The 144,179-nt window shown below is 41.9% G+C and overlaps 1 protein-coding gene, 2 long non-coding RNA genes and 1 pseudogene across 3 annotated transcripts; 3 read left to right on the top strand and 1 right to left on the bottom strand.

Moving 5' to 3' along the window:
• The first annotated feature begins 299 nt into the window (after positions 1 to 299).
• On the top strand, positions 300 to 667 carry LOC100733834 (adenosine 5'-monophosphoramidase HINT1-like; annotated as a pseudogene).
• A 13,684-nt stretch (positions 668 to 14,351) lies between these two features.
• On the top strand, positions 14,352 to 20,856 carry LOC134478010 (uncharacterized). The gene is made up of 3 exons (XR_010050352.1): positions 14,352 to 14,486; positions 17,033 to 17,117; positions 20,352 to 20,856. It is a non-coding gene; the product is annotated as an uncharacterized LOC134478010 (long non-coding RNA).
• An 18,794-nt stretch (positions 20,857 to 39,650) lies between these two features.
• On the top strand, positions 39,651 to 44,211 carry LOC134478011 (uncharacterized). Its single transcript, XR_010050353.1, has 2 exons — positions 39,651 to 40,086; positions 43,619 to 44,211. It is a non-coding gene; the product is annotated as an uncharacterized LOC134478011 (long non-coding RNA).
• Positions 44,212 to 47,500: 3,289 nt separating this feature from the next.
• Znf366 (zinc finger protein 366) lies at positions 47,501 to 112,336 on the bottom strand. The gene is made up of 5 exons (XM_003461604.5): positions 111,889 to 112,336; positions 67,627 to 69,002; positions 64,158 to 64,349; positions 54,287 to 54,461; positions 47,501 to 51,380 (listed from the first exon to the last, which is right to left on the bottom strand). Exons 2-5 carry the CDS (start codon positions 68,986 to 68,988, stop codon positions 50,770 to 50,772), a joined length of 2,340 nt encoding a protein of 779 aa, XP_003461652.1. The 5' UTR covers positions 68,989 to 69,002; positions 111,889 to 112,336; the 3' UTR covers positions 47,501 to 50,769.
• Positions 112,337 to 144,179: the final 31,843 nt, after the last annotated feature.

Here is a 144,179-nt window from a genome sequence, read left to right on the forward strand (position 1 = left end):
GAGGTCAGCAAGCCACACAGATCATTCTTTGCCAACAGCAACTGGAATTTCAACCTCAAGAGAGTGGAACTCAACACAAGTTTCTTAGAAAAAAGCCAGCCAGTTCACAGATGGGAAATTATAGCATTGTTGCCATGACTCACTATTAGTTAAAAAGGTTCCTGAACAACGTATTTTTATGTCATGAGAAATTAAAAAAGATATTAAATAAAAGTTTGAGTTCTTTGACGCTGGAATATCAATTTTTTAAAAAGGCAGATGCAGCTCTACAGCTGTGCACCCACATGAGGGAGGCTGCAATGGCAGAGATCAACAAGGCTCAGATTGCCTGGCCTGGAGGTGACACAATCTTCAGGAAGATCATCTGCAAGGAAATTCACACTAAAGTCATTTCGAAGATGACCAGTGTCTTGCTTTCCATGACATTTTCTCTCAGGCACCAGCACATTTTCTGGTGATTCCTAAAAAAGCATATTGCCCAGATCTCTGTAACAGGAGATGGCAATGAAAGTCTTCCTGGATAGTTAGTGATTGCTGGCAAGAAATGCGCTGCAGACCTGGGCCTGAACAGAGGTTAGCAGATGGTGATAAATGAAAGTGCAGATCTGTCCGTCCTGTTCACCTCCATGTCCTTGGCATTTGGCAGATGCACTGGCCGCTGGGTTAATGATGTTTTGAGGATAATTTTCCCTTCTTTAGGCAATGATTAAGTTTGCAAGTTCCACTATATAAACAGCACAGTTACGTTTACCAAGAGATTGAAGAAATTATTACAAAAATCTATGTATAATAAAAGACATCTTTGCATGTTTTTTTAAAAAGGCAGATGCATTAGACCTCCCTATAAGTGTCCTTTTTAAAGAAATTGCCACACCAACAGATTCTTAACTTGTCAGATTATTTACCACTGATGGTACTGCTTTTTCCTATATCTGATTGATACAGAAGTAAACATTTTGTTCCGGGAAATATCAAGGTAGCTTTTAGGTGCCTGGGATTTTTCAGTCTCATCATCTAACCTTGAGGAAGGTGAGAGGAGCTAAAAGTTTGATTAATCGCCAGTGACCAATGGTTTGATCAATCATTTACATAATGAAGCTTCCATAAAAATTCAAAAGGAATGACTTCTGGGAGTTTCTGTCTCACTGAACATGTAGGGAAGTTTGGGAGGTAGATGGAAACCCCTCACCTCTTCCCATGTATGTCACTTAGGCATCTCTTTATTTGTCTCCTTTGTAATCCTTTATAATAAACCAGGGAGCTGAAGTGTTTCTCTGAGTGATATGAGCTGCCCCAGCAAATAATCAAAGTGGGTCAGGGGAGCACTGGTTGATAGCTGGTCATAAGCACAGGTAAAAGGCTATGGAACTTGTGATGGGCACCTGAAGTGACGGACAGTCCTGTGAGTCTAAGCCTTCTACCTCGGGGATCCTCCTGTAAGTCTAGGTAGACACTGTCAGAATCGATTTGAATGAGAGTAGACCCAGCTGTTGCCTGCTGCAAAACTACTTGCTTGGTGTGTGAGAAGTGCACCACCTCCCCATGCACGCCCTCACATATTTGGTCACAGAAGCATTCTGAGTTGTGACAGTGTAGCTGGAGAGACAGTTTCATTTCTCCTATATCCTTAGAGATGTCCTGAGGGAGAGTAGGCAAAAATTATGCAGAAGCTACGATTAAGCGAGTTCAGAACCCTCTAAGAAGCAGAATCAGCCAGACTGAAGAGAGAGAACTGAGCAGAAGCACAAAGAGGAACAAGGGGCCGTATCACAGAGGGGCAGTTGGGCCCTGCAGGCTCACAGGTTCCTCACTATACCTCAGACCCTGGGGCTGTCTCAGTTCCTATGGCAAAAGCCGCCTCTAGCTCATTTAAACCAGAATTCCTTTACAAATGAAAGAATCTAACTGAAACAGTAGAAAAGCAGCGAGCTCTTTTACCACAAGAAAATCCAAAATACGATTACTCCAGGTATGCATTTACATAAGTCCCAACCCCAGGAGCATCGTGAGAATTACTTAATAAGTTACAAGGTACAGGGTAATGCTACTTTAGAAGACAAACCAATGTTTTCTCAGGGTGCTGGGACACAGGGAGACTTCTCACTGCTTTACCTTCTGAGAAGTAGTACAACCTTTGTAAGAGTTTCAAGAGACCAGGTCCCAAAGATGTGACTCTAGCCAGAAAAATACAAATACCTCACAGATCTTTAAGTGTTCTTTTTTCCCTCCTTTATAAACTTTCAGGAGGCTCCCATATCCATCCCCAGTGTTGCTAACCCTGCTACCTCTGCCACACTGCTTCATGGGCCCTTTAGGAATCCTTGAAGGAAAGGCAAGCTACTCACAGCTTAGAAACAGCTAAACTAGACCTCAGGATTTTCTTGCCTGCTCTTGTCTCTGGTCCCGTACCTTCCTCTAGCTTTTGTCTGTCTCTGTCTCCCTTTCACCACCACCTCTCACCTTGCATTTTCTCCCTAGCTCACCCTTCTTGTCACTTGACAGAAACTGCTCTTGTTAAAGTCACCAATCTCTGCTGAGCCAACATTTGTCCTCAGTAACATTTCCACTAACACTATGGAAGACCAATCCTGGCCCACTAGTGTGAGCCAGGATCAACCTTGCTACGCTTAGTATCACATCCTGTCCTTTGTATGCTATTTCAAGACAACCTGTTAGGATGACTTGGAAAGGATGGTGGGGGGGGGGGGCGCTACCCTGTCACCAAGTCCAGCTCCTCTGCAGAGCCCGTAATCTATCCAGCTTCCCAGATGTTGCTCTCTTCCTTATTCCAGCAGCACTTACAGTTGACACAGCTATTAAAGCCTGGTGTGTTGGGGAAATGCAAATATGACCACTCTGAGAACCTTCCTTTCAGGACCTGTGGTGGAGCCTCCACATTCCGTCTTGCAGGTATACTTCAAAAAGGGGTCTCATCCTTCACAGCTAAATTCTCATTAAATAAGCTTATAAACTTGCCTTATAAGACAATTTTTCTGGAAGGGACTTGAATTTTTGGATTCAACTGGGTGGTAGTTTCACTCTTCTTTTCCGTATTTCCAAGCCCAACAAACCTCTCTGATGATAATACATTCAATCAAATCCCCCTAGATTTTATACACCTCTGACTTGTTTGTCTTCTTAAGCTCCCTCATACTTCTCTGGGCTGAACTAGACTCTGTAGCTTTTAAAGCTTGACTGTGTAATTCAGTTGAACATATTTATCACTGCCTGGCATTTTCCTGAGCTTGGGAAATCAAATGGGAAATCAAATGGACATGATCTATTTCTCATCAAGTCCACATTTTATTGGGGCCTTAGTTTTTGTATTCTTGGGGAGAATCTAATGCTATCTCCCGACCACAGCCCACTTTTGATGGCAGGGAGAGCGCTGAGCCATAGTGTCAGGTGGGGCACAGCAGAATAATAGCTCTTCCACCCACTAGCTGTGTGCTGACAGATCAGCCAGTGAATTTCTCTGAGTCTTAGTGATGCTTTCAGAAGGATGAAATAAAGCATCTAAAGTCTTGGCACAGAAATTTGAGTCACTATGCACTTAATAAATGTGAGAAGGTATATTTTAACTAATAAATGCTATATAAAATAAAATATGTGCCAACTTGCCCCCAAATTTATCAAAGGCTGGCACCATGTCTTACATTTCTTACGGACATAGTAGGAACTAAATAAACCTGTGTTGGTTCTGTTGAATACTGAGATGAGAGTCACAACAGGTCTTTATCTTAATTAGCCTTTTATTTTTGTCAGTTTTTTCCCCAAAGTTTTGGTATAACCAGTATGAAGTATGTCTTGCAATAGTTTCATGCTTACTTTTCTATATTTCAAATCTAAGTCTTCAAAACATAACGATTAATTGTGACTTTGACTAAACTGTCACAAATTATTTTTACTATTAAAAACTAAAGAAAAGTGAACTCTAGTTAATAGTTTTATTTGTATATGATGAAGAATCATTATGATTATGTTCATGAAAGGAAGGAGGCATTTACACATAGTTTTAAGAGAAGTTTCAAATAGTTTCCTTATTATTTTTGAGTGAAGATATGTCAGTGATCCAGGACTTCCCTTTGTTTCAGATAAAATGATGAGGTCACTGTGAAAACATTTAATCTGGAAGAGTGGAGTCATTCTTCTTATCCTGTATCTTTCTCCAGCACAGATTCCTCCTCCTGATGGAAAGTTCGCCTAGAAACACTGCTGTCTGAGACCACCATACACTTGTATCCTAGCTTCCTTGTTGCTGACTGGAAAACTTTACTAACTCGATTTTAATTGGAAAATAAACAACAGATTTTAGACTTTTGGCAAATTATTCAATAAAATTAAGTTAACTGTGTGAAAAGAATGCTGGAATAAATTCGGCTAGTGATGACTCATGCTCATACTGTGGGGAAAATTAGTAGCCCGGGCTCCCAGACCTCCAGGGGCAGCTTCCTCCATGAGGCATTTGGAATATGAGCATTACATTTCTCCTCTATACATGGTTTTAGTTAATAAACAAATAATCAATATTAAGAGAAACAAGTAGGAAGCCTTATAAGTGAATAAGAAAGGCCACTTCTGCAAGTTGGTCAGGAGAAGCCTAAGTTTGGGGCAAGGGATAACCCCCTCATGCTTTTCTCTCCTTTGAAATGATTTATGTATTTTACCAGTGTCCTGCTTACTGGTAAACATCTAGAAAGTTACTTTCAAGTACAAAAACTACCTAACATAATTCGCTCTGATGGTGCGACTTTTATGTCAGTGTTTTTAAGGTCAGTGATTGACATGAACTGAAAACTGTTTGAGTTTAGAAAAACTGAGATTCAGAGAGATCGAAGATCGCATTCCAGTTATCAAGACTCTGCAGCCTGACTCCTGTGGTGTCTTCCCTGCCAAAGCCTGTGATGCTCCCATACCCTGGGGAGGAAACTGGCCCTGAGAAGGGGAAGAAACTTCTAGTGGAGAAAATAATGTCAGGAAAGGAGGCAGGAAGGATACAGATCACAAGGAAGAGGCAAAGACGACGGATTCAATGATCCAGCCAAGAAGAAGGAGGTCACAAGGGGACTGAGGAACTATGAGAAGCCCTGGGCAGCACAAGAGATTCTGGAGTCCACTTTCTTTCAAAGGATAATTGGTATCCCAAAATAAAATGTAAGAGAGAAGCCAAAACATATTCACAGTGGCAGACCTTGAATCTGCCATCAAAGTTGACTCAGAACATCAATGTGACTCAGATGGTAATAAATTAGTGCGATGCAAGCTCCAGGAGGGCAACGATTTCTCATGTGGTTATTTGGATTTAAGCATGTAGTGATGAAAGTTATGGAAAAGATGTGATGCCCTCAGGCAAAATTATAGGGGTGGCCATGTCTTACGTGGGTCCCTATCACTTTTCTGACCTTGAATGACTCCTCTCACCTGTCTAGCTCCCCAGGTACCCCAAGTCACAGTGACAGCTTCAAACTCTATAGTGCAGGGGCTGACGGACAGCAGTTAGGGCAGAAGGAAAGGCCAGGGGCCTAATATCAGAGTTGCAGCTAGAGAATAACAAAGCAATTTTTTCTTGGCATACTATAAAGCAAACAAACAGCAAAGTTTCCAAAAGATGCTTTTATTCATATTTTAAATACATTTAAGAAAAAATCAGTTCCTCAACTCAAATATTCCTCTTACTTTATGCAAAGTTGCCTTTGGTAATGGAGGTGGAAAAATGCCCCTGAGACCTCAGTTTGTCCTTGGACAGTTTGTCCTGTGACTGTCACCACCCCCTTCTCAACAGAACAGGCACTTAGGGTGGGTTAGGATGAGCTCAGATCAGAGCCCTGACGGTCATAGACATTTGTTTCCCAGAATTTTGTAAAGGAACAAACCCAGGCCGGACACTCAGTCTCTTGGGCTGCATGTTGGTTATGCTGCTTGGAGTATTCTGGAAGAGAAATTGCCCTTTTCAGCTTCCAATTTTCTTGACATTTCTACTTGCACTAGTGGCCAGGTCAATTGAGGGCCCAGGCACATAGCTTATCATTTTAACTTGCAGGGGATGTGTTGGGAGGGTGGGTCACATTGTCCTTAATTAAATAAATAGAATAATGAATTGGTTTCAGAGAGGGAAAAGCCAGCATCAGCAGAGAATCGGCCATGCTGGGACTGGGAGAAGCCACCACGAAATCAACTAGCCAGCCTTTCTGGTAAGCTGCGCAAGCAAGCAGTGTGGATTCCACGAAAGAAAAGTCAGATAGTGCCTCCTGTGAGCCTGCCAGCATGGGGACTCACAATTATATTCAGTGCCCACCCCCACAAGCAACTGACTGGTTCAGAGCTCAGGCTGAATTGATACCAGCTAAGGTACATAAAGCAACTAAATGCATGTGTTATGGGGTTGATTATGCAGGCCTGGGGCCAGCGGTCTGAGCATCTCTTGGAAGAAAGACAGTATGCAGTTTAACAAATATGGAGGATTTCCTTCTATCTTCTCTTTGAAGGCAAATATTGTTCACACTATTTTGTTTTGTTCTAATTAATTATTTTGCTTTATTCGAGATTTTGTTTTGATTGGTTTTAATCTGTTTTGATTTTGGTTTGATTTTGCTATACCTGATAGAATGGACAACTATTGTGAAGATAACAAGATATACTATGGTAGCTATTGTTGTTTTCCTAGTATCCTGCTCTGAAGCTGTATACTAATTTTGCTGCATTGTTTTGATTGGCTTTGTTCTGTTTTGTTCTGTTGGATTTTGTTATCTTTAAAATAAAAAAATTTAAAAAATACAATAATGGTAGAGTTGTATACAAAGATATAAAAATGAAATATCATCTTCATTGCAAACAAAATGTACATTTTAAATACACATGGTCTTTTTCATACTGAAGATATATAGGAAAACAGAGCCTAGAAACTTTGAAGAAGTGTCCTTTCCAGTTGGAAATGAGGTTGAATGCAAGTTTATAAAAGCATATTTAAAAGGAAATTTCAGTGCTCGCTTTTCCAGCATATATACTAAAAAGAAAGTGGGGGCATTTCAGCCGAGTTCTCAATGTGCAAGTCAATTCATTTCTACTTTCTTTGCCAATGAGTGCTGTATCCGTCAGAGTTCAGGTGCCAGAGGCAGAAACATTCCCCTTATTTTAATAAAAGTGATGTTGAATCCAAGAAACTTGATGCTTGGAAAATTTTAGAGGGAGGAGAAGATTTCAGGCCAGGCCTACAGAAGTGACTTTCAGAACAAAACTACAGAATGGGCTTTCAGAGCAGCTGCTGCTTTGGCCACTGTAATTCAGAGGTGGGGATCAAGAGACCCCATAAGAATCCTAAAACTGGATGCCAAGGACCACCATAGCCATGACCCAAAGATGGGAACCTCTGACCTCACTATATAATTGCCTCTCAGTGTGCATGGAAATAATATTGGAACATAGGTGCTGAAAAACACTGTATCTCTGAGGTTTAACTTTTTTTTTTAATTTTAAAGAGAACAAAACAAAACAAAGCAGATCAGAGCAAAACAATGCAAGCAATACAGGATTTCAAAAAAAACAACAGGAAATCAACAGTGGCTACCATAATGTCTCTTGTTCTCTTCAAAATAGCTGTTTATACCTTCACACATATTGAAATTAAATAATAGAAAACCGACTAAAACCAATCAAAACAAAGAATAAAAGCATTATTGGACTTAAAAGCAAGATGATAGGAAACCAGAAATGGCTACCATAATGTCTTATTTCCTTCTAAGTAGCTGTTGATACCATCACATGTAATAAAATCGCTTCTTGTAAACTCCTTAAGAGAAGTTCTAGGCATGTATAAGCCTCTACATGTACACCTTCCAGGGGTTCTTGTGATGGGAAGATACCTCCTCCTTATTCCAGCTGTTACATTCTTGTTCAGGTGCTTTCCAGTGGCTGAACCGAATTCTGGATTCTGATCCACAAAGAATCTGAAAATAGTTATTTTCAAATTAACAGGAAAGTGCACAAGACAAAGGGTTGGAGTTGAAGTTAAGGAACAACTTACTACATCTGTAACAGAAGGGAGGACTGGCAGGGAGGTGTGGGGCAGACGCCCATTCCCCCAGGTAGAAAGACAAGAGTGTCAGGCACACACACTGGAAGGCTAGGCCTGTGCCCCTGCAGCTGGGGGTCTCAGGTGGGCAGGATTCCAGCTCCTGCTGTGAATTCATAAGTGAGAGATGAGATGCTCTGACTATGGAAGAGGAGAGGTTTGGTGTTACCCTGTGATTGGCCTGTTCTCCCAATTGTCAGACTCAGGAGGAAGAAATATGAGGGAGATCTGAGAGTTTCCAATGGACACAGTTGCCGTGCTTGAAAGAGCACCAGGTGGAATTGAGTTGTGCCTATCCTTGTGGGATGCCTGATGGGGAAAAGGGGCTTCATCAGGAAAGTGGTGGAGACCAACGATGGAGTTCTTAGGGATAGAAGAGTCATCCCACAGGCAGGAGAGCACAGCGTCTACTAACCTTCCCTCCAAGGAAGGGAAACCCATTTGCTGTCTGCCAGGCCTGCAGAGTGTGCCAAAGGCTCACGCCAGCATTGGATGGCATAAATGGCCCTGTTTTCTTAAGCTCTCTGTCGTATATAGACAGTCCTCATTGAACAACTGTGTTTCATTCCCGCGATTACGTCATTACCTGAACCATTTTGCTAAATGAGGACTTGTATATAGTATGTATATTACAATATTCAGAACAAAGAAATTGCCAAAGGAAACTCCAACTTGATGACTTTGTTCTTCTTTGTATAACTCTTACATGCAGTACTATAATGTATAACCAAACATAAAGTGACAGCACTGTACTGTACAGTACAATCATCAAAAATCACAGTACTGAATAAGGAAGGTGTGGTATACAACAAAAAAGCCTGAGCAGTGGGTCATGAATCCCAACAGCACAATCCAGTCTTAAGTCCAAACAGCTGCTAAACAGGCCCGTTGCTAAACGAGTAATATATGTACTTTGTGGGTTAGAAACTGTAGGTACAAGAGGAGAAAGAAGATACCAGGTAATGAAAGTGAGTACTGACTTCATTTTTATCCCTCCTCAAATTTATATGTTGGATGTTCAGCCCCTGTATCTGGAGATGCCACATTCACTGGAATTATTCAAGTTAAACAAGACCATAAACCCTGACTCAATAGGATTTATGTCCTTCTAAGAAGAGATGTCAGAAAGCTTGTTTCCTCCCTGCTGTGTATCAGTACAGTGAGGGGGCAGCTATTCATTCAGAGGCCAGCATGGAAGCCCTCATCAGAAGCCCAGTTGCTGGCACCTTGGTCCTGATTATCCAGTCCACAGAATCATAAGAAATAAGTATCTGCTGTTCACCACCCCCAGGCTGTGGGATTGTGTAGTTCCAGCCCTAGCAGACTGCAAGAGTATGACAAGGCCCTTTCTTTTCCATGACTATAACTTGCAAGATGGAAGAAGAGAAGGCTTTCACATTTCAATGAAGTTTAGAGTTTCAATAACTATATAAAGTTGGATATTTCACTTCCTGAATTGAGACTATAAGTTGTTACTTTTTATTTTCAAAGAATGACCCAAAATGTCATGTCATTAAGTGAGATTTCTCCCAGTAACTGGAGGATTGATCTGAAGAGGGAATTTCAAGGGTTTGTGTGAGCAGAAAGTATAGTTGCTTGATGATTACATCCTAAGAACCAGTCTCGTACAGTGCACTAATTATAAATTAGATTCCCACATCAACACGTTATGCTTTATACTCGAGACACATGCATATCCTAAGGAGATAGGTGATTCTAGGCCTCCTAGAAACGATAGTACTTGGCTAAGACCTAGTTCCATCCAGAACCAGACTGGCCCACTCTGAAGACATGGAGGAAAGAGAGAACTGATGCAGCCTTTGGGAGGCACCATTATTAGATACCTTCTCAATTCCAGATGCACCTATGGGTCTACTCATACCCTGGGGAAATCACGTTTGTGAGTATTCAAAGACTTCTTGAGAAAAGAGCATGAAAATTGGAGCTGTTGAATCAATCATATCTGCATTTGCTCTATTCATGACTATTTTTTTGTTTAAAATGTTTGCTAAGTAAAGAGTCCTACAGTTCTTTACATTAGCATGGAAAAGCATGTTTGATGGGTGACGGGTAGACAGGCGTGCAGCACAGAGCCCAGTTCTAACTTGTGTGGTGATAGAAACTGTGCAAATTGTCTGATAAGGATACATCAGTTCATTTTAATTACTTGACTCCAAGCAGGGAGAATCTGTCTCTTCGTCACTTCCACTCTGGTTTCTTTAGCTACTCTGGCTCCTTTCCCAGAGGATAGTTTTCATTACTAAAATAGCACTGCTCTAAGGCAGACCACATGATGTTTGAATAAGGATAGGGTAGATGGCAAACACTGACCTACCAACATGAAAGCAGGATAGGCTAAGGCCCTTGTTGTGGATAGAAGCCAATCTGGCAGAAGAAAAAGACTGTAGTGAAAAGAGTTAACCCCAATAAAGGCAGAATAGGTGATTTCTTTTTACCACTCGCCTCTCAGTCTTTTAATTGAATGAACAAAGTGAAATCACTCTTTTAGATTTAAGAGTTAGCACTTAAAATGGTTATTCAATAGTAGATTCTGAAGACATGGACTAACAGTGCCAAAACCTTGCTTGCCACTAAAGGATATCAATATATACTTTAAATCTATCTATGAGTTGAATTGCTTAGCTGCTAAGCAAGGATAAATGACACCATGGACATTATAATATGTTTCAGCCCTGTTTTCTATGTGATACTGCTCTTCCCAGAAATGAATAAATGCATAGCAGACCCAGGTGGGGTCACAAGCTCAAAGGTTAATCAGTAAAGGTAAGGATACTTAGCAAAGTTGAAATAAAAAATCTCTAACAGATTAACTTGCCTACCATAAAATTTGTCCATTCATTGTAAATGTTCAATTCCATTATTTTTAGCCTATTTCAGAGTTGTGCAACTATTACCACAACCCGGTTTTAGAATGTTTTTTATTGTGCCTCTGCCCTTTTGCAGTAAGTTTCCACTCCACACTCAACCCCAGGCAACCACTAATCTACAGATTTCATATAAGTGCAATAAATATAAAGTCTACTGTCATATATCTGGCTTCTTTCAGTTAGCCTAACACTGGTTACTATAAATAATGCTGCAATGAACATTGCATACAAGTCTGTGTGTATGCTTAATTTTATTTCCCTAGATCTATAATTCAGAATAAAATTTCTGGTTTGTATGTATTTTATATTAACCTTTTATGACATTATCAGACCATTTCCAAAGTGGTTGTATTATTTTACATCCCATTAGCAATGTATGAAGTTTCCCATTTCTCTATGTTCCCTCCAGCACTTTTTCCTGTCTTTTTAAAATTTTATCCATGTTATTAGTTATAAAAAGGGAACTTACTGTGGGTTTTAGTTTAGAGTTTCCTAATGAGTAAAGACACTAGGCATCCTTTCAAATGCTTATTAAACATTCATATACTTTCTTTTGTGAAATAGCTACTTAAATCGGTTGCCCATTGTTTTGGTTGGATTGTTCATCATATCATTGAGTTATAAGAGTTTTATATTATATTCTGAATACAAGTTGATTATTAGATATATCATTTGCAAATATCTTCCCAATGTATGACTAGGCTTCTCATTTTCTTAGTGGAATTGCTTTGAGTGTAGTATTTTTAAATGAAGTTCAACTTATCAATATTTTTATTTTATGGATTATGCTATTGGTATGAAATTTTTTTAATGGTTCTACCATAAGCTGGTGCATGGGAACGTATATTATTTTCTGTTCCTTTTGCTTTGTTCCTAAGCCTGCTCAAAACTATTCTGCTGAAGAAAAATAGTGACAAACGAGAGTTTCACATGGGCACAACCTAATAGATTGTCTGAGAATGGAAAAAAAAAAAACAGAACAAAACAACAACAACAAAAATGAGCTCACTTTGCCTGGTGGGGACATAAAACACAACATGAAAGTTATTGTGAGAGAAATGCTATAGTCAGCCTAACATTAAATTAATATTAGCAACAGAGTGGGAGAGCAGGAAGGGAAGAAATGAGTAACATTTAGCATTACTGATTCTTTCTGGGGTTTAAAACAAAGTAGTAGCCAAGCAGGCATCAGGGATATGGTAGGTTTTCTTCTCCTCATTCTCTCATTGTCTTTTTCTGGAGTAGGAATGGTTAGTAGAGTGCAAAAGAGGAGGAGAAGTAGCATATAAAGGAAATATCTATGGCATTAATCTTACTATAATGAAATACTTGAGGCTAAGTAACTTTATAAAGAAAAGAGGTTTCCGTTGGTTCATGACTCTGGAAGTACACGACTGAGGGGCCTCATCTAGTCATGGCTTTTTTGCCTCCAGTGTCAGAAGGCAGCACAGGCTACCACTTGGTAATAAAAGGGTGTGTGTGTGTGTTTCTCTCTCCATTTGCTTATAAAGCTACCAAGATTCTGCCATGGGGCTCCACTCTACTGGATTTATCTACTTCTCATAATTTCCCAAAGGCCTCATCTCTAACCAGCATAGCTGGAGTAAGTTTTCACCCTCTTAATCCTCTTAATGGGGATTAAATTTCAACAAATGTCGCCTTGGGGGATACTAAAACCCAATCCAGATAACAGCAGTGTAGGAAAGCTGGAGTCAGCAAAACCCAAGCTGATCTGGTGCTGCCCGAGCTGCCCACATGACCTGGGATGGCACACAGCTTCAGTCTTTGGGAACAGTGGGCCAACCCATGGGAGACCTGACCATGTCTTATAGAAATGAGAGTCTGCCCTCAGGATTTCATACGTGTGGTTTTAAGTACTGGTGTATGCCTTAAATTAGGATTTCTTTATTCCTGCTTTCTTAGCTCATTCAAAACACCTCTCCTTTTGAGGGAATTTTATGGGGGCAATTTCCATTTCTCAGACTCTCTTTCACAATCTCACCTGGAAAGCAGAATCTGACTTTTATCAACTTTTTCTTGCTGTAGAATTATAAACAAGAAAAAGTCTCAGAGGTTATTTCTGGCAGCACCTTCATTTAATAAAATTTTCCCTGCCTGCTTTTTCTCTTTTAATGACAATGCTCAGATTTCAGCCAAACTCTCCTTCTCCCATTTGTCCTTTGGGATCATAGATCTGCCATACCTCTCATGATTTAAGACAGAAACAAAAGCAGTACGTTTCTTTCTCCCAGAGAACCTTTCCTATACCCTACTCCCCATGTCAGATTACTGGTGATGGTGGCTCTCTCTCTTAGCATCTGGCGAGGCTTTGAGCAGGAATGTAGACTTTTGCTGGGTGAATTTCACCTCTAGTTTCCTAGTACCCGCTGCTGGTACACTTTTCCTCCACTAGAGGTGTTTTGACCCAGAATCTTTTTAGAATTTACCAGTACAATCTGTAGTCCTACTTCATATTATCTACCTTTTATCTTGCTCTTTATCTTTTCTCTGGGTTTCTCACTTAAGAGAAACAATGTGATATTTAAGCTTGTGTGTCTTATCAAAAGAAAAAAAAGGAACAAGAGATGGGTAGAAGAATAAAGGAAGCAATAAGTTTCTTTTGTATATTAGGGGATGAATTAACTTTTCACAAGGAATGTAAGCATTCTGTCTTCCATACGCACACTAATAAAATAGAATAAAAATATATGCTTTGATACTTGAATATGATGTTTATGCAAATGTGACTACTAAAATAACTTGACATTCACATCTGTTGTTCCTTCTTGTCACCTCCATTCCTTGTAGGCTCTTGGCCCTGGTTGGTGATATGGGTGACATGGATATGTCCTTTGTCCTCTGGTTTCCAGTGGGGACCCTGATAGATATACACACATTAGTGCTAGGCATGAATAAAGAACCGTGACTAAACACACTAGCTTTAGGAGGATGGGAGTCTTGCTTGGGGTATGTGTTTGTTTGAATTTATACCTACGTAAAGGCCACATTTAAGGGAGGGAGGGAAGGCAAAAGCAGACAAGCAAATCCTGTTTCTAGGCAGTGGCCCCCTTCCAGACATCCTGTGTATTTGGGGTGCAGGGACCCTTTGCCTGCAGGTCTTTCTCTACGTGTGAAGCAATGAATTATATTTTATATCTCCTAAGTACAATATTACTAATTACTAATTGCAAAAAGTCCATACAATGGCAAGTAGAAGGGATCCGTGTGAGGTGAAAACTGCTCACGATTCTACTAGCTAGAGTTGATATTCTGAAGTATGTCCTGCCAGACTTTTTCTCTTGTCCTCTTCCTTATTTATTTATGGGTGCGCGCACATGCTTGATTACCATAGCAACGTAACTGATTTTGCATGAATCAAACTGTATAGAGGAGAAACTATGGCCTGGATTTCCCTTTTGAAACAAAGTTGCTGTTGCAGTCCTTTTGTTTTCAAGATGGAGTTTCGTCACTCAAGATGCTGTCTCGGCTGGCCTTAAACTCTTGATCTTCCTGGGTAATGAGGATTACAGGTATGGGCCACTGCACCTGGCCGGGTTTTCTCTTGAATCAGAGGTTCTAACAGGGATCAAAATAACCCAAGTTGTCTTATTTCATAACGATTTAGACTCCTGCTAAAAGCAGCACTTGCCCACAAAAACAAGGGGAATAACAAGCTTCCCTGTCCCTCTCAGCCTTCCGCCATCTGGGTTTCCCTGGTCATCAAACAGCTCCGCATGAAAATGTCTCACTAATCATAATACTAAAGGAGCTTTAAAAACATTTAGTAGGAATTACTTGCCCATCTGATCAGTGTAAAAAAGAAACATTTTTCCTTATAGATGAAAACCTCAAGGAATAGGAAAATGGTTAAAAGTAAATGTAAAAGTGTCCCTTATTCCGTTCTGAGTCCTTACTGACCCCTCCGGAAGAACCATTGATCCAACACGTGAGGCCAGAGAACTGTCTGTCTGAGGCCGGCCTGGGCTACATGGTGAGATCTTGTCTAAAAAAATAAATAAAAACAAAGGAAAAAAAGAAAAGTAAGAAAGAAAAAAAAATAGAACTGAATATATAGGGCACGTTTTCTTTCAACATCTTAAAGATATGATAAAAGATTGGAAAAGAAATTAGCTCCTGTCTAAAACTGACAGGAAAGGATGTCACCTAAACAAAATGGATCCAAGGCTAGGCAGAAGCCTACAAAATAGCAAAAAGAACAAGATGCAAGGTTTGAAAAAAATTCTGAAAGAAAAACGTACTCATAGAGAGGAATTCAACTTGCTGGGGGAAACTAAGAAGGGATTCAGTATTACTGAGTTTTAAGAATTGAAACTTCCAGAGAGAAGTAGAGACAGAATGTGGTTCATACACCATGGGAATGTGGAGGGTGACCAGTGTCTCCCAGGGCGGCAGTGGAGGTGAGGAGAGGTGGCTTTGGTTGCTGGATGCTGTTTTAAGCACAACTCTACTTAGTGTAGAGGCAAAGAAATGATGGGGTCAAGAAATAGCTAGTAACAAAAAATATGAAGCAGAAACCACTGTGTGAGAGGCGCAACATTAATACCTCCAAGGGACATTGTTTCTCTTAAGGGCTTAGGATGGTGGTTATAATCTAGAGAGTGTGGCTAAGAAAGACCAAGATAGTTACCAAATGGTGCCTTTTCGAATTTTTTTGTCTGTTTTAATTTATGGCTACAACTGTTTGTCAGCAAAGCCTTCTAACAATTAGTAACCAATCTTCTTTTTATTTATTTCTTTTTCCCCCCAAAATACTCATTGTAATTCTGGATCATTATGTTGAGATTAGAGTCCTAATGGCATTTTGTATGAAAAAAAAAACTTTAAGAAAAAGATCCTGCAAAAAAAAATTCATAAAACTAATTACAGACTGCAGCCCATTTAGGAAAGACAGACAAATCCTCCTTAAGGGGAAGTGGGAAGAAAAATGAGGAACAAAACTGTAAGAAAGAGGTAGACTAGAGATGTTTATGTTCAGTAACTTTGTGCTATTGGTTTCTGAGTGTGGCATGAAAAAAATTAATAGAGGACAATTGAACAGGAAGTGGTAAAGAGGAGAGAAAAGACTGAATTCTCCAGTTTGGGCTAACAAAGTTTTTTGCTCTTGTTACACAGTTACTTACTCAACTAGATTTCCATATTCCTATTTGTGAAGTATGGAATTTTGGAGATGAAAGATTATCTGGGAAGACATTTGCTTTCTTTATCGTCTCTTTTGTAGCATTTTCCCCACTATTAGGTTGAAATATGGCTTTAAAAAATTGACAGCCAGGATTTCCCCTAGTTATCCCTTAGTCGGATGCTCATTTATGGAAAGGCAAAGGCCAGAAAGGAGAATTGAGAGCGAGCATTTCTTCACGTGGGCAGATGCAAACCAGTAAGCAGCAAGGAGTGCTTAAAACGGTGGGAAATGAGGCAAAGCTAGATATCTTTACCCTCAGTGTTCACAGGTTTCTTTATACCTAGACTATCAAAGTAGAAAAGCTTAATTGAACTGGGTACAAACCACATGCTTATTGGCTACATTTTATCTTCTTTTAAAAGATACCTTTTTGAGACAGTCTTGTTGTTTTGCCCAGGCTGACTTGGAACTAGATTCAGTCCATCTTCCTGACTCAGCCTATCTAGTAGCTGGGATACGTACTACCACGAGGCTGGCTATTAGCTGTATTTCGAAAGATAAAAGGCTACTTACGTTTCAGCCAGCATACTGAGCACTGCTTTTAGGGTCACCTAGGAGGTTGACTTCTGACCTTGCATTCTTTCAACAGTCATTGAATGAGTGGGTGAGATAGTGACTCAAAGAATCTATCACATTTCTCAATTGCATATGAGTTGTTTGTACCGACACAGCTAGTCTTCCTGTATTTGCCTTTCTCTTTAAATTGGCATGCATCTGATTTGCTTGGGTCTAGAGTTTAAGAATTCTATAGTGCAAATTAAGACAGGTGTAGTTCTTACAACCACACTGAAATCAACAGAGAAGGCCCCTGACTCATTTCTTGTCTTTGATTCCTGGTTGAGAATTTTAATGACTGATGTTTTTCTATTTACTAAGAAACACAGCTTCAGAGGTGGCTCGAGACATTGGCTTTGTCTGTACTGAAGAGACAATGCTACTTTGGATGTCAAAGACAAAGCTGGTTAGTATTTCTCCTAAAAATGTTCACTTTGAACTGTAAAAGTCAGTAATGTAAAGTAAATAATGGTTTGTGATGCATAAATACATTTGATTATAAGAAAATTCCTAGCAGGTATAATAGTGTTCATCCAACTCATAAACTCTTGCTCTAGGTCCTCAGCTAGATTTCAGAAATTGGTTTTAATGTTTCTGATTTTACTTAATCATGGTCAGTGAACACCACAAATTGGCCATGTCCACAGTGCAAAAATGGTTTATTTTACAGTTACTGGCTTCTCCAAGAGTCCAGCACTTCTCACTTAATCGAGGTTTATGCTCCTCTGCAAAAAGAAGGCAAAAAAGTAATTCTGAGCCTCATGTATTTCACAGCCTCGTGTAGTTAAACCGATTCATACTCAAACCTCTTTTCCATATTCACCCTGCTAACTGTTGAGTTGTAATCCCACTCGGGATGTCTGTGAATTGCTGAGTTACCAACATCAAGGAAAATCATGTTCTGTCTTTAATTGGAAGTAGAAAGAAATAAGCTCATTTCTTTGATAAGAAATTGGATTTGCTTCCCAAAGCTCATGGGGAAACTTTAGCTTGTATGATTTTGCTGCCACAACCTCAAATGTCTTTAAAGTACAAAAACTTCATATCCAATTGTTGAACTCTCTGTACCAAGTTGGGGTTTGATTTTTTCCCCTGGCTAGTTTCAGCATCCCTGTCCATAGTTAGTTTCTTTTTCAAGTATCCTTTACTCAAAATAAATTGATACAAAAAAAATTCTCCACAACAGCCTGAAGAACATTTCTTACAGATGTGCTCAGGAGCCATTTCCAAGAAGCAAATGAAAAGGTCAGAGACAGAAATCAAGCTAATCTTGACTTAAAATGCCCATTTGTTATGATTTTTCCCTTTAAAAGACCCATTTGTTATTATCTTTTCCCCTCAAAACTTTATGTGGTCACAGCGTCTATTGGGAGGTGGCTGAATCTTGAGTGTGTGATCGATTCATAGTGCACTGCTGGGATTAAGCTGTGAGTGCTACACCTGCCCTAGGGCAGGTAGCCTGCATAAACCCACTGTAGGGGACAGCAAGGGGTTTGTCCTTCTCTCTTTCTCTCCTCCTTTGTTGCCTTTGTTGTCTTCCACTGCCACTTCCACTGTTGGCCTTCTGCCATGTGTCACTTGGAGCTAGCTGATTATGAACTAAAACCTCTACAAACTTTGAGCTAAATAAACCTTTTCCCCTTTTAATGTTGGGCATTGAGTATTCTATCTCAGCAACAAGAGAAAATTAATGCATCAGTTAACCATTGAACCTCTAAAATAATGGCATAGGGTATTGCATTTATAGTACGAAGCCATGTGGATGTCCATTAAATTTTTGTTATATTAGTTCCAAACCCAGATTGTTGCTTCTGGAACAATATTTGGGATTAGGCAGAATTTGAAAAAGAAGTAGCCTACAAGGAAAGTTATTTCCTTTTGCAGTATAAATAGCCTACCTGGTAGTATATTGGCTGATGGCCATCCTCACTTGTAATGGTTCAAGCCAAGATTTGTCATTTCCTGGTCTAAGATTTTTCTAGAACTTTGTTTACCAGCAAGTGCATCCTTCCCTTATTAAGGCTCAAACTATACAATAAAGGAAGGGGGAAGCTTGTCTGTCAGCAAAATCTCTAACTATCCTTCTAGAAAGCCAACTGGCAGTTGGTCAGCCATTTCAGTGTTGAAAGTTCCCAAGACACTTGGATCAGGTGCATCCTTTCTTAAATTAACTGTACAGAGTTACATAATCAGGTGATATAAACTGCCTTCTAAATCCCTACAAATCACCTACCAGGTGTGCCAAAAATAGATTATAGCAAAAAAATATCTTTTTCACTTTTCTGTCTTGGATGCCTCAAATACCATCACTAAAGATTTCTATCTTCATACTGAAGAGCTGAACTCTGAAATCAGAGGTATAGGAAATTGCCCTGGTATTGTGGCAAATCACTTAACCTTGTAAGCCTCAGTTTCTCATCTAAAAATTTGATTACTGATGTCATTTTTCATATTATAAGGATTAATGAGACTTTGGTTCTTTCAAGCTTTGGTACATAGGAGCATATCTTGGATGTTTGTTAAAAATGCTTATTCTCAAGTCTCCTTCAAAAGGTAATGTGCATCTACTTATATAGTAAGTGGCTCTTATCCTGGGCAATCCTATATATGTTAACATTTGAGTGGCAACCAGCCTGATACTGAATAATTTAAAAAGAAAAGAAATTTATTTCTTACAAATCTGGATGCTGAGAAAGCATGTCTGGTAATGACCTCCTTGCAGCAGAGGCCCAAGACATCCCAAGGCACCTGATAGTGAGGCTCCCTCCAAAACCTACTAACCCACTACTCCGTGATTGGATTGCCAGTCCTTTGCGAAAGCTCCAACTTCTCAAATAACATTAACATATGACTTTGGGGATTAAGTTTCCTAAACCTGAAATTTGGGGCTATAGCACAGCCTGATACACATCAGGAAAGTTAGTGGCATTAAAGAAACCACCATTCACTGAATATCTAATATGGTCTAAACCCACTACACATGTATTATTTAATTGTGTGAGGCAGAAATGAGTACTTCCATATTATAGACAAGGATATTGGAAAGTGAGACTGGGAGAATTGTAATTTAGCACCATATAGATAATAAATGATAGGTTCTGTCGTGAACCTTACTTCGACCAAAGCCCAAATTCTTTCCACTCTTCTAGAGTTAGTTTATTGATTAGAGATCCTAAATGATCATAAGAGGAGTTAAGACTTTTAGAAGAGTAGAGAAATATATAAAAGGTAGCTGAAATGAATAGACACTTCTCAGAAGAAAAAATATAAATGACCAATAAGTGCGTGAAAAAATATTCAACATTTCTGGCTGCTAGAGAAATGAAAATTTAAACAACACTGAGATTCCATCTTACTCCAGAAAGTATGCTATCACCAAGAAGTCAAATGATGACAAGTGCTGGTAGGGTTGTGAAGAAAAAGAAACTCTACTACATTGTTGGCAGGAATGTAAAATAGTACAACTACTATGGACATCAGGGTAGAGATTCTTTTTTTTTTATTGGTACCAGGGATCAAACTCACGACGGCAGGCTTGCATGCCAGGCACTTATGCCACTGAGCTAAATCCCCAGCCCCTAGTGTAGAGATTCTTTAGGAAGTAGAAATTCCAATTTAATCCAGCTCTTTTCCTTTTTAGGTATCATCCCGAGAAGAACTAAAGACATCATATTACATTGATATGCACATGCCCATGTTTACAGTAGTACAATACATAATAGCTAAATCTTGAAAGCAATCTACGTGTGCATCAGCAGATGAATAAAGAAAATGTGATATTTGTGCACCATGGAGTATTACTCAGCCATAAAGAAGAATGAACGAGTCATTTGTAAGAAAATGCATGTATCTTGAAATGATAATATTAAGTGAAACAAATCAGACACACAAGCTGATATATCACAGAGTTTCTCTTATATGAGAAACCCAAATATAAATGAAGAGCAAAATAAAAAGATAGATAATAGCAAGCAGGGAGGTAAATCTTTCTTAAATGAAAAAGGGATTTAAAAATGGGGGGTAAAAAAAACTGAGATGTATCATGTACATGTTAACAACTCCCCACAGTGAATGCAATCTTTAATGCAAACATGTACTAATAAAAAATAAACACTGAAAAAAGTTAAGAGGTTTGAAAGTGCAAACGTGAAAAGCTTCCCTTCCATCCTTGCACTTCTGCCATCTAGATGCTCTTTCCACTGGCTACACACTTTTTACACAGGTATGGAACCTTGGGGTCACAATTTTCTTTATTACATCTCTGTTCCAGTGATACAGCCTGGCTCTCTAGCAGCCCTCACACATTGGGCACCACAGTGGCTCTGCTAGAGATACAGGGGAAGGGGCTCCCAGCCGTGTCTGCTTCAGTGGTGAACAAAGATCAGGGCAAGCGAGCGCCTCTTCTACAGAGAGAAGGTGCTTCCAGTAGGGGTCAGAAGATCCTTAGAGCTGCTAACATTTTTTGAGCACTTGCCACATAACAGGAGCTGCTCTAATATTTTTTAAACTTACCTTAATCCTCTCAGCTCTCCCCAATGGAGGGATTATTGTGAATCCGCCTTACTGGAGAGCAGATGGTCATGTGAAAGTGACACTGGCCCTCAGTCCAATGTAGGCAGAGCGTGTCCATAAATTCAATGAACATTTCTAAACTTTGCGATACCTTCCTGTGACCCTTAAGAGCTGTTTCATTTTAGTTAATGTTAGATGATGTGATAGCTAAGGTAGTTTTTGTGGAGAAAGAGTAAAACATAAAAGTACCCAAGGAAATTGCTTGGATTCTTTGAAGCTGGTGACTGGTTCCATTTAGGGCAGTTGTGGTGAACTTACGGCACATACACTGCAGTGGTCATGCAGAGCCCTCTATGTGGGCATGCGAACCAGGTCACCACAGCAGCCTAGCATCAGATAACAATAGTTCTCCAAACTAAAATGTCATTATTCAGGTTTAATAGCAGTGTTGGTACTTTTGCGATAAATAAGTGAGCCTTGGGTTGTAGTTGGTCGCTTGGTCTCTAAAAATTTTGCCATCACTGATTTAGTGTGTGGATTCCACTTAGCAGTCAGCTTTCCTGTCATGAAAAGCCCTGTAGACTGCACCCTTCAAACAATCAGTCTGCCTCCCCATCCGTGATACCGCTTATGAGGGAAACTAGTGTAATGATTCGATATGACCCAGCATCACCACTAGAAAGATAACCCAAATCAGAACTTGCTGGCTCTCATTTCCTGGCGTCATTGTGCAAAGAGCTGTATCTTTTCAGGAATCCTAAAGGAGTTCCCTCCGAAAGAGAATTTCACAGCGATGCACACCTGTGCAAGACGAATCCAAATTCCACATGGGTGCAACTGTGGGGAAAAGGACACGGAAGAGGCTTTTCAGAAGTGGATTGATCTCAAATGGTGTGTGAAAGACAAGAAAGGGACACAAAAATGAATTACCCGGAGAGAAAGTCTGCTCTCAGAGCAGTAGCTTAGGGTTGGGAATTATGGAAGGCAGTCAGGAGAAGAGGCCTCTGAGAGGCAGTTGCCACCCTCTCTTTCCCCTGCTCCAAGAACTGGCTCCCATTCACATGGAGAGGCCCTCACCTACCTACCACACCTGACTCATGAGACCCTGCTCCTTCTTGGCCATAGCTGCCTGGTCCAGGGACCCCTGACCTGAATTGTTTCCATAATCAAGTCTGTGTCTGAAAAATCTGGACATCTGAATGCAAAACAAAACAAAGTCCAAACTCTTGAGTGAAGACAGTGGCTTAGACCTATTGCCAATGCTAAGGCTTGAATCTGCCCTGTGTCCAGACACAGCCCAGGCTTGTCCCTGCTTCACTTCCGCCCTTCTTTCTTTGCTTTCTTTTTCTTTCTTTTCTTCCTCCCTTCCTTCCTTTTTCCTTCCTTCTTTCCTTTCTTCCATGTCTAAGTTAGCTAAGGTTGGTTTCTCTCATTTGGGACTGGAAGAGCCTCATCTTGTGAGAAAGCTGGCAAACACCTCCTCAGGCTTCAGTGATACCTTCCCAACTCTGACTGAAGGAAACCAGTTCCTTCTAAGTAAGACTGACAGCTCAGTTAGCTGGAAATTAAGGCTCCACTGAAGTCTGAAAGAACTCGAGGGTGGAAACTAAGAACAGTAGCTTCTTTTCCTCTTCTTAAATCACTTAAACTATATTTCAGGGGAAAATATTAAGGCCCACTTGTGAGCGACTCCAGCTGCAGGTGGCTAAGAAGCCTACCACCTGATGACTGCCAGAATACATTACTGGCTGCTAAACCAGATTTATTGCCCTGAATATCTACAACAGGACTAAGGAAACTGCATTCAAAATGAGTTCTTTCATTAAGTTTTATGTTATTATTTAGCATATGTATCCTCTACGGCTTCCTACATTAATTTCCAGGACTGCCTAAACAAGTGAATCCAAACTGGGTGGCTTACAATAGCACAATTGCTTCTCTCATAGCCCTAGGGGCTACAGGCCTGAAATCCAGGGGTTGGCAGGCACATGTTCCCCCTGCAGGCTCTGAGGAAGGGTCCTTCCTTGCGTCTTCTAGCTCCTGCCAGCAACCCTTGGCTTGCAACTGCAACGCTCTGCCTCCACTGTCACATGGCCTTCTAGTTATGCATCTGTGCCCCATTTTCTCTTATTATGAAGACCCTGGTCACTGGATTAAGGCCCACTCTAATCCCGTTAGGACTTCATTTATGCTTGATTACATCTGCAAATACCCTGTCTCAAAAAAGAGCACATTCACAGGTGTTGGGAGCCGTTGAAACTGGAAATTGAACACACGTGCAGGGCAGGGCTGCTGCGTGGCCAGGGGAAGATAAGATAATGGCTGAGGACCCCTGGCTCCTACTCCAGTTGACTAAATAAAGACTGCAGCCGCAGGCGTTTCACCCATGTAGTGAAATGTAACATGGAGATCTTCTCCTAGATACTCCTCCTTGTTGTCCTAATTTATTACTTGCAAAGTCTTTGAACCACTCCCAAGGTCTGTTCAATTTCCTGTTTTCCACTGTAACTCTCTAAATAAATACAGGCTATCCAGTTACATCCCCTGTCTTAGCCACTAGAGTCCTCGAACTCTGCAGAGGGTTTTGATTCTCCTGGAGCCCTAAAATCATACCACTTATCTCATTTATTTAAGTCTTTGCTGTACACTTGTTTGGGAGATTGGGATCTAGTCCAGGTCCCCAATACAAAGGTACCAGGGTTTAGGAGTTGAACTTTTGCTTTTGGAGTGCAAAATTCAACCCATCTATGGACATCAATGTTTTCTTCCAAACTTTTTCCAAATGATAACGCAACAATGAACAGTTCTTTCCATTGAGGCTTAACCGTCGCCTTCTCTTGTTGTTTCTCTGTGATAGATTACTAGAAAAGGATGATGGGTCAGGCAGAGTATCAGTGAGAGTCCACTCAGGAAAACAAAACTTTTTTTTATGACAGTAAGAAAGTAATGCAAAAAAAAATTGATTGTACAAGTTCTAGAAGAGGCTGCAGAGGCATCAGGGGCTATGAGGTAGCCTCATATTTGGGAGAGAAGCTCTCTCTCTGGGAGTGTCACAAGTACTGAATGAGGTCTGGATTTTCAGCAGAATTGCAGAGGCGGCATCCACAGAGAGAGGGACCTATCCTCTTTTTCCTCCCATCTCCAGCTTCCCATACACTGTAATAAACAATGTTTCCCTTGTAGTTACAAAGATAATATATATTCATTATCAGAAATTTGGAAACTAGAAGCTCAAAACATTAAAATCCTTTTTATCTTTTCACTTAGAGAGCTACTATTAACGTATATGTGTGCATGTATAGGAATTATAAATAAAAACCTCAAGTATATATATCAAGGAAATAATGAAATTAGAGTATGCTACACATGCTTTTTGGTAGCTTCACTTTTAATCTTGACAATGTGTTGAGGAAAAATAAAACTTGGATTGTTTGATGGCCATTTAACAGTCTATCATTTGAGTATAAATTGCAACCTGTTATTAAACGTCTCAGTCATTTAAAGTTTAATAACTAAGGAAATTGATTTTAGATAGTGATAGATGCTGTGAAAATAAAACATGATTTTGGAGAGAAAGATTATCACAGATTGGTCAGGGAAGTCCAAGAATGGTGAAACTGTTTATGCTTCTTTACATTCACTGAGTTAACCTTTGCAAAGTGGTGAGGCAGGTGCCATTATTAGATCCATTTTACAGATGGGGAGACTGAGTAACAGCATTGTTATTTGGCCTAAGTCACATAGTTCATGTGGTGAAGCTTACAATTAAAAAAAGTAAACCATCTGGCTTGAGAGCTAAGATTTAAACCACAGCACTGTCCTGTCCCTGGTATTTCAGTGGATGACTCACAGAGCTTTCTCAGAGGATGCCTGGGGCTGGCACCTCACCTGGTTCTGTGCAGCTTCCAGTAGGCACAGCTCACTGGGACTCCAGCCTCTAACTCTGCAGAAGACTTACTGCTGCACTATCCGCTGCGTGCACACCCGTTCCTGATGAATGTTCTAGAAGCTGAGCACATGATTAGCGAGATGCATCTGGAATTCGGCAGGACAAATGTCAAGTCTTGGGGAAATACAAAACATGATGCAATTTAAAAATCTAGCAGGGCCTCACAAAGACTCTGCCTTCTCCATCTCCCTCAATTTAGGGATTCTGCTTGCTGGAATGTAAGCACTTAGCCCTTTCTCCTCAGTGCATATCCCTAAGTCCTCCTAAAGCTTGGTGTTGTGTGAAGTTGGCCTTCCATGTCTGGGTTCTGCATTGTGGATTTGAACAATCTCAGATAGAAAATATTAGGGAAAATATTGCTTTTGTACTGGAATGGATAATCTAGAGTGTCAACTTGATTGGCTTGGGATCTGCCCAGGAGATTATTACTGCATCCTTCCGGTGTGTCTGGGTGGGTCATGGAGCTATGATCTCAAGGTCTGCGTTATACAGCCCTTCTTCTCCAACTTTGTTCCCTTGTGCTCCTTCACAGCTACTTTTGGCCATGTTGTTTCTGCCTTGGAGTCCTCTTACCATGGACTGAATCCTCTTAAAATGTGAGCCACGTTAAATTTCTCCTCCTTTAAACTGTGGGTGTGGGGTATTGCCTTCTAGTGACAGGGAAATTGAGGAATACAATCAAAGGTGTATAGACTGTTCTTCTTGTGAGTATTCCCTAAACATAACCACCTAAATGACATTTACATTGTGTTAGCTATTGTAAGTGATCTACAGCTGATTTAGATTATGGGAGGATGTGCTCGGGTTACACACAAGCAAGACACCATTCTACATAGGGGACTTAATCATCAGCTGATTTTGGTATCCTGGGGTCCTAAATCAATATTCTTGTACCTGTGTGCCTGTGTGTTCCATTGGATGACTCTTTGTGCATGTGTTAGTAAGTGTATGTATGCATTCATTCTTTGATATTAACCATAATAGTATAATAAACTCTGTCTAAACCCAAAAATGAGACAGGGGATAATAGTTTTCCCTTCGAACAGCATAAAAATATTACTTCCGCCTTGGTAATATTCTCAAAAATAGAGGGACCTTGTCTTAAGATCTGCATTCATCCCAGGTGCAGAAACTTACTTTTACCAGGAGAGGCAGCTTCCCAAACTATGACTTCAAACAAAAACAATCTATTAGCACATCAAGGATTCAGACCAAAAGACTCTGAGACTTTAAGGAAATCAAGGCCTTTAGGAGCCCGAGGAAAGGAAATGTTGCTCAGGTCCATTTAGGACAGTACGTAGAGACGTGCAGCCCACCCTGTCCTCTGGCTCCTGTTAGGTTCAGTATCAAAGACGCGGGTTCCCTTCTACTCCTGCCACTGACTTTTGATTTTTATTGCACTTCCCCACTTTATTAAGGTGGTGACAGAAAGGGATATGGTTACTATAATGAGTCTCAGGCACTTCACAATGCTGGGAATAAAACCCAAGCGCTGTGCAATAAGCTTCACCTAAGCCCTTTATTTTCTTTGTTTTTATTTTTTATTTTGAGACAAGGTCTTCTAAATTGCTAAATTTCCCAGGCTGAGCAATCCTGTTGCCTCAGCCTCCCAGAATCCTAGGATTACAGATGAGTCCCACCATGCCCTGCTTACAAGATATTTCTCTACAAGAGGCAGACATGGCCACCACAGTGCTTGCTGTTGTGGTCAGACAAGGTAGTGAGTTAGGAAGGAAGATGGGAGACATTTTTGTGTGAGATTCAAATCAGGTACAGGATGGAGATTTAGCTCAGTGGCCTAAGCACTTGCCTGGCAAGCACAAGGTCATGAGTTCACTTCCTGGTACCAAAACGAAACAAACAAGCAAAAAACAAGAATAACAAATCAATTCAACCAACAACAGCTGGAAAACAATTGAGGAACACTGAATTCATGTGTATTAAGCAGATACAGATTTTCCCTTGTCATTATGGCCTAATCAATACAGCGCAACAACTATTTGCATAGTGTTTATACTGCACCAGATATTACAGTAGTGTAGAGATACTTTAAAGTGAATTGAAGGAAGTGCCCTGGTCGAGTTCTAATACTATGCCATGTTTTATACGGGGCCTTATGATACCTGGGGAGGCAGTCCTGGATACTGAGGGATGACAGTGTCTCACAGGGCACCTTTGGGGCCAAAATGGGGTCAAAGGAACCAGAAGCAAGACATTGTGGGTACGGAAAGTGTGGCTGCCCCTCTGTGTCAGTGGAGAAGCCAGGGTAGCATGCATTTCAGATCCCCTGGCTGTCCTTACTTCCAGTTTTCAAGAGGATGGGTTAGCTTTAGCCTTCCTTAAGAGGTGTAGGCCTAGCTGCTGAAGAGTGTTTTCTCCTTCCTCCCATTCTTTTTATTTTATTTTATTTTTTTAATTTTATTTAAGGAGAAAAGAAAAAAAAAGCAGGGAAAGGGTACAAGTTATACAGATTTACAGAAAAAAAATGAACAGTAGGAAATCACTAGTTAATGGATTACATATTGTCATCTTAGAAATAATTGTTCAAGTCACAAAATTAAAGCTTGTAAAGTGGACATTCCATCAATGATACTGCAAACAGTTCTGTTCATTGATCCAATAAAACTCTGTGATATCATTTTCTATCTTATACACTTAAATATACATGCAGTTATATAGTTTAGAGTACTTTCTTTTCCTCTCTTTTGTACCATGACTATTACACATTTTGGGTTTCATTGCTCCCACGGTTCTTATTACTTTTTTGGAAGAGAGTAAAACCAAATGTGACATAACAGAACAGAATCGGTCAAGTCAAAAGTCAAAAGGGTGGACATAATAGATAATGTAAAAACATAATACAGGTGATCAACAATGGTTACCATAATGTCTCCCGCTATCTCTAATAGAATTGCCTATATCATTAGTTATAATACAATTGAACAAAACAGTAAAGAATAAAACCGACAAAACCAAAACATTGGAGACATTGTAGGTCTTCAAAAGTAGCTAAAATGGGAGTTCCCAGTGAGCAATGCCTAAGGAGCTTCCAATGTATACTATAAGTGCGGGCCAGCTACCATGCCTCCGGCTCCTCTGCCACCCATCAAAGGCGTGGGGTCTCTCTAGTTGACTGAGACTCCAAGGTAAAGGGACTGCAGCTCCTTTTCCTCACTCTGCCCCACTCAAACAGCACTATTAACCTGGTCCCACCACCTCCAGATTTTAAGAATTACCGAAAAACAGAAGCAAACAAACAACCCACCAGACTTAGACTAGATAAATTGTTCACTTCAAAAATCTTGGCTGAGTTCTTACCCTGATTCAGGTTTCGTTCTAGGTGCTAGTGGTAAATTTCTCATGCTACACTTGGGCTTGTTATCTAGTTAGGAGAGTTCAACAATAATCAAACAAGTGTATAGTATTTTACATGCTGAAGTAAGTAATACTGTAGGTAGGTAAACTAAAGCAGAGCAGGACAAAACAAAAAGGAGGTAGAAATAGGATGGGAATGAAATATTTTAAATACAGTGACCAGGGGAAAGCTCTGTGATAAATGACATTTGAGTAGAGAACCAAAGAAAGCAAGAGACTAAGTCATGGGGTAACTGGGGAAAGAACATTCTAGATAGGAGATGCTAAATGCAAAGGCCTTTGCATTTGACCTAAGAGAATGGTGACCTCTTTAAGGAGCAGCGTGAAGGACAGGTCAACACGGTAGCTTCTGAAGGAGTTTGTCTCAAAGTGGATGGCATTGGCTTGAACTCAGATGGTGATGGTAACAGAACAGGTCATGATGGGTTTTGAAGACAGAACTTTCAAGATTTCTTAATGTGTATGAGAAGAGTGGAGTGGCAACAGGTTGATGTTGGGAGGAAATCAAGAGTTTTTTTAATATTTATGTAATATTTATGTGGAAATGCAGAGAAGGTAGTTGACCCTGGAGGAGTGAAATTTGGAGGAGATACTAGTTTGGAGCTTTTAGTGTACAAGTTTAGATGAACTTGAGCATAGATACAGGGAGACACAAAGACTGAGCTCTAGACTCCCCAACAATAAGAGCTCAGTGAGAAAGGATCAGCAGAGGAGACTTGGAGGATGCTCAGTAAAGGAGGAGGCGGAAGACAAGAGAGGTCTCGACGCAGAGTGGTGATGCCTTTCAGGGAGACTGAGTCTTGACCCCATGCAAAGCTGTGGAGAAGAGGCCTGGCTGGAGGAAGCAGCCACATGGAGGTAAACAGTGCCGTGCAAGGCAGTAGTTTGTGTGGAGTGCAGGGAGGGATAGAGGCAGGACAGCAGGAAAAGATTTATCATCAACCTGACCAGCCAGTAAGGCAGAAGGTGTAAAGACATGGGGTCGAGGGAGTGTTTCTTCCTGAAGTGAAGATGTTCTTGTCTTGTGTACTGTTTATTTATTTACCACATAGAGAAGACAAGCCTTATTGTAACCACATTAACAAAATGCATGTATGAAAACAGGAAGAAGAAATTTATTGAAGAAACCTTTAATTCTATTATGAAAGCATATAACTTCTACAAACATTTTGGACTTTTTGCTATGCTGTTCAAGCTATTTAGTAACCTATTCTTGAAAATTTAGCAGTATAATCTGAGTATCTTTTACATCAATGTAGATTTATATCATTTTTATTAAATAGCCAACCTCCACTTATTTGAATATACCTAGATTTACTCAGCTCATTTCTTATTATTAAATGTTTAAGTTGTTTTCTTATTTTAATTATTAAAAATACTTCTTTGTACTTGTATCTTTTTGTACCTGTCAAACAATTTTCTTAGCTATATCTATGCACATTTTAAAAAGATGTTTAGTATATGGAAGATAAAATGGATTCGTAAACAACAATATAGGAATCCAAGCAGCCAAATTGATAAATTTGGAGTTTCATTAACTGAGCACAGGACTACTCATATACAGAGCCCCCTGATTCAGGGTCCAAACAAGTGGCCCCAAACTGGAAAGTTCCAGGGTTTTTAAAAGGGAGAATCACAAAAGACATAATGTTGGAATCAATTTAGCTCAAATCTTTCATTAATTTTCAGTTGGCACACCTGTATCCTGCTTCTTTTGTTGAGCAGGTTAATTTTTCTCTGGTAGGTACAACTCATTCTGCTTTTCTCATGGGACTTGTACCCTGAGTAACTTTCCATTTTTCTGAGTCAAATACAGGGCACTAGTTAAATGTGGGGCTCAAGATGGCTTCAGTTATGCTAAGTCACAGCTGAAGACAATTCTAATGTTTTGTATTTTATTTTCCAAAATTAAAAAATGGCAGTGTGAGAAGTTCTTCATGACTACTATCAAACTGAAAGTTAAAAAGTCTTCAGCTGGGTATGGTGGTACACCTGTAACCTCAGCTCTCAGGAGGCTGAGGCAGGAAAATCACTCGAGTTCCAGGCCAGCCTGGGCCACAAAGTGAGCTCAAGGCCAGCCTGAACTGCATAGTGAAACCCTGCCTCAAAAAGATAGAAAGAAAGAAAGAAAGAAAGAAAGAAAGAAAGAAAGAAAGAAAGAAAGAAAGAAAGAAAGAAAAAAAGAAAGAAAGAAAGAAAGAAAGAAAGAAAAAGGAAAGTCTTCAAGTTTTTAAGTTTAGAAATTAAGGTGAAGCTAAAGGCTACAAGGTTTTAAATTATAAGAACTCACAAGCCCAACTCTTTCCTTTTATACTGGAATCCAGCGATCCCTTAACACTCCCCTCTTTTATTTTCAAAACTAAAAATGATTTCTTCATGAAGAGGTAATGCCCAGGTCTTTGAAAATAAGGTTTTCTTTGAGTGGTCTTGCTGGTGTCTTTGGTTCTTCGTGTGTGTGTGTGTGTGTGTGTGTGTGTGTGTGTGTGTAGACATGGGGTGGGGTGGGGGAGTGAAGCATATAAAACCCCTGCTAACTCCAAACCAGAGAATAAAACCCCTAACTGCCTAGCTTTTATTTGTGGGGGTAAGGGAGAACAATCCCCTTTGTTTCTTTAGAAAAGTCTAGAGTAGGGGCTGGGGATTTAGCTCAGTGGTATAGGCACCTGCCTTGCAAGCAGGTAGTCATGAGTTCGATCCCTGGTACTGATAAAAAAAAAAAAAAAGTCTAGAGTAAAGAGAGCAAAACAAAACGGTCAGAATTAGTATTAGGTGAACTCATCTTGCTACATGTAAGTTCCTCCCATACCCCATGTCAGGTCAGAGCTGGAGTCCAGTGCTGACGTAGGTGGAAGCTGAGAGAAATGGTGGGAGGTACAGAGGGGCATCCGGGTGCATGCAGGAGTGTCCACCGGCCCTACCACTGCAGTGTGTGTGGATTCCTGGGTTCTAAAAGTGGAAGGAGGCACTGGGACCCCAACTTCCTTTCTGCTTGAGGTCTGTTTCTGATATTCCTTATAGACGGTCACCACATCTCTACTTTGTCCTGTCCAACCACTGAGCAAGCTGTACCTGTAACAGCTGTCATCGTCCTGGTAAATCTTCTCTGAAGCAATAAGCCAGGCCACAAGCTCTCAGGCGACATCGCTGTTGTCATCAGTACCCATCTTAGAGTGACACTCAGAACTGGACACAGCGCTCCCCGAGAGGTCTGCCCACAGATCACTAAAACTCTTGTTCTTCTCCAACCCAGACTTTTCTACTGCATTACAACTGCCCAGAGTGCATTCGTCTGCCCAGTGGGAATGCACTGATTTTGTGCCAAAGACTTGCAAATATTTTTCAAATAAACAGTTCTCAGATCCAGCTTTCTTTTATTTTATGCTTATGTAAGTACTTTTCTAAACACAGAATTTTATAGTTATCCATGCTAAATTTCATCTTGGTTTTTGTACTGTGTCAGCCAATTGAGTTTTTTCTTTTTTTTAAGGTCTTTCATTATTTTTTTATGAGAGTGATATATTTATTATTGTAAAAGTATAAAATAGGAATAAAATGAAAATTAACAATTTTACCATGCTACCCACTAGAATAGGTCAATATAGGCAGACATAGTGGTGCACACCTGTAATCTCAGCACTCAGGAGGCCGAGGCAGGAGGAGGGTCACGAGTTTGAAGCCAACTTAAGCTACCTAGTGAGTTCCAGGCCAGTGTGAACTACACACCGAGAACCTGTTTCAAAAAAGAAAAAAAAATTGACCTTTATGAATACTTTCCAGAACCACAAATACATCTTTTCAAATTATAAATAAGTTTCTGTACGTAAATGATTCGTAGAGGTCAATTTTAGACTTATTCTTATATCTGGTGTCTTTACTATTCCTTTTAGCTCAGAGTCAGTTAGGTTCAGAGCTTCGTTATTTTTGTATATGTTCTTGGTGAAATATTTTATAGGACGGGCAAGAACAGAACTCTGTTAACACAGCTTTCAGCACAACACTTACTGGTTAAAGCCTTTTTCTACAGGTTAAAGATACACAGATTTGCACTCTGAGTTCAGTTTTTTGTGTTATTCTGATGGGCAGCATGAGGAGCTCTATCTGCTGATTATGATAATCGCTGTGTAGTCTGCAGATATTCCACACAAAATCTCATGACTCCCCAGTGTCAGGTTTCACAATAAATTGATGACTTGTGGCTCCTAAACCTCTTCATGTCACTATCCAGCTTCTTTCAGAAACAGTCATTTGCCTGTCTCCTGGTTTCAGGCACTTTTCTCATTCCTTCTGATTTCTAAAAAATCAACAGCAGCAGCTCCTGCTGAAATCCCCTGGCTTGTGTCTTTTACACCCTGGGATTGAATTCCTCCAGATCAGAAGAACTGAAATCTTTACAGAGGTCTCCTGTTCTCGTGCTGTCCTGGCCCCCACCTTAGACTTCAATCGCCTTTTAAAAGTGTTTGTTCTGTACTTTCAGGTTTGAAGATCTTTCGCTTTCATAGAGAAAAGGGGTGCACACTGAGAATTGTAAAGCAGTTCTTACTTCCCTGTCTGTCATCCATTAGAGCCTGAGCCTTAGTACCCTGTTCCAGCCATTTCTGTCGTGGTCCTAGTCAACAAGAGGGCATTTTTTATAAGCTTTGATTTTTTTTCTTGGCTTAGATGTTCAACCAGTACCTTTACTTTTTCTGCACCAATCTTTCTTTTTCTCCTAGTAATGTACTATTCTCTAATCCTGTATCACCGACCTTTTATAATCTGATGTCACTGTCATGGTCATTAGCTACTCATTGGCTTCCTTACATTTCTGTCTCTTTTTCTTTAAAGTCTTTTCTCTAAAGTAATTTTTAAAAATAATATTTTTGGATCTTTTTGGGTAGAGTCTTGGGCTCCTCTCCTTTTATGGACTGTAGTTTTCTCAGTATACTTATCACTGCCTTGAATATTTAAAATCCCAGACAGACACCTTATGCCCTTTTCTCCTTAGGGGATAAACTTATTAGGTACCTAGCACTTGAAACAGACTACAGCTCAGAACTTGGAAAAGCCAAAGTTAATGAGGCTTCAAAAGTCCTCTTGGTAGGAATTAATCTGTCCTATGCCAAGAAGTCCTAAAATGGAGAGTCTGTTTAATCAACCTCAGTTAGGTCAGATGTGTGTCCCGTGACTAAGGCAAGTCAGAAGCTCTGATCTACATGCCCAATAAAATGACATTCCATGGCAGGGTGATTATGCCCCTGGCGGAACGAGGCTACAGTTAGCCATGGTGAATAAGTCCCCGACTTATGAACACGCAGGCTGTGAACTGTGGCAGGTATACAGTATGAGACTCACCATCATCACATAAAAAAGAATCTGCCTTACAAAGAGTTCTCCTGGGGCAGAACTCAGGGACTTACTGTAGAGAAGGACAATAGATGCCCACTATAGCAACTGTCCCCCAAGGTTCGGTTCACTCCAATTGGATTATTAAATTGTACCTTTTTTGCTTATATGTAAGTGTTGATTATATTACCTTTATTGATCCATGTGCTTCTGAGAAAAGATATTATTACCAAAGGACACTGGGAATTTGAGATGCTTTACTGTTAATGAGGTGAGACTGTTAGCAGGTATCAGGAATAGACGTCCAAGGTACAACAGGTACCTCTGTGCCAGTTTTAACAGTGCCTCTTACATTTTATTACATGGGACTCCAAACTGTTAAGAAAAGAGTTTTGACAAATGAATGCATCTACCGCGTATTAAAATATTGAATTACTTTAGAAATCATATTTTATGCTTATTATAGAACCATTGGGAATCATAAATATTGTTCCTGAGCTTTTCCAGTACTCACTCCTGAAAATTCTTGATTTCCTCTTGAAACTATTATTTGTGCCCTCGGCTCCTGCAAAGGAGCTCATTAAGCACTGTCTGTAGTCTGACTCGGCTTTCATCACATCTGATACACTCCATGGTATTTGACTTTGTAATTTTTGTTAGATCTTTTGCTTCCTCCCCATCATTTCAGAGTCTTCATCAGTCCTTGTCCTATGAAGTGAGTTCCCTCAAGGCTTCATGAGTGGCTGGCCACAACCTCTGCCAGGAACTTATCTCACGTAGTGGACCATCAGCCATGTAGCCAGTCACTCTTGCCTCATGGTCATCTTTTCCAGAAATAGGATTTTCAGCAAGAAGGATTTGTAAAATGTTATACTGCCTTCTCAAATTTCCTATCGGGAATGAGAGATGGGTATAACTTTCTTTTGAGTTTATCTTTTATTTCTGTGTGAGCACACGGACATATGGGAGTTGCCTAAGGGCAAACTCTTCAAATATTTCCAATGGATAGCATTGTTCTGAATTTACACATTACCTCCATATCCTCACTACAGATAAGTTCCACACAACACAACTTCCACCTAGACTATCAGTGGGCACATAGATACTGCAGGACTAAGAATGACTCTTTAAAAAATTGTAACCCGTCTTAGAGACTATTCCATATCAGTGCACAAAGAACTTGTTTTTCCCAGCATGTAGTATTCCACTGTATAGAGGTAGTCTGTTAGGCAGCTTTATGTTCCTATAAAAATACCCAAGCCAACTAACTTAGGAAGACAAAAGGGTTATTTTGGCTTGCAGTTTGGGAATTTCAGTTCATTTATGTCAGTTGGCTCCATTGCTTTGGGTTTGGGATAAGACAACTCATCATGGCAGCAGTGCATGGGCTGCCCGCTCATCTCATAACTGGATGTGAAAGAGAGATAGAAAATAACTGGATTCCCAATTTTCCCTGCCCCCAGGGACTCAAGTCCTTCTAGGCCCCACCTCCATACCTCCCAATGGACCTGAACTGTGGATTAAATCTTTAATACATGGGCTTTGGGGGCCTGGTCTGACCCAAATTATAGCAAGGAGATGTAGTGATTTATTTAGACAATCCCCTGTGGCTAGCTATTTAATTTTTTTGTATTTCAAAACATGTTTTAAGATACATATGTGTACAGTCATCTTTGCACAGAAGTGCATGCATAAGCATAGAGCTAATCCTTAAAAGTGTAATTGTTGACATCCACGCTTTTCACTCGTAATCTATGCTGATCTGTAAGAGTTGCCTCATCTTCTATGTGCTGTTTACACAGCTCTGGCTCTCACCTGAGTGCTGGAACCTCTATCTACTGTGAACTGTCTAGAAAACCCACAATATTCATTGAACAACTGGTGCTCTGTTCAAACTCAGAGAAAATACCTGAAAATACTGTGGGTGAGTCTAATAAAGAAATTCAAATACAGTTATTTAAACAAGCCTATATCACTGTGTCCTATGTACATGTCAAGTTAATAAAACTTCTGAAACATTGTGATAAGATATTGTGAATGAGTCAGAAGAAATAAAAGATGTGGTCTTTACTCCTCAGGAGCTGGAAATCAACCCTACCCACCAGATGGGACATAGAAGGGCTGAATCCTGTCATTTGGATCTTTCTCACTGATACAGCTCCAGTACCAGAAGAGAAACTCCCTGAGCCCCATGAGAATGTATGTTGGTCAGCTTCTCAGTGCTGTGACGAAATACTTGAGAAAAACAATGTAAAGGAGGAAAAGTTTGTTCTTGGTCACAGCTTCAGAGGTTTAAATCCAAGCTATCTGGTTTTATTGCTTTGGGATTGTGATGAGAACATCATGGCAAAAGAGCTGTGGAAACGGCTGTTTACTCATGGAGCCGGGAGGGAGGGCGGGAAGGAGAGAGAGAGAGAGAGAAGAGGGAGAGAGAGAGAGATACAAGTCAGAGCAGAAAAGACTGGGGACCAGATATAGTTCCCAAGGTCACACTTCCATGATCCACTGTCTTGAATTAAGCTCCATGTCCTGTTTCTATCACATTCTAATCTAAAACCTCAGAGTATGAACTCTCATAAATGAATTAATAAATCTGGAAGTTAGGGTCCCCAAGATCCACTCACTTTCCAAAAATCTATCAGATACCAAGTCTTCAATACAATGAGTCTTTTGGAAGGATATGTTGTTTCCCAGCTATAACAGACTGTGAATATGCTCTTGGGTTCTCTCTCTTTCTCTGTCTCTGCCTCTCTTTATCTCTCTCTCTCTCTCTCCATACACATGTGCACGTGTATGCACACATGCAGATATACATGCTGTCTTAGTTACTTTTTTCTCATTGCTGAGACAAAATACCCGATACCCAAAATGAAGGAAGGAAAGGCTTATTTATCTCACAGTTCATGGAGGTTTCAGCTCGTAATCAGTTGGCTCTGAGGTGGAGTGTCATGGCACAGGGGCTACAGTACACTGCAGCAGAATACTGCAGAGCAGAAAGAACAAAAGAGGGAAGAAAGCCGCTTCTCCTCCCTTATTCCTGACCTGACCTAGGATAGGTGCAGCACCCGCATCCCAAGCCCAGCGCTAGACAATGAAATGAACCAATCACAAACCCTAGATTCAGACACCTCCACAAAGGCTGTCACCCCATGTCCGGATGAGACTTTGGAGAGACATCCAGACACAAACCATAAACCATTCTTTTTCTGGAGATGAAAAACAACAAGTGATATGTATATATATATTCAAATAAATGAGTAACTATTTATTTAAAATTTTTATTATAATAAAATTCACATTGCCACTAACCTTCAAAATATTCTCTTTCATTTCAAACATACTTATCTCATTGTTTTTACTACTTTCTGAAGCAGTTTTGGAAGTCCTCTTTTTTGAGTGTCTTACAAGGTATGATCAAAAATACTGTGAATGCTGTTGTTGAGTGCCCTCTAACTGAAAGACAGCTTCATAAAAGCATTATAATACCCTCACAAATTTCTGGCTCTTCCTCAAAGTCTAAATGACCATGAAAAGTAAATGTTTTGAGTCAGTTCAGGGCATGGAGCCAAAAGATGTGAATGAAGACCTCCAGAACCGCCTCAGAAAGTGGCGAGAATGATAGGATAAGTATGCTTGAAGCAAGGGGGAGAACTTAGAGGGGGGTTAATAGCAATGTGTCTTTTTAGTTTTTATTTATTTTTATTTTTTAGAGACAGGATCTCGCTATATAGCCCAGGTTGGCCTCGAACCCATGGCAATCCTCCTGCTTCTTCTTGCTGGAATTATAGGCGTGCGCTGCCATGCTTGACTGGAACTTGTCTTTTACTGCAACACATTTTTAAAAGTCTAAACATTTGCTGTATTTGTCAATCACACCTCATATACATTGTGAGTGGAAGACATTGTTTGAATGATTTGGGTCCCACTGTCACCATATAGTCCTGAATCCTGAGTGGGTGTCGGCCTTTGTTTTCACAGAAATCTCATATGCAGTTAAGTGTATCTAGTGTTTTAGTGGCTTTCAAACTATTTTGACCATGACCAACAGTGAGAAAATCACTAAAATGTAATCCATTCAGATGTTGTTCAATGTCTATATATTTTTAAAAGCCTCACCAAAAGCACTTATCATGCCTAACACTCTCTGATGCTATTCTAATCTGTTCCAGTGTGTAAACATACTGGCCTCTGTCTGCTTGATTTCTTTTTCTTTTTTTTTTTTTAGATCAAAACCTTCTCATCTTTATTATTTATTTTCAGCTTTTTTCAAATCCATTTTATTCAAGGATAAAAAGAAAGAAAAAGAAAAGGAAAGAGGAAGAGAAAGAAGAGGAGAAGGAGGAAGAGGAGGAGGAGAAAGAAAAAGAAAAGAAGGAGGAGGAGGAGAAGAAGAAGAAGAAGACGACAAAATTTTCAAAACACATCAATCAGGGGCAACAATGGTACATACAATTGTGCATTGTCATTCCCAAATCAGTCACTCAGTGCACAAGACATCTGCATTCAATTGTCCAAACAATACCAGCACAGATCTTTCTCTTCAGCAAACTCAGAGAAATCAGTAGTACAACTATCTCAACTGTATATATATACATATATATACACATATATATACATATATATGTATATATATATATATGTATACAAACACACATATATATGTTTTGTCTTTCAGCGGGTCACACTAATGAAACAATATGATGTTTACAGTGTGTCTTATTTATTTCACTATTGAATATGTTCTCAAGTTGCATCCATTTACCTATAAAAGTCTCCAGTTTATCCTTCTTTATGGCTGAGTAGTAATTCATTGTATAAAAATGTTACATCTTTTTTATCCATTCCTCAGCCAGTGGCCATTTAGATTTTTCCAAGATCTGGCTATTATAAACTGTGCTGCTATAAACATGGGTGCACATATATTACTGTGGTACAATGCTTTTAATTCATTTTGCCCACTTGATTTCATGATCCATTAATGAATGGATCACAACTTGTTTTCTCAGACATTCCATCATTGATGTTACCCCACAGGCCTGAGGTACCACTCAGCTCTTTGCTTCTGCACTAAAGATGTTAAAAGCTATTGCTCTCTGCTTGCTAAATTTGTCCTTCCTTTGAAAGTTAAAAGCTACCCCAGATAAGTGTACTGGAAGCAGCATTAATCTGAGGCTTTCTCAGAAGCCAGCACTAATGCGCTGTCATTTGGAGCCTGCTGGGGATATCAGCAAGAGCACCTGGCACTGCCAATCTGCTTGACAGGCTGTCACAGTTGGAGGAGGGCTTTCCCTTTAGCTGCCCTCTGACGCAGCTCCGTGAAGGAATGCAAATGTCTGTGAACCTGGCCAGGAAACCTTGTCCCTGTTCCTGCAGCTGGTGTCCCTGCCACTGCGAAGAGCACATTGCCAGCGGGGGTTGTCTGGGGAGTGGCCAGACTATTGGGCAGAGGAGGGTGACCTCTTCCCAAGGTCAAGCCCCTACCACACAGTAATGTCCTCACACTTGTGTTTAGCTCTGTACAGGGAGACAGGGAGGGAACTGACATAGTTTATGAGTCATGTGAGTGTCCGGCCCTGGTCTGGCTGTATTCTTATGTATTCACTGAGGTAAGTGTAAGAGCTCAAATACTGAGTGCTTGCTTCACATTAGGAATTTACAAGTATTATCCTATTTCAGTCTCATAACTCTATAAGGTAGTCACCACGTGACTTCCAGTTTGGCATCTGGGGAAGCTGAAGCCAAGAGAGACAGAGGATAAATTCCCAGGGTTACACAGCTAGTGTGAAACACATCCAGGACCAGAGCCTGTTCTTATTATGGTCATCCTGTATTCTCTCTGCATTATAGACGGGAAATCGGCTCAGGAGGATTAATCTGTGAGTTCCAGGCTCCACAGCTAACAGGTGGTGAAGCCCGGATCCATGAGGAGTCTTTCCTGATGCCAGCACTTCGCTCCCTTATTAGAACTGCTCCACCCTGCTGGCCCTCAGCTCCACTGTGCCTGCAGCAATATAAGGGGGAAAGTGGTTGTTGTAAGCGTGCAAGTCGGATGGCAAGCCTACAGATAGAGAAATATGCGTTGTGGTGTTAACTCTCTCTACAGGCCTACTGGGGGTGGAAGGTGAACAGAGAGCATCTCTGATGAACTATTCTGTAACTGCAGACAAATATGCAAGCTCATGGACTCTTTTGAGCTCCCCAAGGACCAAAACAATAGGTATGAGTGTTTGAAATCTTGACTATAAATGTAAGACTTGAATCTTACTGTCTTCTTGAACCATATACCTTATAAGAGGCCAAGAGAAATGTCATATTTCATTGCTTAAATACATAGAAAATTACACAACTCTTAGGATACTGAGTACTCAAGTCTTTCTCCACTGTTACGTTATAAAGCCCTAAGAAAGGAATTTCTAATGCCAGGGAAGACATTTAAGATGTGAGAGAGGGCAGAAGTATCTGGACTGGCAACTGAAGGCATCTCAGCCATCACTGTAGTGGTGGTTAATACTGTATCTAGTTGTTTTATGGGAGTACAATTCTAAAAGCACTGCCTCAACAGAAACTTTATAATGCTTATACTTTGGGAACTTTATACATCACTGATGCATTAAGCTGCTGTTTTTTAATGTGATCATTTCAGTGGCAGAGTGGCCTACTGATAGTGACCTCAGAAGCTCCAGGTTGTGATAAGACAAAGCGGTGGCTATGTCTGCCCAGACCATTCAGTGTCTCCAGAGCCAACTTAGCTCAGCGCCTGCTGCATGGCAGGTGGCGTGGTATTGTTGATTTTCTTGTTTCGATTTCAAACAGAAAAGTTACAGGTAGCAAATTCTACAGACACAAATTTAGGGCTAAATATGAAGGTTTTGGTGACCCAAAATATGGTGACCCATATTTTCAGGGGCTAAGTCTAGGCTTTGATCACTAACTGACTCACATGAAAACTACATTAGCCTCCATGACTCTCTCTAAACAAATAAGCAAAAGCTCCCCAGGGCTACTTTGTTTGTTACCTTGCTTGCTTTTTGAAGTTTTACAGGTTAACATTTGCAAGCTTGGACCCATAGTGCCATCCACATGGAAGATGGACAAGTACTAGGAAAGACTCAGCTTCAGCTTCTTTAGTACAAATTTAATTAAGGTCAGTCAAGGGCATGGTCAGCCTGCTGCAGCTATTAGGTCATCTCACAAAGGAAGGTCAAGGGGAAGCAGAATCAAGGGCCAAAAAAAAAAAAGAATGAAAAAACAGAAGAAAATATGTTAACTGGAATAAAGGCTTCTGTACCAAACCCATGCAGGTCCTGGTCCTTCTAGGATTCAAAGTATAAAACAATAGCAAAATAACAGGAATAAGAGCCACACAGATCGCTGGGGAGAGTAGATCCAGGTCATCCTTTGTTTTCATTCCTGTGTTCATGAGAAGCAACAGGGAGATTACAAAATTAATATGGGTCTCAGCATTAACAGCTGAATAGACAAGGATTCTAAATGATTTCATTCCAGACTGTAAGCATGATGAGAGACCACGTCACACCCATTAGGGCCGCATTTACTAAAACGTTGAGAGTAACTGTTGCTGAGGGTGGGAGAGAGTGGAGCCCTTGTGCACTGCGTGGGGAAAGGTAAACTGATGTGGTTTCTGTGGAAAATGGCTTAGTAGTATCTCAAAAAACTAAAGACAGACTACCTCACTCAGCAATTCCACTTCTAAGTTATAACCAGAATTGAAATACAAAGGGTTGAAAATTGGGACTTGGATACTATTTTCAGTGGTTTGGTTTGGTTTTTGAGTCAGGGTCTCACTATGCAGTTCAGGCTGGCCTAGATTCAGTGTGAGCCCCTGGCTGGGTTCAAACTCAGTGATCCTCCTGCCTCAGCCTCCGAAGTACGGGGATTATAGGTGTGCGCCACTATGCCTGGCTGGATGCTCTTTTCAATAGCCAAATGTCCACAGATGGATAAGTGGTTGAACAAAAGCTGATGTGTCTATACAATGGAATATTATTTGGCAATAAAAAGGAATGGCATTCTGTCACAGGCTACAACGTAGACATTGGAAACATTATACTAAGTGTATTATGCCAGACGCAAATGATATACTGTGAGATGCCACCTACGTGAGGTACCCCAATTTGGAGTTAAGGAGTAGAGTAGGACTTATTAAGGGTTCAGGGAAGTGAGAATGAGTTATTGTTTCACAGTTTCTCTTTGAGATGAGCAAACATATTAGAAATGAAAAGTGCCAATGGTTGTACAAGGCCACCAATTAATGTCATGAATTTAAAACTAAAGGTAATTAAAATGGCATGTTTTATGATTTGCATAGTTTACTATCATAAAAATAGATCGCAGCAAACTGTGAATATGCAGTAGTAATGATGGGCACCGAGTTGCACAGCCAGACTCCAGCTCCCACACTCCCCGGGGTGCAGGTCTCCTGGCACGGGGCTGCCCACCGGGGTCTGCTGGTGTCGCTGGCCTGGAGCAGCTGCTGACAGTGGGAGCTGCACTCCCCCGCCCAATCTGCCTGGGGCTTGGGAGGTGGGAATCAGCCAGCTGTCAGGCTCTGTGGATTCTTCCAAGCAAGCTGGAAGTTTGGGAAGGTGCTGTCCCTAGCTCCATGGTCACAACCTCACTTTGCTCCTGCTGATAACTACATTTTGCTGAATAAACACTTCTTAAATCATTGTAAGCCCTTTGATCAATCATAAAAGATTGCATGATTATGTGTCCTCTCTGGGGGACAGGTCTCTGGGATCTGACTCACACTGCTATTCTGGAAGTCCTCTCCCGTCCCCAGACTCTTTCTCATAGAATTTTAATGGATCATGGTGGGAAAGATGTGTAGTTCTGAATAGCACACAGTCCCTTGAAGGCAAATTCATGGATCCGCCTTAGACTCTTCTGACAGTGTTCTGGAGAGGAGCACAGAGAGCAACAAGAATTGCTGAAGGCCAGTGCTGACCACTATAGCCCGTGCCCACAAAGCTAACAGGGAGAATAAGGCAAAGCACTTGAGAAGATAACCTCGAGATTAGAAGCTAGGAAAGTAAGGGCCCAAACATAGTGGGGGCACCTGGACCCCTTGCAAACCCAGTCTAGTGAAATCCACACAAGCACCAGTATCTTCATCCAAGGCTTCAGATGCAGACTTCTGAGGGAACCTGAGCCTGGGGCAGCGCCTGCTTCTGAGAGAGGCATTATGTTTGATAGCTGTTTATGGATTGTCCCCTGGGAGGCTGACATTGTGATGGTCTAAATTACTGTAGAACTTTGCTTTAATTTTTGCTTTTTCTTCTCGTAAGGGCTATGCCATGGCTAGCGATTTCATGTTTATTTTCCATTAGTTTTTATGGTGTTGAAGAAGCAACTTACTCAACACAGTATGTCCAGACACTTTCAAAACCACAGCTGGGGGTTTTAAATATCACTGACTCAGGTAATAAGGGAAAGGAGGTGGATTTTTTTTTTCATTAGACTTGCTACAGATTGGAAGAGAAGCTCTCTTTCAAGAATAATAAATGACAAAAGAATTGTTTCCCTAAAGCTAGAATGATTAATAAATTTTACTTCATCTATCCCCTCATGTGACACAAGGTTGGAGACTTTTATTATTACTGCTTTCTAGAAGAAGAAACAAAATTATTTAGCAGCAGGCTTGCTAGGATGAATTGCTACATTAAAACCAATATCCTTGTAGTTCTTCTAAATATGCCTGAATGTATCTATCCATTTTCCTCCCACAGGTCATTTATTTGTTAAGATCTGCTCTGTGAAAAAACTCACACTTCATATGTCAAACACCAGTTAAAAAGGCTTCTTCAGGTACGGTGCCAGAAGTCTTGACAGCCCTCCCTTTCACGTTGCCTCTGTGATTTCTGCCAATCCTGCCACTCCTGCACCTCTCAGCCACCTTGCCCAAGCACAGTCTGAATAGCAAGAAGCCCTGTACTTGGATGTATTGTCTGGGTCAAGCTCAGAGTGTGTTCTTGTGTTTCTTTCATCGTGGGATAAAGATGGAGGGCAGAGGTCAGGGGAAGCATGTCCAAGAGATAAAGGGCAAATGGAGATCTTTGATTCAAAGCCTGCGGCTCCTTCACTTTCTCTGACATAGAAATCCTATTCATCCCACACTTCCTACCACAAATCACTTTGGTACAACCTGACAATACAGCAGATACACAAGAACTTTTCCCACATCATATTACAAACACAGCCACCCTCTCCGGGGAACATCAGAGAAACTTCTGCGCTCCCACTTCCCCTCCATTTGTTTGAAGGATCAAGAGAACATAGCTCCATTTTCAACAAAAATTAAAAAGGAAAATCATGAAAAGAGCCAGCCTCCTCTCTTTTTTTTTCTCTCCTAATATATTGTTGCATCTGGGGAAGAGGAAACAGTGAGCGCCACTGATACTGAGTCCTCCGGGACTCCTGAGGGTCACTCCCCAGCTATCACAGGAGCTGGTCCTCCTCCGCCCGCCTGCAGAGGGAGTTTGTAATGCACGTGGAAGTTATACTGAGCTCTGCTTGGGGGGGGGGGGGGGGAATGGGGAGGAGGGAATCCAAACAAATAATTAAATAAAAAGGAAAATCTAAAAGTGCCACCCACAGCCTCAGGGAACCAGGCTGTGTTTGCACCTGAGGTTTCACAGGGCTTGCAAGATTTTAGCTTTTAAGGCTTTGGAAATTTGAGAAAGGAGATTTGAAAAAATATTAGCCATTTTCCTGCTGGTCTCCGCAGGCTGGCTAAGAACTGTGTGTTCCTTAAGGGCAGGGACAAATTCCTTCCACATGTTTTTGTTTTTGTTTCTTCTTGAGGTGTTGTCAATAGTGCCCTAGGCCAACTGACTCTGGAAGTTGTAACTTGACAGCATCTTGTTAATTCTGTACCGTGGCTACATAAACTGCACTGGATCGGATTTTCCAGAAAACTGGACCATCGCCCTTGGAGAATTATGTTTTTTAAAATAGAAATGTGTTTGTACAGGATTTAGTTCATGCATATGTTAGAGATGATTAATTCACTTTTAACAATGCAAGTTCAGGATCACGAACCCAGTACTGCACTGCTAGATCATGAGTCACCCCGGGAGCTATGGATGCAGAGGACACCGTAGCCTCACCGCACGGTCTTGGGGTTCTAGTCCCTTCCATTTATTTTCTGAGTTCCTAACTCTAGATCCATTTTTCTTCCTTTTTGCCATTTCTTCCCAGTATCTGTGTCTGAGAAACTATTGCCTTCTTCATTCTTGACTTTTTACTACTTCACCGTTACCTAGATCAAAACCAAGAGAAAGGCAGTTTGATCCTACATACCCACCTAGTGCATTATTTAGCAAGTCTGCTCTATTGCTAACAAATTAACAAGTGGGGTATTACGACAGCTGTGAGAATCTACTTGATCCTGTTAGTCACTGTATGAGGAGATGAACTTTACATCAAGTGGTGTTTTGATTTGTAATTAGAAAAATAGCCATATTGTTATTAAGAACTGCCTTGACTATAACGGAAAGTGGGCTCCCCAAATGGACTTCGGTCCACTCACTTTGAAATTTTTTGCTGCCTTCCTAGTCCGGTTCCAAGCTCTGTCTCACAGAATGTTAACATCACCTCTTAACTTGTCTCCCAGTAACACTCTGGCCTCCTTTTAACCCTGTACTCTACAGTGTAGCCAAAATGAGCTTTCAAAAATAGGAATCTCATTTTTCCACTTCTTTGCTTTCTTTAAAAACTTTTCTTATTGAATATATGTAATGACTGCTTTATTTTTGGGAAATCAGTACATATGTTTTGCTGACTATCCATGTCAGGCTCATATTGCGTGGTGTCCCTCTCTTGCCATGTCCTGCCACACTGACTTCTCTACTTAGCCAGGCTCTTTTATACCACCAGGACCCAGAGTGCGCCTCCTGTGTCCCATGGCCCCCTCTTTCTATCCTTCACTTCTCAAACTCAGTGTCATTTACTGAGAGAGGTCATTGGTCACCATTTCAATTAAAGCACATTCACTCTCCAACACAGAGGTACATGGACAGATCTATGAAAGCAAACACAAAGTATGGGAAAATCCTCAAATCATACATTAATAACCATCTTGGAAGACACATTAAGTTGGCAGACAAAATGACCTTGCCAGTAGACTTCATTTAGTCTGTGTCAATAGACTAAACTATATAACAGCTACTATAACAAAGAACACATGAATGAAGTAGTCCCAGCAGGAGAGATGGAGGTTACACATAGGCCCGACAGCATGACCTGAATTTACCAGGCTTGTGTATCTGCACCATAGCTGAGGAGTCTACATGCAACATGAGAACTGGTGCTGACCTTCCAATATGACACCATTGCTCAAGAACAGCAATTGGTCAGTTAGTGCAAGGCTGACTGCCTGAGCTCCCGTCATCGTGCAGGGTTAGTCATTCATTGTCACAGGAATAGACACACATTCTGGGTATAAGTTTGCCTTTGCTGCTTGGGAGAACTTAGCCACTAGTACCGCACAAGGGTTGGGGTTTTGAAATGCTTACTCTACTAGTACAGAATTAAACATAACATTGTATCAAACCATGGGGTACCTTTACAGTAAGTGAGGTGCAGAGTAGGGGGCCAAAAGATAGGTCCTCTCACAGATGGGCAATTAGCTTCTTGGAGTAAATACTCTGTCAGGGTGGGGTGCCAACTGCCAGGGCATGCATAGGATCGTGGACTTTCATATAGTGCTAAGTCTTCACTAGGAAGGGCCCAAGCGTGGAAATAAGACCTATCACTCTCAGTGACACACAGGGGGGTGACATTGTACTTCCTACCTCTGTAACTCTGAATTCTTCAGGCCTATAAACACTTATCCTCAAAAAAAAAAAAAGTACACTTTCACACAGGAACATAAAAAAAGTATCATTAAATTACAAGCTGCTGCTGCCACCTGGGCACTTTTGTTCTGTGTCACCAAAGATTCGCACACAAGAGAAGAGGTGCCATCTTGGTCCGAGAAACTGATGGGGCCATTGGGAGGAAGAAGGGCTGTTCCTGCACGATGGCTTGGGAGAATACGGTGGACCTCAGAGAGCGATGTGGGCTCCTTTGTACCTTTCCTACCACCTGTGATTGTAAATGAAAGGCGCAGCAAGTCCAGTCTGCAAAAGGCTCACGCCCTCGTGGGTTTGGGCTACTGTGATAAAATACCATAGACTGAGTAATTTAAAGCACAAGCATTTGGTTGTCACGGTTCTGAAGGCTCGGGAGTCTGAGATCCAGATGCAGGCAGACTTGGTGTCTGCTGTGAGTTCATCTCCTGGCTTCCACACAGCTATATTATCCTGTGGCAGAGAGATAAAGCGGTGGTGGAGTAGAGAAAGACAGACGGGGATGGGGTGGGGAGAGAGGATATCTCTTCTTACAAAGAATGGATTTTTCTGAATAGGAAGAGGATGACTAAGATGTCACTTGCCTGCAGATGGGCCGAAGTTCATTGATCTTTCCTGAAGTGCTGAGGAGGGCAGACTCTAGCACCCTTTTCTCCCTGGGGCTGAGGAGCTACCACTGGCACAGTGAGATGTTGGAGTGAGACGCTGATGACAGTTCTCCTTTGCAAAATTTCAGGTACTTGTAAATAATAAACTCAGTTTTTTTTAAAATATGTCTTTATTTGCTTAAATTAACAAAACATAGGTTACAACATGTTACTTTCAGTAAACTGCCTTTTCACCAAAGCACAAAGTAATATTCACAACTTGATTTGCTATACACTTGGAGTTTTAGTTTTTAAATAGCAAGCCAGAATTCTGTACAAAAACCAACATTTGGTGTAATGTTGTCCAAAATAAGCAAAAGATTTTAAAATATTAGTTCTGTTACATTTTGTTCCAGTAACACAAGGATCGTAATTCAAAACATGATGTTAGTATTTTGTGAAATGCCTTCAGGGTTTAATAAATATACTATGCACACTGAATTTTTCATGTGGTTAATCATATACCAATAGAGCAGTTGTTTTTTTGGGTTTATGAAAGGTTAGCTTCAGTCTCATGACCAGTGGGGAGTCAAATTTTTAAAAAGAGAGAATGAAAGAGGAATTGAAAGGCAACAAGAGAGCTGATTATAGGCCTAAATATAAAGGGTAAAAGAAAAGTATGCCACACAGCTTGTGGATTGGTTGGTCCTAAGTGACAGTGGTCAAAGCCTGGAAAGCATTTCGTCCTGACTCCTTTTCAGTTTCACAGCATCATGAAGATGATGGCATTGGATACTGATAACCTGGATGACTGCGCCTCTGTTCCCTAGTGGTGGCCCCAGTGGGTCCTTCTTCAGGCTTCCATTTGGGATAATCAACCTCTCAAGCAAGGCTGGAAGTCCTCCCACACAAGGTGTTCACATAATTTACTACTCAAATCTGGGATACTTTGGAGAATGAAGGACATACTATTGTTAATAACCCTGAGACCACAAGAATAAACAAGGGCAGTTTCAGACCAACACTGGGTTAGTTAGTTAATGTACAAAACCATTGGTTTTATACATTTATCGTTGGTTCCCAGAAGATCAGCGCTATCTCAGCCCTCAGGTTAGAGCTCATTAAGTCTCTCATGTTCAAGAGTTAAAAAACTAAACTAAGGCTTTGAGGTACACTCAACAATAAAATTTTGAATATTTTCCCTAGACATATTCTCTCTCTCCAAATGAAAATCTACTGAGAATGCTAACACACAAAACAGGCAAAATAAGCCACTTTGAGTGGAGCAGGCATGAGAGGTGAGTGCCCCTGCAACAGTTCTGCAGGAGCCTATTAGGAACCTCTGCCCCTCAAAATACAACTTGAAAACTACCATTTTGGACTTCACTCTCTCCAACTCAACATTACTGGTTCCTCAAACACTCCTGTAAGATTTATGTTGACTGGAAAAGACTAGCACTTACTGCCCACTCTGTTTCTGGCTCCTATTCCATCCAGAAGCAACAGGAAGTCCTCAGCAATGTGGTCAGGCATAGCATATGGCAGGTCAGGTACAGCCACAGTAGGTCCTCCATGTCCTCTCCATCGTCTCTGAAGATGCTCTGACCTCAAGACAGAGGTGGCAGGAGGAAGTCTAAGAAGCTATAGCACTTCGTGGTGGCCCTGATGCTGAAAGCCAGGATGTTAGGATGGTGTCGGGAGAAGTGGTCAGGGACTGCCAAAGCACACCAGTGTGAGGTGCGGTGGGGTGAGGTGGGATGGATGAAGAGCACTGAGGTTGAGAGAAAAAGCCAGCATCTGGCCAATGGAAATGGGCCAGAGCTTCCAAAGAAACGTCCTGGGAAGTGTGGGAGGAGGAAAAGCAAAGCACTCGGCAGTTTCCTGCTCTGTGAGGAGGAGCTGAAATCCTCACCAAAAGGCAGGATTTATATAAATGCAGACACAGTCCTGTTGGGTGTCACTGTCTCATCTGTATCTCTCACAGCCTCATCTGTATCTCTTTATTCAGGGCCAGGCCTGAGTGAGGCCATCTGCAGGGCCCATCATGGATCCAGTGTGTGGGCAGGAAGAGTGAGTCCACACAGGGCCAGTTAAGCATCTTTCAGCATATGAAACAGTCATGAACATCTCCAGCGTCGGGTTCTAGTACGCAAACCAGGAGTCTATGTTGCAGGGGGGGTGGTTCCCTCATGAGGCTTGTAGAGGACAGGTGTGCAGGGCTGAGTCTGCAGATGATTGCTGGTCTCCTGTCCTCTACCTCAGGCCTCAGAGTCACTATGAAGCCAGAAGCACAAGTATTTCTGGAGTCCCTGAGAAGGTGTCCCAAGAGATTAAAAACATGAGTAGGTACATTTCAGTCTGGTGAATCTTTCTCAATCCTGGCTGCATGTATCACAGTGGGCAATTTAGAAACTACCAGAGCAGGGGCCTCCTGCTTTAAGTCAGAATCTTGGGGGCCTGAAATTGGTAGTTTGGGAAAGGCTCTCTTGGATGATGCTAATGTGTAGTCAGCATTGAGCACACAGTGCAAGTCTCCAGCATAGCGATTATCTGGCCATTATTCTGACAGCCCAAATAGTAAGAACATGTTTCAGGGATAATTCCTCCCTCATCCCTGAGCTCCAGCTTTACCAGTGACAGCTCCCTCTGCAGCTGCCCTCTGAGGCAGGGGGCCTTAGAGGAAGGCAGCAGCGGTCCCCAGGAGGGGCCTCTGCTAAGGACACAAGACATTAGTCTGAGGAGCCGGGCTCCTACGCATAGCCCAGTCATCCATGAATATGCTCCAAACACCCCACTAGTGAAGGGAGCTGACACAGAATAGAGAGACCCATGCAGGAATCTAAGTGCTGGGATTCCCTCTTAGTGAAAACTGTTCATCATCTTAGATTTCAGGTTACATCTGCAGCAGCTACTTGGAATGTCCTTTTCAACAGCTAGCCCTTCTGTCACTTTTGCAGCATTTGTGCTTATGCAATTAAGGCTATTTTTAGATGTACAACTAGTAATATTTTCATTTAACTGGAAAAATATAACTTTCATGAATTCAACTAAATAGTTATTAAGAAAGTAACATGTCAAGCACCATCATTTTACAACTAGAAAGAAATTTACCATGTATTGCATATTAGTGAAAGGAAAATAGAATTTCTAAAAGCACCTCAAGGTCAGTTATGATTAGATATAGAGAAGAATATGCAGTTTACTACATGAGAGATGCATGAAGTAACACCAAAGACCCTGTGCGTGTGCGTTAAGTCTGAAGGGCCCAAGGAACAGCCTGAGAAGCATTTAATTAACCAGAGCAGCCCTTGCTCATTTAACCCGAGTCACTTGGAAAGCTGGGCGCCCCTTGCCAGTCCCCAGCAGACAGCAGTTCATGCAGAAAGCTCTATTTGCATCGCCTAGCTCTCATCTCCCAACTGTAATTTTAACACTGTCCACTTAGATACCCAAAAGCACTGCTTGTTTTTCCATTTTCCTCTCCAGTAATTCTTTTAAACTCTCATCTCTGTGTTTAAAGTATAAGTAATCAGAAAAAGAGGGGCCCCGCCGGGCACTCTGAAGAACCCTGAGGCTGAGGTGCTCCTCCCTGCCGGCCCCCTGGGTCCCCTGTCTCTGCTGGCAGGCTTCCCCGTAGGGGTCCTTGCTCCGATCCTCTCGCTCTTCTTTGATCACATCCTTTTCCTTTTCCTCCTCTTTTTCCTCCTCCTTTTCCTCCCCCTCCTCGCCCACTTCCTCCCGCCCCTGGAGGGTCTGCTCAGGCTTGGTGGACAGATCTCGGGGCACACAGAGCTGCTGGCTCTGGAGGGCCATGCCGGGGCTGTAGGGCTCCGCTTCACAGAAGCTCTCCTCCTCCTCTTCCTCTTCCTCCTCTTCTTCCTCCTCTTCCTCTTCCTCATGGCAGGGGCTGCCCCGGGCGCTCTCCCCATCTGACTGGAACACCGGCCCCTTAGCCCCACGCTTCTTTGAGAGGTCAAAAGGTTCCTCCTGCTGCTCCAAACTCCTCAGGACTCCTGTGGTCTGCACCAGGGCCATTCTGCCCCTTCCCAAACCTGTGAGAGCAGAGCGAGAATTCAGGAACCCAGGAAAACATCGTATGGACGGAGGTGGGAGAGGAGCCTAGGACTTCTCAAGTGGCCAGATTGTATACCCCAAACACAGGTAATTCCCAGCAGGGAGGTGGATGCGGGCAGCTGGTCAGTGTCTAAATCCACATACTTGCTCCTTTGAAGGCGAATTTGGCAACATGCACTAGAAGCTTTAAAAAGAAGCTTTCCCTTAGCAATGATACAACTGAGAATTTACATGATGCAAATCAGGCAGGAGCACAGAATGTATGTGAAAGGATGCTCATGGCCACATTTTTTTATTATAGTGGAGCTCTGAGAACAATTTGGTATTTGTCAGTTAACACAACAGTTCAACTACACAGTGAGGTACGCATAGATGCAGAGGTGACACAACAATCGACTAATGATAGGAAGATGTACTCTCCGTAGATATGATGTATCTGTATATTTACATGCATTATATATAAACATATAGCAGACCCAATTCTATCTTTCTCAAAAACTGGCTAGAATATTATGATGGTTAAGCTTAACTGGGTCCATTTGATTGGCTTAGGAGCTGCCTAGAGATTAATGGAGCCCATTTCTGGGTGTGTGTCGGTGGGTCGTGACAGTGTGACCTTGGGGACTGCATCTGGTCCCTGTGTGTCCTCTCTGACCTCTTCCTCTGCTCTTCTTCCTGGTTTGCATGGACTAACCAGCTTTGCTCTGCCACATTCTTCCTCCATTATGTTCCTACACTGAAGTCAGGAGACTGCGGACTGAATCCTCTGCAAATGTGAGCTGAGCCAATTAAACCTCCCCTCCTTTAAATTTTAGGTGGCAGATATTGTGTTCCAGTGACAGGAAAGCCAACTAATACAAGAGATGGATGCCAAAATCTCAAAATGGATTAGTCTTCAGTGGTTGTTACATTTTCTCTTCATTTCTCATTTTTTACAGTAAGAAAAGAAAATAATCAGCAGTAACAGATATATTCATCTTGAAATAAAGAGGTTCCACTAGGACCTGAGGAGGGCACTTTAAGATCGTGGCCGAGAGGGTACAGGGTTCCAAGCAGCTTCCAAAGCCCCTGCATCTGACTACAAGTGCCTCCATGCTGGGCACAGGGCTCTGAGAGGGTCTTACTTTCGGTTGCAGTTTGGGGGCCTCTACCAATGGGTTTGCAGGGCTGACAGACATGAGATAGCTTTATTTCATCCCACTGTTAAGTCTGCTGCCTGTGATAAGTCAACAGGCTCTGAGGACAGAAGCCAAGACTTTGAAGAGGAAAAGAAGGCACAGAGAGGTCTCAGGCACAGGTGTTCTGAGTGGGAGCACTCCAAGGAAGGACAGGGCCCCTGAGGACCAACTGCCTCCTTTAGGACATCCTCAGGCCCTGCAGCTGTCTGTCTTTGCCTCCTGCCCCACAGGTGGAACAAAGTTCACTGCCTCTGGAAAAATCTAGGTGCAACTTGGCAAGCTGCTCAGGTAACTAGAAATTCAATGAATAATTCTGGAGGAACACTGTTCAGGGAAAAAAAAAACTTGCTTTTGTTTTTTAACCAGGATTTTTCAAGGCTTGTGCACAAACTCCAGCCTGATGATTCCAGTTCCCTGTCAGCCAGGAGTCATCATAAACCCAGTGGGTATTGTGAAAAACCTGAAAGCTATGATTATTTTGTTTCACGCTGTGTGTGCAGGCATAAACCTCATTTATGAATCTGTACACTGATTTCACTACCTTTGTAAGCAGCACATACAAACAAGTTGCCCCTGGTTTTTGGCTGGAGTAGTGAGCACCAGCTTGATTCAGCAATCCTTGAGGTGGGATCTCAGTTCTGCCTTCGGACTTGCAGTCTGACGTCAAATAGCTTACGTAACACCTCCAGGAGCTGGGTTCCTCTATGAAAATAATGGTCTCTTTTTTGGGTTTGTGGAGGTTACCAGTAATGCTCCTCATGTCTGGCTCCATGCTTTGACCAATAATGATGGTGGTCACAAAGCACTTCAGATGATTTTGTCTTCACTGTCTTATGTGTCCATACACAGACCTCCTGGAGGGCAAAGATGACCTCATTCTCTCCAGCTTATCACTGAATGCAGCTCACTGCACTGGGCAGAGATGTGTCCTATCAAAGGACTGGTTAGTTAGGTGATGAGTGGGGAAGCCTGATAATCAGCAGGTCTGGAACATAAGCTTTTCACCGCAAACGTTCCTGGGGCCGTGAAGACAAAAGAGGGCAAGAATACTTCAAGTTCAAGTCTTCACTCAGAGCAGGGAGACATAAAGCCCTGCTCTGTGCAGAAGCTGACAGGCAGGAAAGTTGTCCTTGTGTGAATAAGAACGGGGGACATAGGCTGCTATAAGCACACGTATGCTGACAGCAGCGTGAAGACTTGTTTTTAAAAAGGAAATAAAAACCACTTTAGCAGCAATGTGAAAAGCTGCTATAATAAATATTGAGTCACAATGGTGTGCATTCAAATCCTGGCTCTGCTACCTTTCAGTTGAGTCATTTTGGGCAAATTAATCTCTTAAAGCTTTGGTTTTCTCATTTATAAAACAGAAATTGTAAGTGTTCCTTCATCTGGGAGTGGCTATGATGATTTAAGGAGTCAAAGCACCTGGTGCAGAATCTAAAACAAAGAAACCAATACTGGTGCCAACCGGCATCACCATCATCTTCCAAATTTACTCTCTCTGAGTTTCTTTAACTTAAAGTCTTCAGACCGCATTACATTTTTTTAGTAACATTTAAAATCTACTCCTCTACTCCACTGAGGTCCTAAAAATTACACTCTTGTTTTTGATGAGTGACCCCCAAAGTAACATCCCATAAAACCAAATTCCACTCCTGAGTGCTGCCCACCGAGCCTGGAAGCAGGAGCTTCCCAGGATGCGCTACCTTGAGCGTGAAGGCCCCGCTCCATCACTCCGTGCTTGACCTTCATGTGGCGCGTCAGGTTTCCCTTCAGGGTGAACTTGCTCGGGCAGTAGAGGCACTTGAAGGGTTTGCTGTCTGAGTGCAGGTGCATGTGGCCCATCAGATTGTGCATCCGGTTGAATTCCTTCCCACATAGCTGTCGGAGACAGAAGTGAGGACAGCACAGTCACCTTGCCAAGGACACTGGGCACAAAGTACAGGGGCCACACCCATTTCTACTCTGTGAGGACTGGCATTTCAAACTGCTTCCAAGGAACACATCCCTCCGGAAGTCAGGAAGAGGTTGTTGCGTCCTGCCCAGCCTGAGAGGTGGCAGGGGAGGCACAGATGTATGAGATAGGGATTGGTGATGTCCTGAGATCTTTAAACACTGGATAAAAATTGAAAAGTTTCTTTGGAATGTAACCTTTGGAAAGGAGGAAAGCTGATCCGAAAACAGTTTCTGGAACTGATTCTCTTTATTAATATGGTTATTTTTGATATTTGATTTTTATAGAGTGTTTACAATATGGAAGGCAAGGCATTGTTTTAAGTCTGCCAAGGAATAGCTTAATTTTCACAACAATCTCATGAGACAAAGGGTATGGCCACACCCATCTTACAGACAGGGAAACTGAGGGCTTAAGTTGCTCTGCCAACTCCACAGCCAGTGAGCACCAAAGCTGGGGCAGGAATTCAGGCCACTGGATACTAGGGGTGACCACCACTCTGTACTGGATTCTCTTGAAAGATCTTTTCTGTTAGACTGTGTCAAGCAACGCATTGCTAAATTTTATATTGCTGATCATTGGAATGAATTAGAATTCATTCTAAAAGAAACAGCTAAGGAGATGATGTATCTCTTCTCTATGCAGAGATTTAAAGACATGAGAATACTATCTCAGGAATACACAGAAGTCATTTATTCTCTTATTTTTTGTAATTTCTCTTCACTTCCTTCCAACTACTGCTTCGATGTGTGACAGACCAGAGCAGTGGTTCTCACACTGGTTCCACAAGAGCAGAGCTTCTTTAAAAGGCACTCTGTGGATTCTAGACTGAATTTTTACTCATGAAAGTAACGTATTCTTTGGGGTTGTGACAGCTGAGCTGCTCTGAAGGAATGGACAGACTGAAGAAACAATGATTCCTTGAGGTTGGGCTGAGAGGATGCTGGTGACTGAGAGGCTGCCTCCCGGGGCTGGCACATGTTCCGCAGATAATCTAGAGATGGGTTATGAGTGATTGGTTCTGTACTTCTGAATAATCCGTAGCTGGAGATTTTAAGTTGTCACTCTGTTTTGCTTCCATACAGTGAATGGAGCCTCCGGGGTGGGGCTGCAGGTTCAGCACCAAGAACACCACAGTCATTTGAAAATGGCACCCCCCAGAAAGAAAGGAAAATGGGGAGGGGCTTGTTCTATTTCACCTTCCTCAAGAGAAGCAATATGTAGGATACTTTTTTTTTATTCTGAACCGAGAGTTATTTAAGACAGCAATCTGTGTCAGTTTTTCATGTGTATAAAAGTTTTGATAGTTATATTTATCAGCTTAGTATGTCCATTTCTTTATTATGGCTAACAAAACAAAAGCTTTGACCCTAGAAGGTACACATTAGAGATTTGACATTTCCAGTGCTGGGTCATTTTTTAAAAAGTATACTTCTTTGAGTTTGTGGAATGGCTCCTGATTATTTGGAGAGATGTTGCTGGTTGCACTTGCTTGAGTGTGACCAGTACCTACCTGATACAGTATTTGTTTAAACTGTTCTCACCAGCAGAGTGCAACAGCCTTAAAGGCTGTGTCCTCCTTAATATAATATCCCTTGCCTAGCTGATGCACCATGGGCTCTCAGTGAGAACCTGCTGAGGGCAGTGGTGGAGCTCACTGCAGCAAAAAGAAGACAGAGGAAAAATCCCCAAGTGGGGACTCACAGGGATGTTGGGGGAGAAGAGCTGGAGGCTGAAAGAGCAAACTGCACAAGTCCAGGCATGGATGGGGCCTCCAGGCCAGGCAGACATCATTAAAAGGAAAGGATGAGTGCCTTCTGAACTTGCTCTTGGGATGGGAGTATTCATCCTTTGGTGAGTTTGTGGTTGCTGAGGTATGAAAAGCTGGACTACCCTGAGAGGATTTTGTGAAGAATGTAGAATTTTAGCCTAGTCTCAAAGACTGTTAGAATGTCATGTTTTGACAAAAGGATAAAGTTTCAGCACGTACCCCTACCCCTCTTTTGAGACAGTCTCACTATGTAATTCAGGCTGGCCTTGAACTCACTATGTAGCCAAAACCAGCCTTGAACTGTCAGTGATCCTCCTGCCTCCCTTCAGGAGTGTTGGAATCCAGAAGGCATGTGCTACTTCATCAATTATTTTTAGACATTTGTGTCAACCTCACATCACTGGCAAATAACTGCCACTGTCGTGACAATGATCTATGATGTGCCTGTCTTATCGACTGGGACTGAGTGAAGGACAGACCTTGAGAATCAGTCTGAGGTCTAACCTATCACCTTCCCTGCCTAAAACTCCATACACCACAATGGCTACCTCTACACATGTCCTAGGTAATTCTTCAGCCTTTTTCTGTATTTTTATACTCTATTTTTTCTGGCTCAATTTCTTTAGTGCTGAAATTCTTGAAACATTTTAGTAATACGGTACATGATGACATTATGTCTTTCAGATGATAGTGTCAAGACCTATAGCCTTGGGAAAAGGCCATTGTGGGACATGACTGTTTGGCTATATTATCTTGCTATGGTTGATAATGTAAATTGATTTTTGTATTTTGCCAAAATTCAATTTTATATGCTAGAGTTATCCTTTGTGATTTATAATAGCTGACAGAGCATTCTCGAGCTCCTGGGGGTGGATCAGTTTAAAAGATGTTTGGGGCCCGGACAGTGTCCCATCTAATTGCTAATGGAAGAGTTGCCACCCTTTCTTTGAAAGCAATCTTAGTATCAAGCACATGGCCCAACCCATACTGCATTTAATGAATATCCAAATCTTTGGCTGAAAGAATAAAACAAGTTGGGAAAAATATCATTACCCTATGCAAAATTCTATAAAGCAGCTATGACCAGTTCTATTACTAGACCTGTACACATTAGCTTGCAAACTAAAATCCTCCCTGGCAGGATGGAGCCAGTTAACTCTGGATCTGGGGCCTCCAGGCCTCCATTCATACCTTAACAGTGGATATTTAGCTTCTTCCTCTCAACCACTGACCCCTCCACAAAGCTCCTTGGTCCTTATCCAGAACATGAGGCTTCATCTCTGTCTCTGGAGATTACCCTCACATAACAATGCACATGCGTGTAAAGATATTTTATGTTGGGCTGCGGATATAACTAAGTACCTGCCTAGCAAGCATGAGGTAGTGAGTTTGATCCTTGATTTAAAAAAAAAAAAAAGATATTTTATGTCCCTGAAATTCAGGGATAAACTTCTCTGACTGTTGGTGTGGATAGGGCAGAGAAAGAGGCTAGGCCAGCTTAATCACAGACCCAGGCCTGAAGTGGTTTGAGATGTAAGCTCAAAGCAGAATCCTTGCAGTCAGGGAGGGGAGTTGTACTGCAAAGAAGAATGGCTGCGAGGGAGCTGAGAAACTTCAGTTTCTTCTCTGGGAGAAAGCAGCCATTTAAGTTAAAGTTCCCTTCAATCATGAGGTGTAAAGCCAAGCGCTTGCCCTGGTCAGGACTTGCAGGATTATCTCCTACAAAGCTGTGCAGAGTTTGAAATAAAGTAGGAGCAGGAAGCTGATGGAGTGGTAAGGACTCAGCTTTCATCTTTTGAAGACAGGGTGGGCCTCAAAGTTCAATTAAAAAGTTCAAAGGCCCTGGGCTCAATCCTCAGTACAGTAGGTTGAGAAGCTGGGAGAAACAGCTCTGTCCACCAGTGCTGCTCATTAAAGAGTTCAAGCAGAAGGTATGTTTAAGTGTATAAGATAGAAAATGATATCACTGAGTTTTATTGGATCATTGAACAGAACTGTTTGCAGTCTCACTGTTGGAATGTCCACTTTACAAGCTTAACTTTGTGACTTGAACAACTATTTCTAAGATGACAATATGTAATCCATTAACTAGTGATTTCCTACTGTTTATTTTTTTTCTGTAAATCTGTATAACTTGTATCCTTTCTCTGCTTTTTTTTTCTCCTTAAATAAAATTAAAAAAAAAAAAGTTCAAGCAGAGAGCATCGTGGCTGAGATGACCATTGGAAAGGTGAAAACTGAGACATCCGAACTATGGTTTAAAAACAGGTTACATGATCACAACAGAGCAGACACACAGGTGACAGTAGTAATTCAGAATGACAGAGAACTTTGTTTCCTGTACGACGATGACAATAATCACAGTATCGTATGAAGGATTTTGGGAGAAACAAATGAGATAATTTATGTAAAGCACTTGGCAAATAGTAAAAGCTCAGTAAATACTAGCTTGCAGTACTATCATTATCTAGTATATGGTGGACTATTTAACGTTCCAGAAACAGAAAGGTTGTTGAAGAAGAGAGTGTTGTCTTTTTCAGCAGATTAACTGGAGGGGATATCAAAGGCAGGACCAAATGAGGAATCCTCCAAGTAAATCCTTGTTGGCTGACTTGGGGCCTAACAAAAATGCAAGCAGTGGTGCTGGCCCAATCTGGGAACTGTGCATGGAAAGAGAAGATTCAACCTAGGTGACAGGATTCAGTGATCCTGCTACCTTGCTCCCCAGTCCTCAGGGGGGCCTGAAACAGCAGACCACCCAGTTTGCTTCAGGCATCCTTCCTTCCGAGGTCCAGGGCCTGCAGGCTCCTCAGGGATGCACAGCCCATGACCCCCCACAGCCACTCTGGCAGCCAGCAGTGACTGTGGAGAGGTTGGCTCTGGGTAGAGACAGGGCAAAGGCAGTGGCAGCCCCCAAGCCAGGGTCAGAGGCCCAGAAACTGAGTATGAAGCACACTGCCTCGCTGCAGACAGCCTGAGGTGAGCTTCAGAGCCAAGATGCCCCAGGAAGCCGGTGTTTTCCTGTTCTGGACGCAAAGGTCAAAGAGCTGCAGCGTGCAGCCAAGGAGAATGGCCTCCCTGAACTGCCCTTCCCTTCCATTCTTCCCCCTCTCTCCTTTAATAAGAAGGGTGTTCCTTTCCTCAAAGGGAGAGAGAGGGAGGGAGGGAGAGAGAGACTGTAAACTGTCCAAAAGGACCGTGAGAAAACAGGAAGCTTTGAAAAGTACAAGAGAAAGCAAGATGAAATCTATTTGCAGGCCGGCCCCTGGGGACATGTGAGGCATTGTTAAGCAGGCAGCTCATACAGCTATATCCTTCCTTCTGCCAGAGGAGGCCTGTGCTGCCAAAGGGCTGCTATCTGGTCACTGCCTTAACCCCCTCTTCGCCAGCCCAGAAAGCCTGACCCCAAGCACTGGACCCCCACAGAGTCCTCCATGTGATTGTCCCTCTGTTGGAGCATCAAAGAACGAAGGAGGAAAGAGAGTCTGTTAGACAGCAGAAGGAAATGGAGACCCTTTTGTGGGAGACCTCACCCCTCATCTAAAGGCTCTGCCCTCTGCTCCAGCCCTCAGCTGCTGATGACCTGGTGATTCATAACTTAAGCAGCTCCCAGCTTTACCCATCTCAAAAGAGAATTTGTCCCGGAAATTCTGGATGCCTGCTTTTCCTGGACAGGTTTTCCAAAGACGGCAGCTGGTTCTTTGCTATTATGGAGTGTGGCTGCTACGGGGATAGTATCCAAATCAACCCCTGCGTGCTTACGCAAAATCTGGGAAGCAAGTTCTGAAATACAACTTGAGTATCCAGGCAGAGGTCTCTGGAAAAACTCCAGGTGGCTGCAAACAGCAAGGTCAGAGAAGCAAGAAGTTCAGAGGCTGAGTCAATAGCAAAAGAGCTCAGAAAGGCGGTGATTTTTTTTTTTTTTTTTAAGAAAAGAAAGAAAGAAAGAAACATAGACTGGAAAACTTTCCTCTCCTCTAATTTTCCATCTTATTGTTAATGCCTAATCCCATAGTTAGAGAACATTGCTGCTTGCTGGAGGGAGCCGTTTCCATTGAACCCAAGGCCAGAGAGAACCATTTCATGTTACAATAGGGAAAGGATTTATATTAGAAGAAAATGTTAAGGGTGAGAATCCCAAGAAATTTGAATCTTACAAAAAAAAAAAAAAAAAATCTCCGTTGGTGCAAGTTCTTGGGTAAAGGAGAGAGAGCTAACCGCTGGGGTGTGGTGGCAGTAAGACCTGCCAAGGACAAGCGTGGGAAGAGAGCAGATGAGTTCTCTGGGCTCGTTCTCCAACACTGCTATGAGTGCGGCCAGCCAGCCATTTGTCTCCGATGGCCTTGATATGCAGAGCAATGAGCAATTGGCCTCCATCCCTCTGTCTGCTTCCAAACCCCAAAACCTTCACAGAGGGCCAGATTTCCAAGAACCTAGCACAACAGCTGTGGAAGACCAGGTCCATGACACCATCTGGAGCTGGCCCACTCCCAAAATGTTTAAAAACACTGAAAGCCTGTTGAATAATCTGTGAACTCAGACGCGCTCTAAAAGTCTTTTGACATGAAAAAGAGTGGTGGTTCAGTACGGACACCCAACAAAGTGACGCTTGGCAGGGCTTTGAGAATATTTCCCAGGGGTTTGTACTTTTGAGGATGATCAGTCCAATTCCTGTGCCAGGCCACCTCCCAGTGGGAAATGTTGCAATGTCAAAGCTGGAGAGGAATCGCCTGGCAGTTCATTTCTGGCACTTTGCAGGAGACAGGGAGCTATGTACCCAGGTGACTGACACCCATCATTGTTTCAGAGATGTAAAAGAATAGAGAAAGTTCACCTAAATTCAATAAAAATACCCTCAACTGTCCAATTCTTTCTATCTAATAATATACAACACTCTACCTGGCCTCCTCATCTATGGAATGACCTCCAAAGAGGACGTGGCCATCAGAATTGTCCTTTGCAGATGACCAGTCTGCTTCCTGGGCTGGGAAGTAGAAACCCTGTATGGCTTCAAAGCTGGCCTTCCACTTTGCACTCTCTCATGGGTTCTGCTGCTGTGGACCAGACATCCAGAGCCTAAGCAATCCTCAGGAAGAAGTAAAATAGAGTTTCTGAGCCATCAAACTGACATGGCAACCCTTGGGATGGGGTACGGTGCACTGGGATGGGGTAGAGCAGGAGACAGCTGTCCCTGAAGAGAGGCCTGGCACATCCAGCAAGGGTGGCATCGTTGAGCCCAGGATGCATTCCTTTGTGCAGTTTTTGTGTACTAGAACCACAGAGAATTCTCTAGCTCCTCAGACACTATCTGTCCCAAGAAATCGAGGCCCTTGGGAGTGGAAAACCAGACCCATCTCTTTGCCCTTGAATCTCAAAAGCCCTCACATCAGGAACATTGCCTTCCTGATTGTACCATTCCTGCTGGACCAGAATGGATGAGGTGCAGGTAGGAAGTGGTTGGACTGGATAGATATGAATTTTTTTAGGCAGATAACTTCCTGTGTGTTTTAACATCTTTACTCCAAGAATAGTTGAAAATATATAAACATAATCCATGCTTGAAGCTCAAGAGTAAACACAGCACAGGGAATAAAGAACGGCAAAGACACCCTGATGGCACCTCAGAAGACAGTGAATTTGTGCAGAAGGGAATAGTGATTTGGAAGAAAAGCACTTTGTGGATTCAGTGAAGTGAGAAGGAAATCAAAGAAGTGCCTGAAGAGAGAGAGCAGAATGGCTCTATGGCCAGAGAGGGGCCCTCAGGTATACAGAACAGGGTCTCCACTCAGAAGCGTTCAGAGCTTGATTTGATATTGTGCCCTCACTGACCTGCAATTCTCAATACTGTCTGAACAAGGGGCCTTGCATTTTCATTTCGCACCGGCCCTGAAAATCATGTACCCTGTCCTGCATGCTGCTTCCTCTCCTTTCAGCTTAGCTGACTCAAGATGGACATAAATTGACTTTCAAACCACTGGGAACTTGGAGAAAAAGAAGGGAAACAGAAGTGGGTGGCAGGAAAAGGGCTGGGGGGAGAACCTCCCTCTGCTGCGTCTGGACAATACCCGTACCGTCTAGGGAAGCGCTGGTTCCTGACCCCTCGCCCTGGCCAGGATTGCCAACACAGGAAAGCAGTCAACTTCACAGGGGGTTCCTTCGAGAGGGGGCCGCTCTGCAGAGGAATGAAAGTAGAAACAGCCCTTGGAAGCAGGGGACCCTACTTCAGGGATACGGACCTCCGAGAGCATCATTCACACCCCACGCAACCCACAGTAACAGAGAGAAGGGAAATTTCCATTTCAAACAGGAGAGCGCTACAGATACCTAAATGTGGCATTTCCCCCTGTCCCTTCAGTCTTTCTTTTGCCACTGGAGCGACACTTGCCTGTACAGCCCTTACACTACCCAATCATACGCAAGACTCCCCTTTCTAGAAGTGGAGAAAGAAAAGGTACTGGGGACTGGGGCAGCCTGGGAAGCCTAAGCGCTCTGAGTAACACCAGTCAGTGCTCGGGCTTTACAGATCTCCTGCTCACACATATTCTCAGATGATGAAATAAAGCCAAATTAATCTGACAGAAATTTTAACAAAGACACTCAATTTCTGTGTTCTGTGGCACTTGGAATTAAATGAAAAATACTCTAGAAGACTGCGCTCTTAGCCAGAGCAAGCATTTCTGAGGTGCTTTGGAAGGCAACCTTTAGAATTCCTTTGCTTTATCTCTATTTGTGTAATATTTTGATGTACATGCAATGATTGTACACATTTGTGGGATACATTGTGACATCTGTATCAATCTATACAATGTGTGATGATTAGTCAGGATAATTAGTAAATCTGTTGTCTCCTTTTTCATTTCTTTGTGTCGGGAGCACTCAAAATCTTTTCTTCTGGCTATTTTGAAATATAGATTAAATTTTTGTTAACATTAGTCATTTCACTATTACTCAACATTACAACTTAGTTCTCCTAGCTATATTTTTATACAACACTCAAATCAATATTCTCCTTCCTCCTCTCTTGCGCAGCCTCTGGTAGGCACTGTCATACTTCTACAAGATCAACTTACTTAGCTTCTACATATGAGTTAGACCATGGAGTTCTTTTGTCTTTCCACGCTTGGCTTATTTCACTTAACATAATATCATCTAGGCTCATCCACGATGCCACAAATACCAGTGTTTTACTTTTTATGGCTGAATAATATTCTAATTTTTCTTTATCCATTCATTCTTTGCTAGACATCTAGGCTATCGTGAATGCTGCAGCTGTCATAAGCTGCAACCATCCCATTAATGAGCAGATATTACAGGAAGGGAAACCAGCCTGCCGGGACCCCTTTCATCCTTCCAGGAGGCCTGTCTTCAAGTCAGAAGGTTCAGTCCCAGTGTGAGAAAGGGAGAAAGAGACGTAGAGGAAAGGAAGATTTTGTTGGAAGCTTTTCTGACTCTTCTCTCTGTTCTACTCATTGGCTTGGAAGGAAGACAGGGTCACACCAGGTTTCTCCTCTGCTTGGGGACAGGAGCTCTCCACATTGGCTTCATCCATGACCAGTTCCATTCTCTAATGGGCCTTCCATCTTCAAGGCTTCCCCAACTGCCTGGACACTGATGCCCAGTGACACAAACAAGGTAAGCTGCAATGGACCAGCCAAGGGCTGACATCAACACAGGTGTGCTGGAAAGAGGGGCAGAGGGGCAGCATGGAAGATAGGATTAGAGTTTGCTACACACCTACTCTGAGCCTCATTAGGCCGCTGATGAACCAGAGAGGTTCTCAGGGACTCCTTCTCCCTCGGAAGTGCACATTTCTGAGCATGCGTACAATCCTCAAACCTCCCTTTATGCCCACCTTGCATTTGAAAGGCTTCACGTCAGAGTGGACGATCATGTGTGCCTTGAGCGTCTGTTTCTGCACGAAGCTCTTGTAGCAGAGGTGACACTGGTAGGCACGAATGTTGGTGTGGATCAGCACATGTCTCTTCATGTTGGCCAGCAGAGTGAACTCCCGCCCACAAATACCACACTTGTGCTCCTTCACACCCTGCAGCGAGAAGAGAGTCAAGACTTCGTGGTTAGCAGGAAGCAGGCTTCCATGGAGCTACAGGCTTTGTTTTCCTCTCTGCCACATAACCCACAAAGAGCTCAGTCAAGGTCCAAATGATGTTGTCTTAGCCTTGTTAAATTATTATTTTCTTGAAAAATGTAGATTACATCATCTTTTTTTCCCTTTCTGAACACTGAAGCCTGGCCAGACCATTAGAGAAAAGGAGCTATTGTCCTTGTTATTTCTACTGTAGCCACTGGTAATTCTACAACAGTTTTAAAGGATTAATAGGATTCCAGTAAGATCACTGTGGACTGGCATGCAAAAGGAGTCTATAATCCAGCTTTCACAATAATGAAAACACAAAATCTAAACTGCCATGATCATTTTTCACATAAAAACTGCTACCCCCTTGAGTTCTCATTAACAGACTCAAAAATCCCACAATTTAGCTTTACTTCAGTGGATCACAATTTGGTAATCACCCTCTCCAAAAGGTTCCCGGGCTTCCCCCAAGCCATAGTATGCCATGGTTCTGAAGTCTTCTCTGACTGGACTCTTTCTGATGGGAAAATGTGGCAGGTGACAGCATTATGAATTAGATAACAGGGCAGGAGATTGTCTAGTTTCCTTGGCACCTGTAGAGAAGTGTTTGGGCACCTGAGCACCCATACCCTCAGTTCAGAGCATTTCCAGGGGTACAGCTTGAGTTGAGTATTAGATAAACCTGAGACAACAGTGCTTCCCTGAAAATGCCTGTGCAAGGGATCTTGATCCAGAAAGTCCTCGTTTTCTTTTTTGTTTTGAGCCTGGATCTTGCTATGCTGCCGAAGCTGGTTTCAAACTCATGTGTTCATGTGGTCCTCCTACATCACCCTCCTAAATAGCTGAGATTTTGAGTATATGCCACCATGCCCAGCCAAAATAACTGGTGAAATGGAAGACTTAGATAACCACGGTACTGAAATGATCCTTACAGGATCAATTAGAACAAATTACTAAAAGAACAAGCTTGGAAAAATCTATGTTTCCTGGTTTTCATAGTGGCCTTAGGAGGTGAGAACTCAGTTCAAGCTCAGTTCTGACTGCCTGTATTTTGATTTATTCAATTTTTGACAAGATAAGACAGTATCAATCCTTGGTTTTGATGAGTCCATGGTACTAAAAGGTAGGCAAAGATTTCTGCCCACCTACTTACTGGTTATGAAAACTTATCTAACCAGGTCTTTTCCTAGTATAGACTTCTAAAGATGAAGTGGAGAGGGGGGACCCTTTTTAGCTCACTTTCTTGTCTTTGGAGATGAACATGGGTTCATACAAAAAAGAGTAGGAATCCACTACTTTCAAAAATTAAATTTTAGTGTCTTTTATGAAAACAAATATTTAAATGTATTGCATATTCAATGAGTTTAAAGATATGAAATTGATAAAAATATTTTCTTGACAGGCTTCAAATTTTATTATATGCATCTTTCTTTTCTCCAGATATTCTCTGGGGCCAGGGATATGGCTCAGTGATACATTACTATGTACATACATGAAGCCTTTGATTTGACCCGAGAACAAAAAAAAAATTTCCTCTCCAGGCTTGGCTATGATCTGGTTATCCCAGATCAAGAAGTCACTACATATCACTGCTTTTGGAATTTCTTAGAATTTCGTATCCAAAGTAAGACTCATATATTGGCTGGTGTAAAAGACAAGAGAATAGGAACTGTAACTTTGGAGCTACAAAGCAAGCTGCAAAATTGAGCTGCAAAAGAAGCTGTTGTATCCAATGGGAACAGCAAAAGGGATAGAGAGGGTGCCAAGGGGGTGGTGGGGTGAGAGAGGGAGGGACAATCTTTGTGAGTTAAGTGTTTCGGACTCAGGCCCTGGTATCAGGGGGCTCCCAAGTGCCCATCCCAGGCCTTGGTGTCTGTATCTGCAAGTCAGGGGTCACTCTCAGAGTTGCTAAGAAATGAATGAGGGTCAAATGAGGAGTAAAGCATGTGCATATAGCACGTCTTCAATAAATTCTACTTCTCACTGTTGGCTGACATTTCTCATTACAGTGGTTTGTTTTCCGCTTTAAATGAAACTTATTTCAGGTACCAGGCTATTTCTTCCAGTTTGACTTCATTGTCTATTATCTTACAGAATCTGTATGTTCTAAAATGTACTTTTTGTACTTGGGCAGGAGCCCTTGAAATAAGCAATGGTTCTATTTGTGGCTAAATCTCAATCTACCTTTACTGATGGCTCCTGCGTTTGGCAGGCAACTCCCCTCAGATGGTATGTACAAGTGTCTTTGGTAGGGCAGGGCGGGAGCTGCTGTGCAGTGCCCCAGGGCAGCCCTACATTTCATCTCCGCTGCAGGGCCAGAAAACTCCCTGCGTTGTGTTCTAACAAATGAAGCCAATTGGAGTGGGACAGAAGCATTTTTTTGATTGGATACATTCTTCCATTGTCCTTTAAGAATTAAAAGATGCTGTAATGAGACTTTAGTTTCCTAGAAATCTTTTCTGCCAAGAAAACCACTGAGTCCAAGGTTGAAGGTAGAACTCACTGGGGCAGAACTCTTTCAGTAGCTCAAAGCAGACTCAAGTCAGCTCAGCCAGGGCAAGATCTGAGAATGCCACTAGGGCGTTGTTTAATTCATTCCGAATGACTCCAGGGTATGCTTACAAACATAGCTAAATTTAGACCAAAAAGCCTGAATATCTCCTTGAAGACCTGAGCTTAGGGAAGATAAAACCAAAGCAAACAGAGAAGGATATTTCCTCTTGCCTCCACAGAACCAACCACAGGCCACTGAACACAAGCAGCCAGGACCGCAAGCCTCTGGAACGTGCCCCGTGAACCCAGTGCTGCTCCACTCCAGCCACCTGTGCATGAAGCAGGTCTCGGGGTGGGGCAAGCAAGAAACTGGAGAGGTAGCTGCAAAAGCCCCGGAGAGTTCTCCAAGGCTCTCAGTGGCATATGCCAAGCATGGTGAGAATAGGGTGTGTTGAAATACTCAAATTGGTGGCCAGGGTGAAGTCCCTAGAAACAAGGGATTCTTGGGGGCTAGGCAGCAGCAGCCGTGCAGTAACACCATCCCTCATTTTCTTTTCTGGATATCGGCATTCTTTGCTGCCAGGCCCACCTTACATGGGAGAGGGCTTCCTGACAGCCTATGGCCTCACCATTTGCCAATCCTCTAAGGTAAGGTAAGGTAAGGTAAGGTAAGGTAAGGTAAGGTAAGGGGGCCCTCCTCATTTCCGCCCCGGCACCCTTCCACCCTGCGCAGTACCTTGTGGGTAAGTGAGTGCTGCTTGAGGTGGTGGGGCTGCACGAACTCCATGCCGCACTCGGAGCAGATGTAGGGCCTTATGTCCTTGTGCTTCATCATGTGGTTCTGCAGCTGGCTGGGGTACTGGAAGGTCTTGTCGCACTCGGAGCAGTTGTACTGGACCGGGCCCCGGTGCGTGGTGAGGTGCCTCTTCAGTTGGGCCAGCGTGGGGAAGTCGAGCCCGCACTCCACGCAGATGTTCTCCCGCCCGCTCGCGTGCTTGGCCTCGTGCGCCTTGAGCTCGCTGGGGTAGGCGAAGCCCCGGCCGCACACTCGGCAGTTGTGCGGCTTCACCTCGCTGTGCTGCATCATGTGGCGCTTGAGGTGGCTGGTCTGGGTGAAGGCCTTGTGGCACACCTGGCACTTGTGGGGCCGCGTGCCCTGGTGCGTCAGCATGTGCGTGTGCAGATGGCTGAGCTGCTTGAAAAGCTTCCCGCAGCGGCTGCACGCGTGCGGCTTGATGCCGCTGTGGCCCAGGATGTGGGTCACCAGGTTGTACTTGGAGGTGTAGGACTTCTCACAGGTCGGGCACTGCCAGCGCTTCTGTGCCCCGCCCACGTCCACGTAGTAGCTGTCGTCGATCTGCACGTTCACGTCCACCCTCTCCACCTTCTGCTTGGCCTCCTTGCTCTCTGGGGGCTCTGCCTTGCGGGTCAGCGGAGGCTCCGGCGGCTGCTTGGGCAGGAAGGGGTGCCGGCCGAAGGGGAAGGGCGAGGAGGTGGGCACGAAGAAGGGGAACACCAGGCTCGGGTGCATTTTGGGGTAGAAAGGGTAGGGCGCGGGCAGGAAGGGCGGGGGCGCCGGCTGCGGCCACACAGCGCTGGGCTTGAGGGGCTCCTGCTTGAGGGGCTCCTGCTTGAGGGGCTCCTGCTTAATGGGCTTGCTGGCCAGCGGCTCCAGCGCGCGGTAGAACTGGAAGCCCACGTCGCACAGGTCGATCATCTGCGAGTCACACTTGGGGCGCGGGGGCTGCGGGAAGAGCAGCGGGAGGCTTGCGGGCCCGCGGGCTTTGCTCTCCTGCGAGGGGAGGCCGAGCAGGGCTTCCTCCGCGGCGTGACTGTAGGGCATCTTGGTGGGCATGCTCTTCCGCTTGCGGGACCCGCCTCCTTCGAAGACCCCGGGGAACCCGTCCAGGTGCCCTGTTGGGGGTTCATATCGAAACTGGGAGAACGGCCCTCGGAGGGCTTCAGGAAGGGGGTGTCTCTGGGGTGCCTTCCCTCGGGAAGCCACCGGCTGCAGGCAGTGGGGAAAGCACGGGGTCCTCTTCACAGCCAAGTTGAAACGCGCATCTTCGTCTTTGACCATCTTCATTTCCTTCTGCATCCTTGGCGGTTTTCCTTTAAACAGAAACAAAGTCATTGCTGGTGTTTTTGTTTTGCTTTGCTTTGACGTTTCTTTGCCCATAGGGGTTCTGGTTACCGGTCAATACTAATTTGGGGGAAGACAAGACTTGCTTAATCCTGGTCTTACTGAGGGCTGTTCAGCGCACTTGTGCGCTCTTCCTTCCCGCGCGCGCAGTTCTAGTGTGGAGAGCACTGTCTCCTGCGGAGGCCTCTACCTAGGGCTGAATCTCACTGGGCTCGGAGCGAAGCCAGCTGCAGAACCTCGGCTGCAGGCGAGGGGCTTGTTCGAAAGAAACCTGAGAACTTATCTGGTCCTTGTCCTCATTTAAAATGAGGTCCAAAGACCTAAAGGCAAATCGACACACTCTCCTCACACTGGTACTGCACGGAGAGGTCTACACTTGGGCCTGTTCAATCTGACATGCGATTGCATCTTTTAATGATGAAGGAAGCATGTCTTCTCGGATGGTTTCTTCCATAAGGAAACCGATTTTCACTACTCTGGCTTTATGTGAGCCTCCGCAGAGGAAGATGGAGGTGTTCAAGGTCATGAAGGGGAAGGGAGTATAACGTTGGTCTCAGAACTAATCTTTCTGAGTGACCATTCTGAGCAAGTTGTGCTACCCGGTACCAATGGACAAGACTGATATGATTAGGAAAAACAGGGAAAACTAAGTTATGAAGTCATTTTGACAATGTGTTTGAATATTCAGCCAGATTCAGCTTGACGGGGAAATTCCCAAGATTATGACTCACTAAATCTGCACTTGGGCCTCTGTTTGCCTGTAAATGTCCAAGAGAAAGATAGGTTTTGGTGACTCCTGTGGCAGCTGACTGTGCAGCTAGCTACCTTATCCTGGTGACTAGTCAGGCATGTCAACAAGAACCGGTCAGAAGTCTGGCCCAAGACCACACTCCTTTTCACAGGTCTCCTGGTTGTTTTTCTATTTCCCTCACCTGGACGCTGATAGAATGAACCAGATGCTGTCTACTCAAGTCCTCTGAGTTTACTGGGTTCCATTCCTCAGCAGAGGCTGACACAGAACCAATTAGCATGGCAAGGTGTAACCTAGTGACACTGGAGACAGGGCTGGAACAGGAATTGAGGGCTGGACTGACTCAGGGCTCTGGCAAACCAAACAGGGTGAGGTCCTAGGGTAGAAGGGCCAACAGTTTCCAGTGACTTTTCATAGTTCTTGTGAAACATATGCAGTTTTCAGAATGATCAAAGACATTAGCAAATTGCATTGCATTGCCTTTTTGAGAAAGTTGAGAAATATAACATAATTGAAGCAAAATTGGCATTGTAATATTTGATTACCAAGTGCATCTACAAACAACTGAACTGAGAAGTGAAAATACATGTTCCTATTATATGAGTATTTGGGCATTCCTTTATTTTTTTTGTCTTTTTCATTTTTATTGGTACCAGGGATCAAACTCATGAGCGCACACTTGCAAGGCAGGCGCTTATGCCACTGAGCTAAATCCCCAGCCCCTATTTGGGCATTCTTTAAAGCTGTTCTGTGAACTAATCAAATAAAATAAACTAAAATAATGCTGTTTATTAATACTCTGTATTTATGTGAGATGTTCTCAGTCTGCTGTTCATTCCTTGGGTTTGGGCCTTAGTAATAAAGAGCAAGAGTTTGTGTGCCCAGTAAGTGGGAGGTCCCACTTGTGTCTTGTCTTTACTTCCTCTTAAAAGTCTTACCAAAAATGTGAGGTCATTCCTCACTGCTGCCTTGGGCATTTGTAGGAAGTGAAGAGGGCAGCAGAAGAAGGACAGGCCTTGCTTTACAAGACTGGAAGGCTGTGGCTGGGGAGAGCATAGGAGGAGGACCAGAAGGGCAGAGGCTCTTTGCTTCCTGGGGCTACCAGGTGATCCCTTGGCCTGAGGGGGCAGCAGGTCCTGACTCATACATTCATTTACAGTTACAGAGTCGGGATCTGATCCAAGAATTTGTTGCGTCTATAAAGATAATCAGTTTTCTGACAAGGCTAAGTGTGTTCGGTTGGATAGAAAGCTGTAGATTCTTTCTCTGACATTTCATTTTAGCCTCAGTTGGTTTTATAGCCTCATGAAGCTAGATTACTTTTGCAGAAAAGCCTGCTCAGACTGGAGAAGTCACCCAGGTTGTGAGTATCTGTCACTGTCACGGCTGAGCCCATCCAAAAGCAAACTGGTTCTGCCTTATTCTGATATGATCAAAGGAAACAAGTCCTAGTTCATATTAGGAGTAATGCTCCTAACAGAAAATTAATCCTAAAGGCATGTTTACTTCAGTGTCTACACTTTAATTACCATCAACCCAATAAAACAAGGAAACACTGTTGAACAGAGACGGTATTTTTAAAACGTAATTGGCACAGTCATGTCCCCAGTGCAATGACTTCATCTTAATTTCATAAAATTAATTTTGCCCAGTTTCTGTCTGGCTGTTTTCTCACCCCCAAAATATCCTGCATGCTACGAAAAAAAATCAGTAACACAAAGAGATTTTAAAGAGCTTGGAATCTACCCACTGACATTTGAATAGATCCTTAAAAGTGCCTACATTTCTACAGAAGGATCTTAAGGAGCATTGCCAATCTCAAGGACAGGTCAAGGAAAGGGTCAAGGAAAGAGGTCAAGAAGGCAAGGAAGAGGGAGAAGGAGTTAGAGAAAGAGGGCGATCTGCTTTCTTCTTTGACTTTCTTGGCAAAAAGTCAAGTATAGCTGCTGCTAGTTATTAATACCCATGTCTTTGAGCACCAGGAGAAAAGGCCAAGCCCTAGGGGGCAGAACAATGACAAAGTCAGAAACTACCCATGCTGAGGATGGGAAGCGTTCAAGGGAAGAGCAAGGAAAGGGTATCTTCCTTAGGAGGCAATTTATCTTGAATCAGTCAAGTTAAAAGTCTGTGTGTCTTCAGCAAAAAATATTAATAGACTCCTGGAAAACCTCCATGTGTGCCATCCACATGCCCCCTTCTATTTCTAAAAATACACCCACAGGCATCCATGACAACTATAGGATTCCGTGTGGGTGGAGAGAGAGGAGTGGGAGCAGCAATCCAGCTGAGATGTTCAAACTAAGGGACGGGCTTGGAGGGGGCGGGGCGCAACTACAAACGCTGTCCTATCAAGGGCTGCTTCTAGATCTCCTGGAAAAACCCAGCAGGTTGTAAGACAGTTTCCCACCAGGACATGGTGTTGAGATCACATGCAAAAAGAAAGAAGAATGCACATTTTAGATAAGTTTGGAGTCTGAGGTCTGTGCTTAAACGTTGGCTCTGCGGTAGCAGTTTGTATGTGGGAGGGCCCTGGGGTTTGGACACATTAATTGCAAAGCCTGATGTTCTTGCCCGTGGAGTGGGTGTCTCAATATCCCATTAGGGTGACTGGAAACTTATAATAGCATGTGTGTGACAGAATGGATGAAGCACTAGCCAGTGTGGTGGCTAAGACAGCGTGGACAAGAAGGAAGCCTCGGGCATCAGAGGACTGATGCTTGCATCATCTCTGTTTACCGGAATGAAGCTGTTGGTCACTGGTGGAAGGTGTCCGAGTTTCTTCTCTGCAAGTTCAAAACCAACACTTCACTCATTTAACTGAGTTGATCTTGTCCCAATAGTGAAGTAAATACAAAAGGTCAGTGACTGTATTCATTCTGTGTGCAGAATAAGTTTCTAGCTTAAACTACTCCCCCATCTCGCCTCTACACTCCCATTCCTATGATGAAGAATATCTTTCTGTCTGCATTACTAACAGATTCTTTGAGGAGTGGGAAGTGTAAGTAAAGGAGATTGGCTGTTTTATTACAGCTAGTGTGTGAGAAGAATTGCCCGTAATCTAATACTGAAGGTCAGTTTCCTAGGGTCAGAGGATCTGTCTGTGAAACCCAAAGTCTCAGACACAGCGATAGTGTTGGATCAATATTGGCAAAGCAGCACTTGCAATTGCCTCTAGACTATGAGGACAGGGACGGGGTCTGTTTAATTCTCTGCTACATCTTCAGGACCTGGCATGTACCTGCTTTGAGATTTGAGAAGAATGAATGGTTCTTGAGTTTAAAGTCTTCATATGAAACACCAAAATAAATAGTTTTATCTTAAGTTGTTTAGAATGAGGATGACTTTGGTGTAATCCCAGTCAGATCATCAGCATCCTCATAAGTTCTAGGATAGTCATTGTGAAGAGTACTTGATTCATTTACCTCTTCACTTTTCAAGGACAATTTTCTGAGTCAGTCTCAGATTAAGGGAAGCTGCATATGCTGCTTACACTAAGGCTGTGGAACCATTCTCTAAGTGCCACGAAGTTTTGCAACCCAGCCAGAAAATAGATTCCTGAAAAGTCTAAAGGGCAGAAGTGTTAGAAAGACTTCTGAATTGAGAATGGGAACTGTAAATCAAGAGTGGTGGTCCCCCTGTGCTCTACTCTGAAGAACTTAGTTTACCCTTTGTGCTAATGAAGGGAAAGACTTTAGAAGAATCATATATTTTCATTACTATGGCCAGAGACTGTTCTAAGGGCCCCAGTCTTTCATGATACCTACCTACTCAGTCACTGAAATAATTTTATCTTCCAAAAGGCTACAAATGAGTTAAGGCAGAAAATACTGGGTCAATTGGGTGTGGTGGCATGTGCCTGTAGTCCCAGCACTTGAGAGGCGGAGGCAGGAGGGTTTCTGTGAGTTCAAAGCCAAACAGCATAGCAAAACCCTGTCTAAAACAAAACAAAACAAGAAAATAACCTGAAAACTGGGTCAATCTGTGTTAAAGGATCTGGGGGAATGTGAGATAAATTCCTAAACAAGTATTATTCTTGACCATTAGTTATGAGGAAATGGGGAATGAATGAATTTTAAAAACCCAATCAAAAATTTTTTCTTTGAAAGATAAGGGTCGATTAGAAATATGAGACTTAACTAAGAAGAAACCACATTTAGTTTTGGGAAAAATTGCTTCTAATAATGCCCTTTAATTAGGAATTCACCTACTGCACCAAAATATAAATGTTCCCCAGATAAAATTACTGGTATTTTGTGGTTCTCGTTTGAATTGAAGGTCATTCCAGTAAGCGCTGTTAGGCAGTGACAGTGAGTCAGCATGCCAAGGGCAGATTTGTCTCTGTTCCACCACACTGATTTCTGTTCATCCTGAAATTCACTGGAGAACATTCCCTGTCATCTGAAGACAGACACTGCATTTTTCTTGAAACTTTCCATTATTTCTTGGGAAAAGATTCCATTTTAGGAGGATCCATTTCCCTTTTAATTTGAGTGTGGTGTATACTTATGTGGTTGGCCCTAGAGCTTTGCTGTCCACAGAGATGAAAGCAGGGAGAAGGTGGGGGTAAAGAAACATAGGGGATGAAGAGCGGCACCAGATGGGCGAGGGGTGGGAAGCAGGAGGGCAGGAGAGGGTGCTGGGTGCTGGTTTACCCTCTCTGCCTGCTCATCAAAGGACCTTGGTATAAGGCTTGTGTGGGGTAGCATTTTAATGCCTCAACTGGTTTTTCCTGAATTTGTGGTATAGCTAAAGATTTGAAGACTTAAATATTCTAATGGTTGGAAATATTCATCTTAATATATATGTAGTTGTGCTGCTGACTTCCTCCCAGGTAGGTATTCGGCAGGAAGGATTCAGGCTGGCAAGAATGGACAGGTCTCTGCACGTATCTGGCAGACACACACATTGTATTTTCACAAGACCGCCTTTCTGTTGGGTGGCAGTCAGGTGCAGCACTCACCACCTTTTTGATCATTCTTTGCAGACACTTGGAGTCCCAAAAGAAATGAAAGTCCTTCCTTGTCACTCCTTGGGTCAGTGCTAAATCCAGAACGATGAGACCAAAGGTCTGGTAGCTAGATCCCAGGGTTCTTTCAGATGCCCTTCTTGCCCTCTTTTATTTTATAAACCCCAATTCCCCCAATTTTGTTGTAAGAAGTAATCTGTTAGCTCCCTAGGTGAACAGAATGCATTACTTGACAATGAAACTTGTTCACACATGAAGTAGTTAACTGAACTCACATGATTTTCTGAAAGCTTCTAAATACCAGCTAGACATAACACAAAGTCAAGTTGAGTTTTTTTATTTTTTAAAATGCCCAGAATGAATATGGAGATACCATTTTAATGTATTTTAATGACAATTAATGAAAAACCAAGAGCAAATGCAGTTGCCAACTTGCGTAGGCTAAAACGGAGGTATGTTTCACTTAGGAAAGATAAAGTTTTAAGTGCTTATTATGAGACTGCTTTCTGAAAAGCTGGAGTGGATGCAGCGACTTGAGCTCTGCAGCAGCTGCTGGAGTATTGGGGTTGTTGCTGTCCTCATTTAGAGGAAGGAAATGCACCGGAGATGCGACTTAGCAGTTCCCTTACCTGGCGCTCAGAGCTAATAGATCTCTTATGAATGGAGCTTAATTGGAAGGATAGAATTTGTCTCCAACTTTCTTTGTTTTGTTTTATATTCACAGGTCAAGTAAACTCAATATACTCACTCCTAACTAAGCAAAACAGACATACTCTTTAGAAAGCTTCCCTTTATCTGTCTCTGAGAACAGCAGCACATTGTGGATGAGACTGGAAAGCAAGCAGTGGTTGTGGTGAGAACAGCACATAACTGATGAGGCTGGTCAGCTATAGAATGAACCTATTTTAGAAATGCAACTTCGAGCAGTGTTTATTCAGTGGGTGCGGATATGACGGAAATATTTTGTATTTTGATCTTGGTAATGGTTACATAACTGAATTGGTTAATTTTATACAACTCAAGAATTATACCAAAAATAAGGTACTCTGCACATCATTATTAGAAGAATAACTGAGGATATTTGTGAAATGTCCAGCCATCAAGGTGGACCTCGAGGTGACAAGGCCCCCTAACCAATTCATTTCTGTGAAGTGTGCCCAATAATATATCCTAGTGTAAATGAAAAGGAATAAAATTGGGTTATAAGAAATGAATGATATTAATTCTTGTTCAGTCCAAAGGGAGACTCACATTTGTATAATATTCCATTCACCAGCAGGGTCCTGTGCTGTTAATCACCTGTGTACATTCAGCAGGAGGGTGGGGGGTGGGATAGGGGGGTTGTCCTACATTCCTGACATAATTTGACTAAAAAGAGACTTGCATGGTGATATATCTATATCTATACAAAATATATATATATATATATATATATATATATATATATATATTGGGGGGGGGCTGAGAATCATTAAGTTTTGGGGAATTTACTTGATAAATTCCATGCTCTAGCTTGCTCTTGCTCCTTAGTCCCAAGCATAAGTTTCCCAAGCATTGGTGTTTCTGAAGGAAGGAGTAATGGGTGAGCTTGTCCTGTTGCTGTCTACTCTGGCCAACTTTCAATAAGTCAACTGCTAAGAACTTCTCCAGGGAGAAAGGTGGCTCAGCCCAGGTGCTTCAGTGACTAGAAGACTGCTCCCTGGAAGGTATAACCCCTGCTCCACTGTGGCTCAGGCCCGTGGCCAATTCATGTCATATACCTTTGGCTTGAAAAGTGAAATAAATGTCCTACTTCACAGAAATAAAATAAATGAGTGTGTGTGTGGTCTGAAGACATGTTCAAGTTGACAGTGATCAAAAGCCACTGAGCCTCTGAGAGCATGTCACCAGACAGAACTTGTCCCTGTTCCAGCAACCCTGCAAGCAGGGCAGGCCACCACAAGGGCCTCACTTGGGCCATGGCTGCAGGTCCTCGTGAGTCTTCATGCAAAGGGTCATTAGCTCTTGGAAATGCCCATGCTAGTGGCATGTGATAGAGCTGTGATCTTACTGTTTCTTTGTTTTCTTGCTCTATTTCTGTCTTCTGATGAGTCATTGCAGAACTACTCTTTATTTGAATCTTTATTTGTCTCACCTTACATTTTTTAGTTCAAAGTCTTCTCATTCACCTTCTCATACACTGAACTGACTTTTTTCTCTTGAATCTGTTCACTAAAATCATTCTTCTCATTAAATACATTTATAGAATATATATACTCCCGTCTTTATGGACACATAGTTTATCTCTGGAAGGAAATACAAGGATCTGGTTGTCTCTAGAGAAGATAGTATTCTTGGGGGCCAGGGAAGAGGTACGCTTGGGAATCAAGCAGCCAAGTTACCAACTTCAGGAGGACCCATTCCCTTCAAATCCCATAGGAAGGCATCTTCAGACCTAGACCATTCCCTGGGTGGAAAAGAGATTCCCTGGCATATCTTCCCAAGATATATTTTCATATAGTAGGAATGGTGTCGCTATTCAAACATTTGCACTTTAAAAATTCATAGTGACTTTCAAACAGCAGACATTCAGACAGAATTAAACTGAAGATCTCATATCTTTGAAGCTATGACAAATCCTCTTGAAGTATTTCATTGGTTTTTCTGCTCAATGCCTTTTGATGCCTTTAGCAGGCATCACCTGTCGTACACCTTGGACATGCAGTTTTATGACTGTTTTGGCTCATGTCTAGATGTCCCCACGAGCTTCATGTGGTCATAGGTGGAGTTTTTTCAGAGGTGGCTGGATCTAGAGTGTGTGATGCTGGAACTGACTCAGGGTACAATATCAAGATCAAGGGCACTAAGACTAAGAATATGAGTGCTACCTGCCATAGTAGCCTGGATAAGATATAAGGGATGCAGAGAGCTGTGGTGGTCCCTTTATTGCTACCTTATGCCCATCATGAACTATTTTTCCTCTGCAATGCCTGTCTGCCATGCCACTTAACCTTGGAGCCAGATGATTATGGACTGAAACCTCTACAAACTGTGAGCTAAATAAACCTTTCCCTCTTTAACTTTGCATGTCAGGTATTTTGGCTCAGCAATATGAAAAATAATAAAACAACAATCCAGGCTTCTACTATCAGGGTAGTAAGTATAAATAGCAGAAAATATTCAAACTGGGAGAACCCTCCCCAAAGGCATTCACTCAGCAAACTGCTTCAGGTGCCTCTTGTGCCTGGCCTATGAAGGTGTCAGGAAGGCAACATCGAATTAGCCAAATACAAGATATAAGGAATTCAGCATCTGGTAAAAAAGTGGACAGCCAGATGTGCCAAAAATGTTGTAAGGGCTATAACAGAAACATCTTGGAGAAGTAGCTTGATTCACTGAATCTGAGAGAACAAGAAGCAGTACTACATTTCTTTGACACACATAAGAAACCGTTTTCTTTAAATTTCTTGTATGTATTATTAAAATATCAGAACAACATGAAAGGGATGAAGGAATATCTGTAGATGTGAAGGAAGAGAGTAAACTACCTCTCTTTTCCACTCAGTGACCCAGCCGTACTATCCATGTGTTCTGGACAACAGAGGAAGACTCTGGTGACATGTAAATTGTGGCTGACCTTTCATTAACTGCACTGAGAGCCAGATGTGTGTAAATTTTTTAAAAGGACAGTCAGTCTTGAAAGGCCAGGTCAGGATGCGTTTGGTATGCAGATGCATAGCAATTATAGAGTTACACATTGCAAATAGGACTATTCCAGTTTCTCCATTCCACCCATCCCCCGAGTTTCTCCTTGACTCCTTCCCCAGTGCTGGGAAGGAAGTCTGAGATGCTTAGATGGGGACCCTTTCGGCTCCAACAGTGTTGGGTCTTTCCCTTCATGTAGTTGAGTTGCCTAAAAGTTCCTTTCTAGCTAAAATAAAAGTCCAGTTCTATTTGTGCTACTGCAGAACTATAAAATATCAAAGTGCAAAGTAAGCTGCAGCCCTTAGACAGTGCCCCCTTTCTCCTGGCTCCCACAGCCTGTGCCCACACCTGGGATGTGGCACTGCCATGGGCTGGATCCCCCAGAGACCAGGGACACTTCCTAATGGCTTCTTCATCTGTACTATTTTGTACTGGCACTTAATGATATTTTAAAGAGATATACTTTCAAATTGCAGTAATTTTTGAGTCTTAAGAAAATTTTATTCTGTTCTTTTATAATAATTAATAAATAAAACTACCCAAAAAAGGTCTGTGGAATTCCTTCCTTTTTATTCTTCCCTTTTTTGCTCCCGTTCCATGAGTAGCCAAAATGCTTTCTTTGTTTAGAATTAGTCATTGTTTAGGATTAGTCATGAAAAGGAATGTAACATGTTTTGTTTTTAGGCTTAATTTTTCTTCCTTTTTTTTTTTTTTTTTTTTTTCCATTTTAGAGATGGAACTTGTGGCCTTGAACATTAGGCATGTGCTCTATCCCTGAGCTACACCCAGCCCCTGGGCCCTCATTTTGCTTTTTAAACCCAGATGCATTCTGGAGGTTACTAGCAGCCTGCTGAGTAGAGTGTTTTGAGGATGTCCCTGGAAAGAGAAGCTCATGTTCAGGAAGACACACATTCATATTAGAATCCTCTGACTTCGAATCTATTTGTTTATTCCCTAGACACTGTTTAGGTTAAAATATGATAATACTCCAGGATCTGTTAATCTTTCAACATGTCTCTGATTGTCAGTGTTTTCTTTATCAACTGCTCCTGTTCTAAGAAGTATCTACCTCAAATGTTAACTTTATGCATAGAAGAAAAAAATAAAGGACCAAGAAGTCAACTGGACAGCACCTTTCACCTTGATCATGCGTTGCTGTGTGGTTGTCACGGAGCACTCTTTGGGAACAACTACTCCCTGGTTTCCTTCTTTCCTTTCATGTCTGAGACTCTAGTCTTCAGGTCCATCACTTTACCCCAAGATGACTTGGAGCAGCTTCCATACACCTTCCTGAATACTTCTTTCCTTTCCTTCCAAACCCCTTGCATAACAATGCCAAACCATCCAGAAAAAGTCACTGCTTTTCCTAAGACAACTCTCTGCTGAAGAACTCATACAACATTGTATAGCAATTGCTAAACGCAGTGCACGGAGATGGCTATTTTCTGCTGCAATACGTATTTTTCCTTTTTCCTTAAGAAATAGAACCTTGACTTTGCTTGTGATTGATTTTGCTTGATTTTGCACCCAGGATTTTTGAAAAAGCTCTGGCTGTCCTCATGCACAGACCACCCTTTTTTTTTTTTTTTTTTTTTTTTTTTTTTTTTTTTTTTGGTCTTTTTCCTTTTTATCGGTACCAGAGATTGAACTCACGACTGCCTGCTTTCAAGGCAGGCGCTTATGCCGCTGAACTCTTCCTTCTTTTTGAATGTGGCTAAGAGCTGAGAGTAGAACTGCTTTATTGGGACCATGAAGCAGCAACCCTAATGGCAATGCTTCCTACCAAGTAAGGCAGAGAGGTAGAGGGCAAGTGACAGTGTAGAACTGTACTCACTTGGTACTGTTCTTGGTGCTTAATTCAAGAAAAGGAATCCTTACTCCAGTAAGCAAATGATATTCAGACGTCTGCAGCTTGTAACCAAATATAGTCTTTAACCAGAGAACACAAAGCAAATCATATGCAAACTCCTTTACCTAACTTTCACATTTCTTTATAATCAAGTCTGTTCCACCTTCTCCTTTAAAATCCTATCAGCCGCCTTCTAGGCTTTCACTGTTCACCGCATGGGGCAAACTCATCTCTCTTTATCGTTGTTTAGACTGCCTAACCCTCCAAGGATACTCTTTTCATTGATACAGTTCCTCCTTTACAGGCTGAAATTAGGTTCAACCTCTTTACTGAAGACTTTGTCCCCTACCTTTATGCCCAATTATCTTTCCTTTCTTTCCAATTCAATTGTTATCACCCTCACTGAGCCCTAGATTAAATATATGTTTTCCTCTTTATTACACTCCGATTGGTTTGTGGTTAAACTCTGTTTTCCCAACCACAGCTGAAACTCCCTGCAGCTTGGGATTCATAGTTTTTCTCTCCCATTGCACCTTGCATCATACTGAGCGTCAGGAAGATACTCAACAGCTCTTACTTGGTTGTGTTTCTGCATTGCAAATCTGCTTTTTAAGACACATCTGTCTGCAGCTTTAGGAACACATATATATTCAGATCCTGTCTCCATCTGGTAAATTAATATTACTACTTGTTGCCAGTTCCAAATCAGAATGAATTAATTTGTCACGTGGAGAAATTTGCTACAGCAAACACTATCACTGTGGGTTATTTATTGCCATGAGCATTATGCTGAATTTGTACATTGTTTATGAAGCATTGTTGGTATTGAAGACCAACTCTACTACTTTACATCTAGGATTCTGGCATCAAGTGGATCTAAAATCAGAACTCTGGTATCCAGTGATTAGAAGCACCAGAAAGGCCAGTAAAAACCTCCCTGGGCTGTCAGCCTTCTACACTGAGCTTGGGCAGGGCAAGCATGGAGAGCCTTTAGAATCCTCCTCTGAAAATGACACTCCCTAACTGCATGCAAAGAAAAGATGCTGAGGAAAGAGGGGACAGTGTACACTGATGAAACCTCGGAGGCTTAATTACTCTTCAACTTAATTACTCTTCAAACACAGAAGTTACATTGGGACAATTTTGTGTCCCCACCCTTAGGTTATTGTAACATTTCAATTTTCTACACTAGGTTTTTTTCAGTAAGCCATCACCACAGCCATATCCTTGCTTTCTTCATCCTTGTTACACACACACACACACACACACACACACTAGAAAACCACCTTTTATCTAAGTTATCATAGTCTTCAGGAGTGTGTTACATGAATAAAATAGGCTATTCTCATCAAAGAGATAGCTTCTTACTAACCCTATCTGAATGTCTCCTGTGTGTGTGGCATCCTTTACCTCCTTAGCTACAGAATCCAATTACTCAGAATTCTAAGTTTATCTTATTAAATAATGATCCCTCATCTAGAAACAGAATGCTTCTTTATTTGGGGTTGTTTTCCCAGTTTTCACAAGTTTAATAAGAAAAAAAGGCAGATGCCATAAAATAATATTCTTTGAATTTTTCTTTTCAGGAGCTAACGCTCACAGAGCCTACTTACAAATGCTTGTGCTGGGCTTTGGGAGTTCCTTTGGGGTGTCTCAGTGTTGTCAGACAGGATCCCCCAGGAGGTCTGGAGTCTGGGGTCACCATCGTTGCTCCTACACAAGACAGCTTATGAACAACTTCACTGAGGCTTTCAGCCCAGAAATCTTCCTAGCAGCTTCGGGGCTGACTGTCAGGGGCCAGGGACCCTGAAAACTGACTATTATTGTATTTATAACCCCACAAGCAAGGCTTCTGGTAAGTAGGAGAAAAATGAGTCTTCCCAAAGATGCATGAGATGAGTGTTTTCTTCAGGGAGTCGCCATCTCATTGGGCAAGCCAGTGAGAGAGTCACAGACCATAGATTCTCTGGGCTGGCAGAGATGTAATAGATCTAAAAAAAACAAGCCATGTTTAGAGTTCTACAAACGTTTCTGAGCCAGTTTCCACGTTTATAAAACTGGAATCATGATGTCTATCTTAGAAATAAATAGAACAAGCTAATTATCTTGCAGAGCACAAGATAGTAACTGCAGTTCTATTTGCTTTTAGTATTACCAATATACAAATCAGAAAGTGATATTCAATATATTACTTCAGAGTGAGGTAGTCAAAGAAGTTATTATTAATGTAGGGGAGATAATGGGCTGGGGCACCCTGGACCCCAGTCACTGAGGGTCCTGCATGCCCTCTGTTGTTTTCCCCCTCTTGTGGTTGATCTGTGCTGATCAGAAACCAGGGTCCCCTCTTGTCCGTCAATCTGTTCTCAGGCAACACAAGGGGGTGACCATGAAGAACAAGGAGTGTGCCCTGTCATCATCTTTGAGCACAGTTGGAGCATAACAAAAGCAAACAAACAAAGTCTAAGCCCACCACAATGATGATTGGAATACTGTGTAAGGTTATAAGTATTCCCATCTCTCTTCTTAATGCCAAGTTTTATTTCCTTGGTAGCACTATCAGCAAAGTATCTGACCATTCATTTATTATCCAACCTGCCCCACTAGACCATATGTCCCACGAGACAAGTATCTGGCCAGTGTTCAGTTTTTATCCCCCCAAAAAAGTGCCTGGCGCATAACAGATCTCAACATACTGGAATCACTTGAAGAGTTTTAAATATACAATGCACCAGCCACTTTCCTAAAAACACAATGCTTAGGCTCCTTTCCAGACTTAGACTACCTCAAATTTCTGGGCTGGGTTCAGGCACTCTGTTTGTTTGTTGGTTTGTTTTCATTCAAAACTGCTTTATTGGTACTTATATGAAAATCAAAGTATAAAAGAGTATAGTGTCTAGACCCAGGGAACATCCTTAGCAAGATAAAAAGCTAGAGATCAAAATTAGATAGTTAACCTTAAAGCCACAGGCACTGATATTCGCTTATAAAGACTCAGTTACCCACAGGCTGTGACCTCCTGAAGGGACATACTCAATGAATCTGGCTGAATACAAAGGACAGAGCAAGGGCAATAAGGGAAGTGGGAGTAGACGTGCAAGTGGGCATGGTTGGCAGTGGAGGCATTCTAATAAAAGAAGCCTGTGACTTTCAGTCATCCCTTTCTATCACCCACCCAGGCCACCCAGGAGTTGGGTGAGGGATCAGGAGAGCATTTTTCTCTATGCCACACCTGAGTAGATAAAGTCTATGACAGTGGCCACTCTGGGATCTAGTAATCCACAAAGGGAAGCACCCTGAGCAGATCGTGCTACATGCTGGTGTGGTGGTGGCAGGGTCACAAGGGCACTGCATACACATGAGTCTTCAGCTGGAGACTGCCCCCATCCCTTTCCTCCTCCCAGGTATCTGCCTCTTGGCAAGGCCCTGTCCAGCCACCTGGGAGGAACTGGGTTTGCAGCGTGATCACCCCTCTACCCCATGACTCTTCAAACCTGCAAGGCTTGATGGTAAGGAAGAAAGCAGATTGCTCTCTGTATGACTGTGATACTTCTGAAAGGTTGGGCTATGGAATTTTTTTTCTCACTTCTCTCTTGGAAATCACCTCTATATGCTGATGGGAGTGCAGAATCAGACTTCTTCTTTACATTGAGAGAGCTTTTGCCACCAGATGGAGGAGGCAAAGGAGACTGATGATTTTTTTCAGCTTCCTTAATGGCTTCCAATGCCATTTGTCAAAGATTGGTTCTTTTTTTTTTTAATATTTTTTAAATTTTCTAAGAACAAATAACTAAATGCAAAATCTTCCCTTGTACTTTGATCGATGGTTCACACCTTTTGGAATATCTAACTCATATTTTTAGCAAGAAGCAGCTGGTACTCTTGACATTTAATTCCAACAAAATGATTCACTCTATTCTCCCTCTCCCAATAGTGTGCACAGACTATTGGAAAATATTCAATGGCACTGATCCAAATGTCTACACTGAGTGTGGAGGAATGGAAGAGTATGTCTTTAATGTCTGCAAGTTGAGCTAATGGCATTGAAATGGCTGATCATTGAAATGGCTGGTTAAAAAAAAAACATGATTGTGGCAGGAAAGGAGGGTTATTTAGCTGACATTAATAGCTACAAGGTGGAGGGTGGAGGCTTAAAACCAAGGCCAGGGTGAGCGTGTTATCCCAAATCTTCTAGTTAGTCCATTACATTACTGATAAGCAGGAGAGCTATTGTTAAATAGAAGACTTACCACACTCAAGGCTTTTACACAGATTGTCTTGTTGGATCAGTACTATCATCCCTATTTTATAAAGAATTTGAGGTATAATGAGTACAAATGACTTAACAAAGGTCACATAGCCCAGAAGCAGCAGCTTTTAGCCAGGGGTTGGCAAACATTTACAGGGAAGGGTGAGATAATACATATTTTTGCTTTGTGAGATGTACAGTCTCTGTTGCAACTATTCAGCCCAAGGTACTATGTAAACAAATGGGAGTGCCTAGCTTCTAATAAAACGTTATTTACAAAAGCAGGGCATGGGCAGGATTTGGCCTGAGGGCTATCATTTGCTGACTTCTGTTCTTAGTCATGATATTAAGCTCTCCTTTGTAGCCTGCTACTAGAATCTTATTTCAATGAATGATCATTCACGTTCATGCATGAACTATTGTGGACACTCATTAAACTTACTTCTGTAGTGGTCTACTGGGTAAATAAGTAAGAGATCTCTATTTTTTTATAAAACATAAGTTATTTCTCAATGCCCACAATTCTCTAAATGTTATGATGAGAAAAGGCATTTGAATGAGTGGGAACATAAAAACAGGCAAGAACACTTCAAATCAAAGCTTCCAAGGGCATCTTGGCTCTGAGGAGTTTGTGAGCTGGATGATGGAAGAGGAGTTAGGTGCATGCAGTGTCTGCTTGGCGCCAAGTCCTGTCTCCATATCACTCACCCCTTCCTTCTGGTGTAAGTCCAGGTGGCACTCAAAACCAAAAACCACCAATGATCTAAAAAGTCAAAGAACTGAAAAAAAGAAAGAAACGAGGTATTGTATCATTTAATCCCCAAAGAAGTGCGGCATGACAGGTACCATTATCCCATTTTGTAGATAAGAAATAAAAGCACAAAGAGAAGTTGCTTGCCTTCAGTCAGAGTGGAAGTGGCTGAGCTAGCATTTCACTCCAAGTATGCCCCTTCCCTTGGGTCACACAGACCAATTACAGTGGACTGCACCCCTCACTAACTAAATCAAGAAGTGAGTTTGGAAAGTCACTTATCTTCGAGATCCATTTCTTTCTACTCTGTTAAAAGGAATATTATAGGAAACTCTGGTGTGTCCTAATCAACTCTACAATACCAGTTGCTAGAATCATCAAGTAGAGTATGTGAAAGGTCTTTGCAAAAGGGGAAAACATTCCACATAAAGACAGATGCTGTCAGCCAGGGAACTGGTCCCAGGAGCACCAAAGCAGGCCTTTCAGCTCCTTACCATAGTGCCCCAGAAAGGGATTGTCCATCCCCAGGGGATCCTGTCCAGTGAATCATTCAAATTATTTAAATCTGGAAAGAAACTGGCCTCTGAAATCCCCCAAAAGCAGCCCAAAGCTCAGGATCTCAGTAAAGGTTACTGAATAGTTATTCATTTTCTGGTCATACAAATGATTGTTATAAACACATAAGTTTCACCATCACTGTGACCACTGTCCTCTACTTCTACTCTTGTGGTTTTGAGAGGGCTCTTCCTCTTTGGGATGGATACAACTCCAATCCTTTCTCCCAGGCCTAGCTTCTGCCCAGCTGTCTGTACAACAACATGAAAAAATTATTATACAGCATATGACAGATGCATCATATGGTGCCTAAGGATGTTTAGTATCATGGTGGTCCACATACACGATGTTGGTCTCATAAGATTACATCACTCTGACATCATAGCTATTCAGGTTTGTGTCTGTATACTTCTGATGTACTAAGTCAACTAACAATGCTTTTCTCAGTATGATAACTATGACTATAATTAATATTAATCACTAAGAGCTTATATAAATCCATCACAAAATTAAGTGGAAAATGGGGCAAAAAATATCAAAAAGCAGTACAAAAAAAACCAACAATAACAAATTTTTTTAAAATTTTGGGGATTACTTTCAAGTAATACCACATAGTTAACATGGAATCACTACTAACAGAAATATTTAAACAAAATTGTAGGATAGTATTGTGTGTGTGTATGTGTGTGTGCCCAAGCATACATTACCTATCTATATAAAATACATCTCCCTGAGACGTTTAGGTGAATAAAGGCTATGACATCAGACATAGTAATTTATTTCAAATTCAAAACAATACACACAAACATAGATTTTAATTTCTAGAATTTGAAGAAAGGAAGAACAAGAAGAAGGATGCAAGCAGTCTTACAGACTTGTTTTACAACAGTGTCTTCAACGAGGCATGCAAGCAAGGTCCAACACTCATCTAAGGCAAAACCACAGGGAGAAAAGTCCATTCATGAAAATGAATCATCCTGACTCCAATGACATTTCTTGAGTAGAGAACAAAACCAAAGTATGAAAGACATTTTCTAAATCAGTGTAAGAGTGTGCAGAAATAGCTGGATCTAAGTTGCATGAGGCTCATGTGACAAATTCAGGAGGTGACGGGGAAAGTCAGGTTGCTGATGGGCCCATTCTGTGCACCTGAGTGCTGGAAGACTGACTCTGGAAGACTTGGGGAAAGCATATTTCCTTGGGCAGTCAGGCAAAAGAAAGAGTTTTGAAAGTGATTTTCCATAGTATATCTTTCCATAGCTTATCTTTTGTTTCTTGATGCTTTTTTATTTTCAATGGTTAGCTTTGGTTGATTTCAATCAATACCTCTCTACTCTCTCCTAGCTCCTTTCCTCTCCTCCACACCCCCCCCCCCCGCATCTTTTCCTCTGTCTCCTCCTTGCCTACTTCTACCTCTTTGTCTGTCTCTGTTTTCCCACCCTGCATAGATTTCTGATGTGGAACATCTGGCACATCAGTTCATAGTGACCCCTTCACATTGTCATCTTTGCTGACTGAAGAAATGCTGAGGCTGATCTAACAAAGAATTAATTTGAATGAGTACCTAACCAAGCACTCTTCTACTAAAATGGGATCTAATACCAAAACACCAGTGAGTTCAATCCAGAGTCTACAGAAATGCCTACAATTTCTAAAACTTTTTAGTTTTCAGGGTATACAGTTAATCTGTAAAAATTAATAGGAAATCAATGCATTGGAGGATGCTCCTGCCTTAGAACTTCTTAAGGAGGATTAAGCAGTCTCACTTTAAGAGTGTGCCTTAGTGTATTTTATCCTAGAGAGAACGAGCCCTGGGCATTTGCATCTTGTGAACTGCATGTGAAGAAGAGTGTGTACATAGTCATGGAGGAATGCTGACATCTTAAAACTGGCAGATGATTCAGCAGTCCTGAGTTGCAGGGCTATTGGTCAATAGCAGCTGTGATATAAAGCCCACACAGCAGCATGGGGAGCAAAAGAATAAGAAGCCAGCCACAAATGCAGTTGAGATAAACTGGCTATTGATCAAGACAAAATGGGTTGGCACTTGCATTAGATTAAGTTGAATGATTCTACATAATTTAGTTTTAATGACTTTTAAATAATATAAATTCATACCATTGTAAAATTTCATACTGAAACATCTAAAGGAGAAAATTAAAATAATCAATAATCCAAGAATAAATGTGTTAATATTTTGGTTTATTTCTTTCAACTCTTTTATTGTCCGTGAATACATCTTCTTTTACAACACTATTCACTCTATATTTTCATGCAATATAAAAATAATTCTGCAGTAGACAACTCTGTTCATCAATCTTTGTTGAACATCGTTTCTTTATATTAGATTCTCTAGGTATAGAATTGTGGAGTGAAAGTATGAGTTTCAGGTCTTTGTATATATTGCTAAATTATTCTCTGAAAAGGTCAATCTAATTTACATTCAAATTACCATATTCATTTCCTTAAATGTATTTTTTTGCTTTTTATAATTCTTCTCATCCTCACTCTTGAATCTTCACCTGAGATTAAGTAAGCTCCTAAAACTGACCAAAAATTACACTAGGAACTTAAAAAAGAAACAACTCTAGGTTTATTGAGAGAATTCTTTTGTGATGTTGTAGAAACTTACACTGAGATAATTCTCAACTCTTTCAAAAGCTTTCATACCCTTTATTACATTTGGTTCCTACAACTACCCCTGAGGTGGACAGAATTAATTATAGAATGCTTAGAGCATGAGAATAACATCTTTAATGCTGTCTTGTTTAGATTTAATGGATTTTAATGCAGAAGCACAAGGAATATACAAGAATCATAGAGTTCTATAGCCCCAAATGTCTAGAATCTTAGCTCATCTATTGCCTTCCCACGAGATTACCTTGACTCTAGCTTGGTCCCTGCAAAGCTCCACATCATTCGCAATTCCCTCTTCCTACTACACTGTCCCATCAATCCACCGGGAAATATACCATTAGATTTCTCCCTCTGGTACAGAGGTTTAAAAAAATATACTAATATTTGGATGCAGACTAATAAACAGAGACAGAACAATCTTGAAATACGCATAATTACGATATGAATCATGATGCCAAAAAGATTCTCCAAGAGCATCTGATCTGAACTGGATAAACCAAAGTACTCAAGGGGAATTCACGAAGAATAGCAGGCACACTGTATTTCACCACCACACCATGCTGACCAGGAGGGCCACCAAGCACTGGATTTGCTAAAATACCAGAGAAGTGTTCTCTTCTGGATAAGTATTACTTGCTCCTCTGATTTATATGACATAGATGAGGTCTTTCAACAGGCAAGGAGAATCAGCAAAATGAACTATCTACAGTCCTTCCGTTCCAAGTTATCTTCTGGCTATTGAACAAAGGGATCACAGCATAAAGGAAAATCAGCACTCTCTGGGTTTTGACAGTCAACCAAGGGTCCACTGTAAATTCTACTCAGCTGTTGTCTCATCTTCATTGGGGGTCAAATTTCTTCTATTTAGAAACATTACAGTAGCATTTTCACCGTGTGTGTGATTTTAAATTCTGAGAAACTATTTCTTAAAATGCCTGACATTTGAGAAAATCTGGCACTGAATTGCTACAACTGTAGCCAAGTATCCTATGTGTAGGAAGTAGCACAGTTAACATGATGCGCATGCCCAAATTTTCTTAAAATTAACATTTGTGCCATATGTTGATACCCCAAACTCAGTACTCCTCTGGCTGCTGAAAATGCAGAAGGAAAACATTTTCAGGCTGAGCCCTATTCTCTTTTTTGTATACACTGATTTAAGTTCAATCTTCCCTTCCAGGTGAAAGTGCCTGCTCTCTTTCTTGGTGACAGGTCACAGCAGAGTTCTTGCCTGGAGATCTGTCTGCCCATTCAGGCCAGGGGACATGAAGGTGTCTGTGCTGCAAGGCTGTCCTGTGTTCCCAGTGTACCACTCTACTCCTTACCATGTCTTGGCAATGACTTGGAAGTGGGGTCCAGCTTGCTCATACTCTATCATGATGTCTGAGAGAGCATGGAGGACAGGAAGAAGCTAGCAATCTTTTACTGAACTGAGAGGGCACCAGGCCCAAAATCAAACAATGCCTGGGCAACCCAGAGTGACCGGAGGCCTATACACTTTCCAGATGCTGGGTCTCCTAGCCATGGAGGTCACAGTCCCCCGAATCCCTTTCTGAGAGAACTCTTGCCTCTCCCTATAGTATGTCACTTTCAAAATACAAGTAGCAAGCAATGTTCTTTATGGCTGGGGACCAAGTGTCTGTACCATGTGCTTTGTCCAAATCATACAGTGCCATGCTGCCGGGTGCCTGCGTGGCTTTGGAGAAGTCTGGGACTCTCTGTGAATCATAGCCTCACTGCCATTTGTTCATAAATATTGATCTTAACTGTACCAAAGGGAAGAACAAGAGTGTAGCCATGTTAACACCAAAACCACCAGAGAAATGTAAATGATGGGAAATATGTGCCTGGGGCTTTGTTTCACTTCAGTATGAAATAAGAATTGTATGTTTCTGGTGCTCAAGTTGGTGTTGAAGCACACACAGCAGTTAAGGGGAACATTTGAAATTTAACAATAGTAGCACCTAAGAAGTTCTGAAGATTCTACTTAAATGAAACCACTTTCTCTTATGGAAAAGCTTAACCTATGAAAGTTGAGAAAATAATACAATGAATGCCCCTGTCTTATATCCACTTTAAATTCATGAGTGATCCATCACACACCCTACCCACTTCCCTGTCTCCCAACTAGAAGCACTTGGAGGTAGACCATTATACCATATTATTTCACCTATAAAACACTCATCCCTTCCCATCCTAGGGGATTGGCTCCAAGGCCTCCCCAGTTATCATAATAATGGTGCACAATTTCCTTATGTAAAATTACCATTTTAATATCTGCCTATAACCCATACATGGCCTCCCATATGTTTTAAGGGATATCTAGATTATTTACAAAATTTAATAAAGGTCAGTGTTATGGAAATGATTTCTGTACTGTACTGTTTAGGGAATAATGGTATTTAAAAAGTCCAGACATGTTCAGTATAGATAGCTTTTAAAAATTATTTTCAACATGAGGTTGGTTGATTCTGTGGATACCAAACTCACAGATATGAAAGGCCAACTGCATCTCGATATATTTCTTAATATAAAGGACATTTCTGGAAAACTTAGCCACACATATTATAGTATTCCAAAAGATCAACAATTTTATTAATCATTTAAATATCTAGTCAAGTGTTCCTGAAAAATTTCACCTTTCTTGATTGGGAGTGAAACCCATTCTTGGAGTTCTGTCAGTTTACTATTGAACTTGACAATTCCCATCATTCAGATATCGTAGAAGAGTTTGGAAGGGGAGACTTCTTTAGGGGTGATGACAAGATAAAAAGAAGGAATAACTGCTTGGACTTCCTTGTCCTACAGGTCAGGAGTGAAGAGCCTGGTGCACGTCGCCAAGCCTATCACACTTCCTTATGTAAACGGAGGCAGAGGTATTCACTGATGTTCTCAAATGCACGTAGCCGACTAATAACTACACATTACACTTCCAAATGCAAGAAGCACTACTTAATGTAGTATTTATTTTTTAGATTTCTAGAAAGGACCTGTATTTTCACCGTTTCGTGCAGAGTTGTGTGGCTGCTGTGAGTATAGAGTTGTGCTGCCCAATTTTGTCCTAACCCCTTGTGGTTTTTGAGACATACTAGGAATGTAAAATGCATAATGGAACTTAAAAATGTGTAGCAACAAGCTGGGTGTGGTATTCTATGCCTGCAATCCCAGAACTCTGGGAGGCTGAGGCAGGAAGATCTCAGGTTGAGCCCAGTTAGTAACTTAGTGACACACTACATCAAGGAAAAAAAAGCAGGCAGGCCCTTGCTCAATTCCAGTTACTGGGGCAAACTTTAGTAAAAAATAAAAAAATGTGATATTAATAATTATTCTATTAATTATATGTTAAAATACTATTTCTGACTCATAGGGCTAAATAAAATGGTTTGTTCAAATTAATCTGTTTCTCTTAGCTTTTTATATAGCTGCCAGAATACATAAATTTACATTCATAGCTTGTATGACATCATGTTTCTACTGGATAGCACTGATTTGGAGATCATGTTTTAGATGCAGGGCTGCATTAATTCATTTTGGAACCAGGTCATGTCACAGAAGAGGGCTGAGGGGGTCACTTGTCAAACCTCTCTCAGGTAAGGCTGGGCACTAAACCATGCCATGGTGCACCTTATTTTTAAATATTCATAGAAAAATAAAGTTCTCACTTTCTCACTTCCCTTGGTAGGTGTAATACAAGCGGGTGAGTTCTACAAGTAAGAGAGTCTTACCTCCACTTGTATAATGATTTAAGCAAAGCACTTACAATTATTCTTGAAATTCCCCTCCATTAACTCTCAAGTCCAATCCAAAACCAAGTTCTTTCTGCATACCTTTCGAATCTTCACACGAGTCCTCAGCATGGCTTCCCCCACTGTCTCCCTGGTCCAGCACTTGTAGTCTCACTTGAGCATCCTTGCTTCAGAAGGGACCCCGTGCCTCACCCCGACTCTACAACCTTTGATTCATTCTCTACAAGGCAGCTTCAGTGAGCTTGTCAACAGGTAAGTGACCAGGATATTTCCCTGCTTGAAGGCCTCTGGTGACTTCTCTTGATCTCAGGATAAAGTTCAAAATCCAGAGACAGCTTACAAGCCCTAACTCATCTGCCTCTGCCATGTTTCACCCCAGTTCTCCAAGCTCTCTGCAAGTCACTCCCGTTGGCCTGGCCATTTCTCAGCTCTTCACACATACAATGCTTCCCACACCCCCCACCTTCAGAACCACACTGTATGTCCATTCCTCTTGCCTGTGACCCTCTTCCCTTCCTTCTGCCTCTTTCTGTGGCTCAGCATGTGTGTACTCAGCTGCTAGAGCAGGCATCCTTCCTCAGGACTGCCCGGCTGGGACTGATCCACCAGTTCAGATACTCAGCACTTATCAGAAGGAGCATTTTACATTTACTTGAGTAAATGATAATTCACTTAAGGCCGGACCTTCTCAGTGGACTGCTTGCTCCTGAGGGCAGGGATCCTGTTAGTTCAGCATCACTATTGTGCCCAGTACACAACTGACCTTCAACTAAGAGGAAAAACAAGAAGAAGCTGCTTACTACAACTAAGACTCTTCTCCCTTGGCCTGACCCCTTGTCACCATTGCTCCCTAGCTCATTAGCTCCCTCTTGGACAGCCTACTTTGCATATGAATTAGCGAGCCTATTCCATGGGCTCTACTGCCAGTGTTTACCCAGAGTCCAACCACTTTCTGCCACAGCATGTGATAGTGTCTTCCTCTCGGGATCACTGCAAAAGACCCCAGACTCCTCTTCATTGCCTCCCTTGGGCTCCCACCAGTCTAATCAATATGACAACCAAGACTCTAATTCCACCAAGACAGAGGTCAGATCTTGTCATTCCTCTGCTTGGGCCTCTTTGATCTCCTGTGTGCTTTAGAGTAAAGGCCAAAGTCCACACAGTGACCTACAAGGTGCTGTGTGACATTACTCACTCAGACCCTACACAGTCTCCTTTGCTTACTCTATTGTAAATCTACTGGGATCTGGTTGTTTCCTGCACAGATCAGGTCTCTCTCACTTCAGGGCCTTTGCACTTGCTACTGCTTCCTGCCTGACCATCTCTTCCTCCAGACACTGCATGGTTCCCTTTTTTGCCTCCTTCAACTTTTTACTCAGCATTATCTTTTCAATAAGTTCATCCTAGCCCTGACCCCAAAGCACTCTCTCCTTCCCTTCTTTATTTTTCCCTTTCTTTCTGCTTACAACTTACTTTATTCATTATCCCTCCCCTAGAATGTGAGCTCTGTGAGCACAGAGATGTAGTCTTTTGCTCCCGACACATCCCTACTGCCTAAAACTGTCTGACAGGAGGTTGTGGCCAGGTAAATAAATACCAGCTGAATGAGAGACCGAGGCTCAGCCAATGTGCCTGAGAAACAGGCCAGACTGAACCTGCAGAACTGGTCTTCTCCTCAGTGGGACCCACCTGGCTCCCCCTTGGAGCTAGTAGCTCGAGAGATCCAAAGGCTCCCTAAGCTCAGGCAGCTGCCCGGTCTGCCCACTAAGTCCTGGTAGGCTGGAGCCTATGATGTTCAAGGAAGCAGTTTGGTTCCAGAGAGCTTTCAAATGGCTCCTCCCCATATCCTCCTCCCAGGTCACCCCATACAAATATATCACACACTCTTTCCTTTTCCAAGGACACAACTGAAGCTATTCCTAAAAAGGAGATTCTGATCCAAAACAGAAGCCAACCCTTAGTGCATCTCCCTGTCCACAGGAAAAGACAGGAGGCCTCTGAGCAATTTCCTGTCTCTACATTTTTCCATTCCAGTAAATAAGGCCTCCTTTAGCTCAGGAATCTCTCTCTGGACCAAGCCAATGCCTTCACGGTGCATGCCACTTGTTATTGCCTGGTTGTTTGCTTATTCTCTTGCTTTTCCAGGGTTAGTGATCCACAATTGGTTCACTAAACTTGGACAATCAGCTCTAGCAGGCATTAGCTACTAGTTAAGGCATCTATAAAGCTACTGGAGATTTCCTTTCTTAAGAGGGCATTTCATTTAAGAACACATAATATTCATATTGCACTCTCCACCGTCAAAGATTTTTGCAAATTACAATTCATTAGGTCAAGCAGCATGTGACTGGACTGGACACCAGCAAGGTTAAACAACTTGCCTCTAGCTACAGTTTTTCATTTTGAACAAAGTACTCCATCTTAATGTACAAAAGAATTATAATGGATAAAAATATAATTCTTTAACAATCATGTTAATCAGTAAATTAGTTCTGGGTTATTTCCATGTAATTATTTGAGATTCCCCTAGCCGCCTTGACTCTACCTTGTCTCCTGATGTCATTTCCCTGTCTTCTACTTCCTGTCCTCCTTGTCCTCTTCTTTCTTCTGCCCCTGCTCTTACTCCTTATTTTTCTCCACTCCTGGATTCTGGGATACTTTGGTGGTCCAGGAGTACCCACCACATGCTCCCAACTTCTCTCTCATTAAGCGTATTTAGAATTTTAAAAATCTAAGAAGAATTGACATAAGGGAACTTCCTCTGGGCTCCAGGGAGATAAAGTCCTTGGATTGATTTTCTGAGAGCTATTAAAATCTGTCTTGTTATTTTATCACTCATTTGAAGGAGGAATTTTTTTTTCTTAGAGATTTTTTTTTTTTTTGCTGAAGGTAACAGAAGAAATTTTAACACCCTTTTCCTGGATCTTGAATATGTACCAGGCAGTGGCCTTACTGAATTGAGGACAGTATAGCTCTTCTCCCATTATTCAACAAACCAAAGAAACCCACGAGACCTAAGACTAGGAGTTGAAAGAAAATACGTGCTCAAAATAAACTCCCATTAAAATGATGTCATGTTTAACGTATTCAAGCCTTTGAAAGAGAACTGAAATAGATAAAATGGGATAATGGTTTAGCCATAGTAATATTTATTTGGCTTTAGCCTGTTCAAGTGTATGCACAAACTCTCTAAGCCCCAAGAGCACTGCAGTCCAGCAACAGCATCTGAAGAGGAGTTTGGGTACCACATACGCCATGTGCCAAGGGGATGTACTCACTACAGGAGAGAAACTGACTTTGAAAGCCACATACATCACTTACTAACTTCCCCGCTTCAGTATCCTCACCTATAACAAGAATAATAATGCTTATTGTCAAATAGTTTTAGCTTTCCTCCTAGACGTGTGATTGGATCCCATTTCTTTTCTTTACAAGTAGGCATAGCCATGGACTTGAGTTGGCCAGTAAAATAGCTTGTGTCATTTCTTTGTGGGATATCTGAGAAGTCGTCCATAATTTCACATAATTTTCTTTCCTTCCTCCAGATAATAGTTGCTGTGTCAGTCTGGAACATAACATTAAAATAATTAAGGTCATTATCATAGTTAATCCACTTAATGGAAATGTAAGGATGTGAGAAATAAACCTTTGTGATTTTTTTTCTCTTTTCTCTTTTTCTAAGCCATGGAGTTTGGAGTTCATTTACTGAAGCATAGCCTAGTTTATCCTGATTAATACATGCATCTGGAAGAAGTTTAAAATGAGATACTTAGTAGGAAATGTACATGGCTCACGGCCTGTGCTTAATAAATATTTATTCTTTCCTCTTTTAACAAATTTCTTTGCTTTGTGATCTATCCCAGCTGTGATCTATGCTACAGTTTTTGTTTTTCTATTTTTTATTTTGATAAAGTTGCCTAGACTGGCCTTAAACTTGAAATCCTTCTGCCTTGGCCTTTCAGCTTGCTGGAATTGCAGACGTGTGTCACTATGCTACTCTGTAGAGAGATGTTTTCAATTTGAGAAAATGTTTAAAAACCTTTTGAAGTATTCCCTAATACCCTTTAAGAAAACGGGAGAACCCCTGAGTGAAACAGAGTTGGGAATTCCCATGATGGAAAAAGAAGCTTCTCTATGAAATTTCAAAAGGGAAAGCAGCTAAGGGTCTTCTCAAGGACACCAGCCAGAAAGTAAAACCCACGAAGTCGAAAATTTCCACCCTCGAGGATTCCTCTGCACTTCTGCCTCATCCTTCTATCGCTAAGCTGGGATCAGATCACAGGCATCTCATAGGGACACAACTCTGTCTCCCTCTAGTAAGTTATCTGTCTTGGAGGAGGCCAGAGTCCTTGATGAGATTAGTGTCCATATCCCGATGTTTCAACAAGAATGTTAAAGATGATCAGGCCCAAGCTTTAGTTTCTTGTTTGTTTGTTTGTTTTTGTTTTTTTCTCACTGGCTGTCTTACTCAGCTCACTGTTGCTACTTTGTCTAAATCATTTAATCACTTAACAAGTTAACTGATTTGTTCATCAAACTAATAGCTTTTTAGAGCTATTAGTTTGGACAAAGTTTGGATGTCGGACAAAGTTCCGACCTAAAATTATTCTAAAAGGCCGTGTCTCTGAGCTGTACTCAGAGGATATCTCATAATCCTGATCAATTTAACAGGTACTTGCTAGGGCAAAAGGTCTTCAAGTTGTTAAAAACTTTGAGCAGGAGGAAGAAAGAGGAATGGAACACAGGAGGTAGAGCTCAATACGCCTTTGACCTTCAAAGGTAGTTCCAGGGGTCAGAGACCAGCAGAAGGGCTCTCATGCAGAAGCTCCAGTGGGGGAGGGGACAAAGGAGACCAATCGTTCAGAATATTTGTAAGAAGTACCTATGGAGGGAGGACAATGGTGAGAACATGGCCTTGACCTTCTCCAGGGGATGGGGTGAATGGGACTGCTACTTTTTATGTGGGCTCATTCTTTTGTCATGATCTAACCCTTGGATCCTAATAGTATCGCTAGTTATTGTAATAAGCAAGAAACACCTTCCTTATTTCAAGCACTTCCAGAAGGTAACAGGCTGCCCCAGATGAGAACTAGTGGCCTTCAGTATGATAGCTGCTATCCGTGTATAACAGAGAGCCCGAGAAAAACATAAAGGATCTGTTTAAAGAATAGGAAAAGCCTAAGAGAAGCCCGAGCAAAGACTTCTTCCCTGACATCTACATCTTGCCTGAGGTCTGAATGCAGTGCAAAGATGGTAAGACCACATCTGAGGTATTGTAGAGCTCAGAAACACTGGGTGGCCTGGGGGAGTGAATAAAGTCATTTGAAGAAAAGAAAAAACCTTCAAGTGTACTGTTTAGAAAGAATCCACAGATATCCTTGATCATGGCTAAGTGGCGCAGGAGATATTAACAGGAGTCCTGTAGAGCTGTCCTAAAGCCCTGTGGAATGGTTTGAGATGGCTACATCAGTTTAGAATTAAGGTTATCTGCTCACCTTCAGGGAGCTGGCATATCAACCCAAAGCTGTCTTCCTCATTTTTTAGGTTGTGGTTACTGGGGAAAAGAGAAAGAATGATGAGGGAAAAGGAAACAATATTTACTGAGTACCTAGGGAGGCCAAACAAGCTTCTCAGTAGGTTCAAGTGTGTTACATCACAGAGAGCTAGAGAGATGCAGAAGGAGCATAAACTTAGAAGTCAGCAGTTCCTGGTCTAAACTCTACTTCCGACCCACTGGCAAATTACTCAATCTCTGAGCCTCAGTTTCTTCATGTGGCAAAATGGAACCTGAAGAAATAACAACTCACTTTGTAGGGTTATTGCAACACTAAGAAATATAAGGTGGCTGAGAAAGGCATTCACTAATAGTAATCACACTAGTATTTAGTTTTCCTAACAAGACAGAAGATGAAAATATTCTCAAATTTTGTGTACAGAAAAAGGAGGAAGACTTACACAAGATTAAGACTGGAGATCTAAAAAAACCATAAGATAAATCAACACTTCTCATTCCAGATGGTTTTTTTCACTCCAGACTCCTTCACTTAGGAATTCTGAGGAGAACCCCAGCAGTTGCTGTGTCCTGAAAATGGCCTCCAGAGAGCCAGCACTGTTCCTCACTTGCCAAACCCACAGAAGAATGAGGGAAGCAGAATATTCTGGGCCACACATTAAGCAAAGGATGGAGAAAAGCAAGGCCTGCTGCTGAGGAAACATAAGTCACACATTGTCCAAACGGCTGAAGTCACCTGGTGGTTAAAAAGGAGGCAGAGCATCTTGATGGCTTATCTTTAAAGGCTTCTGAGAGTGAGCACTTAGGCCTAGTGAATGGAGGTGATAGGGAAGCAAATTGGTTTTCACTTAATACAGTCATTAATTTTCTGGAGACCTCTGGAAGGTCTGAACTAGGTCAAATCTTCTGAGGCATCTGTAGCACCAAACAGAATCTCCCCAGCATGAGGCAGCCTAGGAGCACAAGCTCTCATGATTATGACTGCCTGGCCTCAGAAACAGTCAATTTTAAGAGTTAATTATTTCTTTATCGGCCTATATGTCTGAGAATTCACTTTTTAAAACTACTTATCAGTCTGTGCTCACCTATCAAAGTATCAGAGTAGCTCACCTATCAAAGTCTAGCAACAGGCTTTTCTCTCTTACATTCAAACCCTCATAGCACATGGTACTCCATTACCAGATATGTATCATGAAAAAAATCACTTTGCAAACACCAAAACCAACCAAACAAAACCGAAACAATTGTTTCTATTAGATAGAAGTTTTGTTGGTGCAACAAAGCCAGATAACTACCCACAGGATGATCTGGAAGTGAAATTTTCAGCTGTCTGAACGTTGAGCCTGCTATGAAAGGTCATCCTAACTTCCTGTGACCCTCTGATAATTGTGGTCCTCAGCATTTTGGTTTGTGGCAAGAGTGCATTGCTCCTCTCCTCCTATTTGGAGAGGTTGATGGGTTTGTTTCCTTTTATGGTTGATCATGAGGAATAAAATCTGTGCTTTACATCAGCTCCTAACTGAGCATCTCTTTCCCTGGCCCCTGAAGGACAAGTTTTTATGCAGCTAACGCATAGCAGCAACAGGCTTAGAAAGTCTGCTGGACCCAGGAACCCGGAAATACCATCACCCTTCCAGCTTAAACTCACCCAACAAATACTTCCACAGCGTAGCATCTGCACACCAGCAGCTGTCCTGGTTGCCTACTTGTCACCAAGGAAATGTAGGTGAGAAGTTATAATCCAGAACTACCCTTCACTTCTCTTTCACATCGTCACTTACTCATTAATTCAACCCCAAAATACCTATTGAGCCTGAACTATGTGTCAGCAAACAGTGGCGAGTGTGCCTAAATAGCAATATTTGCTGAGTGTTTTCCATGCAATAAAATTATCTTAAAGGCATCACATACATTAACTCATGTGACTGTGAAGGCCTCTAGAAGGTACTATGCTTTCCCCATCTTGTCAATGAGGAAACTGGCAAACAAATAGGTTAAACAAGTTGCCCAAGGTCATACAGGGGTAAAGGAAGGAATCGGGAGTTATTTTAGAGGTAGCTGTTAAACTAAGGAAGAAATTGAACAATAATGATAAATACTCCCAGACACTTTCTAGAGTTTGATAAAATACGCAAAGTGATTATGGAGAGCAGTTTAAGAATAGGAAAACTCATGGCCCCACAAGATGTGGCTTGTTAAAAATTCCCCCTCACAATTTGTTAATGAACTTTGGTTCTAGTAATGGATCTCACCTTCTCAGCATGAGGACCTGCTTTCTACATTTGAAAACTAAACCTATTTGCAAGTCTCCAACAAATTGAAAAAATACAAAATAATTAAAGGGTAGTATGAGTTCAATAACATCTTTAAATTAATTTCTGGTTAATTAATTACCACGACTTAACCAGAGTTGAAAAAAAGTGCATATCCTTTTGAAATGTTAGTCAGCTTATAAACACGAAACCTTTGACATCTACAGATTCTTTGTCTACAGAATTGTAGGACTTATCTTTTTGTCCTCTCTCAGCTTCAGTTGCCTCATCTCTAGAGATAAAAACAAACAAACAAAAAACTGTCTCTCCAGAGAATCTCAGAATTGGTGTGAGACCAGCAAGAATCTGGAGGGCTCTTGTCCATGAAAATATGAGACCAATGCATGTCCTAAAACTCAGTTTCTAATGTCACTAGAGAGAATAGACATACATGAGCAAACAACTGAACTCAATAGCACCTTCTAAAATGCATTCCAGATGACCTAAACGGAAAAGAGAGTATGCCAGGGGGCTGGCTGTCAATACATATACCCACGCAGAAGGGTCATTTCACTTAAAAGGTGTCAGAAGTAATTATTTGGGGTGAAGTGAGGGAGAGCTACTCTCCATAGCTGATACACCTAAAATTGCAAGAAGCCTCAGAGAATTTTCTGGTTTTATTTAGATACATTCCCTGATCTGCACTTGGGAAACAGGGGGATGTATACAGATTTTCAGTTTGGTTTGGCTCGATTTGAAAATACATCTCATATTTATTGAATGATTACTATGGAGAGGAAGTTATACTATGATGCTAATATTAATACTTAACAACATTTTGAGCCAAATGTAATGTAAGGCACATTTTTCTCGTAAATTGAGACTCTTGGTAATTTAACTGCCAGAACCCCTTCATAAAGTCACAATTCTCAATTTTATAACCTGCGTCCATCGTATTTTCAGAATGTCCTTGACTCCAGGTCTTGGAAGAACTTTCCTTCAGTAATATCAGCATGTGAGTAGCAGAATTTACTTAGCCTTTCTTTTTAGGTTCTTAGATTAATAAACTGATCTATTTCATCTCCCCAAGGCTACCTCATACGCTCAGTTAACAGTGCCCAGTCTATGAATTCACTGGTCTCTCTTTCCTTGGTTCCTAAGAAAGCACCCACTCTTGCATGCAGGGAGAGCTTGGCTTTTTTTCTGAACTATATAGGTTAAAAATTGCCTGACATATAAAACTCATTCTTTCTCTCTCCCATATTACGTTAAACAGCTTTATTGAGGTATAATTTACACAATATAAAATTCAAGCATTTTAAAATATTCATCACAATGAGATTTAGAAAATTTATACAATTGTTCAACCATCATCAAAAATACTTTCATCAGTCCCCAAAGTTCTTTCAGGCCCATTAGAAGTTTTTTCTTTTGCAACTCTAGTCCCTGAGAACCACTAATCTACTTTCTGTGTCTAACATTTTGTTTTTAGAAATTTCACATAAACAAAATCATTCAAAATTTATTGTATGTCTGGCTTCCTAAATGATACTTGTCTGGCATCTTTCATTCAGCATAATGATTTTTAGGCTCACTCACACTGTTCCATGTATCCATAGTTCCTTTTTATTGTTAATAGTATTCTCTTACATAGATGCACCAAGTTGTTTCTCCACTCAGTAGTTGCTAGACCTTTGGACAGTTTCCAGCTTAGGGCCGTTATAAAATCTCCTGCCATCAATGTTTATGTAAGTCTTCAAGTTAGCTCAGTTTTTGTGAATGGTTACCCAGCAGTGAAGTTTCCAGGTTATATGCTATGTATATATTTCTATTTAACTGTTTAAGTATCTACTGAACAGTTTTCCAAAGTGATAGTGCCCTTTTACATTTCCGCTAGCAAGATATAAGAAGCCTTATGGTCTTCCCACAGGCTCACCAACACTTGGCATTTCCCATCTTTTCAATTTGGGGCATTCTTCTGAGGAGACAGAGACATGTCAGCATGACTAGCTTGCATTGTCACAGCCTAACGATACAGTATATCTTCTCAAGTGTTGGTCTTTCAATATCTTTTTTCTCTAAGTCTTTATTCATACTTCCTATCTTTTAACTTGGTAGTTATTATTGTTGAATTTAAACAATACTTTATATATTCTGTAAACAAATCCTTTACCAGATAAATGTTTTGAAAATATTGCCTCTGAGCTTGTGGTTTGTCTTTTCACTTTGATAATGGTATCTTTTTTTGTTTGTTTGTTTGGTTTTGTTTTTTTAGCGGTACCGGGGATTGAACTCATGACCGCCTGCTTGCAAGGCAGGGGCTTATGCCGCTGAGCTAAATTCCCAGCTGGTATCTTTCTTCTTGAAAAGCAAAAGTTTAAAATTTTGATAAAATCCAACTTATCAATTTTTCATTTATTTTTATGTGCATTTTATGCCAAAACTAAAATTCTGTCTAGCCCAAGATTATATAGATTTTCATGTTTCCTTTTAGAAGTTTGATAGTTTTAACTCTTACAGTTAGCAACATGATCTATTCCAAGTTAACATATATGAATTGTGTGAAATAGGGGCCTAAGCTGATTTATTTACTTGCACATAGATATTGAATTGTTCTAGTATCATTTGTTGAAAAGACAACCCTTCCTTCATTGCATCCCTTTGCACCAAGTCAGTTGAGCACGTGTATAGAGTCCATTTCTATTCTGTTCCCTCGAGTTCTCCAGGTCCATAAAACTTCATTGTACAGATGTACTGTACTTACTGCAGTCTGTTACTATGGATGATTGCGATATAGTTTTTTCCTACAATGATAATGATGTGACAAGTATATTGCATTGTGGGTTTGGATTTTTGTGTCTTATGAGGGCATTTTTAGAATAAATTCCAAAAACAGCAATATTGCATTTTGAGATATTCATAAATTGCTCTTGGTAGAAGTTTTGCTAAGTCATAATCACACCAAAAATGTCTGAGATACTTGCCAGAACCCAGAAATTCGTGTGCTAATACATGTTTCATTTTTTCCAGTCAAGTAGCTAAAATTATCTGATATTTTAGTTTGCATTTTCTTATTATGAATTAAGATGAGAGTCTTTTTAAAAAATGTTTAAAAGCCAATGTTTAAAGTATGTTTTATTATATGTGAAATATGTATTTCATGTTTTTGCTTATGCTCTGTTTTGTGATTCATTTTGAAAATGTTTTCCCTAGTTTTGTCTTTCGATTTTTGTCTAGAGAGTTTTGGCCCTACAGAAGCTTTTTGTCTTAAAGTAAGACAATTATAATAAATACTAAGACTTCTGAGAAAAACTAAGCAGGTTCTCCCTACTCTGAAATTAAAACAAACAATAAAAAAAAAAAGGCTTTCCTAGTATTTTCAGGCTTTCATTTTTTAAAAGGCAATTTCTTACTGTACTTTCATTTTTAACATTTTAAGAATTCAATCTATCTAGAATTTAAGAAATAAATCAAGGTGACTTTTTCCCCCCAAGTAGCTACCTAGTTGTCCCAACATCATTAGTTGCATAACCCAGCTTCCCCTTCTGATACCCAGTGCTGTTTTTATCATGTAGTAAATTCCCACATGCACTTGGGTTCACTGACCTGTCATCTATTCACATGTCTGTGAGCACAGTCCAACTTCAATGCTTTGACTGCATTTAACTTTCTGACATCACTGTACTGCGAATTCTCACCGTGATACACAGTAACCAAATAAAATACTTTATGAATGGCTTCCATCACACTTCTGTCTTCTCTAAACTTCTCCCCACTGCCACTAGCTAACCAGATTCAAATCATCTTTTAACATCACTAAGAAAAACACACTGACAGTAAATATGCCTGAAGATATAGGGGACTCAAAATTGAAAGCTACATTCTTGAATCAAACAAACGACTTGGGGCTAATCCATGAGCTCTGAATCTTCCAGAGCAGGCAATGATTTGTGATAGGCTGCCTGTTTATTCAGACATGTATAAGGCATATGTGGCAGGTACATAAAAGATCACCCTTCATTAAATAAACTGAATCTTTCTCCCGAGATATCTACAGTGTTTGAAGAGCAAATACATTTAGCATTTTATGAAAAGAAAACAAAACAAAAGAAAAAGGATGGAATTTTCTTATCATTAAATGTCCTCACAAAGATGTGAGGCTGAAATTCTACTCCAAGGAGACTAAGAAGGGGCACAAAGAGTGTGTCTGAGCACATGGAGATTTTGCAGACACACAGATTGCCTTCTTCAAAGTGGTACAATATTGGGTTGTGTCTTCTTTTCCAAAAACTAGGCTCTCTACTCCTCCAGCTTTCAAGTTGATATTCCAGACCCAGACACCACCAGAAAATAAGAGCTCTGCCTTTGGAGATTTTGATCCTGCCAGATATAAGTGGTTTGTGCCTTGACACTATCCGGGTACCAGAGGGTTGTGGCCCATCCTGAAGGAGACACCCTCTTATGTGCCACATTAATGGGGGTCCCCCAGGCATCAAGAAAGATGACACTTGGGACAGTCTGTCCGTGCCCAGATCTCTGCAAGCTAGGTAGGAGGTGAGGTTCTGGGTGTACCTAGTAACCCTAAAGTCCTCTGTGTTCCTCAGCCTACCAAATCCAGTACTATAGAGAACAGCTCTCCCTAGCATCCAAAAATGCTCAACCTGGACATTTTTAGGATAATGCTGGGAGACCCCTCTTTGTGCTTTCTCTTCTGAGAAAGTAGTCTAGCAGTGGGATTGGGAGAAGAAACTGCCCAAAATAGAAAAAGTCAGTAGGACGCAAAGCGGACAGCCCTGCCACGGTAGCTGTCCACAAAACAGCACTGACTCTTGAAGTTCTGTCCAATCGCGCTTCCCGTGGGAGGAGGCCAGAGGCCTCAAGGGGAAGAAGCCACCATTTGCAGTCCAGGTTCTGGTTCCCGGGGCTGCAGCAACCAGAGGCTCTTCCGGTCCTCTCCCTTGCTCCTTTCCGCCCCGTTTCCTTTCCCCACCCCTCCAACAATAGTCCCATCTTGATTTCTGTTCCGAGCAGGACGGTGAGTCCCCAGTGTAAAGGAAACTAAGGATTCGTTCAGCGGAGCAGAGTCTTCTAACTGGGGGAAGGGAGGCCTGTACACTGGCATCTCCTTGGCTGTGATGCTGGGGGACAGAGTCCCCCTTTTCTCTCCGAGGGAGACCAACCCAGACAATAGGATTTCTGGCTCCTTTTTTAGGGAGATGACCCCCTAAGTATTCACCACAGCCTTCCCTATGGATTTCTCTATCCTCAGTCAGAATCTTGGATTCTCTCCTAGATTCTTTCAGTCCAGGGAAGGGATTAGGAATCTGCCAGCTAACTGTGATGGGTGGTACTCAAAACACACTTGAAAAGCATTATGAAGACTGATCTTCTCTGAGAATATTGAGATCCTTTATACAGAATTAACTCACTGGGTGAAAGTACAATGAGCATATCTAATGTTGATCTAAGCTGAATAGATTGGACTTTTGTCCAGTAATACCACTATTAATAGAGAGTTCTGTTGTTTTAGACAAGGTCAAAGCTAACAAATAGCTTTGTAAATCCTTGGAAAAGGAACCTACATTCCAAGATCAATCTGTGTGCAATATATCAAAACCATAAAGACAGTGCTGCTCAGACTCAATTGTGCAACACCATCTTTTGGAGGTCTTGTTAACATAAAATGCTGATTCTAATTCGGTAATCCAGCCCAGAGCCTGGACTCTCTGCTCCTAACAAGCTCCTAAATGATGAGCCATACTGCTCCTCCTGGAACCACCTTTGGGTAATACTGTGCAAGAGGGTACCTGATTATTTTGATCCTCTCTTCTTAGTGAGAAACCTAAAAACAAGCAACATCAGATAACTTTCTTTATTCCAAAAGAAAGAAAAAAAGAAAAGAAAAGAAATTTGCCTTTTCTTAAGATGGGGAGAATAAAATAATGTACTTCTTCAAATGGGAAAGTCCTATGAAATATTATACATATAGTGCTTTGGAGGCCCCAAACCTTGTAGTGACTCCTCCCTAGATGTCTTTGGTGGTGATACTGCTATTACATTATTTTCCCATTTGGTTTCAGTGATCATATAAAATGAGGTAGGGTCAAAATATATCAAAGGAAAATAGGGAAGTGAGCCAGAATTGCCTCTGTGTAGCCCTGATACTTGACACTAGATATAGATTTTGTCAGTGTGGACTTTTGAAAAAAATCTTTTCAACTTCTAGAACAAATAGAAACCTTGGATCACAATGTTGTTAAACATAATGAAGATCATTCCAAATCCCAATTTGTGATTAAGTATTTATACTTGTCAATTTAAATTTATGAAACAAATGTAAAATTGCCTTAATGCAGTATTTTGGCTTTCAATTAAATAAAAGAAAGTGTATTGTGCTCAACAAGGATATCACATTCCTGTCTCTGGATTCACCCTGTGGGGAGTTTTGTAAACTCTCTCCAAGTGGCAGCCCTTTAACTTGAATTTATACCCTCAGCTACAACAAACCAGAGTGCTGAGCATTCTCAAGGCCAAATTCTGGCTCACAGCTCTTTTAGTCAAGGAAAAAAAACGATCATTCTCTCTTGTCCCAAAAACAATTTGCTATCCTATCATCTTCCCAGAAAACAAATGGAAAATAAAATTCAACACTAGTCTTTCAGTGTATCTCTCTGATAAATGTTCAGCTCCCATGAACAAGTGGGTGGGGGTACATGACAAGACATCACTTTAATATACATGTAGCGGCCCCGTGCACAATAGTAGAGTAAACCTGTATAATTCCAGCCAATTCAGGTGAGAAATAGATCTGTCAAGCTGGCAGTCTGGAACTGTCCAGACTCTGAAAGAACTTGATTTTTTTTTTCTTTTTTCTTTTTAAAGCAGATAATAAAACTGCTTTATCTGGCATTATATAAAGATAGCACATTTCCCTCAACTGCCCACTTATTCACTGGTTGATCTAGGCACAAATATTTGTTGTGCCTCTCTGTTCTGTGCTGTGGTAGTCTTGGTTCTATATAATGGCAGTGGACAGAACAAGGTCCCTGTCCTCATGATAGTTATTTTTGGTGAACTTATAGGAGACACATGCACCTAATGAGGGTATGTTCTTCTCCCTTTACCTAAATGCCATTGTTTTATACCAATTGGCATTTGAATAGTCACAGAGAATAACCCTCATTCTGACAGCCTGAATTAAAATGTTTGTGGTCTCTGTGTTCCTGTTAGATGAAGACTTGTTATCTATTGCTGCTTTGTTTTATTAAACCATATAAACATATAAGAAAAAAAATGTACTAATTTAGGTAAAAAAAATTCTGAACTGCTCTTTCTCTAAGCTATGTATTTTTCTTTCAGTTATAGCAGGTTTAATATGACTTGTGCGTGCTGATCATTCAAGCACCAGTGTGATCATTTTGCATCCCTATGATGACACTGTTACATTAAGGACAAGGATCTAACTTCTAAGGCAGGCTCAGCACCAAACAGATAATAAAATGATTTTAATAAAACCTTATGAGACTGGATCTTCTTATATTTTAAAAAAGAGAATAGTAAAAGTTTAATATCTCATCTTGATTAAAGAAAAATACATGTTCACTATAAGATGAAAATAATATAGAAGCATAACCTAAAATTATTATGTATACAGAATTATAATATTTATTGGTCTAGGTAACCAATCTATTAGTGGTTTATATAGTCATCTCTTATGCATCCTTGAGACTGGCTGCAAGACCCCTGAAGATACCAAACTCCATGTATGTTCAAGTTCCTTTTATACAAAACTGTATAGCATTTACACAACCCATATGCATTCTCTTGTATACGGCACATCATCTCTAGACTACATTTAACACCTAATACAATATAAATGCCACATAAATGATCCTTATACTATATTGTTTAGGAAATAATGGCAAAAAATATGCATTTATTTAGGACACAGGCTTTTTTTGTCAAATATTTTTAATCTGTGCTTGACTGAACCCCCAGTGAAGAATCCACAGATACAGAAAATTACTACATAGCTATAGAACATTGCATCAGTCTGATTGACTGGCTAGGACATTTCTTATTCATAGTAACATCACATTCTAGAATAACACCTGATATATTCAAAACTAACTTCTAAAGGGAACACCCAATGTTGAATATAAATTCCATTTAAAAACATGGGTCATAGAACATGCATTTATGGCTAACATCCGAGCCGTCCTGAAGAACACAGAACAAGACACCCCCATCCACGTGCAATAATCCCAGGACATCAGCAGAAGGACCTCATAGATCAGTCACCCAGGGCTGTGCGCAGGGCAGGAGGAAAGTGTAAGCGAGCCCCCAGGTGAATTTGGAAACACATTCACACTTTAAAAATCACTGATTTAGACCAGCTTCATCATTTCACAAACTGAGGTTGGTGAAGTTAAGAAATGTAGTAAGTCACCATGCGAGGGGTTCGGAGGTCATATCTAAGTCCTAATCTACTCTTTTTCCTCGGCAGCAAGCCCCAGTAGGAGATGCCTTTAGTACGTTACTGCCAGGCAGCTCAGCAACAATGTGCTGTCCTGTGGTAAGTATCCCGGCAAATTTCTGTTGTACCAGAGCCTCTCAGCCTAACAAAAGACCTTCGAATGTTTGGGGTTTTAGTGGTAGATTTTTGCTAATCTGTGTTTTGCTTTTGGAAAGTATAGGGAAGTTTCAAATGTAAATAAAAATATAATTATTACTTGATCAGCTAGTGGGCATGTTAGCTTTTGAAGCTGAGACCAAGAGATCCAACAGTTGGATCAGTCACACATCATCTGCCCCATACACCCGCAGTAGTGGTTTGGTGTCCTGTCGGTCATGTGAAGTGAATGATTCGCTGATGAGGTGTTTGAGAGAGGGAACTCCAAGCGCACTCAGCCCTGGACTGGGGGCAACGTATCACTTCCAGTGCTTTTCTCTCTGGCTGACTCATTACACCAGAGAATCCAAAATAATTGTTTGCATGACCATGGTAAAGGTCACCAGCAGCACTGAGTGCCACCGCCTGGAGAAGTGGGTGAAAGGGAGCACACAATGTCTGCCGTATGTTTAGAGCTCTCCACACATTTGTCTAAGTTGACAACTTTGGTCTTAGAGCAAATTTTCTCCATCAGTGAGCTCCACTGAGCATAGCTCACATGCATTGAAAGCTAAAGCTGGTACTTCTGCTGGAAGCAGATGAATATTAGCACATTAAATTCTGCCTCCTTTGATTTTATGTTTTTAAAAATTGGAGTTCAGACAGAACACTTAATGTATGCCCAGCTCTAAAATTATGAATAGTAATCTGCTTCTGATAGATCCTCGATGTAGCATTAGGCAAGGTTACTGATACAAATCATAAGAGGCTTATTCTATTCACAATATTTGTAAAAATACAGTGCTTTTCAAGAGTTCATGTATGATCCTTAAAAATAACAACTGATATAATCAACTCTCACTCCTTCCCAAACACTGTTACTTGCTTTTTTGTCAATAATCTTATTGGATTCTCGGATGAATCTAATACACTGGTAGAATGTACTAAATAGTGGGTCATATAGAGACTTAGAGAGGCTGAGAACTGTCTAGAGGCCTCCCAGAGTAAGAGACAAAGCTGAGATTCAGCCCTAAATAAGTGCGCTGACCGAGCTTGTGCTTTGCTGTACTCACTCAGTTCCCATTCCAGCCCACAGCTTTGTAGGACACACATCCTCCCATGATTTAAACTGTATGGGGCCGGGGGTGTAGCTAAGTGGCAGAGCATGTGCTTAGCATATTCGTGTCCCTGGGTTCAGGCCCAGCACCCAAAATAGATGCAAATGAAAAATTGGTAATTTAGATTTGTGTATAGCTTTGACAAAAATTAATTAGTGAAATCTTATGTGAGTCAAATTCTGGATCATTCCAAACTGGAATTCCCCTAATGATATCACAAAAGAGCCTCTGATGACCCAAAGAAGAATCACACTGGAAGTTTCCACAAATGCCAAGTCCCTCCTTGGATTTGAGTAAAGATAAATTGAAAAGTAACAACTTATACTAAAATAGCTGATGGGGGATTTTGTTCAGGTAGTTGAATCTCCCCCCACCCCTGGTATCCACCAGATAATCTCTCATGGCAACAACTTAACAATGTAAGTGGAAATATTGAATTTTTCCTCATAAAGAAAATAGCGTATCTTTCATCTCTTTAGTCTTGGACCACAGTAAAGACACACTGGATATGGTCTGCCCACTTTTTGCCTTACTTGTCTTTAGTCGGAATGGCTGTTGTCATTTGTTTCATATTATATCTGATGCTTTAATTCAATAACTGAAATCATTGTTTTAATTAGGCATAGCATTAAATACATTATCAAGGAGAAATGAAACCGAAAGGATCAAGTCAAGAACACAGTCCTAAATTTGCCTCTGGAGTCGCAGTTGCTGATAAATGATGCAAAATGCACATGATGACCAGTCCTGGCTACCTTTTGACCCAAAGATCTATGAGAATGGGGTGGCAGGGGCAGGGACAGGAAAGCTACAAATCACTTGCCACTCCTATTGGAATCATTTCGCATCCCCAATCATGCCAACACTAATTACACCTCTTTTAATTCTGCTTGCTGAACGGTGATTCTAAGGAAAATCTTGAAAAAAGGAGATGAAGACAGAGTCTGGTAAACGGAACAAAACCTACATAACAATCTGGTTCTGTCATATTTTCTCATCCCCATGAAGGTGATGGTTTGAGCTCACATAAAGATTAATTACTTGATAGTGGTTAATGCATAATCTGGTCAAATTAATTTTAAAATAATAGTCTAGCTATTTTTATTATACCCTTCACATCCCAGGGAATCTCAACCATAAATTTCATAGAAACAAATATTTCAAAACGCATGTATGGTCATTGCCTCCACTCACTCAGCACCTCTCTGAATTAAATTATCAATATTAGTAAATATGCATAGACTTTCAGAGTGACCTTGTTGATTTTTTTTGACAACACAATCTTGGTTCCTTCATCATAGGCCATAATGAGTTCTTGGTAACATGATCCTTTTTGGTGAATTTAATGGAACTTTCAGAAACTGGTAGTATATAAGCTCAACTGGCTTGCTCTGTTCAGTCTGGAGCCTGGAAAACCAGGCACTGTATGAACATTTTTCAATTGTATCTCTGCCTTAGTTTTTTCATTTTTATTAACACAAGCAATTAATCTTAATCATCCCATTTCTAGCTGCATGTGTTTTCCAAAACTAAAGCTATATGCCCCCAAATCTTTGCCCTCTTTTGTGAGGCAGGTGATACTTTCCATTAGCAGGGAATAATAAACTTGCATTCAGCCCATCTGTGGCACCTGACTACATAAATCCCCACATGCAATACTATTTCAAAGTGACATTATTTTTCTCCCTCTTACTTCAGTGAGGCAGAATAACAGTCACAATTTAACAGCTCTCTTTAGAGAATGGAGAGAAGAAGAAGAAGAGGAGGGCACCTCAATTTAGACACAATGCAACAAAACCTCCCTGTGCAAACCACAACTCTTAACAGACACCCTGAGAAGGTTCCCAGGACACAGTGCTGGGGAAGAGTGACCCGTCCAGTGGGACACAGACTATATTCCAGTGGCTCCCAGTTAACACTGCCACATTACCAGTGCCAAAATCCAGTTTAAACACAATGTCCTCTTAACCCCAATGCAATTTTGCCAGCCTCAGTTCTGCAAAACACTGGTATTCTATATTTTTTTAAGATACAAACTTAAATTCTGAGCCATCCATCAGTCATACCTTTTGACTAAGTACTACACCAGTAAGGGTTTATCTTTTGGAAGACGCCCACGGTAGCCTCCATCCCAGGGGCTTGGAAATGAAGAGGAAAAGATTGCGTGGGTAACTTACCAGCTCCTGGGTCTGGATGGCTGCAGCAACCCCTCCGCTTTACCTGGTCCCTGGCTCTCTCTGTCTCTGTCTCTCTCTCCCTCTCTCTTGTGTACAGATTGCAGGGAACTTAAAGAACTAGCAGGGACAGTATTTCATATGACTTAAGAAGGAGAACAGGAACAATACTTCGTTCTCTTTTTCTCAGATGAGTACCTTCGGGAAGAAGGAAGGAAGGGAGGGGAGAGGGAGGAAGTCAACAACCCTTTGCTTTCCTGAAAAAAAATAAGGAAACAGAAGATAGACATCTCATTTTCTCTTAAACAAAATGTTGGAAGGGGCAAAAAAAAAAAAAATTCTTGGAAAAAAAAAAGAAATTCGTCAAATCTACTCTCTGTCCTGGGAGCTTTAAAGAGATGAAAATGCCTTAGTGGTCTATCCTGTCCAAACAAATGGTGTTCCAAAAAGACAGGCTCTCTCTCCTGAGTGTGCAGCCTCTGCTATCTGGTTTGCAGAACTGACACGGCTAAAAGGGAACAGATCATGTCATGTTGTCTCTGAGAAGGCGAACGTTGGGTCCATTGTGCTAATTGAAGTAAACCTGCAGCCTGGAGGACAAGGTATTGTGACTGCTCAGCCAGGATTTCTGGCTTCTCCTAGGCCCTTTGCAAATCAGCACTTCTGCAATCCCTTGGCTAACTCCAGATCCTAGCATTCTCCTAGGATCCAACAGTAGATTTCTGCACTGGTCACTGAGTTCTATGCAATAGTACAAACCCAGTCTCCATCTTTGCTAATGGATGACAAAGGGCAAGAAGCTACTTAGCACAGCACTGCCAGACACAGCTATCTCAGAACTATTGTTCGTATTGCCCTGTCTTTCCACTCATAGGGCTGCACAGAGACAGTCACTGCTGGGAAACTGGAAGGTGATTTCTAATTTGTTTTTTAAAACATCCTGTAAAACAGCACAAGTTTTAGATATATCAGCCACCGGTTTTGAAAAAGGATGGGGAGGCTGAATATAAGGAGCAGAGAAAATGAGAAATCCTTTGCTGTGGAGGAGGTGCTGGGAGTGCATGGGGGAGCGTGGGCTGAGCTCTGTGCAGGGATCAGTGTACCTAGGAATGCAGTGGGTTTAAATTCTCCAATTGCTTTGTGTATCTTGTGCTCTTCATTCATCTGGTTATGATCATTGTCACCACAAACAGGAACCAGGAGTTACACAGACTTCTGTGGCAGCAGAAGAAAAACCAGCTTTAAACTGCTTCCTCATTTTGTAAAAAAAAAAAAAAAAAAAATGAGAGAGAGCGTTACACCTGACTGCAAGATGCAATTAAATGAGTTCAGGGAAAAGATGATTCTTATTCAGCATCCATGTGGACTTTAATTAGGTACAAGGATCTGTGACATTAAATATTTAGTCCAAGTTTTCCTCCTATTTCCTCCCTTTCTATTGCCACTCCTCTACCTAGTGATCTGTGTACCTGCAGGTGTGCCTGGGTATCACAGGAGACATGGCGTGGACGTTCAGTCACTTGCAAGAGCCAGGGCGGAGCCTGATTCTTTGCATTCTCTGTGACCTCAGCACTGGTGCACCCATGGGTTCCTGTCACAGGTCACCCATCCTCATCCACAAATGAGAACACTGATGACCAGAAAAAGTGTCTATTCTTTGACCAAAATCACACACATCAGAGGGGAAACCCCAAGAGCTCACTTAGCCCTCGGCCCAGCTCCAGTGTTCTGGCCCCCTGCTGGCCTCCTCTGTATCCTGCCTTCATAGAGTTAGGAAAGAAAATAATGAAAACCCAAGAAAGAAGGAAAGAGCATGAAAGAAGGGAGTGAGGCAGGAATAGGAGCTGTGGCTCCCCAAGAGGCAGGAGGAGCAGGGCAAACGCCCGATGAACCACAAGGGCAGACATGCCCCGGGTGCTCACCATGGAAGCGGGCCAGGGGGAGCAGGTGAGTGGGAAGCAGCGGGCAGAGGGTGGGCACAAGTTGTGGCGGGGGGACGAGGAGACAAAAAAGCATGACGAGGCTCAGGCTACAGTCTCCTTGGAGGGTAGAAGCAGCTCTGATGGCCTGAAGAGCCAACTCACCACACACAACCCTCCCCCGCCTCTCCGTGCAGCCTCCCAGCCAGACCAGGCTGGGCCCCAGGAGTCCAGTCAGAACCCAGAGGAGTTCCCTTTCAAGTCTGCAAGAATGTGGGGACTGTCACGTTGAGGCCCTGTTGTTTTATCCAAGCCAGCTGACCCACCCAGGGTCAGCCAGGACGAGGCATGTCCATCAGTCTGCACAGCTTTGATTTCCCACCTCAGGATTACCGGGCCAGAACTGCAGACACGCTGGGCTGGTCTCTTCCAGCTGCCCCTTCCAGATTTCTGTGTAACCCTGCTCACCACAGCCAAGGGCAAAGCTTCTCATTCTTTCACTGTCTGGGCACTGCCAATGGCGTGAAAATCACCCTCTGATACTTGTCAGATCACCCCTGGGTATCGGCAGCTGAATTGCCTCAGATCTGCCCGTGGAGCTTCAAGGCCACCAAATCTGCTGGCCACTTCTGGCTGCTCTGGGTCCTACTAAGAGTGAAGGGAGCAAATGTCTGTACTGCTGCCACCTGGGGTAACTGTGTGTTGATGTGGATGTGGCCTGGTCTCTGGCCCCTCGGTAAGCTCCATTTACATAGTATTTTGTAGAGAGCACTTTAGTGGGGAGAACTACATCATGCGACAAGGAGAAAAACCATGGCACAGCCATATCCACGCCCTCCAACACTCAGAATTGGTACCCACAATCAAGATATGAGCTCTACTCAAATTGGAGTCTCACCTCTAAAGCATGCCAGCTTGTGTGTTTCGGCCCTCAAGGTCCAGGACTATAGGGCAATCTGTTCACCCAGGGCAGACTTGATCGCAGGTTGTGGAGGAAAGAAGACTGAAATATATATTCAGAAAAATGTCCCCCTGCTGAAAAAAAATCCTGTACAGATCTGGGTACTCCCCAAATGAACATATCTGAGTAATCAGCACTCAGATCAAAGAGCAGAACCAAAGACCTCAGTCCCTCCTGCCACGTCTTCAAAAGGGACACTACCCTGACCTCTAACTCCTAACTAGGATGAGCATCACCTGGCTTAGAAGTTACCTAAAAGACAGGGTTGGCCAGGAATTTAGCTCAATGGTATAAGTGACAGCCTGGCAAGTGAAAGGTCGTGAGTTTGATCCCTAGTATCAAATAAACAAATATATAAATAAATAAAAATAAAAGACAGGGTTGGTTTATGCCTCTCGCTTTTGGGCTTCTTTGTCTCAGTATCGTACTGTATTTGCAAGATTCATCCCTGTTGATGAGTGTGGTTCTGTTTCCTTCACTTTCATTGCGGGATAGCATTTCATGCCGTGAAAACACCTCATTTATATCTGTTCTTCTGAAGATGGACCTTTGAATTGTTTCTAGTTTGGGGCATTATGTATGAACAGGGTGCCAGGTTTATTCCTGTCCCCATCAAATCTTTTCTTTTCTTCTGTCTCTCTGTCTGTCTCTGTCTCTGTCTCTGTCTCTGTCTCTCTCTCTCTCTCTCTCTCTCTCTCTCTCTCTCTCTCTCTCTTGTATTGGGGATCAAGCCCAGGGCCTTATACATGAAAGGCAAGAAATCTATCACTGAACCATATCCCCAGTCACCAAATATTTTCTTAACAGTTTGAGGCAGGACTCATCTTTCCAGGACGAGGGTCCCCTCTAGTGACTTCCAACTCCTTGTTTGCTCTCTTTTGGCACCCACATCCTCTGGGTCATTGACTTAAAAATTCAAATCACTTTGGATGGAGGGCATGGCCATTCCTCGGTGATGCTGGCAAAGATCCCAAGAAGCTTTGAACTAGTGGGAGCGCTGTTCTCACTTCCTGCAGCGCCTGGAGATGCTAGTTCCTCCCTACCACAGTCACGCTGCCTGGCTCCATCTCCCCTCTGGAGCCTGTGGAGAGCCTGTCCGCCTCCCCGCCGCAGGCTTTGCACCGAGTTCCATGCAGGATGGATGGCCAAGCCCCTAACCTGAAACTGCCTTGCAGCTTCCTTTGATTCTTTGATTTATTGACCTCATCTTGAGAAGCCACAGTGTCTTCCAAGTCCCAACTTGCAAACAACATGAGAACATTCATTTCGTTTTTCCTTTTTAGTTTTTTGTTAGCACGGAAAGCTGATGTGAAAGATTCATTTAAACAAGAATTTGAAAGAAGTCTATTTCATGCGTCCAGTTTCCTCATTTGACAAATGGAACTAATAACACACCTATTAGTGTAGTATTTGAAGTAGGTAAGAATAGCTGACATTTTTCTCATACTTACCATGTGTCAGACAGTCTTGTAAATACTTCTCATGTCTTGATTTATCTAATATCACAATGCTCTTGTGAAGTGATCACTGTTACCATCCACAATCCCCTCTGTCTTTTTATAGAGGGAGAAACTGAGTCATAGAAATGTTATATTACTTCTCTAGTGTAACACAAGAAGATTTCAAGCCCCAGAAATTCTGACCCAGAGCCCCAATTTTTAACCACAGAGCAAACTTGCCTCGCCTCCTTGTCACGCAGTTAAAAACCTAATGAATGACCTCTAAAAGTGGAGAAAATTATAATTTTATGATGTCAAAAGAAAAATATATATTGAGTAATCATTTGGTGAGTCTTAGGGGCCAGGAGGCCCTGTGCTGTGAGTGGTTAATATATCACTGAATTTTTTTGCTAGATAAGGGCAGACACATTAGACAATTCAGGCTTGAATACCTAAGCAGTTAACATGGTAGTATCTGCTCAGATGAAGGAGCCTTGGAGTTTGGAGAATAGATTCATGGTGCCCAGTCTGGGTGAGAATGGTTGCCGTTCCCTAAGAAAACTCACAGCATATTTAATTTTGCAGTCTTCTGGAGTTCAAATTATACCAGGGGTCAGGCCGCTCCCTTTGTCAAACCCATTGTCATATCACCCAACCTCATTTAGACTACATTTAGTTCTAAACAAGCCAAGTAGGTAATGTATGTATTAGATAGTAACCTGGGTATAGTACCAGAGGGTGTCATAGGACCAGGGCAGACAGAGCACAAACAATCCCAGATGTGTTATAGCCACTGAAAAATCAGGCCTAGAATGCCCAATCACTGCACAGTCTCTTAATTTTAAAATTCTAGAACTGAAAGCTGGCTCTTTTTTTTTTTCCAAAATTCAATTTTTTTTTTAAATTTTATTTAAGGAGAAAAGAAAAAAAACAGTGAAAGGGTACAAGTTATACAGATCTACAGAAGAAAAAAATGAACAGTAGGAAATCATTAGTTAATGGACTACATATTGCCATCTTAGAAATAATTGTTCAAGTCACAAGATTAAAGCTTGTAGAGTGGACATTCCAACAATGATACTGCAAACAGTTCTGTTCAATGATCCAATAAAGCTCTGTGATATCATTTTCTATCTTATACACTTAAATATACATGCAGTTATATAGTTTAGAGCACTTTCTTTTCCTCTCTTTTGTACAATGACTCTTACACATTTTGGGTTTCATTGCTCCCACGGTTCTTATTGCTTTTTTGGAAGAGAGTAAAACCAAATGTGACATAACAGAACAGAATCAGTCAAGTCAAAAGGGTGGACATAATAGATGATATAAAAACATAATACAAGGTGATCAACAATGGTTACCATAATGCCTCCCTGAAAGCTGGCTTTTTAAAAGATATTAAAGACTTAGTCTTGTTAGATATGATATATACAGTTGCTTTTCTTCAAAAATAACTAGTAAGATATTAACAGATAAATAATATTACATCTATGATTTGTTTTGAAATTCTCTAAAAGTAAACAAATTACACGTGTGAAGGAAACTTTAAGTGATAGTGTGATAGCTTTTCTTTAAGAGATGGCCCTTAATTCCACATCCTATCATTGTGAGTGGGATTTAGTGATCTGTGTCTTTGGGACAGAATAAGGCAGAAGTATAAGACAGAATAAGAATAAGGCAGAAGTATAGGACTCTGGAAGCAAGATTGTGAAGCACTGAGGTCCCTCCCCCCCGCATTTACTCTTCCTTGGGGTGCTTGCTCTGTTATTTTACCCATCAGAATGATCTATGAAGTGGGCCACATGGAAAGAAGCGGGCCCCCTGTCAAGAGCCCTCCGAGTGCCCCAACCTGATAGTGATTCATGAAACCCAGTACAGCTTTCAGATGCCTGTGTCCCTTCTTGTGGCTGCAACACCATGAGGGGTCCCGAGTTAAACCAGGCCCTTAAGGAGTTCTGCGTTCCTGATCCACACCAGCTAAGAGATTAGCTTTTATTTGTCTCAGACTGTTTTCTGTTGCTATACCAGAATACCAAAGACAGGAAAATTTACAAAAGAAAGAAACTTAATTCATGATTCTGGAGGTTGGAAATATGTAGCAAGGGCCTTGTGCTACATCCTCATGGGATAAAAAAGTGGAGAAGCAAAAGCAGGAGAGACCAAAAGCCAAGAGAGGTCTCACTCTACAACAGTCTGTCCTCATGCTAGCTAATCCAGTCCTGGGTGAGCAGCATTAACCCACACACACAAGCAGAAGCACTGTGACATAATCTCCTCTTAAAGATGACGCCACCTCACAAAACTGCCACACTGGGGACTGATTTTCTAACACATGGATTCTGGGCAACATATTCAAATCATAGCACTGACGTTTTGAGCCACTAACCTTTGGTGTGATTTATTTTGCATCAAACAATAACTAATGTAGTTAGCCACTAAGAGGCTGCTAATTTTCAGCTTTTGGCTTTAACTTTTCCAAGCAAAAAAGTCTCACATGAGTATATTCCTAGGTGGTTCTAAAACTCTGTCCTTGAAACTAAACAAAGCTCTTAACTGCTATGTCCACCTTCCCCTCAAGCCAAGCAAGGGAGTCAGTTTTACAGTCACAGATATTCTCCCTCCAGCCTAGCATATGTGGGAGAAGGGACAAATGTGACAGTGACTTTGTCCAACTTCAGAAGTTCATCTCACCACCCACTATCAGCACAGTTTTATTTCTTCCATATATATATATATATAATGTATATATATACACATACACTTGCCAGGCAGGCGCTTATGCCACTGAGCTGAATTCTTGGCCCTCTTCCCTGTATTTGCCAGTGGAGGTAATACTGGCTAGGCAAGTTCTCTTTTTAGATGTCTTTTCTTTATAGATGTTAAATTGTCATGGTTCAGAAATCAGCAGTTACTTTGCTTTATGCGGTGACAAAATCTATACTTAGTGTAATGCATAATGCTCAGAAGATATTGGTAAGATTTTTTAAAGAAAAAAGATCAACAAAGTCCTTTCGCCTTAAAATACTCTTACTTAGAAACTAACACAGAACGGAATACAAGTTTCATGGGAATCAGACTGCTGGTTCAAGCATCTGGCCAGTGAAAGTTGCTCAAAAACGGCCTGTTCATTGATTGACTAATAAATGAGACCAAAGAGAAGAGGTTATTTGGAGTACTCTCTTTCAGGCAGGCTTCCTGCCCCTCCTCTTCTCTGTCCAACTCCCAAAGTACCTTTATCATCCTGGTATCTGTGAGGCATATAAACCTCCTTAATAAAAACAATTTAAAGTTCAAAAAGTGAGAAGAACAGCTTCAGGTTAGACCTGAGCAGATCTGGCTCCTACCCCGACTCCTTCCACTCAGTACTACAGGCTCTGGCGCGAGGCTTTGCTGTTCTTTAGTCCTGATTCCTTCTTCTGGGAAATGAGATGGAAGCTTCTGGCGTCAAGATCAGAGGTTTCGTGAGCCTGGCCCAGGTCTCCGCTCTTCCAACACCTATGCTACGGGAGGCAGCTGCGAGGAAGGCTCCTGGCAGCTAACACGCCTGGGGTCTCAGAGCAGCGCAGCCCGAGGCACAGAGCTTGGCAGAGGACCTGATGTTATTGATGTTCGAAGCAGCTGAATGGCAGGCAGACTGCACAAAGCACCCAGCCAAAGATAATGAGGAGAAGTGAATAGAAAAAAAAAAGGAAGAGTAGGAAGACACAGGACAGGAGAAGACTCGGGGTCACTTGTGCTTCCTCTGTGCTAACCTCTTCACCCTCTTCTTCCTCCGAGTCCTCAAACGACCCCCTTCCACCTCTTCTAAAAGAAAAGTTGAAAGCCTTCTTTTGGAAACAAAGTACTTTGCTTACTGTGGCTGTTTACCTTTGGTAGGGCAGCCATTGGTGGTGATCTCAAACACAGGAAGAGGCCTCTGGTCACAGGAAGAGCTGCAGACGGGCTGCAGGGCTGGCCACGACCCTCCCTGCAGTGAGCGCTTCCCTGCGCGGGCCTCAGCTGCGCACTGTGCCGGGCCCTGGCCTTGATGTCAGTCAACCAGCCTTTGGCTGCTTCTGGGACGCTCTTCTGTTCTGGGAGATTGCCTAAACATATCAAGATGGCAAGGGGTGGAGGACGGGTAGACAGGACAGGGAGAAGGAAAAGAGCAGAAGAGGCCTGTGTTACAAATAAAGCTGCCGCTAGCTTTTTACCAGTCTGGTATGGGAAATGTCATTGCAGCAAATAGTGAATTTGGAGTTTACATTCTCTTACATTTTCTTCCTAATCACTTAGATAATCCTCCATGAACTAAGGAGGACACTCACCAGAACAGCATCCCAGTGCTATCTAGGGAAACTGATGTTGCTGCTGCTACTTCCAAGCCCTGCCGGCCTCTGTGATTTGTTGGTATGAGGAAGGGGAAGCATCTGCCCTCTTACATTCCACAGTGCTTGCTCATGAAGCCCGGCCAGCCCAAGAAGGACTTCGTTCAATGGAGAGAAAGAAAGAAAACAGATTGGGGGGGAGGCTGTGAAATAATAAAAATCTTCTGGGCTTTCCCCATTTCCCCCCAATTTTTTTTCCTCTAATTCCATTTCAGAATTTCCCCTGACTTCAAGAAGCACTAGACTTTCTGGACAGGTCATTCTCAAGTTGATCAGGAAGATCTCACTTCTCTTTCCCTGATTTTAAAGTTTTTTGATGTCAAAATCTTTCCGTCTTCTGGAGAGCTCACAGATTCCTGACTCGAACAGAGGATTTTCTTCCACCAAATTAAGATGAAGGGCGGCCCACGTCCACTCCAGCCACCTGCCTCCGTCGCTCCTGACATAGGGTTTCCTGTGTAATGCAAATAGCAGGTTCTCCTTCACTCAGAATCTCCTGAGTTCTCAGCACACAATTCATCAAACTCTGGATGCAGTATTTCTCTTGGTGTGGAATGATTCTGTAATAATGTCCTCTATGTTCCTTTAGGATTTTCTCATCCATTTTGATTTTTAGCAGTTTGCACCTGACATCCATGTGTAGTTATGGGTCTGCATGCATGTGTGCGCACATGTGTGTGCATTGTGTGCATATGTGTGTGTGTGCATAAAACTATTTTGGTTAGGGTTTGCTCTCCTTCCTAAATTGGAAAATTTGTATCTTTTTCCAATTTAGAAAATTTCTGTGCATTTATGCATTGTTCTTTTCAAAAACTCTTGTCTCATTTTTCTCTTCTCTCCTCTGATTCCAGTTGCATATGCATAAACATTAGATCCTTACAAATCATCTACAGCAGCAAAACCCAACCTTTATGGCACCAGGACGGAGTCTTGTAGAAGACAAATTTTCCATGAATGGGACAGGGATTAAGGACTGGATTTGGGATGATTCAAAGGAGCTTGCAACCTGGATCCCTCACAAGGGCAGGTCACAGTGCTGGTGGTCCTGGAGAATCTAGTGACACTGCCGATAGGACAGGAGGGGGAGCTCAGGGGTGACTACAGCAATGAGAAGTGGTTGTAAACACAGGTGAAGCTTTCCTCGCTTGTCCACCGCTCACCTCCTGCTATGTGGCCTGATTCCTTGGAATTCGCAGACTAGGTATACCCATGACACTGGGGTTGGGCCCTTGGTCCACAGTTCCCAGAGGCCCTGCTCATTTTCTAATCTCTTTTGTCTCAATTCCTTACTTTGGATAATGTAAATTGTACCTATGGCTGTCACCTGTGGTATGTTGAGTTGCGTGAAAAGTATCTAGCAATTAGTAAATCTCGGGGGGGTGGGTCTCTGGATGATTCATGGGTAGGCTGCCTCTAAGAGTGGAAGGTCCACCCTGATTATGGGGGCAACAACCATAGACTTGTAGTCTGAACGGAGTGAAATGGGAAAGAAGGCAGTCTAATCTTTTACCGGAGAAGCTTGACCTTTGCCAGTGCCTTTGGATGCTGGTCTCCACTGAAGACCCTTCAGCCTTCCAAACAGACTACTGGCCTTCAGACACAGACTCACACTGGGCCTACAGTGGACTTCCAGGTCTTTGTCCTTCAACTGCTACTCGTCCCTCCAGTTCTCCAGTGCACAGATGGCCATTTTAGATTCTCCCACCTCTGATTTCCTAGATGGCCACTAGGACTCTTTCCCTTCTGATCCTGTATACTTATCTAATAAACTTCTTATGTTCTTATGTATTTATTTTATATTGATTGTGTTCCTCTAGTGAACTCTAATGAACTATTTTAAATTTGCTAATAATTTTCTGTTATTTTTATCTCACCGTTAGCCCACTCTGTGAATTTTTTTTGGTCTTTTTTGAGGTAGGGTTTCATCATGCAGTTCAAACTGGTCTTGAGCTCACTTTGTAACTTAGACTGGCTTTAAACTCACAGCAATCCTCCTGCTTCAGCCTTCCAAGTGCCTAGGATTACAAGCATGCACAACCATGTGCAGCCTAAATTTTTAATAGTAGATATTTTATATGCTGGTTCTAGAATTTTCATTTGCTTATTTGAAAAATAGTTTGTATTTCTTTATTGAACTTTCTTATATTTTCATTTATTAGGAACATATTTTCCTTTATGTCCTTGAGCATAATTATAACTACTTTAAAATCTACTCTGAAAATTCTGTCATCTGTATCATTTCCACATTAGTCTCAACTGACTGTCACTTCTCTTGAGAAAACATTATGAATGAACAGCTTCCAGTGTTGAGTAATTTTGAAATGTATCTTGGCTATTACTAGTAACATGTTGTGGAAACTGTTACCTGCTATGCTTTTCTAAAGAGTTTTCTATGTTTCATTTTTCCCCTTAGGTCAAGCAGTTAGCTTGGTTGAATTCAAACTGCGACTTCTATATGCCCTGACATAGGCAGAAGCTCAGATTCAACCTCAGTTCTTTTAGCCTTAACCGGGAGGCTTAAAGTTTGCTCCACTCATAAACTACAGGGCTTAATCAGACATTTACAGGCAGCGTTTGGGCTCTCTCTCCCCATGATCTTCTCCTACCTTGGAGTTTCTTTCTTTTTCAAGAAGTTGGGGTTGCCTTGAAGTATAATCTCTGTTTCTTCAAGCCAGAAAAACTGAGAGTTTCTGACTTTCAGGAACTACCATGTCGCCTACTTGCAGGGTAAAAAACCATTCAAAAATGTAAAACTTAATGCATGCTACTCTCTTATTCAAGTATAAACTTTCCCCTGATATCTGCTTGTTCTAATTCACCTTCCAAGGTCTTCAGGTAGTTTTGTATTTTTCCAAAGTTTTTGATTACTAACCATAAGAAAGACGGTTTGATAGGCGTTTATTGAGCTATAACAGGAGATAGTCTTTCCTTTGGCTTCTTAAATAAGTACCCCTGCAAATGTTTTCTAAGATACGAGCATTTCAATTCTGTAGGAGATACTGCTTTTTCAATTGTGTATTCAACCGTAAAACCTCATGCTTTACAACAATAATTGTCTTATTTGTTCATGGTTCTATAGATCAGAAATTCAGACTGGCATAAGTTAGCCAGCTCTGCAAGCCTTTCCTATACTTTTACATGTGGCTGTAGTCAACTCATAGCTCTAGTCAAGCTTATATATCCTACTTTCCATAGTCTGTATAGCCTAGTCCATTTCTATATACACTCAGATGGTAACTGGCTCTCTATATGGTCTCTGATCCTCAAACAGTCTATCACAGTCTTCTTCATATAAATGTCTCAGAGTTCCAAGAGGGCAAGGAGAAAATATACAGGGATCCTTAAAGCCTGCAGCAGAAATATACAATGTCATTTCCACCACAAACTATTGACCAAAGCAAGTCATAAATCTATCCCAGATTTACAGGGGTAAAAATTAAACTGAGTGTATACCTATAGAGATAGGAAAAACTTGTGGTCATTTATTGCAGTCCATTACACTATTATAAAAAGATCATCATGTGATCATAATTGTGACAATCTTATTAAAGTATAATCTGCTTTCTGAACCACACTTTCCTTTGGTGAACAACTGGAACTTCTACTCACAGTAACTGATGACTAGGAAATTTGGAGAAAAATAAGGACACCTAAAGAATTGAATGAAAAATTTTAAATAAAGACACAGTTTAAAAACAGGATAGTGTTAATAGGATATAGAGGAGTTACAAAATAAAGAACCTAGAGGTGAAAAAGTCTAAGAACAATACTAACGTCTAAATCTAATTTCAGCTTAAGGACATTTGCTAATCCTAAAGAAACAACTGTATAACTGAGCTTTACATCTGGCAAACTGCTGAGTCCAGGGGCAAATGATAAGACCTGTTATCCATCGAAGATGACAATTCTAATAAGCCTCCCACTTGAAATTGAAGCTGCTGCTTCAGGCATAATGAATCACAAGTCAACTAATCCCTCCAGAGAATTTCTATCTGAATTTATGTCATCTGGATGATCTTCCAGCCTTGAACTTGGTTTGAGACAGACCCAGACTCATATGCCTCAGCTGTCTGGCTGGCATAGACATATTAAAATCCCCTTTGAAATAAAATGTCATGCTAGCCCTCAAATTATTCTTAGAAATAATTTTTAAAGCACAGTGTCCAATCCGCTGTCTAAAGAACCTGTCATGCATGAAAGCAAACATGTTGAGCAACAGCCAGGGGGAACAACAGACAGCACAAATAGACCCATCGATATTCGCGGCCGTGTCTGCAGAAATTACTAGTCGTAAATTACAAAATAATACTTTAAGATGTAACAGCTGAAAATATTCAAAATTAATGAAACATATCAATCTTTAGATTCAAGAACCTTAATACTTCCAACACTGTATGAGTTTATCACTTAGGAGTTTATTTCATGTCACATTTGTTTATACTCCAATTACCCTAAAGTGTCATTTCAACCAGTCAATTCTTATACTGAATACATTTGATAAAACTGTAGTTTTTAAATTTCCTGTTACATTATCTTATAAAGTTTTTTAAATGCCCAAATTTTGGTCATCCTGTATTTAAATAATTAGATTTATATGTGGTTAAAAGTAACACTTTCAGACACATAATACTGAAACCATAAGAAACCAAAGAAACGGAAGTGTAGCACCATATATTAAAAGAAGCTATAGAGAAAGAACATATTACCTTCAAAGAAGTGAAATTAGATTGACATCTGAACTTAAAAATCAATAGCAGAAGTCAGAGACAGTAAAATGATATTGTCAATATAAGAAAAGAAAACAGTTACACATTTAAAATTCTATTTCCAACATACATACACAAACACCCACATATGCACACAATGTGCACAAGTGAGCATTTTAAAAATGGTTTTTGGGAAATTCTAAAACCAAAATTTAAATGAGAAGTAAAAATGATCTATATGGAAAGTCAGAGACACGAGAGGAAATAAAGACCAACAAATAAACAAAAGTATTTTATGAAGCTGAAAAACTGAACAGCATTTTAAATTGTTATAATAGCAAATTAGTTGAGATGTGGGCAAGTGAAGTTAAAATATTTTAATGTTCCTAAACTATAAGCCAGGCATGGTGGCACATGCCTGTAATCCCAGCAGTTGGGAGGCTGGAGCAGGAGGATCATTGAGAGTTCCAGACCAGCCTGGGCCACAAAGTGAGCTCAAGGCCAGCTTGAACTGAATAATAAGGTCCTGTCTCAAAAAGATGAGATCAATATTATATTATTTTTGATAAGTTAATGGAAGGTTAAAAATAAAATAATATATAGCAAGCAATAATAACATTTTTTGGGCCAGCCCCTAGAAGAACAGTTAATTTTCCAAAACAGAATCCGTAATTCTTCCAAAATTATAAAGGGCAAAAGTAAAATGAGAAAAAATTTTATCTAACCCAGAAGAATTTAGGAAACAAGAGAAAAGAATCACAGAAGAGATAGGACATATCAGAATTATCAAATAAAGTCACAGTCCCCCGGGAAGGGGTTGTGGGACATTGACAGAATGCTTGTCATGCATAAATGATCCCATCAATTTACTTCCAGTACCCTACACACATGCACACATACATATGATAGACTAAAATCCACATATATCAGCAATTACATTAAATGTAAATGGACTAACCCTATAATTGCTTAAGAAATGCACTTTAGAGGGCCCTGGGAAAATATTAGAAAAAATCGTAAGTTTAGGGTAGGAGATGTGAATTCCAGTCTGGCTCAGTCATCGTTAACTACGGAATTCTGAGCAGTCTCCTGGGCTTGAGTTCATACAGAAAATGGGGGCAGTCATTGGGCAATGAGAGAACTTCATCCAGTCCTTTATTGGAGACTACTCTCAGAAGACCTCTTCCCACAAGTCCCAGATAATCCGTTGCCTCTACTTTGTCACATTCTAGCAGGATGGATCGCCCTCTGCTGAGATAAAATGGAATTACTTTAACTTCGGATACATTACAGGGCAGGGGGTCCGAGGAGGCGATGGACATGGAATGCATGGCAGGTGATAGGGAGAAACTCCTGGAAAGGCGTCTTCACTCCTGATAATAGTGAGAAGAAAAGGCGCTTGTTTTCGAGGGACGTAGAGAATGTCGGCTGTGACCCTTGGAACTTTGCATGTATCTATTGACCTGGAACTGAGCCAGATGAAAGCAGGATGGGGACACGAAAAACACCTCGTGTAAGAGCTCCATCAAAATGCTGTTAGCAACCTGGCTCCTTCTGGCCTCAAACTGCTGCTCTGGGGGAAAAATGTTTTCACTCTAACTTGCACCACTCTGAGTGGAAGTTTTGTTCCTTGAACAGACGCCTCCTGTGCTCCCTGCTTCCAAATGGTTCCAGAAGTGACAATAGAACTCCTAGGCCAGTGCTGCTGAGTAGCGATGCAACAAGGGCTTCTTAACCCCTCTGGCTTACTGTCTCCCACATAGTGCTGCCATCCATCGTGAGGCCCTTACCAGAGGCCAGAGCATCGGGACTGCCTGGTCTTAGACTTTCAGCTTCCACAACTGTGAGCTAAATAAAACTCTTTTTTAAAAAAATAAAATACCCTCATATATTTTGTCACATAAGAGAAAATAAACTGATGCCATGTGCAGTAGCAGATGGAAAAGACAGGGAAAGGAAGTGGTACATGACTGGATGTGGTAGAAAGTGCCAAAGGGGCACACCAGGAGGCTTCTTGCCAATCTACTGGTAGTGACATAAAAACCAACTGCAAAGCTGCATGCAGACCTCTGAAAATAAAAGGAGAAGGCCTTCCAGAGAGCGTCTTTCTTTTCTTCCCTGATGTCCAAGGTGGCTGTTAGCATTTCCTGGGCAGGAGAACTGTTCTGCATTCCGGTCACTTGCAGTAGGTTTGGAATCCCCTGCCACGAAGGTGACCAATCCCTGCCCGGTGACAGAGCTTCCTGAGGAGTTGGGTATCCCCGCAAGTCCAGCCAGTGCCAAAAATAGGCTGCTTCTAGCTCTGCTTTTGCCTCCAGGCCGTGTTCCAAAGGATTACTGCTGTGGACACCACTCTGGCCACCTGTAGGAAGATTCTGTCACATTTTTCTGCAAGCAGGCATGGAATCTTTGCCAAGTGGCCTCTGAGGGGAGATTACCTTGTTTGAATGTAACACAACCTTTAAAAATCTAATAAGGACAGTGATTCCAGAGGTGCCCTTATACATGAGTTTTCACGAGTTGTCATGGACCTAAAATTATGCATCCCCTCAGGTCTCCTTTGAATTCTCGTGGAAGTTGGCCACATCCCAAGAGGGCAATTCCACCTGCAGTAACAGCTGAGGAGTACTCACTACCGATAACAGCTAGAAACTCTAGACAGAACATTTTAAAACCTCACTATTTGGAAGACTGGAGAGCAAGTAAGAGAAGGAAGACACTGAAGAATTTGAGATCTAAGAAGAAAGGAATAGCCTGGATGAGTGTCCTGTCCTTTGTTTTGTTTTACGGCTTGTAGTCTGGGGGCAGACCTGGTCCCCACTCCTTAGGAACTCGTAATCTTATTCCCTGAAGAGCCACAAGCGAGGATCAGAACAACCCGAGTGGCTAGAAAATGAGGCAAGAAATTCTAAAAGAAAGAGTCCGAGAGGACAAGTCCCCAGATCTGTTTACGAGCTCTCTCGTAGTTTAAGGGGCCTCGGAATCACCCATTTAAGAGCAGGCACCAAGCAATCTAATTAGGTCTGCAGCACTGAACTGATGTGTAAGTCTGCTTCTGCCTGCTTAAAAAATGATCAGTATTCTTTGGAGGAGCATAACAGAATCAAGTAATTCTGTAATGTTTCTCACAATGTCAAGGATACAGTAAAAAATTATTAGGCATTTAAAAAAGACAACATAACTCATAGGAGGAAAGGCAATCAAAAGAAACCAATCCTGAGACTGCTTAGATAAACCTGGCAGACAAGGGCTTTAAAGCAGTCACTAAACTGTGTTTCATGTCTTAAGGAGAAGTAATTTAATTTTGCTTTTTTTTTTTTTCTTTGAGACAGAGTCTCGGTGTAGTTCAGCTGGGCTTGTATTTAAGGAGATCTTCCTGCCTCAGCCTTCTAAGTGCTGGCATTACAAGTATGCACCACCCACCCTGGCTCTAGTTGTTTTATATGTACCAAACATATATAGGTTAGAAAATTTTTGAAGATTTTCTAAGTGTACAAGAGTTACAAGAAGCTTTATATTTTATAGCACTGTTGAGCATTTGTTTACCAACTTCTTATTTGTATGAAAAACCTTGTTCAAATCAAGCCAGGATATTTTAGTCAGTTGATGAGTCCACTGAAAGGCAAAAAATATAAAACAGATCAGGAGGGGAAATAAAGGAAGAGGAGGAAAGAAATGGATACTAGAAGAAGAAAGGCAGTAGTGACAACAGGGACATTGTTAAAAAACTCCCTTCCCCTTGTCACTATAACTGCTGACAGTAAAAGATTATAAAGCTTAGCCATGAATTCAGGGGTGGAACTAGGGCAAGAACGGATGATGAAGTCTACTGCACACACCTGAACTTTTTAACTGGCACATAGTCATTTTCTTGTGATCACCTCGCAGCATCACGTGTGATCCCAGCACTCACCCTTCCTGACATGTGCGACTCAGGTCCAGGAGAAACTGTGAGCCACTAACAGAAGGAGCAGGGTGGGGCTGGCCTGGAGGCAGCAAGAGCTCCACCTCTGATGGGTCTCCCAGATGAAAGGGTCGATGGCATTTTCTTGCACTAGTTTCTGAAGGCATCTTTTTAAGTCAATTGTAATGCATTCAGCTCAGTCTATTAACTGAATTGGGATCTAGCTGTGAAATTGCCTGATACTTTCCAAATAAGGTTTCTAAAGAACATTATTAATAAGTAAATAAGTCACAAACAAAAGTTTTGATGGTCAAATGCTTTTGAAAGATATTGAGTTAAGACAATTTTTTTTTCCTACACGGACTCTAAGAGTATCATGGGTCCCTAAGTGTGGCAGAGCCAAGTGGCACGAAGCCCGGAAATTACATGTAGAGTAGAGGATTTGGAAGAAGAACCTGAGCTTTCCGAAGAGGGAAAAGCCCATGCATTCATCCAATAAACATTAATTGTGTGTCTTCTGCCTTCGATTCTAGGCACTTTTAAATGCACAATAGGTAAGAATGCTTTCACTGAACTTACATTTCAGTTAGGGAAACAGACAACACCAATAAAATAAACAGTAATTATAGGAGGTAATAAGTGCTACAAAGAAAAGAAATAATAGGGAACCATGGAGATACCTAGTGGTGTGATTTGGATGGGCCTCAGAGCAAGGCGGACAGCCTGACACCTGAGCGACAGAATGGTGATAGCGTGTGAAGAGCCCCAGGAAATGGTTCTGGGACAGGAAGCAATCTGTGTGGGGTTCCTGTGCTGCGGGACTCAGCCTGCATTTCAGGCCCTGAAAGGGGACCAGGTGGTGGAGGACAGAGGTCGACGAGGAGACAGAAGGCGTGACACAGCAAGCGGCCAGCCGATGAGGCTGAATCTGCTGACCTGCCCAGCCGGGAGATGCGGGCCAGGGAAGAAAGGCGCTGAGTTTCCTGCTGTGCTAATGGCAGTGTGCACTAGCACAACCACTGAGGAAATATTTTGGTGTTTTCTTACAAGGGGAGATTTATAGGTGCCATGCGGCCAGCCCATCTACTCCTTGGTATTCGTGAAAGAGAAGTGAAAACACAGGTCTCTATAAAGGATTTGAGCAAATTTCATAGTAACTTTATTTGTAATATTTCAAAACTGAAAATAACCCAAATGTCCATCAACAAGTTAATGAACAACAAATAAACAAAAGACTGAAGACTGCTTAAAATGGGATAATACCCAATAATAAAAGGAAAAAAACTAGTAGATGCACACAAAATGAAAGCCAGTGACTGAAATCATAGTTGTATCCATACAGAATCCTCAGAAAATCCACAAATCAATAAGTGAATTTAGTAAGTTCAACATGGTACAAAGACAAAAAATCATTTGGAATTACATGTATTACAATGACAATTGAGTAATAATTTTTAAAGACTCAAGTGTTATTATTTAATATAAAAATAATTATTCAATTTACAATCTGACTTTTAAAACATTCAATACTGTAGGATAAATTTAATTAAAAATGTAATACCTATACATTGAAATCTAGAACATACTGCAGAGAAAAAGTAAAGACTACTTAAACAAGTCTAGTGATATGCATACCCCAAATTGGAAGAATTAGTACTGTGAAAATGAAATTTCTCCCCAGTTCCTCAAGCTGATATATAGATTCAATGCAATTCAGTCCAACTCACAGTAGGTGTTGGTGTATGTAGTACAAATTAATAAACAATTTTGAAAAAGAACACAGAAGGATTTTTACTGCTTTACTATAACACATGTTGTAGCTAAGAAAATCAAGACAATGTGCAGAGAAACAATAGATATGTAAATAAATGGAAAGTCCAGAAATGGAACGGCACATGAATGGTAAATAGATTTGTTTTTGTGTGTGTGTGTGTGTCATGGCAGTTCAATGGGAAAAAGGTAATCTATTTAACAAATGATGTTGAAACAATTGGATATCACTGGGAAAAAAAGAAATTTTGGCCTTTATCTTACATAGTACACAAAAATTAACTCAAAATGGGTCATAGGCGTACATGCAAAGCTACACTTATGCTATGGTTCGAATGTGGCTCGCCCTCCTGTGATTGGAAGGTCGGACTCTTGTGTGCAGTGCGGAGGTATTATGGGACCCAGTGGAAGGTCCTTCAGTCAGTTGCAGGTATCCTCTTAGAAAGGACTAGGGGACCCCAGTCTCTGTTGCTTCCTGTCTGATGACATGACTCTCTCTCTTACATGTGCTTTCACTGTTACTCTGTACCATCTTCGAGGGACCTTGCCAGAGCCTGTGACATATTGTTCAAAATTTCAAACTCCAAAGGCCTCTTTCCTTTATTAAACTAGTGACCTAATGAATGCTGTTGTGGTGACAGAAAAAGTGACTACTATAACGTGTTATAGTATAGTAAGCTTGGAGTAAGCAAAGACTTTTTAAAGTTTTTATTAGCACATGTTTGCAGTACAAATGCTTACAGTCATTGTTGGGAATTAGTACACATACATAGCACATCTCAATTCTATTTTCCCCTTCTCTCTACCCTCCTTTTATTTTACCAATATCAGATTCACTTATATAAATCCTTAACGAGTTACTTAGCATGTATACAGGTTTAAAAATAGAATAATAGGCAAAAATCATATAAAATACATAAGACAGTTATGATAAATCAACTTACAGTTTTAGATATACTGTCCATGCTGGATTATAAAAGCTTTTTTCTCATTCTCTTTTTTTCCTACTAGATGCTATTTATTTATATAATTTTTCATATAAAGAAACTTGTAGGGAGCCGTGGAAGGTGGAGATTGATCACATGTGTGCCGCCAAAGCAAGGCCAGCCCAGAAAACACAAAGCCCAAAACATAGCTGCTCCAGCACCAAGAGGGCAAGGGCCCAGGCCAGCCAGGCAAACCAGCTGCTAGGAAATGGGGTTGAAACTGACACTCTTCTTTGGAGGGTATAAATAAAGGTGCTATCGCGGCTGAGCAGTTCCTTTCCTCCCATCGGGAAGGTCAGGGCTCCACCTGACCCCAGCTTTGTCTCTTTATTTCCTCGTCCTCTCACCGGTCCTTCACTCCAAGAACCTCAGAAGCCACATGGGTCGTGGCAGAAACTATGTGATAACCTTGTATATCTGATTTGCTTCACTTAACACTATGGTTTCAAGGTGTATCCATTTAGCAAAGATTTTTGAGGGAACAAAAAACACAAACCATAAGTGATTTGATAAGTTGGATTTCATCACAATTCGATCTTTTTGTTCTTTAGAAATACCATTAAGAGAATGAAAAGACACATCACAGACTGAGAGAAAATATTCTTGACATATATTTGATGAAGGATCCAAGTATTTAAAGACCTTTTACAATACAGTAACAAGACAAAACTATTTCGTTAAAAACAGGCAGATTTAAGTTATCAATTCAAAAAAGAAGCCATTCCGATGACCAATTACCACATGAAAAAATGCTCAGCGTTATTGGTCAAGAGAAACACAAATTGAAACATAAATGTAACAGGGACTAAATACTGAAGCTGCAAATGCTCAACAGTAACTAAAAGCAGGAAAAAGCTTGGCCTCTGCCTTCAATTTTGTCTTTTTTTTTTTTTTTTTTTTTTTTTTTTTTTTTTTTTTACCTTAAAGCTTTGGGTCAGATACCTGCTCAGGGAACATGCATCGTAAGGTTTACTAGCCCTAAGTTTACACAACCTGTCTTATTTCCTTCAAGATTGAGGACACCAAATAAGAGCAACTAAAGTAATTTTCAGGATCTTCAGGGACATCCAAATACCAGCTTTTAAAATGTCCACTTGTGCCAAACGGACAGTCAGCTCAGGTGCCAGGAGAAGCGGAACCTCACAAACCATCTGATGATAAGGTCACTTCCCCAAGTGGGAGCAGTTACCCCTGTCAGCAAGCAAGGCTGTCTGCCGTCATCTCATGGAAGCCAAACCTCCCCTCAGCTAAGGATTCCTCCAGAGCCACAAAGCCAGAGCAGAGATAGTGCTTGACTGGACCCCAGCCATTCTCAGCAAATCCATCAAGGCAGACCGGACCCCGTTCTTTGGTGAGCAGGCCAGGCCACAGCTTTTCATCAGAATGAGCCCCCAGCTGCTCGAGCTGGAGTCCTCTCCGTTTTCCCTCATTTCTTACTCTGCCTGTGCCTCACGTGGCTGTGTCCTTTTCTGTGACGAGAGTGAACAAACCCACTCCATGAGGTGAACTGAAGTTTCCATCTTCCCACTGGGGGCACCTCCTTGGACCCTGCCCAATGGCAAGCCCAGCTCCACACTCATACACACCCCTGTCCGCAGGGAGAGCTTCATGGAGTTAAGTCACTTTGAAGAGGCTTGGGTTCTGGCTCCACAGCACATCAGCTTCACACTGTGTGCAAATCCCCTCCCTCCTTTCCCTCAAGTGTGAAATGCAGATCTAATCCCTGCCTTCTCCACCTCAAAACCTAGTGTGGGGATAAAATAAACATAGCATTTTAAGTGCTCCACATAAACTGTACATCCTTAACAGTTGGGAAATCATTTGAATAAGCAAGAAAGCCTTGGTAGAGTTGCCACTCTATATGCTTTCATTGTTCAGATTCTCAATTAAGTTTAAAGGATCTGTGAGTAAATCCACTGTCATTGATTGCATGAGTGGACCAGCTTGACAGTATTCATTGATTCTTGCTATGCGTTGAAGGCCAAATTATGGTAATTACAAGAAGATGTTGCTGTTTTTACCTTCGGGGCTTATGGCCCCACCAAAGGAGAAAAGCATCTAGCTTATTGATGATGAAACTGAAATCTCTCTGAACAGAGACTGAACAGAGACTAGAAAGATCCATTGGGAAGGAGATCCTGGGAGGAATGGAATCCTCTGGGATGTAAACTGCTTTTAGAAAAGCCTTAAGAAAACACCAAAGAGAAAAAAAATCTTGATGAAGTGTCAGAAACTAGAGACAAACAGGTAAAATCAATGTAAAGGGAATAAGCCTTTGACATGGCTTACAAGAAAATCCAATTTCATTCATCCTTCAGTATCTGTGCAACACTGACTCCAGGACTCCTACCCAGAGATACCCAAGTCCAATGACGCTCAAGTCTCTTGCACAAAATAATTTCGTGTTTATTTGTAACCTCTACAAGTCTTCTTGTACACTTTATATCCTCTCTAAACTATTTATAACCTCTAATACAATGTAAATAGCTGTCATACTTTATTGTTTAGGAGGAAATGACCCCAAAATACCTGTATTTTACAGATGCTAAGTTTTTCTTAACAGTTTGTGTGGTGAGCCAGTGAAGCTGGAGACTGATCACATATGCAGGGCCAGGGCATGGCCATCCCAAGAACAAAGAGTGCCAGGGGTAAGAACTGCCATGTGAAGAAGCTGCTTTGGTCCAAAAAAACACCAAGACCCTAGACAATCCAAGTGATGGATGCTAGGCAAAGGGGTACCACATGTCATTGTGTTGCTAAATGTATAAATAATGTCCCTATTGTGAGGGGGCAATTCCTTTCCTCCCATCTGGAGAGTAAGGACTCTACCTAACCCCAGTATTTGTCCCTTCTTTACTTTCTTATCCTCTTGGGATCCTTCACCCCAGGAACTTCAAGAGCCACAGGGAGTTGTGGCAAGTCTGGACTTGCAATTGGTTAAAGTCTCAGATGTGGAACCTGTGGGGACAGAGCACCAGCTGTATACCTGCAGAAGCAATTTGTGCATAGGAGAATGTCACCTGTCTGTGAGAACAAGAGATGTGCTCTGGGACCACTGCCTGCCCAGTCTCCCAGTCTCTGTCCCAGCCTTCCTGACTTCACCATATGTAGGCATCACATGACAATGGTCATGACCCTAGCAGACAGAAATGTATCCTCTTTTCAAGAACATAGGCTTCAATATTTGCAGCAAGTCTTAAGTTCTATAGGCAAATAATTGTAATTATGCAAGTAGTTTTGAAAATTATTCAGTTTGTATTCCTGCTTACATCTTTTTCCCATCTAGCCAAGCACCCAGGAGGAAAAAGATTAGATAAAAATTCTTAACAATTTCTCTAAAACCAGAATGACATAAAGAACTATAACAGACATATGTTTTAGGCAAGGGGTCAAGTGGATTCTGCAAAAATTCAAATTTCACCCCATACTCTTTTAATTCCAGTCACCAGACTCAGCCTTAGAAGCCTAGAATTTGCCTTGTTTATTGTCACTCTCTGTGTCAGACTGCCAGGTCTTTGATCTGCCTTGCAACAGACCAAAGGACAATAGGTCATTTTCACCACTATGAAGATCCAATAATTATGAGGTTCTCTGGGACAGCAAAAGAAAGCCAACCCTGAGTTACTATCTTTACTTCATCATGCTTGGAACAATCAAATGCAACGTGGGGTTGTAACGGGCAGCAAGGAGCTACTAGGAGGACTCAAGGCCAATACGCACTCTGACCCCACCATCAAGGAGTGTGTGTGTGTAAGAGAGGTGGGGAGATACAGAGGAGACAGACACAGAGATACAGAGACTGAGACACAGAGAGATAAAGAGAACATACAGATAGTTATCCGGTAGCTTTAAGAACCGTGTGGTCTTATTCTCTGCCTTCACCATGGCACAGCGCTGTGGTCTGGGTAAATGTCTCACCAACCGCCCACATGGGAAACACTCAGTTCCCACAGTGGCATTCCTGGAAGGTGGGAGGCATGGTGGAGGGCTTGCTGCCTGGGGATGAGGGGGTCCTGGCCAATCCTCCCTCTGTCTGCTTCCCACTGGTGGGGTAAGCAGGTTTTCTCAGCTGCCTGCCCCTGCCTCACCACAGGTCCAGAATAATGAGGTCAACCAGTCATAGACAGAAGCTTCGAAGCTGTGGGCCGGAAGATCACTTTTCTCTTTATAAAATAATATCTCAGGTATTTCATTCTAGTCCCACCATTGCTGTCACAACTCACGCCATCCTGCCTTGCGTGAGCCACCTCCCGAACAGATGAGAACACCAGTGGCCAGCAAGAGTTGCTGCACGTGGCCAAGAGTGAGCAGTGAACAAAACCAAAATGCTCCTCTAAACCCTGAGTCTGATCCGAGCGCACTGGCCTTCTGCGGGCCTCCTCAGCAGCCTGCCTTCGTAGGGGTTGAAAGGGAAATAAAATGAAAATCTAAGAAAGCACAAGAAGGGCAGGGGAGAAGGAGGTGGACAAGAGTAGGAGCTGTGGCTTCCAAAGGGGAGCGGGATCGGGGCAAACACCCAAGGAAGTGTGCATGTACCCAAAAGACTAAATCACATGGAAGAGCAGATTTCATACCCAGTTCTGAAATAAAAATGATGGGAGAAGCCATTTTACAAACCTGAATGGCCCTAGACATCTGAACTGTAGCACAGGGTGGAACCTGTGTTATTATCCAAACAAAAATACATATTCCTGATGACTCTGCAGAGGTGTCATCTGCATGACAAGACCCACATACACCAGTTAGTGCACAGTCAGACTCTGCCATAAGCTCCAGCGACTTGCTGATGACCTGGGTCTCTGGAACAACCTGCAAAAAAAAAGTATTGTTTATTTAACTATGATTATATGGAGAGAAAAATATTTGATAGTGTCTGATCTGCTGTTGCTGTAGGCTAATATCCTATACGTCCTTGCTCTCTCAGATTTTTCAAAAAATGATGATTCCTCAAACAGCAGGATCCAATATTTCTATGTCTCCTTTTTATCAGTCAGGATGAGATTTTTAACCCCTGGCTAGGCTGGATCAATATCCCACTCAGCCTGAAGCAGCGATAAGAAGACAGACCTGTGCCCCTCTGCACCCCTTTAAGAATAAGGGATCAAATTCTGGGGTGGGGCGGGGTAAGAGTAAGAGAGAAGAAACAAAGATAGGAACAGAGGAGACAAGGGAAATCAGAACTCAAAAATTGTTCTTTTAAGAAGACAGCAGCTTCAGGACACCATCAAAGTTATTCAGGACCTGCGGGGCCTCCAGGCCTGCCCCTTCTGGCTTCCCCCTCCAGATTCCTTATGAAATCCAGTCGGCTAGAGCCACAGGAAAAGCCTGCACCGCCAATCATATGAAAAGTCACTCTTCGATACCTGTCACACAACTCCCTCGGTGACAGCAGCTGAAATGCCTCAGACATTAGGCTGCAGGAGAAAGATTTCCAATCGGCCATTTGATCTCCTGCTCGGGATCCTACTGAGCCTGAAGGGAGCAGACATTTGGGTGGATATGATCTTGCCCCTGAGCCCCTAGGTAAGTTGTAAATCACGTGCCATTTCATAGCACGAATAAGAGCCAGAGGTCTGAAAGCCCCAGTGGTAGCATAGGAAGGAGGGGAAGGCCATGGATCGGACTGATCAAGTAGAGGGAGTGATTAGCAGAACTGGAAACCAAAAGCTCTTGCCCTTTATTCAAAATAGCTTTCCCTCTGCATGGCATCTGTCTTGCCACCTCTCATCCACTTATGGAGACCAGCTGGGTGGCCCATTCAATGCAGAACTAGCTTAACACCTGACCACTGCTGTTTTGCATTCTAAAGTGTCATTGGAGTCTACATATATACACAAAAACACACAAATCAAAGCATTACTAATTTTCACAAAGTGAACACATCACTGTAAACTGCTTCTAAACTCAGAGACAAAGCACATCAGCTCCCAGAAGCCCCCAGGATTCCCCTTTGGGCTACTCCCTCTTCAGACAGAAGAATGACCCTGACTAGCTTGCAACCATGTGGACCCACTTTATCTGGTTCTGACCTTGTCTTAAAAATGGCCTCACACAGTATATAATCTTTTATTTTGTTTTTGTCATTTAACATCACTTGTGAAATTCAGCAATAGCGGGTGTAGGTTAGTTTGTTGACCCTCCTTGTTATCAAGGACTCCTCCTGCTTGAATATACCTGACCCACTGGTCCACACTTCTGAGGAGGACCTTTGGTTTGGTCTAGGTGTGACCCCATGCACCGCATGGCAGTGAACTTTCCAGTACATGCGAGGTCCTATTTTCCAACTTTGCTGCAGGACTGCCCATTCTTCTCTGGCCCTCTTTACAAGGAAGACAGTATGTGACCAAGACTCACAGTGATGGAGTTATGATTCCCTACTGTTACTTTATTAGGGCACCTACTTTTTCCAAAATGGTGTATACCATGCATTTTTCAAAAAAACCCACAGTGAGCTGATTGGAGGACACGATAAGCTCCTCGCCGTTAACAAATCCCAGAGTGCCCACAGCACGCTGACTGGTGCACTGCGTGCACAGAGCAAGTGTTTAAAACAGCTGCTCAGCTGAGGGCAGTTTGAGAGCAAGCACCATGCCTCCCACCAGCTCCACAATTTCCACCTCTCTTTGTCTTCTCCAAGGAAAATGCTGTCTTGCTCTTAACCAACTCTTTTGTTCTGATATCTCCAGAGTAAATAATTTTGGAAAATTTTATACCCCTTCACACACTTTAAATTGCCCTATTTTTCATTGTTTAAGTGAATACAAACAGTGACATTTCTTCCATGGTGTAAATCATTTAATATTTTTTTTTAAACTTTGGAACTGGGGGCTGGGGATTTAGCTCAGCGGCATAAGCACCTGCTTTGCAAGCAGGCAGTCGTGAGTTCGATCCCCGGTACCGATTAAAAGGAAAAAGGCAAAAAAAAAAAAAAAAAAACAAAAAAAAACAAAAAAAAACTTTGGAACTGAATTTGGGTTGCACATTTTGTAAGAATTTACTTTTGGACAATCAGACAGATCATTATCAAATTAATTAGCAAAATTAGACTTACTTTCATTCAGACATTTCCTTTTGTTATGTTTTCAAAATCATTTGAAATAAACATGTTGATATACATCCCTTGGCAAACATTACATCTAAAACTGAATTCTAAGCCCATGTGGTTGGACGGGTAGATGGAAGGATGGATAAAGGGAAGGAAGGATAGATGGAAACACAGATACCCATCGAGATACTTTTACCTGAATGAAGCTGAGCCACACCTTTAATAGCCCCCCTGGAACCTTTCTTTGTATGCTTTCTCAGGACTAGCTCTGGAAGGAATGACTTTTAGATCTTGTGGTTATTTGGTAGCCAGAAGTCTTTTACATTCCAGGCAAGGAAATTCCAAGACAAGATTCAGCATGGGTTAAGGGTCCCCCCCCCCCCATTTTAAGATAGAGGCAGAGAGAGGAAGGTGGGAAGCTGTGCTCTCAACCAATTTGTTCTAGACTTTTGTTTTCATTTTTTTCCAAAACCATGTAGAAAATAAAGTGACTGGTTTTGAACATATTGGGACACTTTATTTTCTCATGGTTTTGGCCCATGCTGTGATTCTTAATTCCAAACTCTGTGTCAGATATAAAAATCCCATAGCCACTCAAAAACTGGACACAAGTCTCCACGGCCTCAAGAAAAGGGACAGTAAGAGATTTCCTAGCAGTGTGTTTGCTTGCCTGGTGTCTGGAAAGTTTAAAATTATCGCTCTGAATTGTTATTCTATTTTGTTTGTTAACACTGTGCTCAGGTATTTTCTGGACACTGTAAGAATCAGCACTATTATCTATTCTTAATTATCTAACAGTATTTATTTTGTTCATTACTTGAGGTCAGTTTTTAATTTGAGTTGACTTTTCCCTGAAATTCAGCACAACAAACATCTTGGCTCATTTGCCCCCCACCGCTTCACTGGTTTGAACTAATGGAATGCAAACTAATTTTAAAATAAGCAAGAGACTTGAAAGGCAAGGTTTGCTGCCAAGTTTTAAAATAAAGGAAGAAGAAGAAAAAAAGAAAAGAAAGGACACACTTCATGAAGAGCCAACTGGTACTGACATCTGGTACCTGAGCAGCTGCAAACCTGAAAATACCCCTTCTCAAAGGCCTCAGGGAGTGAGCTGCCATTCACCGAGGAAGACCAAATGCCAAGGTCACAGAAGATAAGAAGAGGCTACCAGCTTTCCCTGTAGACATCAGCACACCCTGCCGAAACAGGGCCTCCAAAGGCCACGAAAGCCACCAGCAAGAACACCAAACCCGAGGAGCCTGGGAGAAGCACAGGGGATGGGGAGACAGAAGCAATGGCAACGTGATGAAAAAGAGATGCGAGGAGCACAGAAACTACAAGCCAGAGGAAAGCCTAGGAATGCGGATTAGTCAGGAAGAAACAGACTCCCCAGGAGAGAAGACAAGGGACACAGGGGAACCAACAGGCCAGCTTTTTGGACCTATTTTTCATGTTTGGAAAATAGGCAGAAAATCAAGATTTCAACTTATCTCTCATTTCTCTGAACTCTTGGCAGTTCTTAATGCATCATAGCATACAATTTAGCACTTGCTTGTTCTCACCTTGTCTCCTAATCTGGTTGGAGCTTTTTTGATTGTAAAGACGATAAATCTATCCAAACTAACTCAAGTTAGAAAGAATATCAACAGCAAGGACAGACAGGGGTCTCAGAGGAACTCAGGAAATATCAAATAAACACAACTCAGGAAGATAAAATGTGATAGTTTGGAATCTTCAATGCCTAAAGCCTCATGTATTAAAGGTTTGACTGCCAGGCTATGACAATCCTGGGAGGCAGGAGAATCTTTTCTAAGTAGGTAAGTCCTAACAGAAGGCAGTTAGGCAAGCGGGGCTTGCCGGGGGTGTTAGCATTCTGGCCCCTTCCTTACTTATCTTTTGCTCCCCAGTTGCCATGAGAGGGTCTTCCTCGGCTGTACAATCCCATCTCCATGAATACTAAACCTGTACCCTACTACAAATCCAAGGCAAGTAGGCCAAGGGGTATGAGCTGAGTGGCTCTGAAGTCATGAGCCAAAATAAACTTTTCCTCCTTATAAGTTTGCTTTTTTGGGTATTTTGCCACAGCAATGGAAAATTGATTAACACACAGGAAACTTGAGGACCAACTACTGTTGTCCCTTCTCTTGTGACTTCTATTTGTTTGCATAGATACTTCATCTACATTTCCACTGTTCTTGACCTGTGTATGCTTGCATTCCCTCAAAACCTCAGTGGACCTGTAATTGCTGCTTAACTTCACTTCATGATTTCTTATTCAAGTGGCCATCACCAATCTGTTGAGTGTCTCTGTTCCCTAAGTGTAAACTCCTTGTTAGAGAAATGTAATCTAACTTGGCTTGAGGCAGAAGACATGCGAACTGTAGGTAAGGTGTGTGGGGAACTGTAGGTAAGGTGTGTGGGGATGCATTCTTGTAAGACACGTTCTCAGTAGGTTGTGAGACTTTTGAGGGCTAGGAGAGTGACAGCTGGAGTATATAAACAGTAGGAGCTCTCTCCCCTGGGCTCCACTTAGGTGACTGTCCACATTCACTTCCACCATCTTCCCCTCTATAAAACTTATCACAGATGCTCCGGCTGTGAAGAAATCTCTCCACCAGGAGGTTGCTCTCGGTCTACTTCTCCATCACCAGTGGAGCTGTGAGCTGTGAGCTTGCTGAAGATCAGACTCGTTTGTTCCTATACCTGTGTATACAGTGGTGCTGAATGAGTCCTATGCTATGGATGATTGATTCCAGAAAGACAACACAAAGCTCCAATCAACTGATGCAACATCAAAGCAAAGGTCCTTGTCTTTTATGAAAAAAAAAAGGCAAGTGAACCCACATTTATATAAACTCATGTACCTACATAATTTAGTAATTTAGATGGATACATACAACTAAAACATTTAGAATCATTTTTGTTATTCTCTTCAGTAACTTCCAACCATTTAACTGCAGTCAAATTTTATTTCTGTTGCAATTTTAATACTTCTGGCATGTACCCCCCCACACACGCACAACACTAATTTGCTTAGCACCAATACTTAATAATCACTAATCAACCCTTGTTCCTTGACAACTTCAAAGGAAGAAAACAGGCCAAACAGTGAAAAGCAATGCCCAGGGCCAAAATTATTTTCATGACCCAGTATGCCTCAAGAACCGAGCCAATTGTAATACAGAATTGTTAGTTCTGAGAAATAAAATAATGTGATCTCTTGCTTTGAACTCATTGTTAAAATATTTGGCATGCTTTTAAATATCCGCCTAAGCAGCCAAGAACGTGTCTAAAGCATTGCCCTACCTCTGCAGAGGGGATAAGCCAAACAATAGAGACAATGCCAAACAGCGATGCGGACTCTGTCTTCCCAGTTAGCATCATGGGTAAGAACTATCACATAAGCTCCAAGAGGACAGAGGTCTCACAGACAGAGCGGTAAACAATAACCAAAAAAATAAAAAAAGTGTGCATTGTGTGCGCTACCTCTGAAGAATATGAGCGCCTACAGCCCCCTCAGCACCTCACTCTTGGGCCCTGGGCAAGAAGACCTTGAACCTCTTCTCCAGATTGCACCCACTCAGCCTCCTGCCTTGGTTCAGTGAGGGTTACCTCTGTGCCAGATGTTGTTTCTTGCACAGCAATGAAAGAAATCACTGAAGAAAAGTCAGAGACCCATTTCCCACTAGCTTTCTCAAGAACTATCCATGAGACCCCAAAACACAGAACACTTCGTGCTTCTGACCTCCTCTTCCTAACTGTGTTTGAAAATCACAACCACTCCTCAGCCCTACTGGCTAGGAATGGAAGCAGAGGAAGTCAATGTAATGCTGTATTAAAATATGAATAATTGATGCTCCACCTCCCATCCTCGGCTAACAGTAAAAGACAGTACCCTCTTCAAAGGTCTCCAGCTCTTTCCAAATCTGTGAACACAAAGAAGGGCTGCGGTTAATCGGGCCGTGCCTAATTCCTACGTGGTGAGTCACGGGGATCCTTCTGAGGTGCAAAACAGGAACCTCCTACACTCTGATTCCCTTGTTTTGCTCTGCTATTTTTCACCCTCCTAACCTGCAACTCATTTTTCATGCTTATTTTTTATTGTCTCTTTCTTCCATGAGAACTAAGTTCTTATGAGGGAAAAGATGTTATGCTTATTAGACCAACGCCTAGTGCATAGATATGAGGCACTCAGTCCATATTTGTTGAATGAAGGAACGACCACCCAGAGAAACAAGCTTTTGGCCAATCTCAGAAGGGTCCTGTGGCCTTCAGCAAGCACTTCAGAAAGCTCAACCAACCAAACTTGGATAACTGACTGCGATTTTGTTTTTTATACAAATTGGGAAAGGCAGTGGAGGTAGGGGAGTTTCCAGCCCTTCTTCCTTGCTGAGGAAGCCGGGCAATAACTCCAGAGAAATGCTGCTTCTGCTTTCTAGAATATTCACTACGTGTTGTAGCTGGTCTTGTTTCTATTTTTTTGGCCACCCTGTTCCCTGTTCCTGGGTTTTATATTGTGCGCCTGTTCTCCTGACATCCTGGCTACTGAGAATAAATAAACCGAAGAACTGAATGCACACACACACACACACACACACACACACACACACACACACGAAGTGTGTGGGGGGAGCCCAGGGCACAAGCAGCCAGCTGTGCTTTTGAGGCGCCCCCTGCAGTATCTTCCCAAGGGTGTACTCCTGCAACACTAGGTCCCTGTCTTCTGTCCCTGCCCTGCGTTCCTGAGATGCTCACAGTTAGAGAGGTGGAGAGACAAGGGGCAGCGCCTGTGCCCCAAGGGACCGCGGAAGGCAGGGGTTTGTGGGGTCCCAGCAGCAGCGCGAGGTGAGGCAGGTGCATAAAGAGGACACAACACGTAGCCAGGCTGAAGGGAGCATGACCCAGAGGGACTGCACATCCCATCCTGAAGCCTGCCTCCCCTTGGACTTGCGGGGGTCACCAGCATGCAGGGGTTTTGAGCAGTAGGGCTGACGACCAGTGCTTTGTCCTTTCCCGTGGTCCTGTGGTCCAGCCCTTTTCTTCCCCGGGGCCTTTTCTGTCACTCCAGCCTCCATGGTCCCCACCCCCAGTGAGTTCCTACAGGGCTCCACAGGTCACAGGGCACCTCATGTCTCCCCCGGTAAACTGTAAAACAGACCCTTAAGCTTGCTGCTGTTTTCTGATTATAAAGAGC

The sequence above is a fragment of the Cavia porcellus genome, unplaced genomic scaffold (assembly GCF_034190915.1).
Source record: "Cavia porcellus strain 051 isolate PalLab524CR breed Dunkin Hartley unplaced genomic scaffold, mCavPor4.1 scaffold_11, whole genome shotgun sequence".
NCBI lineage: Eukaryota > Metazoa > Chordata > Mammalia > Rodentia > Caviidae > Cavia > Cavia porcellus.

Excerpts from the sequence above, each read along its gene's own strand:
- Znf366 (XM_003461604.5), bottom strand. The coding sequence starts at position 68,988 with ATGCAGAAGGAAATGAAGATGGTCAAAGACGAAGATGCGCGTTTCAAC. Across the intron at positions 54,462-64,157 it reads TGAAGCCTTTCAAATGCAAG|CTATGTGGGAAGGAATTCAA; the intron begins GTGGGCATAAAG and ends TGTCTCCGACAG. Across the intron at positions 51,381-54,286 it reads GCGGGGCCTTCACGCTCAAG|GTTTGGGAAGGGGCAGAATG; the intron begins GTAGCGCATCCT and ends CTGCTCTCACAG.